The sequence below is a fragment of the Cupressus sempervirens genome, chromosome 7 (genome assembly GCF_028749045.1).
Source record: "Cupressus sempervirens isolate cs-2001-9-10 chromosome 7, ASM2874904v1, whole genome shotgun sequence".
NCBI lineage: Eukaryota > Viridiplantae > Streptophyta > Pinopsida > Cupressales > Cupressaceae > Cupressus > Cupressus sempervirens.
The window spans coordinates 538998653-539142831 of record NC_143124.1 but is presented as its reverse complement, the minus strand read 5'-3'; the positions used below and the strand labels follow the sequence as shown (position 1 = coordinate 539142831).

General features: G+C 35.8%; 1 protein-coding gene across 2 annotated transcripts; it reads left to right on the top strand.

The window, feature by feature from the left end:
• Positions 1 to 81172: 81172 nt before the first annotated feature.
• Positions 81173 to 141211, top strand: LOC149547890 (Tetratricopeptide repeat (TPR)-like superfamily protein). Of its 2 annotated transcripts, XM_089791939.1 has the most exons (6): positions 81173 to 81367; positions 81493 to 82005; positions 139426 to 139578; positions 139957 to 140162; positions 140316 to 140556; positions 140690 to 141211. In XM_089791939.1, the coding sequence occupies exons 1-5, from the start codon at positions 81188 to 81190 to the stop codon at positions 140509 to 140511; spliced, it is 1248 nt and encodes a 415-aa protein (XP_089648065.1). In that variant the 5' UTR covers positions 81173 to 81187; the 3' UTR covers positions 140512 to 140556; positions 140690 to 141211. The 2 variants fall into 2 exon arrangements, with proteins under 2 accessions (XP_089648065.1, XP_089648066.1); XM_089791940.1 differs by lacking the exon at positions 139426 to 139578.
• Positions 141212 to 144179: the final 2968 nt, after the last annotated feature.

The window sequence follows — 144179 nt, the reverse complement described above, 5'->3', positions numbered from 1 at the left end:
CAATTGAGTAATATACTCATTGACCTGTCTTATTACTAGCTTGTCTTGCTCCCACGCAACATCACCAATACTAGGAAAATACTCTTGGATATAAAAGAAAATACAAACAATGAGGGATCGAAACTTACACATTAAATTCTTCTCTTTTCTTATAGATGATAGATTCTTTGCAAGTTGTAGCCTTTGTAGCTTGACAAGATCATACTTATGATCATTCATCACTATCTTCCATGCTTGATCCACAACCATACAATGCACGTTGTTCAATCTGCTCGATTGATAGAATTTGTGAGTTATGAATCTCACTGAAAATTCAATTAGTTGATCATAAATATTTGTAATGGATAGACCTTGTCCATTACACTCAACTCTTGTGTTTGCCTCAATTTATGCATGGCTCAAACATTGCATGGTTCTCTTCTTTTATAGGGTTGGATAACCAGTAACGCTATGTATCATTTTCTTTGTGATCTCCAAGGGTCCATTCTATAACTAATACTTTATATCATGAATTCTGCTCAAAATAACTCTAATCCACTCAATCTTGAAATTTCTCAAGAATTATAGGGCACAGTTTAGCCCTTTCTTTTTAACAACTTTGAATTTGTTCTTCAAGATTCCCTCATTGCACAAATTCTCATAAGCTTCTTTGATCTCATAATCTCCTACTTCTTTGATTTTACACATGTAATAGTTTCTAACATCATGAATCATAACGACTTTAGGTGGTATCGAAGATAATGCACCCATTGAGTCTCCTTTCATTGTAATTTCTAGAATAGCACGAAACTTTGGTGGAGGACAAGCGTCGCTCTTCACCAATTGGATTCTACTAACCTCTTGACTCATTCCAATGGTAGATGAAGTTTCCATGATCATAGTTAGGGTTTGAAGTTCTTTCTTCTCTGGATTACTCAACACATTTGTGATCTTTACTCATTTAAGCTTCTAATTCAAATCGTTCTTGAAATCATTTCCTTCATTGCTCAAATCGCCAAATTGGTCTATGCTCTTGAAATCTGCATACAAGGTATGAAATAATATCTTTAAATTTTGTTATATACCTTCATTTGGTCAATTTAGGGTCTCCATTAATGTTGTGTACTTAGGTAAGTGGAAGCCAACTATCTCGGTTAATATTGATGCCTTTTAACTAGGTCTTTACTTTATAGCTTGATCTCTTCCATATCATTCGGTCTCTACCATATTAATTTTGAAGTGCTCGGTCTATGTTGCAGTGCTTGGTCAACATAAACAATTTTATTGACACTCGAAAACCTTTCACACATTTGTTCTTATGCATCTTCACATATGCGAATATGAACTTTTGGCACATTGTCATGTAAGGAATTGATGTATGATATATCAATTAAGTATACAGCTCCATACATACCTCTCTTTCTTAGTTTCATATGACATGATCACCTTCTCCATTGGATTAGGTGACCTCTGCTGCAAGGCTAATGACTTTTGATAAGCCCATAAAGATTGAGAGAATTGTGCAGTTTGTCCCTATCGGGAATAAGGTAGTTTGGACAACAGTTCTTAAATGCTTGGGTACCTAGTATATCAATTGTCCCAAAAGGCTCTGCTCTAATGCAAACATTGTAGCCATCTTCATTATAGTCGTCTATCATTTTTATACTGACAATGATCTAATAGCTAGTCTCCTATCATGAATTTTTTGATGGCCACTTGTTGGGTGATCTCAATACATTCCTTATGAACATTAGAGGTGACCTTACCATTCCTCTTGTGGCTAACTATAACATGCCATATATTAGGGCAGAACATATTCCTACTTACCCTATTATCTTTACAGAGGACCCGACAAGCTTCTAGGAAGATAGTGAAATCTATCAGAGGAACATTAGGTTTCTCCTCAACTTTTTTGCCATTTTGGACCCCACTGATTTGGACTTGCTGGAGCACTACTTTGAAGAAGAAGGAATACTTCATGAATGAGCCCTGCGAGCTACTATAGAAGATCTTTGAGAAGCGTTCAGTGAATGAAATATTTCATTGGCCTTCTTTTTGGTATTTCTGAGTATCAATTTTTATAATGCTTTAGACTATTACTCATATTGGGTTTTGTTAAAAAATTTACTATCAAACTCTCATTTATATTTTTTTGATGGGTTGTAGTATTATATTTATTTTGAAAGGAACTCACTTCAGCAATGAGTAAATTTATACTTCTGGATGTTAAATTTTGAACATGATTTATGGTTGTTAATTGCAGTTCCATAACAAGATTAGATGAAAAATTTTGCTTAATTTTTCATTCTTTTGTCTTACATATGATTAGGGCATGGGAATGTGCATTAGTTCTTGAATATTTTAGGTTTAATGTTTCATATTGATTATGTCTTTAAGTTTATTATATTCCAATTGTGATAGTTTTTCTATGAAGTATCACTACGAATTATCTTAATTTGATGTTACTGTTAGGAGTAATCTGAAATTAATTAATTCAAATATGGAAAGTGGGTGCAGTCCAGGTGATGTTTGGTAACCCATGACCTTTGTGGATTATAAGAAGATGGAAAAGGTTGTTATTTTTGGATCAACTAATTTTCTCTTAGCTTGTTGTTTGATAGTTTGGTTAACCTTTGATTAATATTGTTTATTTTAAGAAGCACTTTCAGGCTAGCCATTAGTTAAAATATTTTTAGTCTTCCTTTGAACATTAAAGTTTTTGAGGTAATTCCAGATTATCATGTTTGACATAGTCATGTATTATTTTATATTCAATGCTCTATCTCATTAATATTAATAGGATTACTATTTGATATACATCCAACCTAGAAGAGGCTTTTATAATAATGAAATATCTTCAAGCATTTCGTACCCTCTCTCTAATTTGAGAAGCTTTTAATTGGATTTTTTTAAAGGATTGTTTATGGGTATACAAGTTTTGGTAATTTGTGATTTTCTAGCAAGGTCTGAATGGATTAGGTCTCTCGTTGTCTCAATTTTTTGGGTAAGGCCATGGAAGGATTTGTTAGCAATTCTACTAGAGTTTGCTTTCATATGATTTCAGTATGGTGGAACTCAACACTTTTACATCCATCCCTTTTTTAAGGATTTGCTATGGGGTTTGTAATTTGATGGCAATGGACTGATGGAGGATTTGAGTGGTTTCTTGGAGTCTTTGATTATCATAGATAGATACTTCAACATATTTTGACCTTGAGCCTTCCTTCTTCGGGCTTCTCAGAGGATCTCCTTTCTTGCTCTTGTACTTAATCTTTTTGTGCATTCATCAATTCTTGTAAATGAACTTAAAATTTTTGAAATAAAGGGGTATGCCCCCTAATTTATCTTTGTAAAAGAAGGAATGCCCTCTTTAAGTCCCAATTTGGGCATCTGTATGGACTCCAGACTTTGGTCCTAGGCAATACCAGGGGTTTTCTTCATGTTGATCTCATTTTGGTTTTGACAAATGAGTGAAAATAGACTTCGGTCATGTATTCAAGCAAAAACATAGTGTATGTCAAGTGATCAAAGCAAGCCGAGAAATTAGTGCATGCTGAGTGATCAATGCATGTTGAGCATTAGCTGCCAAACAATATACTTAGTTAGTGCCAAGCACTACTATGTGTTGAGTAGATAGTATGTACCAATTCACTCCAGTGACGAACAAGTCTATATGTGCTGAGTAAACAATAGATTTCGAGTCTTTTAGAACTTGAGTACAACATTGAAGATCCAATGAGTGTCGAGCATCATAGCCTTTGGGTGTCGAGTAAATAATTTTTGATATAGATGTTTGTAATGGCACAAACTTCTATGTGAACCATTTTTGGGCTAACCTAAGGATTGTTTTACAATTCTAGAAGATAAGTACAGATGTATATTGTGAATCCCTATGCAGTACATGCAACCAATAAGAAAAAGGGATGTATTAAGCGACAATATGGATCAATCATAGTCATTGATTGTAACCTTACCCTAGTTCACCTAAGTATTCTTAAGGAGGGCAAACCCTAAAGAGTTTGTATGTGTGTATGTGAGGAGAAGGATGAATGTTAAGTGTAGTGAGAGCATTCATGGTGACTAAGGAGGTTGTAAGAAAGGAAGGAATTGCATAATCAGTTAAAGGAGAACACAACAGAGTAGAGAAAGGCCATAGGAGACATATATGATCAGAAGGATCAAGCATACATCAGGAAAGAGAAGATTTGACATCTAGCAAAGAAGTGTTAACCAAAGGACCATTGTGTTGAATCATTTTAACAGGTGATGTAGAGTAAATCTCCTAACCAAGTAGCCTTAACATGTTTTTGAGTTTTAACAGGTTCTCGTAAATCTCTTAACAAAGTGCTTACTTTATTGTGAATTTAAGTCCTCTAGCAAGGTACTTTTAGCAGGGTGTTAAAATCCTTTAACAAGGTGAGACTTAACAGTCTTTGTAAGCCTTTAACAAGGTGAGACTTAATATTTTTTGCAAGCCTTTAATAGGGCAGACCTTTCATTGGGTAGATCATAGTTTATGATCAAACAATTGTAAGCTTCATTGGGTACACTTTACATCTGCAGTAGTGAAGATCTGTGGGTGTCATCTCCACCCCAATTTTACCTTATCTTTGGAGGATTTTTGGATAACCAATATGTTGTGTTAAGTGTTATTTACTTTATGTTATGTATAACATGCATGGATAGTTATTTTAGTTTACATGTTAGATTTTGAGATGGATGTGTGGTGATCATGTTTTGGTTAAAGTTTTGAAGTGTTGATTCATCCCCTCTCTCATAATTCACTCTTCCAATAAGTAATTCCAACAATTGGTATCAGAGCGAAGGTTCTCTTGAAGGAAAGCTTGATAGCTTGAGAGGATATATCTTGAATATGAAAGTCTACTTATTGGAAAATAACATTGACAATCAGAAGATTGAAATGCAATTTATCCTGCATTAATTGGATGAAGCAAGGAGTGTGTTGTAGCAATCATTAAAGAAAAAAAAAGATTTGGCCATGCAACTAAATGATACACAATACAAAGAGACAGACAGTACTAGACTATTTGCAGAAGGAAACTCTAAAGAGTTTGATGCAACAGTTACAAATGTAATGGAAAAGAATGGAGCCCTAAATGAAGAAGTTGGGAATCTCAAAAGAGAACAAGAGATGCAATCAATATTGCTAGGTGAAATGACTAAAAAGAAAAAGAAAGTTGAGGATGAAAAATTCATGATTGAAGAAGAAAAAAGGGTATTGTCTAACATACTAGAAGAGAAGACATCAGAGGTGCAAAAGATTGCTAACATGCAATTGGATACAATGAATCAATTGATGATTGCTAATCATGAATTGAATGGAAAGGATTGAGATCATAACTTTGATGTCACAAAATGATCTATTGTAGAATGAATTGAGAGCTGAAAGAGAAAAGCTTAACAAGGCTAGTGAAGCCATAAAGTATTTTGAGAAAATGATGGAATCGCTAAGACCTATCAATGATATTACTGGATTAGGTTATGCCTCAACTGAAGAAGGATAATCATCTAGAAGTGGTGAAAAAAGGAGCAACAAAGGTAAGAAAGCCAAGCCATCTCATCATAATTGTGGAAAGCTAGGTCATATAGCTAATGTCTGTAGGAGTAAAATTGTCAATCAAAGCCCCAAGTAGAAATACAGAGGAAACTGCTACAATTGCAACAAGCAAGGACATCATGCACATGAATGCAAGACTATGACCATGAACACTCAAAGATTTGAAGGATACTATTATAATTGTTAGAAGTATGGACAAAAGGCATATGAGTGCAAATCCAAGCCTAAATGGTCATCAAACAAACAAGCCAAGGTAAACCATAATGGGAACTCTTACAATTGGGATTATAATACAAGATATTGTTGTCAATATTGTCAAGAGTATGGACATGTTCTTGAGAATTGCATAAGAACACATTTTAGAAGTGATTACAGTAGTTGTTGAGTAATACTACATGCTTTAGTTATTTGAAGACTGGTCATGTCAGCAGAAACTGTCTAACAAGGTCACTTGAACCAAGTAACAGATCCAACAAAGGAAAAGAGAAGATTGACGTTGAAAAGGTAAAAGTTCAGATGAACAAGACATGGAAGAAAAGAGAAGATTGCAATACATCAAGTGTAGATGAGGTCACTTCATCCAATGGATTAGGTGATCACATCACCCCCAACTAGGCAATCAAAAGGTATGTGTGGGACTGATATTTTAAAGTTACATTATGAATCAATTCCAAGAATATAAGATCTGAAGAGTACATATATGCATAAATTAAGATGCAATGGGATAGTTAGAACCAGGAGAAAATCTGTAATTTTGTTTTTTTTATGTTGTTGTGGAGCATGAAATGTTTCAAGTGGTTGTCAAGCATGAATGGAATTTTAGTTGATGTCGAGCTATTAAGTATGATGGTATTGCTTGATCTTGCTATGTAAGCCGAGTGTAGTGGAAATCATGTGTAAGCCGAGTGTATTCGAAATCATGTGTAAGTCGAATGAGTTGGAAATGCTATGGTAGTCAAGCTTATAGTTGTGTAAGAATTAAGCATTTATTGCCAAATTCCAAGGGTTGTATAGTCATTTCTTGACTCATTTGCATTTATCCGAGATCGAAGAGAGCACAAAGAGCACAAAAAAAATTTGAAACAGAAGATTCAAGTGTTTGTGAGCTAGATTCAACTAGTACTCATCATCATTCATCAAGATTGAAAGGTATTTATCGTGTCCCAAGTTATGGTGTTTGAATTTTCACAAACCCTAGTTACTTGAAATGACATCTGGCTCTTCTATAATTGGTAGGAAGGAAGGAAAGGAAGTTTTAAATATTAAATTAATTAGTAATGATGTAAGACAACCACCTTTTTGAGCAATACCTAATATAGCATATAAAGAGACCTGTTTAGTGCATTATCGATGATACCACCACAAGTTATCATTATTCAAGATGTTAGGTGTTGTTATACCTGTGAGGTTGGAAGTATTGGAGACATAGAGATTAGATAAGTGTATAGTAAACTTTGTGTATATGGATTCTCGAGGGAAGAAAATTAAATTATAGAAAGAAAAGGGTTAACGTGTGCCCTAGAATTCCCTAATGTATTCAAAACTAAATGGATAAAGATTATGCTCAACAGAATACACGATGACTTGATATGGTTAGAAAATGGACCCATTAAGATCACAAAAAGGATCACTAACTGAGTTATAAGTTATCCTACCCTAGTTAGACCCAAAAGCATGTGAAGTGATGCAAAGGAGGTGATTGAGAAGAACATAGGTGTAGCGTGTAACAAGAGAGGGATGTCAATAGATTCAATTTCAGACCCCCTAATTGTCTTTGCAGTGAGAGTGATTGCTCACAAGTTCTTTCAGTCTAGCAGACTAAACAACATATCCTGTATGGAAGTGGATTTAGGATACAAGATAGTTAAGAGAGACCATACCTATTACCTTACCAAGTTACACCTTCAACAACTATCTGAAAACTTGGAGGCCATTAGGAAGACAAAAAGTGCATCATGCAAATTTGGTTCTCTATTGGTTTGCATATTATTTAATGTACGAAATGGATTTCCCACATTTGGAAAGGTAGTGTGGAAGACAAACATGCTAGTAATAATTTAGATTTCAGAGTTAGTAGAGAAATTTGGAGAGAATTTTGAGTCGGTTATGACTGGTTACTTTGAAGATTTCAAGAAATCTATGAAGCAAAGACTAAGGATTCCTATATCACCAGTGGAGAAACATTATAATGATGTTTGCTTCTTAGTTGATGTTGATTATACATATGTGCAAGCAGTTATTCCTAGGGTCAGATGGCTTAAACCCTTGCCTTATGAGATCAATGTGGATGAGGCATTTGCAGTCATCTCAACACTATTGGCAGAGGATATAGACAAGAGTTCCACCTCATTTGGAAATTATGAGGAAGCTAAATCAGGATAACAATCAATTTTCAAACAACTTATATGATTAGAAAGAAAAACAAATTTGTCAAGAAGCTAAAGGAGAGTTTTGGAAAAGGAGAAGATGACGAGGAAGAGCAAGGCTAAGCCCCATTGACACTCACTCAAGGTCAAGGAGAAGACAAAGAAGTAAACGTAGAAGGTGTTGAGGAAGAAGAAGCTGAGGAAGCACCTAAACCAGAGAAGAAGAAGAGGAAGGCAAATGAGCCTATAGTAGAAAAGCCAAAGAAAGTTGTGAAACGTACATAACGAAAGCCAACAATACCTATTACCAGGGCTAGCACAAGGGCAACTACAAAGCAAGTTAAGGAAACTGTAAAGCCTAAGGGTAAAAGAACCATTGCTACTATAGAGCAGAGTAAACCAGAAAAGCAAATATATAAGAGGAGAAAGTATATTGCTCTAGTCGAGTTAGATAAGGACGAGGAGAAAATAGAATCAGATGACATGGGTCAATTCAAGGTGGTAAGCCACAATCCCTCCTCTGACTTAGACAACTTATGTGACAATACTAAGCATAATGTAGATTTGTCTGGATTCACACATGTTATTTTTTATAAGTTAGGAAAGGTTGATAAGAATGAGGAAGAGGAAGCCATATATGAGATGATGGTTGCATTCAAACCCACACCTATTGAGATTGCCAACTCATTGCCTACAAGCTTATATGATTGAGTTCAGCATAAATGGAAATTCAATTTACAAATTGAAAGATAAATCAGGGAAACTACTCTAGCCCAAGTCATGCCTAAATTGCCAAAGCAAATGATTGATGAGGCTATGGAATTGCACAAAGGAAAATATACCCCAAAATATAGAGCATTCCATGTCTTGAAGAAGAATATAGAGGATGTGGTAACGAAAAGCAAAGCTATATCGAAATCTATTTATGGGTCACCCACTCTTGCTATAATAGAGAAAGGTGAGCAACAAATGCAAAATTATAAGAAAGATGAACAAGAGGAAGCAAAGACTTCAAAAGATGTATCAATCAAGGATGGTCATGTGGAAGGCACAAAGGAAAAAATAGAAGAAGAGGCCACAGTTGAAGATGAGCAGCAGGATGATCAAAATGTACCTAAGGTACAAGTGTCAAGTGCCAGTCCTCCACATGTAGACCAAGTGAATCAGCAAGACTTAATAAAAATCAAGGATGTTTCTAATAATTATGCTTAGAACATCAATACCTTGACAGAGGAAGATTTGAAAAAGATATTGAAGGATTCCAACTTAGCAGCACAACTGTGCACAAATCCTATACTAGTGAGAACAGATGAAACTGATAAGGCAGAATTTGCATCAATGGGGAAGAAAAAAACAAACACATCTACTGTGCCCCCTACACCTATAGAAACAAAAGAGACAACAACACCAAGTATCTGACACACAAGTTTCAATGCCCATTGTGGTATATCAGGTGAAGGATGCAGTGACACCAGATGTCAGCACCTTTGTGCCTAATATTTCATCACTACAAGTAGTATTAACAATTGAAAAAGATGGGACAAAAGTCCACATTGGTCAGGAAGCCAGTCCTGCTCCTATCTAATAAATGCAAAGTGAAAATAGAAAAGAAGTGAAGGAAAATAGGACTGAAGAGTCAGTGTTGACTACTAAGCTAGAGGAAAAAATAGCTATATAGACCTTGGTTACCGTACCAGTCTTTGTATCTCCTCTTACTAGTCAAACTCTTCAAAGACCTAGCATAGATGCTACACCCTTACAAATATCAAGGCCTAGTCCTAGTATATCTAAGCATGTTGAAGATACATCTTATGGAGATGTGAGCTTAGATGAGGTGATTGAACTACCTATTTGATGTTACAACAATCACCATTGAGAAAATGAGCATTCTACAGGAAGCTCTTCACAAGAAGAAATGACAAGAGTTGCTAAGAAGGGAGCATAAGTGGAAGCAAGTGCTTCATTATATAAAACATATATTTCTTGATGCTTTCAGCCTCCCAGAGCCGAATGAAGATAAACCAATTCTTGACAACTAGTGAACATTGTTGACAAGGTAAGAGATGATGACCTAGATTACAATGTCAAACTTCTAGAATGGTCTAAGAATAAATTTCACACTAAAGTACTTGAGAAGATATCTAGTGCTATTGCACTATGACAAGCTGATCATGAAACAAAGATGGTGAGTGTGAAGAAGGTGTTGGAGAAAATATTTTCTCTTACACCAAGTTATGTGATGTGAATCTATTCACACAACAAGTATAGAGGGTTGTTGACCATTTGCAAGGAGATCTACAAACTACATGTACTACTCTTAAGTTATCTCCTGGTCAAAACCAAGCTCATTTCCAGAGATTATTGTCTACTCAAGGTCAGCTAGCTGAGTTACATTCACAAGATGAAAACATTAGAGCTACCTTGATTAGTATTCAATCCATGTTGATCCCACACATGGAGGTGTTGCATAAGGAACTAGCCAATGCTGAAAGTTTGATGAAGAAAGATTCTCATCTTTCCACTCATGATGGCTTAGTCGACCTTGTCACCCAACTATGTCCAATACCAATCTCTAGAGGTAGTTTGCAACAATTGGGATACAGCATTAAAGATCGTTATAGAGGTCCACAAACCATTTTTGGAAAAACACACTATTAGTGTATCGTCCATGATATAAGTGTCAAAAAAAGGGGGATAGTAATGTAAAGGGGGGTAGTGAAGTGAGAATGAGAATAAAAAGGTGAAGTAAGTCAAAAGGAAGAACATGAAAAATAAGTATAGTAACAATTTTTTATGAGTAAAGGGGAGTACTAATGTAGAAACACGAGACAACAAAATAACACACATTTACTCAGTAGGAGTTATACAAAATTAAGCTACAAAAAGGAAATATCAACTCATGAGGAGTTATGAATTTTTGGGAGAAATAAGTTATGACAATTAAGTCATAAGTTTTGTAAATTTTGTAATTTTGTATGGGAGCTAAGTAATGTATACAGATTGACTGAGTGATGCTCATATTGAGGTTATATATGCATGACCAATTTTTTTTCCACTCATGTCAAAGGGGGAGATTGTTGATCTCATTTTGGTTTTGACAAATGAGTGACAACACACTTAAGTCATATTCAAGTAGAAACACAGTGTATGCTGAGTGATCAGAGCAAGCCAAGAAATTAGTGTGAGCTGATCAAAGCATGCTGAGCATCAGTTGCCAAACAATGCACATCGAACAATATACTTAGTGTCGAGCACTAGTATGTGCCAAGTCACTCTAGTGACGAGCAAGTCTATATGTGTTGAGTGATTTAGGTGTCGAGTAAATAATGGATGCTGAATCTTTTGGAAGCCGAGTTACAACATTGAAGATACAATGAGTATCGAGCATCAGAGCCTTTGGGTGTCAAGTAAATAGTTTTTGATATAGATGTTTGTAATGGCACAAACTTCTATTTGAACCATTTTTGAGCCGATCGAAGGATTATTTTATGATTCTAGAAGATAAGTAAAGATGTATATTGTAAATCCCTATGCAATATATACAACCAATAAGAAAAAAAGATGTATTAAGTGACAATATGGATCGATCACAATCGTTGATTATAATCTAACCCTAGTTCACCTAAGTCTTCTTAAGGAGGGAAAACCCTAAAGAGTTTGTATGTGTGTATGTGAGGAGAAGGACAAATGTTAAGTACAATGAGAGCATTTATGGTGACTAAGGAGGTTGTAAGAAAGGAATGAACTACAAAATCAATTAAAAGAGAACAAAATAGAGTGGACAAAGGACAAAGGAGACATATCTGATCAAAAGGATCAAGCATTCATTAGGAAAGAGAAAATTTAACATCTAGCAGAGAAGTGCTAACCAAAGGATCATTGTGCTAAATCATTTTAATAGGTGATGTAGAGTAAATCTCCTATCAGAGTAGCCTTAACAGATTTTTGAGTTTTGACAGGCTCTTGTAAATCTCTTAATAGAGTGTTTACTTTATTGTGAGTTTAAGTCCTCTAACAAGGCACACTTTTAACAGCGTGTTAAAATATTTTAACAGGGTGAGACTTAATAGTCTTTGTAAGCCTTTAACAGAGCAAACCTTTCATAGGGCAAATCATAGTTTATGATCAAACAATTGTAACCTTCATTGGGTACCCTTTACAACTGCAGTAGTGAAGATCTGTGGGTGTCATCCCCACCCCAATTTTACCTTCTCTTTGGAGGGTTTCTGGGTAACCAATATCTTGTGTCAAGTGTTATTTACTTTATGTTATGTATGACATGCATGGATACTAGTTATTTTAGTTTACATGTTAGATTTTGAGATGGATGTGTGGTGATCATGATTTGAAGTGTTGATTTAACCCCCCTCCCCCCCCCCCCCCCCCCTCCTCTGAATTCACTCTTCCATTAATTAATTTTAACACTTCACCCTGTTCTTTCCCTTCGGTGCCTGCAATTGAATGCGGTTTTGTAAAATTGTACAAATTTGTGAAATTAATATAATGGGCATTTGCCTTTTATTGATAAAAAATAAAACATTATGTTGTTTGGAAAATGTACATTACGTTTTGACTATTTTGTTGTGTGTTATCATTCCTATGCATTAATTCATAAATATGATTACAAAACAAAAGTAATTAGGTTTTAGTATGATTTTTCAATGTAAATATAGATTTTAGAAAATAAAAGTTATAAGTCAAAGATATGGTTTTTTAGACAATACAAATTATAAGTCAAAGATATGTTTTTTTAGACAATACAAAAAGTCAAAGATATGTTTTTTTGGCATAGCAAATGTTGTGTAATATTGATATATTGTAAGGTGCTCAAAAACATTATGTTGTTTGGAAAAAGTACGTTATGTTTTCGTCCTAAACCTTTCAACTATTTTATTGTGTGTTATGTTCCTATGCATTAATTCATAAATATGATTGCAAATAAAATTGTTTAAAATCCATGAGACATATGTTGTTTTCAGTCTCTATTTTCAATGTAAATATGGAATAGTAATAAGTCTCTATTTATATATTTTCATTTTCTAATTTTACATTTTTTTTATATAGTTCATGAATGTAAAATATAAAAAAATAATAATTAAAACCATGTCATAAATGAATTTGTAACTTTCTTTTAATCTAATATTTATAGACAATTTTGTATAAAATGCCTACTAAGATGCTTATTTTTCAAAATTTACTTCAAAAGAACCATATCTATTTAATGAATTAGAATTAATTAGTTTTCTTTCCAAATTATTAGAAAGATATAATATTGTTAAAAAATTCTTTAATTTATTGTTTAAATTCTAATTTCTTGATTACGTAAAAACTATAATGACAATTTCATTATTTCATAAGTTTTAAATCCTAAACTCTAATCTTAAGAGTTTGGACTAGTAAATTGATTATTACAAGGAAAATTTGTTGTGGTACACCATTATCCAACATCTCAAGATGGGTCTACCCTAGGTATATTATCTCACTTTAAACTAAGAACAAATACCTTCTCTATAAGAAGGTTAGTATTCCTTTGATATTCTATTAAACATGAAAGTACATAAAAATAATATTATTAGACCATACAAAAATGGACCAGCGGTCCCACCACAACAAGATTACTGAAGATGCAGATTATACAAGCTTAATAGTCTATACACAGTTCAATTGAGGTGTTGAAACATTTTCCTGGGTCTTTAACTACACACATGATCTACAACGTCAACAAAATAAGGTTAGAAATTTTGAAAGGACATCACAATACACTAGATTAATTGCAAAAACATTTCATGACATTGTGTTAAAGTAAAAATTATTAGTTTAAAGTGAGATAATATACCTAGGGTAGACCCATCTTAAGATGTTGGATGATGGTGTACCACAACAAATTTGCCTTGTAAATTAACCTCTACCTCCCCTATAACTCCATCTAAAGCTTGTAGGAGTTTTTCTATCTCTTGCTTATGGGACTTCTTATATATACCATAAAGTTTGAGCTTTGTTTTGCACATGATGGCCTTATAATTATTCCTTCAAAATGCAATAGAAAATCAAGAAAATGCAACTGTGAGTAAAACTCCCTTTGATAGCTCCATCTAATTGAACCTGATAATATTTTTGTGGACATGCACTGTATTTATATCCAAAATATAGAACCCAGTCATTTTGTCCCATTGATTATATTTTATGCAATATTTAATAAAACCAACCAATTTTAGCCTAATAGCTCATATAGAAAAATTCTAATAAATTTTAACAACTTAATTTTTTGTTTCTTTATTATTTATTTCACAACATATTAATTTATCATATAATGTACATTTCTAATAATGAAAAGAAGTATTTGTATTAACTAGTTTACTTCCAATTTCATGTAGTAACTATTAGATAACTTCATTGAACATTTTGCAAAAAAAGTAGGAGTTAAAAGCTAAATATATATAATAAAACTAAAAATAAGGACTATAATTATCATTCTTTATATTTGAAAAAGCGTGTGTATAATAAGACTTAATTTATTTTAACCAATCATATTGTCAATAAATAATTCTTACAATTTATTAACTTAAAAAGTGTGCATGTGAACTATACAAAATATTAAAAATTATAACATTGACAAAAGTACTTAATCGAGATTGGTTTAAAAATATATTATTTAATCACTAATTAAGACTAATAATCCAAAATACGATGCAAGCCTAACAACAAGTACCAATAACATGCATTAAGTAAAATGGAAAGTACGAAACATACTCATTTGGCCACAATAAGAAAAAGTTAATGAAGATAATGTAGAGTGTGTTGACTATTTCACACTAGCCTATCGAACATATTTGCCACTTGTACCATCAAATGATAATCAATGTCAATGATTTGTAGACGTAGATGTCGGGCATGCTTTACAGTTATATACATTAATTTTTCATAAAGTTCAGAGTGACAACATAACAAAAAAAACTTGAGATGCTATGAAGCCTAAATAGATTTGGTATGCTTTTTCCACAAATGAATACCCAAATGAAGTGCTCACCAATATTTAATGAAGTAGACGTAACGTGACCAATGATTTTAGCTACATGCAAGGAGTCATTCTTAGTCCTCCCCCTCGTGCATCCCTCCATGGGAAATACAAATGATTGCAAAGAATAATATTCATTTAGATTGTCACGGTGAGAGGCATGCTGGCGTTGTTGCATCTGGGGGACCGGTACCCTCATTACACTATACCATGGACACATATGTAATGTGCTACTTGTAGATGGATCAGTGTTGGGAGTAAGATTGAATGGAACAATGCCACACATGTCAACATCATTCCAAAATCCCTCCATGCATTCAGAGAATGTTTTTTCTTGTTCGTTAGTCTGTCACATTATTTACATTGGAGACATCAACAATGCCATAGAATTATTCCACTCAACCATTGTCTGAATAGAGGATTGGACATTGCTTTCCATTCTAGGGGTGTTTGAAGTTAGTCTGGCAAGGGGACTTTTCTCCACAACAATTTGGGGTGGTGGGTTGTCTATCTTTAAATTGCTTGAATAATTTTGCGTGCATAAATTGCCCGTATTCCAATTGTAATGTTATAGGCATTCGATCAGTGCACGAATCCAAACTACAAGCCCAATTACATGGAAGAGAGGTTTAAGGTAACACGTATACTTGCTAGGTAATCATAGTTGAAACCTTCAACGCGTAATTGCATGTGCTACCTTGTAGGGCACAAGGACAATCACACAAATACATTTGATCACCGCTGGGTCTGACAACATAAAAATTGCTTTTAGTTTGGCTCTTCACAAAATAGTATCTTGGTCTACTTTCATTAGTAATGCAATCATCATTAGGAATTGCCTTTGACTTATTTATACTTTTTTGTAAACTTTGCACCTTGTAGTTCATGATGAAACTAGAATCTTGTGACTTCTCCTTTTGCCTGTAGAATGGTTTCATCCTATATATGAGGCTAAAGTATAGATGATCCATACAATGTGTACATTTCTTTTGATGGTTGCAAAGGTACCACATCTTCAATGTGCAATGATAAAATTTGATGGCAATGTTTGTGTCCTAATTTGCATGTGGGAAGAGTCTGTAATTTTGCCTCACATTTTTATGTGTATAATGGGGAACAAGATTTCATGCAAACTCAGTCTACTGAATAGAACAAATTTTTAAATGTAACAAACTATTCCAAATAAGAGATAGGAAGGTCTTATGCATACGATCATCCCCTTAGCACCATGTCCTCGAGAAGTAACCTAAGAATTTCTACTGATCAGAGAAAATCGACAAAAAAATCATTCAATAACCTATAAGTGGTATCCTCGCTCTCACCCATTGCATTCATAATCATCTTGAGTCATTCAAACATTAACTTCACTCTATCTTTGGATGCATACTTCAGCACATTCTTCAACCATGCCTGACAAATGTGCCAAATATACAGAATGACATGACATTTGAAAGTAGCCCTGGCACACATGAAGATGATATTCATTAGCTTTGTTGGGGGAAACTTGTAAGATATAAAGGTTAACAAAGTTCAAACATGCAGTCAAAGATAAAGATTGATGCAGTTACTAAATTGCATGTATCTCTACATTGGCATCATCAATCAAGAAGGCATTAATCGTCCACTCATTTGTAACCTCCTTTCCTCATCTATAGATGATAAAGAGCCACCTTTATATGTCCTTGATCTTGTTGCGATACAAGACAACCCATGCAACCAGAACCCCCAAATGATGTTTGTCAAAGATGACAAGAGAATATAGGTGATACTGCAATCGAGAAAGAAGTTGACAATGTCTTGCAACATGTTAGTGGCAATTTAGAAGTAAAAAATAGTGCTAGTTCATGCTAAATAAATTGTACAAGTCTCACCCCATATTTGTTGGTTCTTGGTTCCAAAAGTCGAATCCGTGGATATTATAGAATTATGAGTGTTTAACCATCATATTAAGCATCCACTAGGTTTGGATACCCATAATGAAAGGTGTGCCATCTTTTTGTGACCAATGCCAATAAAAGAAATCATGCCAGTCAACTTGTCTCCATTTTAAAATACTGATTGTATCATTGATATGATGTTGTGCTCGACTAGACTTAACTCTCTTCCAAGAATTCATGACATCTTTCCGAGTGAGGAAACTAACCCTCTGCAATAATATACCCACAAAATACGGATCATTGAGATGTCTGTCCATTATAGCATCCACACTCACATACATTTTCAATAGGCCCTCTATGTAATCCTTTCATTCAGCAGATAGATTTGGGGCCATATGAGCCCATGGCTCATTGCTTGGATCATTAATCCTATGACAATCTAAATCTTCACCATCTACATGCAACATATCAGTATAGATCATAATAGCGACATTCGATCTACCAAACATAACCTTAACATTGAAGCGGCATTAACACCCCCTTTTATTATTAAATTCACAAGGGTGTTTCATTGCTGATGATTTCTTCCTATTATCTTCTGGCCCAAACGAACACCAATAGATGCATAGAGAGAATAGTCAAACAATTTGTTAACTGTAAAGGTTATGATATAATTTAATAACAAACACAAACTACTAATTATCTTTGGAATCACCTAGAATGCATCTTGGCTCTACTTTCCTTGTAGTTTACATGGCTTTGATCCTTATGAGTCACATGGATGAATCCACATTCCACACCATCTTGCTTTGATTCCCTTGCGACAAATGTGTCAAGTCCATGTAGTGGAATTTCTGCACACAACTCTGTTACCCCATCTTCATCGAACCCAATTGGACTCCACTCAAGTTTGTCCATTGAAAAAGGCTTCACTCCATCACCTCCATCTTGCACTTCACATTGGACAAGCAATTGCCACTTACAATTTTTGCCCACTGCATGAGATTGCAATTGAAAAGGAGAAGTATAAAATTTGTATTCATGGTAACAATCATTTTATAAGCATTCTTGGAGACTCATATGTTAATCTATTATATGCATATTGTGTCAATCCTCTAAATGTTTTGTCATCCTAACCATTGCCTTAGTACTTTTCTCCATAATTGGTACTTCACAAGGGATGTAGGCTTTATCTTACTCATAGGTTGCCAAATTGTGATGTACTCTTATTCGTAGCATCTCTAGACTCATTTAAAGTTTTAAATTTATTATTGTGATCCAGCTGTACATGGTGGAATCACTTATTCATGAGACTTTAATGCAGAGTGTAAATCAAAATAACAACGAACTAACTAGACCCAAGAAATCATTGCCAAATCAAAGACTCCATGAACATCCCATGTTTCCCTAACTACAATGACTAAGATTGCTCTCATACCAACTTCTCAGCGACAGTTCTAGAATGGGAGTATGCTATGAATGCAAATCTACAAATGTTATGCAAGATCTAAGTGGAAAATGCAGATTATGTGAGTATGATAACACTAGAATGCTATGATATATGCATGAAATGAACTAAACAAGTGCTAAATGATATCAAATTAACAACATAACAATGCTAAAATGACACTAGAATGACATGAATTTGCTATAATAACAATGCTAGTATGCTAACATGAATAACTCTAAATATGCCTATAGTGTAGATGAATAAAACTTGGGTCCTTTTGCTCTTGAATTTCCCTCCTATTTATAGGATTTCAGAAGGGGGTTGGGGTAAGAATCAATATTATACCTCTGACTAGAGGGTGGAGGTGAAACTGAAAATATCTCATAAGGCACCAAGACGAAAAGTCCAACAGACTTAGTTTGTGAGGATAAAAGAGGATTTTTTCAATTCTTTTAAATGTAAAAAAATGGGATTTTCACTTTTGAGAGGATAAATGATTTTTATTTATTTATTTATAGTTCCATTTATTTTCAACTTTTTGTCTTTTCCTTTTTCCTTTTTTTAATTTAATTTTATGATTTATGAATTGCTTTTCCTCTTTTTAAAGTGATTTAGGTTCTTTTGATTTGATATTTGATTGATTGATTAATGACTTGATGTAACAATTGATTTGAGAGTCTGTTGTTTTCCTCTGATTTAATCCTTAATTCATGTTGTTTGATTGAAATTGCATTGTTTTAGGTCTTTGCCAATTTTTGGGTGCCTACAAATGCCCCTCTTTGAGCTAATATGCAAAGCATGTTAGTTAAAAGACTGTCTTGATTCTCTAATTTTAGGTCCAGTTCTAATGATTGAATGTCTGATCAATGATGTTTTGATGTTTTGAGGTTAATATGATGTTTGATTGTTGATAACTTGATGTTTGATCGTCGTTGATTTTGCTGATTCAATGTTTGATATTGCATCATTTTTCTTGGATGCCCTAGATTTGTTCGAATTGATGTTTAAAATTTTGGCTAGGGTAGAATATTTTTAATATTTCAAAAAAATTTGATGCCTCGATGTGATATGAGTATACTTCCCCCTCATAAATGAAATTGGAAAATTGGAAGTCGAAAAGATGGGGAGTCCAATTTTATTTCTAAAACATTTGATAGGAAATTTCAGTGTGTGTATGTCATAGAGTTGATGTTTGATTAAATCATGTTTGAGAAAATTAGGTCAAGAGATCATAAAGAGGGCCTGCGATGTTTGAAAATGTTATAAAATGTTTTAAAGGGTGTTAAATAGGTCAAAAGACCATTTTCACCATTCATTTTCACATTCCCCTTTTGTTGTTTATGACTTGGAGCTCTGACCCTGGGAAGATGGTTGTCCCATTGTGAGAGCATAGGTTCCAGAAGGGTCATCAATACAAGTGGCCAGCTAACTACGATCCCCCAATAAGTCATCAAGATCTTCTGTTTTTAGGATTTTAAGATTTTTACATGCGTTTTTTAATTTTTGCACGGATTTTCCTCTTGAATGTTGTATCTTGTATGTTTTAGCGCATTTGATGTTTTATTTAGCGCTTTTGATTTCTTTTAACGCATTTAGCTTGTAGAGTAGCACATCCGCATGTCAAAATAGCACTTTTGAAACCCTAGGTTTATCACTAAGTAGCGCTTAAGCTAATAAAATAGTGCATATGTAGGTTTGTGTAATGCATTCAAATGTTTTAGCACATATGATGTATCCTATAGCGCAAATGAAACATCAAATAATGCATTTGAGGTTGTAGGGTTCACTTGGGAAATTGTCACATTGAAATATCATAGTATAGCACATATGATCGGTATGCTAGTGCGTCTACATTAGATAGCACTTTTGCATGTTTAAATAGTGCATATCAAAAATATAGTAGCACTTTTGCATTTTGTGGTGCATCCACAGATTTCCATGGTGCTTTTGTCGATTTCTCTAGCGCGTACACAATGTTGAACATACAAGCACATATGATTTATAAAATAGTACCAAGCGAATGTTGCAATGTGTTTGAACTCTGTAGTAGTGCTTATGCAGATTTAAATAGCGCAAATAGGTTATGTAGCATTGATTGGTCATACAAATGCTTGACATAAGTCTATTTGTTGGTGATTTTTTCGTAGCAGGTCCAAACAATAGGGATTTTTTGTTCATAGGGTGACTTGTAGGATCAATCAATTGATGTCGAATAGGTGAAAAATAGTGCCCCCTTAGGATATAGAGTAGGGTAATTAACATGTCTGTCTTTGGATATAGAGTAGGACAAATAAAAGGTCCAAGATAGAACCATTAGCTCAATAGCTAGATAATTGATAATTGATTAATGTTGAATAATACTAATGTCATTGTTTGATTGTTTGATGAATAGGTACATGAGTGTAAGCTTATGGTGTGAGGATTGTATCCATGGCCATTAGATTCTATAGGCAAATTGTCCATTGAGGAGCATCAGGTTATTGAGAGGTGCGAATTCACTAGTTTGCTACAACTGCCCCAGTTCCGAGTGAACAAAGGGTTATTGATAGTTGTGGCTGAGTGGTGGCATTGAGACCACAACACCTTCCACATGCCAATGGGGGAGATGACTATTACCCCCAAGGACGTAGATCAGATATTTCAGATCCTAATAGTGGGAGATTTGGTATACTATGATCAGACAACAAATGAGACAACATTTAGAGATGTATTTGGAGACGACAGCATTAGAGATGATAGTGTGTCGTGGTTTTAGATGTTGCAGTATGAGCCATTGCCTATTGCATTGGTTGGACTAATAGGGGGATTTTTGTTACTAGATAGATGAGGATGAGGATGTCTAGTTGGATGGGGTCATATTATACACAATATGACTGAGAAACTATGAAGATTTGCATGGGGTAGCTGTATATTGGCTCATCTATATCATGATTTGCACCAGGTTATGTATTTGAGTGCCTTATCACTATCGGCAGGGGTAATATTGTTACAAATATGGACATGGGAGCATCTACCTATCACTCAACTAATAGGTGTACAACAATGACTGTAGGATATGCCATACATATATACCTATTCAAGTGTTATCATGCAGCCCCATCTAGGCAATACAAAGTATTGGCATTAGATTTTGGATGACCTTGATGAGGTTGTATGGTGGCCATACAGGTTTACAGAGGCATGGGTGAAGGATGATGATGAGATGACCTATTTCTTTGGTCTACGATATTTTCTTGGTTAGATTCCCTCAATGATCGAGAGATTATGCTTCAGGCGGGTTGTGATACAATTTGGTAGGCAGCAGGGCATGCCATAGGGATCAACTCATTATGCTCAAGTACAATTAGAGAGGCTAGTATGGGGGCCAACCTTGGAGTATGAAGCCTATTGAGAGGCATTTCTATAGATGATAGAGACAACACAGGTATGGGCATTGAGGGATGGAGAGGCATACACAAGGATGGAGGGTGATTATGCACGATGGTTTAGAGAGCACCCATTCCCGAGATACACATATTTGACAAAGCCTATTCTTGATATTGATGAGCAGTCATGTAGAGGAGAGGATGGGGATGATGAGGATGGATGTGGGAGAGGTAGAGGTTAGCGTTGAGCAGGAGGTAGAGCTAGGGTACAAGGGAGGTATGGAGGTCAAGGTCGAGCAACAAGTTACCATAGCAACAAATAGTTGTACGAGGCCCAATGTAGAGGTCGGTAGAGGTGGGAGTGGAGAGACCTAGAGAGGTCTATGGGTGAGGCAAGGTGGTAATGAGGGGAGGTGGTGTAGGTAGTGGTGTAGGGTCTAGCCGATGAGCATATGATATTGGTCAAAGTAGGACAAAGCATACCAGAGCCAAATTACCAGATGATATGTAGTTTGTCAGGCGATAGAGGCCTCAAACACAGGTTCTGATCCCAAGGGCATAGGATTCACAGCCGTAGGGATAGCAATAGTTATCACTAGAGAGACCACCTAGGTCGTCAGATATAGAGGCTCGGATGAGTGTCATGGATGCACAAATGAGTGAGTTGATGAGCATAGTGTAGGCTTTCATAATTGCGATAACACCAAGGCCACCACCACCACCGAGGACAGAGGAGGTTAGTGCAAGCTAGATGTCCACATATATGCCTCATATACATGCTATAGAGCCTACAAATTAGGCTACATGAGATGGGAGTAGTGCCCCTAGTCAATAGGCACCTCCCAATCAAACACAAATAGAGGGTGCAGGTGGTGAGACACAAGCGATCATATATATCATTTTGAATTGCATGTTGTTGGATTATCATGTATTTTGCTTATGATGATGACCTTTTTGATGGATTATGATTCTATCTTTTTTATTTATGTGGACCCTTTTTGATATATGATTATTCGATTCATGTTTTCCATATAGACTCTTGTATCTGTGTTTCATGGATTTTATGTTATCGATGTCATGGATGTATGTAGGTGATATGCATGTTGATTATTATGATAGTCATAGATGTGGATGTAATGTGGATTATTAATGTAGATAAATGAATGATTAATGTAGGAAATAGATGACTAATGTGTGATATGTAGATGGTAGATATAGAAATGTATGAATGAGATGCAATGTAATAAAAATGGAATGGTGGAATATATGATAATAAAAGTGGAATAATGAAAAGATGAAAAAATAAAAATGATGATCAAAATGAGAAAAAATGAATGAATGCACTAAAAATATGATATAAGATGATATAAAAGAATGAACATGAGAATGAGAAAAGATGAAAAAGAAAGAAGAAAAAGAAAAAGAATAAAAATGTGATGAAAAAAGAACAAAAAAAATGATAATATGGTGAAAATAATGAAATGGGATGAAAATAAATAAAATAAATAAAAAGATGATGAAAGGAGGAAAGTGAAAAATGGAAGGAAATAACAGAGTGAAGAACAAAGGTGTAATGTGGGATATATGGTAGAAATGGAAAAAATGAAAATGGAAGAAAAGTAAAGGGCAATAAGAAAGTGGGAGGGCAATTCAACATTTGAAATTTGAAGGTCACAAAGTAACCTTGAGGGTTGGGCAAGAAGGGTGAGATGGTGTATGCATAGAATGTGGCAAATGGGAAAAAAATAAGGATGGTAAGAGAGAACAGTAACCAAAATTGTTTGAGATTCAAAGGTCACGCAATGCAATGGGTGATATGAAGGATATTACCTAAATGAGAAAATGGTGACCAAATTTTATTGAGATTTGAAGGTCACATAATGCAAGAGATGATATGGAATTGATGAGATAATGAGTGAGTGAAAGGCGAGCAAACGTGGTGATGGAAAAAGTGGAATCCATGATACAACAGAGTTGAAAGTTTGTTGTAATATTGATGTTGTCCTTGGTTGTTGGCTTCCATGTTTCAGTTTTGTGCGTAATCCCTCAAATGATGGTGTTTAAAATACCTAGATGATCCCCCTTGTGTTTACCAATAGTGTGTGTGAGAGGAACCCATGTGATAATGCAAGCTAGATCAATGCAGTGAATGTAGCTAAGTGTCACTTTTCAAAACGAGATGCAAATTAAATGTCATCATTGAGCGTCTAAATAACAACTGATATAGTACAACTACCACTAGCTTAGCTATGGTGATATGAATACTTAATCATGCCAAATTATAAACAAAATAAGAATATTGTACATGAAAGAAAAGATAACTAATAAGAATATAATTTTTGCCATAGGAAATGAAAACACGCACTCAAATAGTCACATAGCAGACAAGGAACCTCACTGAAGATGTCATGCAAAATTGGTCAAGGTACACATCGCCTTCCAAATGAGAGGAGACACTTATAAGTGGACACTAGTAGGGCACAAAATCCAAGGATCACTGGAGTAGAATAATGAAAATCAAAAGCAAGCAAAAGGTCATGGCTGTAGAAAAGCCATTATTTGCTGACCAATAGTGCTAATAGTTGTGTGCAATAGTGTCAAATTTGTTCGGTTCTTATTGGATCAGAGTTGTTGGGCAAAGTTTTAGTAGGACATGTAGTGTACTAGTGGCAAGTGTGCACCAGAATTCATGGCAGATGTGTTGGAAGCTATATGTCGGTGGGGGAAGTAGGGTATCATTATGTCAAGCAAAGTGATAAGTTTACTAGGTAGTGGTGTAGTGAGTTGCAGGGGACGAGCATGTGGTGAGGATAATGAAGTGTAAAGTGACCAAAGAGATGTCTATAAGGATATGGGTATGAGGACATGAAGTTAGATACAGTGAAGTGATAAGGATTTTAGCTGCACAGAGATTTCCTCATGATCAGGTTGAAAAAAGTATTAGGCTGTCAACATGTCAGGCTCACTAGATTAGTCACAATAGGAGGTGAAGGCAAGGGATGCTACTCAAGGAAGCTGGGTGAGACAAGGGCGAAGGGAAAAATGTGCTTGACGGACATCGAGCGAATTGGTGTATCAACCTGAACTATAGGCGTTGGTTGAAGAATGTGGTGAGTCAAGTCGAATAAAGCCAAGGTAGACACAACTTGGAGGCTCAAAAGTCAGGGAGGAGGAGCCTCCTTTTTCGGTGTTGCAGGAAGAGATGAGTAGTAATCTGGTGATAAAAGCGGAGGACAACCCACATGGGGAAGCGAAAAGCGTGCCTGAGGGGTTAGTTAGTGTAGGAAAATGACCTCTTCGGGGAAGATGATTGGAAAGGAAGGGATGTTGGCTGAAAATGTCAATGGGGTTGAGGTGATGAGTGTGGCGACTTAATTAATCAGTCTAGTGATCCCAATACACAGGTTAGAGGGTGAAGAGACGGGAGTCGTAGGCATGTCTGAGTCAAAGTCAAAAGCCAAGGGTGTGAAATGTGAAGTGGAGGAGTTACATAAATCTTTGGTTACAGAAAGAATTTGGGTGGAGAACGTGGAGCAAGAAGCCACATTTTTATTGGGTTTGATGGATAAGGCCTGAGAGGATGGAGCACAAACAAAAGCTAGATGACTTTGAGGTGTTTTGGATGCAGAACGGGTGAGAGTGCAATCGTTGGAAGTGGAATTGTGAGTGGAGAGGTCATGAGCCGAGGGAAATGATGTGGGGCTGCGGGTGGAGTGAGCGAGAGCACAAAGATTGTAGGATTCACTGAGGATAGCACATGCTGGTTTGGAAAGCATGCAGAATGAGGTGGTATTATTGCAGGTGCAATCAGAGTCTTTTAAGGATGCGATAGCGAAGATGAACACAAACACTTTGCAGTGGTAAGAGTGATAACAACTAGTGAGGGATGGGTAAGACAACTACAATAGGGACTAAGTGAGGTGAAAGTGGAGGTGGAGCATTGGAAAATGGCGACTGATTAGATGCAACAAGAATGGGATGTGGCACAATGGGCGATTACGACTTTAGGTATCAACAAGCTGGTGGACAATGTGTTTATAGACATGCAAAGAATGATGAAGGTGCATTAGGAGTGTGCCTATTACATGGGGATTTATTATCAGTCAGCCCCAACAGAGCGTTAAGGAGAGATGTAGTTTATAGATAGGGAATTTACACAACTGTTGAATGTGCAATTGTGTAGTGGGAGATTCTTGATACCCATGGACGTTGTTTGGCTGCCAAGAGGATCCTCAGCAGGAGCTTAGTCATCTAGGATTGCATTGAGGGGAATGCCTGCAGATGAAGGACCTAGTATGCCACCTCCACAAGGAATGCCAAATTAAAGATAGTCATTATAATGTGTATTTGTGCCATTATAATAAATAAAAGCATGGTCTGTTTCGTGGCAAAAAGATGTATGGTAAACATGGTTGAGTGCTTTTGATAGGCATCCACGTGTGTCCATTTTTTGTCGCATTTTGAGAAATATTTGAATGTTTGTGACGTTTTGGAAAATATTTGGATATTTTTGGAATTTTTGAAAAATATTTGAATGTTTTTGGAATTTTTGAAAGATATTTGAATGTTTTTGGATTTTTTAAAGGATATTTGAGTATTTTTTGGAATTTTTGAAGGATAGCAAAAAGTTTGATGAGGTTCACAAATAGTGTTAAGTGAGAGGAAGATTGACCTTCACTTATGAAATGGAGATCAACAATGGGCTTTGAATTAATGATGAATATGAACTTGTGCAAAATTTGCAAAGCAAAAGTGGATGAGGTGGAGAAAGTAGGAAGTGCTAACTCACGAAAGGCTAACAGGGCTTGGTTGAGAAATTTTGTATATATTAATAGCCTTTGTAGACAAGTAAGGGCCAAGGCTGTGATGTTTCTCTAGGTGTGTCAAGATGGATTTGTTATGGGGTCCCTGAAAAGTATGGAGCCTCAGAAAGTACTTGTAAGGCCTGAAAAAGGTGTGTAGGGCATTGAAAAAGGCTTTTGGGCCTATAAAAGGTGCTAGAGTGGCCTAAAAATGTGCTTGGGGGCTCGAAAAGGGTGCTTAGTCCTTGAAAAAGGTGCTTGGGGGCCTAAAAAGGTGATTGGGCACCTAAAAAGACATGAGAGCGGCCTAAAAGGTGCTTGGAGGTCCCGTGGTCTCTCAAACATATGCTTACCTATTTTGGGCTCCTATTGGATGGCGATGAAAGAGTCCAATAGATATCTGGGCATTTTAGGATAATATTGATATATTTGTTGAAGGCTGACAGATGAATCGTGGTCTCTGCAATATAAATAACTATGGGGATTTGTAGAGAGTTGTTCTTGTGTAAGAGACACAAGTGGGATCTCTTTAGCTATCTGCATTGTCATGGATTTTCCTAAGCCCAAGGAAATGTTTCAAGACATAACTATGCCACTTCTTAATCTCTTGTAGCAAGGTGATGGGCTAGAAAATCCTTGTTTAAATAGGCCTTTTAGAGATGCATTTATTGTGGTTTAGGCTATTTTTGGTACGTTGGGATATTTTAAAACGTTTTTGAGGATTCTTGACAATTTATGACTTTTTTTGGCAATTTTTAACAATTCTTTACTGTTTGTGGCTATTTTTAACAATTTATTACTATTTTTGGTAATTTTTAACATTTGCTTACTGTTTGTGGCTATTTTTAACATTTTTTTACTATTTTTGGTAATTTTTAACAGTTTTTGACTATTTTTAATAATTTTTAACACTTTTGTACTCTTTTAAAGAATTTTAAAGAATTTTTGAATGTTTTTGGTATTTAGGACAACTTTTTTTATTGTTTTTGGTATTTAGGACAATTTTTTGACTATTTTTGGTAATTTTGGATCTGGTGAGCAGTAAGAAAGGAGGTGAATGAGATTTGTTGGAATATAGGAATCACTGGGGTGAGCTTAAAGGCCAAAAGGGATTATTCAAAGCATATAGGGATTTATGGAGGTGGAAAGTGGATTTTAGGGACCAAACATGGAATCATAAGGCTAAAAATAGGATTTGTAGGACCACGCATGGATTAATGAGGGTAGGAATGACTAGTGGTGGTGGATAGAAGAGATGTACATTGATTTTCGTACAATTCATGCGTATGGTATCTCAAAACATAATCAGAGTCCATGTTTCCTCTAAGTTGCTCTGCTGTGAACCCTTGCTACTGCTAAGAAACCACTAAACTATGATCCACAAGTGTTCTAAATTGGGTATGTGCAAAATTGACTCAAGTATGGCATTTTGTATTCCTTGATTTCCTTTTCTGTCAAATAGTGATAGGTAGGGTGATGAAAAAGGTCACAAACAAGCAAAATTTGTGTCTAAGACGAATCTGGACTTTGGCCTTGTTGATTTTAGCATTGAAGTACTTGTGTTGTTTTAGGAAGCCCAAAGATGTTATTCCTCACTCCTTTATACCATTTTTTTCAGAATATTTTTTGGTGTTTTTTTTTTTGGATTTTTCAGCAATGAGGTGCTTCCTCGAAGCTTTTTACATAGAATTGTTTGAGATGAGTGCTCTTGATAGGTTCTGCTAGTTCCTCATCATCACAATTTGAGAGTCTGTAAGTATTGGTTCAGAAGGATTCTATGATGATATAGGGACCAATCCAATTAGTTTCCCATTTTCTTTTCTTTTCTCTCATGGTTTTATTTTTGGGGTTTTCCTGTAGGACTAAGTCTCCTACTTAAAAGACATGGGTTTAACCTTTTTGTTCTAGTGTTTGGACAATCTATTCTGATACACTTTGAGATGCTCATGCGTTGTTCGCTAGTGTTCTTCTAGGAATTCTAACTGCTCTAGACAAGCAACTCTATAGTCTTCATTTGATAGGATGTCACGAAGGGTGTCTCTCATAGATGGGTTTCAACTTCTAAAGGAGGAATACCCTCACTACCTTAGACTAAGGAAAAGGGTGTTGCACCTGTAGGTGTGCAAACACTAGTCCTATAGGCCCATGGGGCAGGACTTAACTGTAAGTGTCAATCCCTACTGGTATCATTTACGGTCCTCTTAAGAATGTTGATGATGTTCTTGTTGGTAGCCTCTACTTGGCCATTGCCTCAAGGGTAGTAGATTGACGATGAATGGTTTATGATGTTAAACTTCTCACATAACTCGTCTACTATTTGATTTTTGAAATATAAGGTGTTATCTGTGAGGATGGCATGAGGGATGTTGAACCAACAAATGATGTGTTTTAGTATGAATGAAGAAATTTTTTTGCTAGTGGAGTCTGCAAGCAGTGCTCCTTCATCCCACTTGCTGAAATATTCAACTACGGCGATGATTCATTTATGTCCTCAAAAACCCACTGATAGAAAGGCCACGATGTGGCCAAGGGATTAAGTTCTTATGCTTGTGCATGAATAATATTACCATGGATTTGACATTTTTTACAATTTTTTACATGGTTAATAGAATCCTTTTCTATGGTTGGCCAAAAATAGCCCATCCTGAGAACTTTCTTTGCCAGTGTAAACCCACTGGAATGTGATCCACAAATGCCTACATGGACTTCTTGTAGAGCAACCCTAGACTTGTCCTTTTCAAAAAACCTAAATAAAGTACTGTCAAGACCTTTCCTATATAATGTATTAGCCACCAAAGTGTAAATCGAGTTTTGTCAGATGAAGTTACATTTTTGGTTTCATGAGAGGTCAAAAGGGATGATGTTATCATGGAGGTCAGTGGTAATGGAGTCATACCAGGGGGAGTCAAGGGTGTTTAAATGGAAAATGGTATGAGATTCTAGTTGAGTAAATGTGGGTTGGACCACCTCTTCTACTAGGAACTCATATTGCTCATGTTGATCCAGTAAGTAAAGTAAAGATGCCAAAGTAGCCATCGCATATGTTGCCATGTTCTTGTCTCTAGGAATCTTCTCAAAAGTGTTGTGAACAAAAAGTGCCTTAAGTGTATCAACCATATGTTTGTAAGGTAACAATTTCTCATCTTTGGTTTGATACGTATCTGTGACCTAATTGATGACCAGTTGTGAATCCCCATAAACTTCTAATGTTGTTAATTTCCATCCTAGAGCAAGTTTGAGACCCAACACTAAGGCCTTTTATTCTGCCACATTGTCAGTGCATTAGAAGAGTAGTTTGTAAGACTTAGGGATGGTAATGCATAGGGGCGTGATGAACAATATTCTCAAACCTGAGCCATGATGTGTGTAGGAACCATCAAAGTAGAATTTCCATGTGAGCGGTTCTGTTTAGAGAATGTGCATGTCTGGAAAGTCTGCTAGGATAGGATTTGAGCTTTCTAGTGGTGCATCGGCCAGTTGATCGGAAATGGCTTGTCCTTTTATAGCCTTCCTATCAATATATCCAATGTCGAACTTCCTTAGGATCATTACCCATTTGGTCAATCTGCCAGTTAATGTTATTTTGCTGAGAAGATATTTGAGGGGGTCAATCTTGGATATGAACTTAACTTTGAGAGTCAGTAGGTAGTGATACAACATTTGGGAAGCAAAAACTACGGCTAAGAAAGCCTTTTAAATAAATGTGTAATTTAGCTCATAGCTGACCAAGGTTTGGTTGATGTAATAAATGGTTCTTTCTTTTCCTTGATCATTTTCTTGTGCTAGGAGGGCTCCTATTGATTTTTCAGTTAGGGAGAGATAGAGCAACAAAGGTTTGTGTGGTATTGAAGGCACCAACATGGATGGATTCATTAGGTAACTCTTAAGAAGTTCAAAGATTGTTTGACATTGGTCATCCCATTTGAAGACTATATCCTTGTGAAGTAGATGGGTGAAAGGCACACATTTCTTTGCTAACTAGGATATGAAGCAACAAACTTACTAAGTATCCCTTGTAGGGAGCATAGCTGGCTCAAGTTCTTGGGAGGTTGCATATTGATAATAGCTTGTACCTTTTTAGGATCAACCTTGATTCCTTTGGTAGAAACAATGTATCCTAGCAGCTTTCTCGGATGTACACCAAAGGTGCATTTCTTAGTATTTAACCTAGCTTTGAAGACTTCTAGCCATGTGAATATCTTGTCTAATATTGGCAAATGGTCTTGGTGGGTATGGGATTTTGGAACAAGATCATTTACATAGTCTTCCATGATGGTGTGCACCATGTCATGGAAAATGGTGGTCATGGCCTGCTGATAGGTAGCCCCTACATTCTTTAGCCTAAAAGGTATGACATTCCAACAAAACATGCCCCATGCATAGGTAAAAGCTATTTTCTCTTGGTCTGGTGGTGCTATTCTGATCTAATTGTGTCCCGAAAAACCATCCATATGTGAGAACAAAGCATACCTCATTGTCACGTCTACAATTGTGTCAATTTTTGGGAGGGGGAAGTCATCCTTAGGGCATGCTTTATTGACATCATGGAAGTCAATATAGATCCATACGCTACCATCATTCTTTGAGATAGGTACAATATTTGATATCCAAGAGGCATAGGCCAAGGGCCTAATGAAGTTGGTACTGAGAAATTTCTCCAATTTGGTTTTGACCAGTAATGCTATGTGGGGATGCATTTTCCTAAGTTTTTTTTTAATGGGCTTGGCATTAGGAGAAATGTTGAGGTAGTGGAGAATGAGATTTGGATCTAGCCCTGGCATGTTAGCATAGGACCATGCAAAATTTATCTACCTTTCCTTGAAGGAGCGAATGAATTCACTTCTTTCCTCTGTGGTTAAAGACTGTGCCAAATGAATTATTTTGGGATCTTTTTCTATGCTAATATTAACTTTTTATGTAGGGTTAATCAAAATAGATGACCTTTCCTTTGAATTTTTGAGTAAGGTATCAATCATCCCATCCGTGGGTGCCACAATTGGGTTTTCACCATTGGATGCACCATTTCTATTGATTTTAACTATTTTCTCGAGACCAACCATGATGTGGTTTAGGTCACTGGATCTTTGATGTGTTTGACCCTTTCTAGTATGACTAAAATGATTGATATCAGACTTATTCGTGTGTTTCCTTTGCAAATGAGATGGTTCAACCATGTTAAGGTGTATGAAAATGTCTTGGTTAGTGTCAAAATTGGGGAAGTTGTGAGGTTAAATCGTATCTCGACTTATAAGATTAGGATGGACTAAGGATAATGGCTCATAATATGAATGAGACTCAACGGGGTTTAGGGACATGAACTTGTTTGGTGACTCATACCCTACATCGGTTAGATCTATGACGTGATCTTCTTCTAGTGTGTCTAGGAAAGAAGAGCTTGTGAGTTGCTTGTAATAATCATCTTCAATTTCTACTGGGAAGAAGTCTAGAAACAAAGTTTAAAATTGGAATCCACTACTGAGTTCATCATCTTATTGTGAGATGGCCTCAAGCATCTATTCCATGTCCTCTCCTAAACCATTCTGATGTGGGTTGACTATTGGTTGTGGAGCATGGTTGGAATATGAAGTGGATCCTTGTGCTGTAGAATTGTTAGGCACTGGGATGTGAAAAACATCACATTCTTTGTTGTGAATAGACCCTTTGGACAATGATTCAAATTCCCACTTGGTAGAATCATCATCGTCTTTGTCATTAGTGGTATCTATGATCAACTCTCTTGTGTGATGCAAATTTGTAGAGGATAAGTTTAGATTCTTTTCATTGGGTTCTTGTTGGCTATCACTATCCTTCTCTTTTGGTATCCATATCAATGTGGAGGAAGATGAGTTGCCTTGTTTTGAACAAGATTTAGGATGAGATATAGTCTTGTCATGCTCCTGTTCCAAGTATCCTACCCTTGTTTTCAACTTGTTAGGTTTGAACTGTATTGCTAAGGGTTCAACAATACCCTTCCCTTTCCCTAAAGGACCATCACCCGTGTATCCCATATTTTTCATGAGATCTAAACCCTTGCCAAAGAGATGGGGTAAAATGTGAACATGTTGTATCCGTTCACTTGTGCTCTCTACGGGATTTGATGATATACCAGTTTCCTGGATGAAGTGTTCGTGATAGGGTTTGGATGGTTTGCCATGAGATTTCAAAGAGAGTGGGGGATCAAATAGGGAAACTGAGTATTCACCTACAACCCTTCATTGTAGCTTGCACTTTCAATCAAATTCTTTCATCCAGAAATCTATTTTTTCATAATTTGACTGTTTAGAATCTTTGGATGATGATGGTGAAGGAGTAGAAGAACTAGAACAACCTATTTTCTCTTTTTCCCTTAGTCAATGTAGATGATTGGTTGTTGTCTTGACCTATGAATGTGGAGCTATCTACTGATGTAGAATGTCTAACAATAGTTAACAAATTGTTTACCTCTTCCCTATTATGAGGGACGAAAGTGTTACAATATTGAGCATGATTTTGATCCCCTAGTATGGTCACCTCGTACCCCATGTAAGGAAATTTTAAGCATTGATGGTATGTGGATGGGATGGCTTACATGTCATCAATCCATGGTCTGCCTAACAAGATGTTGTAGGTTAATTTTAAGTCTAGGACTTGACAAACAATTTCCTTTACAACAGGACCAACCCTTATTGGTAAAATGACCATGCCCTTGGAGGATCTCTCTTCATCGTCGTAAGCTTTGATTGTGATCTTCTTTTGGATCAATTGTATCCTTGGTGTAGTCTAATGCTTTTACCATATTTAAAGTACAAATATTTAGGCCCGATCCTCTGTCAACTAGGGCTCTTTTCACTTTATTTCTATGTATGAACACCTCAATGTGTAACAAAGAGTTTTGTGGGTGAATAAAAAACATGTTATCTCAGGTTGTAAAAGATATAAAATGGGGAGCAATAAGATTACTTACCATGTTTTGGAGTCTACTAACATCTAGGTCATTGGGCACTAATGCTTTGGTGAGGATTTCTTTATGTTCCAATGAGATTTGCAGTAGTTCAAAAATGGAAATGTGGGCCGGAGTTTTCAATAATTGGTTAACTAAATTGTACTTGGATACAATAGAACTTGTAGTTGCTTGATCTGAACTACTCATTGGCCCTGGTAGAATTATTTTGGACGCTTGACCTTGGTTAATAGCATTTGCCAGTTGTTTCTTATGTTTGTCTTTAATTACGATAACATTAACGACATTGTCAAATTCGAAGATCATATTGATAGTGTTATTGTAATGATGAGCATAATTAACCTTATCCTGGGAAGATGTGTTCTAGTTACTCAGGAGGATTCACCCTTCTTGTCATTCATGAAAGGGTTCTTGAAGGTCATGTGTTCTTCATTGTTATGGAGGTTATTTACCTCAATAGTCCCATTGTTGATTAACTTTTGTATAGCCCCTTTAAGGGCATAACAATTGTTGGTTAAGTGCCCCCTATTTTAGTGGTAGGCACAAAAGTGTTTGTCACTCCACCATTTTGGTTTAACTTGGGGTTCATAGGGCTTGGCCTCAGGGGTACAATAAGGTTGTCTACTAAGAGTATTCGTAAAACACTCTTGTAAGATACATCGATGGGAGTGTATTCCTTGGGCATGTCATAAGATTGGTATCCTCTTGGGGGAGGAGCTTGATTATAAGCTACTTGTTGATTGGACATTGAATTAGTGGTGGTGTTGTGTTGGTAAAATGGGCGAACATTGTCTTGCTTGGGTTGGTTTTGTCTAGCATTTATATTGGTGTTATTTACGATAGGATATTGTTGGTTTGGATGGGGTTAAGTGTGTGACTTAATGTGATTAGCTTCAACTACCCCATCATTGATTATGTTTTTGTTGTTATTTCTCCACCGCTACTTTTGCTTATCGACGGACCAATTAGATGAATTGTGTGTTTGTGGGGAGTTGCTTGAGAAACCTTTACCATCCTTTGATAGCTTAATAATGTTATTATTTATCAAGGTTTCTTCTACCTTAGCAACATTTTCTAAAGTAGTTTTAAAGTTCTTGGGCCCTTGAAGCTGGAGCTAGTAGTTCATGGCTTTTGAGAGGCTATTGATGAAGATGTCAGTCTTCTCTTTGTTCTAGGATGTCTTTGCGGTATTTGGCAAATGTGTGCCTCCACCTTTACAAGAAGACTTTGAATGATTCTTTGGGAAGTTGTTTTGTGTTACATAGATCAATCATTGTTACTTCTCTTTTGATATTATAAGAATATTGGGCAATGAAAATGACAACCAACTGATCAAATGAGTTAATGTTAGAGGGTATCTTGGAGAACCACTCCATGGCTTGCCCTCCTAGGCTTCTAGGAAACAAGTGTTGTGTCGTGGACAAACTCCATAATTAGAGTATAAAATTGTTTAAGATGATCTTGGGGTTCTAATGTACCAAAATATTTGTCATATTTTGGTATCTACATGTTCTATGGGAAAGGTGTGAAGGTGATGCTTTTATCGAATGGAAGGGGACAAACTTTTTCAAGGCTAAATTTTGTAGGTTGTATTTTTACTCACTTCATCCTTTCCATTTCTTATTGTAGGTCTTATAATTTTTGTGTAACAACATCTAAAGGTGACTCTTCTTCATCTCATTTAAGTTTGGTTACATCAAATTTAGATGGCAATTTTGCACCTTGTTGTGCTAATGCTAGTATATAACGTTCTTTGTGTCTTTCGAGTATCTTGTCCATGGTATCAACAAGCTAAAGATTTTGTTGAAAATCTTCAATTTTGGTTTCAATGCTATTTTTAGACCACACATTAGATGAACCCATTTTGCTAAAAGGTTATGAGTTCCAATTGAACGGGGTGATTTGTGGGTATTTGTATTTGATGAGCAATCCATTGGTGTGACAAGCTCAATAAGATATGGAGATTGCATGTATTTGATGGTTCTTTTGGTTATTTTGGCACTCACCTATATAGGTGATCATTTTGGTTCTTTCTATTTTACGACTACACTGCTTTTACTCAGTGGCATGAGATGTGGGTAGGATTCCTCTAACTCTTATGCATTTTAACAATATGAGGGTTTTTGTAGACTGTGGTTCGTTCGGAGTAACAAGCATTGTTTGAAAAGGTGTTTGGCAATGTTGGTAAGGGTAAGTTTACTTTCACGAAGTTGAATAGGGAACGAATGTGTGTCTCTGATCGTTTCTAGCTTGATATGAAAGGTGAAGTAACAATAACTATTGGATCAAGAATCTCTGGATGGAACTTGTAATGCTGCTTGTTTAAAAAATGGTTACAGTTAAATTTAGAATCTCTCAGTCTTGGAAAATGTCAATGAGGAAAAAGAGTATTTGAATCTATTGCTCGTTTGCAAGTGTCGCATATGCAAATAGCCTATGTTTTAGGTTTTCTCTCAAATTCACTATAGAAAGTCTTAAATGCACTATTTCAATGGTTATATGCACTATTTTATAGTTCACCAGGCACTGTTCTGCATAGCATATGCGCTATTTAATGGTTCAAATGCATTTTTTTTCAATCAGATGCGCTATTACAGAGGTCATATGCATCATAGAAAGTGTCAAACATGTTGTTTCAAGTAATGAATGCACTATTTCAAGGTATTCAACGGTATTCTTGTTTTGAGTTTAGTTTTGTATCAGTTTGTAGTTGCATCTTTTTGGAAAGACTGATCCGAAATGAAGTTTATTATTAAGTTTTAAAACACATCCAAGTACAATAGTAGTTGAAATGAAAATGAAATAAAACTACACACCTAGAAAAAGGGAAGAAAAGGCATCCTAACAAGGTTGCCTAGAGCTGGTGACTATAGGGTTTTAGTGCTTGACCAATCATGTTCAAATTTAGCTCTCTTGTGATAGAGAGCTTCCCACCAATGCTATGGAGGTTTTGTGCAATCTCTTGTGGGACTACTAGATGAAGGCTATATTTCAAACATGGTTGGCTTGCATTTGATTGGGAATGCAAGATTCGAAGGGGTTCCCTCTCACCGGCCCTACCAAGGCAAATCTCGAGAGGTAGCCTTTCTACGACATAATAAATCTAGCTAATAGAAAGTAGGGAAAGCAAAAATCAAAAATAGGTTTGAGAATTTGATCACTCTAGAAGTGTGAGAGCATATCTCGACTATTTTGACCTCTCAAACACAACAAACTGAGTTGTTCAATCACAAGCCCCTAACTATAAAAGACAAGGGGCTCCTAATTAAGCTAAGTGTTGGTTCATTCCCAGCTTGACTATAACTAATCTTTGCAAAAGATTTGACATTTTGGTCAACTTAATGAGTTGATAGCATAGGCCTACTTCTGATTGGATCGGTGAAATCAAGCTTTCTATTTAAACTAGGTTTTGAATTTAGAGATGCCACACTTTAATTGAAAATGGCTGAGGTCCACCTACCTCGTTCGATGCTAGCAAAGGCTAGGCACATTTTTGAGGGTCTTCATTCCTGTTGCGCAATATCAGTGACATAGGAGTTCTCACAATTTAGAAGAAACCTACAAGTGATTAATAACCAGATCTGTAAATTAGATTCAACAATCTATAACTTTAATCAAATGCACTATAGAAACTAGCATTTGCATTGTAGGATTAGTTAAATGTGTTATTTAAACTTGTAAATGCACTACAAAACGCTTCAAATGCGTTCAAAAATTGTTTAGAAGCATTAAAACAAAGTTCAAAAGTGTTGTAGCATCAGGAAAATTGTAGATCCAGCCTTCATGAGCTTGGGAACATCTTTGAGAGTTTTTTGTTGTTGTTGTTGTCAAGCTTCCAAAATATTATAGAACCTACAACCAATCAGATCTACACAAGAAACCAACAAAAAACACAAATATACAATATAAAAAGAAGATTAGACAGAAAGATTGAAGAACAAAGTGGCTTTAAGTTCAAGCCCCACTGTGGGCACCAATTTGCACATGGTGGAATTGTGTATTCATGAGATTTTAATGCAGAGTGTAAATTAAAATTAAAATCAACTAACTAGACCTAAGAAATCATTGCCAAATCAAAGACTCCACGAACATCCCATGTTTCCCTAACTACAACCACTAAGATTGCTCTCAAACCAGCATCTCAGTGACAATTCTAGAATAAGAGTATGCTATGAATGGAAATCTACAAATGTTATGCAAGATCTAAGTGGAAAATGCAAATTATGTGAGTATGTTAACACTAGAATGCTATAATATATGCATGCAATGAACTAAACAAGTGCTAAATGATATCAAATGAACAACATAACAATGCTAGAATGACACTAGAATTACATGAATTTGCTATAATAACAATGCCAATATCTAACATGAATAACTCTAAATATGCTTATAATGTAGATGCATAAAACTTGGGTCCTTTTGCTCTTGAATCTCCCTCTTATTTATAGGATTTCAGAAGGGGGTTGGGGTAAGAATCATGATTTTACCTTTGACTGGAGGGTGGAGGTAAAACTAAAAATATCTCATAAGTTACCAAGAGGAAAAGTCCAACAGACTTAGCTTATGAGGATAAAAGAGGATTTTTCAATTCTTTTAAATGTAAAAAAAGGATATTTTCACTTTTGAGAGGATAAATGGATTCTGTTGATTTATTTATTGTTCCATTTATTGTTCAAATTTTTTTCTTTTCCTTTTTCCTTTATTATTATTATTTATGAGTTGCTTTTCCTCTTTTTAAAGTGATTTAGGTCCTTTTGATTTGATATTTGATTGATTGATTAATGACTCGATGTAACAATTGATTTGAGAGTCTATTTTTTTCCTCTAATTTTATCCTTAATTCATGTTTTTTGATCAAAATTGTGTTGTTTTAGGTCTTTGCCAATTTTTGGATGTCTACACTGGTAATGTATTTTTTTATTTTTCTTATTTTGGTAGGTTTTTCCTACACTTTTAATAATCTCGCTTAGGTTAATAAAGCATGTCTTATTAGGTGAATGGTTGTGAGGTGTCACCTTCCTACATGTGAGCATCCATTAGCTATCTTGGGAAGATACTTTGCTATCTTTAGTCTGATAGATGGTTGCTCCTCATTGGTTGGTGTTGCCACCTCCTCCCTCTTCCTAGCCTATATAAGCATGCTACCTGGCTTGTATTTGCATCTCTTATTTTTTGCATCCTCTTAATGCTATTTTGCTTCCAGCATTTGCATTACTCTCTTGGAGACTAACTCTATGATGCTATTTTGATTTTGTATCATTTGCATTCATAGTTTAGATATTTATTCTTTGCACTAGTTTTCTGGGTTATTAATCTTATCAGATTCTAACATGGTATCAGAGCTTTTCTATGTGCAAGAGTAGATTTTAGTTTCCTTATTTGAGAGATTCAGGTGGGGGGGGGGGTGCTAATAAACTTTATTGTAGTTTTTTGAAAAATGAAGTATGCTCTTCTCTTGCATCTTTGGATGATCCTGAGAATCAGAAAAGTTTTGACAAAAACGGTTTTTCTCTGAGGTTTCAATCTCAAATCTGATAACCAACTTGCATATTTGAAGTTTTCAATCAATATTGCAGGTTCCAGCATACCATTGATGGACTTAGAAAGTTGATCCAGCATTTGCATGTCATATTTTGGTTGCTGGGGTCATTTTTTTAATTTTTGGAGCCGTTTTTTATTGTTAAAGGCATCTAATTTATACTATAGAAGCATCTTCTGTACATCAAAAAGAAAAATGCTTTTTGGGTTTTGTTGGCAGCCCCGAAAAACCATCTGGGTATCTTTTAGATTTTGCATGCAAGCTGTAGATTTTGCATGCAAGCTGTATATTTTGCAGAATCGAGCATGCAAAGCTACAACCATACCCCTCTCCATTGGCAGTCGCAGATTTGAACGCAATTTTCAAATGTCTCATTCTTGTTCATACAGACTCTGATTTTGATGATTCTTATTATGAACTTGGCTATTTTTTTGTGCTCTATCCACTAGTGGAGTTGTTTTTTGATTTTCATGCATGAATTCTTCAAAAATTGCAGATTCTCAGTCGTGACTGTGCATAGTTCTCGTTTTGGAAACTTTGGAGGATCATAACTTTCTCATATGACCTCGTATCGGGCGATTCTTTTTTTGAAAGTGCATGATTTTTTGAGTAGATCACAGTGGTGCTATTTGTTTCCTTGATTATTGTGCCCAAGTTTCACTTTTAGCATATGCTCTTCATGAGGAGGCCCTGTTGATTTTTCTTTCGTAACTTGAGCATACAGACGTATTTTTTCGATCCAAAAACTACGTCGAAAAGTTGGTTCTGAGATGGAGATGATGATATAGGTGTTTTTATTTTTGCTGCAGTCTGGTTGCCTATTTTGGCAGTCAAAGCCAAATGTTCTATTTTGCCTTCCGGGAGCCATATCTCGCTCATTCGAACTCTTTTCTGGGCTCACCAGATATCGTTGGAAAGCTAGTTCTGTGAGTTATTCAGTTGCAGAGGTCTTTTAACCAGATTCTGCTCCAAGTTCTTTCTCCTTCGAGTTTTGCACTTTCGCACTCTGGCGGATTACTTGGATTCTACAGGTCTTGTAATCTCTTCTTCTGTTCTTTTGGCTCACTCTTCTTTCTAACTTTTGAGCATTGTATGCTTTTATTCTGTTGCATTCCTTTTTCTATAAACGCACTGAGATAAAGTGCCTGCTTTTGCATATCTGGGATCTTATACACCTTGTGTTTGTTTGTACTCACACTCAGTTATAAAGTGCCATGGGGGGTCATGATGTTTTGCCATTTTGTGCTCATCCACATTTGTCAAGTGAATTTTTCTTCCACAACATTAGCCCATGCAGTGTGTCGGTGACACCGCCCTTTATCCTGTGCTTGTACTTCTATTGCACTGTTGGTGTTCCTGATTCTTCTTCTTGCAGATGTTTTTGGCATTGCATTTCAGTGTTCCTGTCACCCCTCTACCTGTTCAACATTATGGGGGTTTTCACCTATTGGCTCTATTGCTTCCTTGGTTCGGTTGAGTGATCTACGTATTCAATTTTTGTTCCTATGTACTAGGTGGATGCAGTGGCTAGGCACCTATGCATTTCGGTGAGATGGTTCATCTACTATATAGACACTCATTCATTCCTACCTTTGGAGGTCACCTCTTCGATTGATCAGCTCTTCAGACTTTATCTTCTCTACCTGGTCATGCATTATTTCAGTGGGGGTTCCAACAGTTTCTTCTAACAGTGTTTGCAGCTTCATGCTCTTTTTTGTTCCTCTCTTTGGGACATTTCCTAGATTGGAGGCTTAGTTTCCTTCATCTAGTTCTTTTTCTTGTATTGGGTACCTGATCAGGCTTTGTTGCCGGGACCCATTTTCCTGCTTTCATAGCTTTGCTAGGTTAGCATCCACCTAAGCTTTACTTCTGGGGGGGTGTTGGTGTAGTTTTTTATTATTCCTATTTTGCTAGTTTTTTCCTACACTTTTAATAATCTCGCTTAGGTTAATAAAGCATGTCTTATTAGGTGAATGGTTGTGAGGTGTCACCTTCCTACATGTGAGCATCCATTAGCTATCTTGGGAAGATACTTTTCTATCTTTAGTCCGATAGATGGTTGCTCCTCATTGGTTGGTGTTGCCACCTCCTCCCTCTTCCTAGCCTATATAAGCATGCTACCTGGCTTGTATTTGTATCTCTTGTTTTTGCGTCCTCTTAATGCTATTTTGCTTCCAGCATTTGCATTACTCTCTTGGAGACTAACTCTATGATGCTATTTTGATTTTGTATCATTTGCATTCATAGTTTAGATATTTACTCTTTGCACTAGTTTTCTGGGTTATTAATCTTATTAGATTCTAACATACATTAGAAATGAGAAGAAATGTGTGACATCGTGATATGAATTTGGTCTTATGAGGTTAAAGTAACAAATTCATGGTTAGCAGTTGATCGTAACATCTCCATCTTATTTTAGACTACAATTTTTGAAGTTGTGAAGGTGTAGTTTAAGACAGCCTAGACTAGGAGTGCTACATCGCAAGGGTTTTCATGGTCGTATTACCAAGGTAACAATGTTGTAGTTGTTTCCTTTTGTTATAACATCACAGTTTCTCTACAGTTAAGTGGCAAAGGAATATAATAGTTACAATGCAACAATGTGGGTATTGATAGTTGAGGCAAACATCTCTACGGTTAGTTCAAACATGACAGTTTAAGTTGTGAGGTGATGACAAAGGGTTGTGTGGAATTTTGTAAGGGTGATTGCAATTAAGATGTTACCATGTGGAGAAATTGGAGTGAGCTAGATTGAAGATCAACAATGAAAATAATACTCGTTGAATCATGTGGGCCATTAACCTTGGTGATTTTGTGTGTTCACAATATTATAAGTGTGGTTAAGCTTTAGTGTTGCGAAGTGATGATGAGAATACAAATGTTTAAAAGTGCAACCTCGGAGGTCAGATCCCATGGTTTAATGAAATGTAGTGATGTTGTGATTGGCAATAAAAGGAAGTAGGTGAAACATCTCCACCTTAATGCAACTTAGTTGCTTAACCATCACAATGTTGTGATAAAGGAAAAAAATGTTAGGCATTACTTCATGAGGCTAAAGAAGAGCTATGACCTGGTGACATAACATGAGTGTAACATCACAAGTGAGTATACATGATTAAGGTAAGGGGTTGCAAGTTTACGAGACAAAGAGAAAAATGTTTAGCATGCCATCACAGTTTCCTAACATGGTTTGGTCATGCCAGCTGCGAGGTCCCAACCAAGTTAAGAAATCAAAGGAAACAACTAAATGTTACATCGCAACAATTAGGTTTTATTGTGAAGTGGAGATAAACACAAAATGGTTAAGATTTCTATCACAAGGACCAAAATAATGTTGAGATAGATAGTGGCGAGGTTGTGATGTACATGAATCAAAGGACTATGACTTCACAAGACTCCGAGGCATAAAAGGAATAATTGTTCCCAAGGGACAATGAGGGTTATAGTAAGGGATGAGCATGACATCACAACTTTTAATTTGACAAATTAGAGAAAGCCTATGAGGAAGGAATAGGTAGGTTCAGGAAATCTTTTTAATGCCACAAAGTTTACCATCCATGTGTTTAATGCAGCCAAAATCTTCGATCAAAATAAATTTAAGGATTTTGGAATGAATTTGTGCATGTAGAAGTTAATGTCATAAATGTTGGCTCTACATTCAAGGACAATTTTTAACCCCATTTTAAGGTATTACTAAGTATTTTGCAAAGGTTTCCATTATAGAGAGTTTGTACGAGCTTGGAGAATTCACCAATGAGAGATTTTAGTGATAATTGCAGAAGTAAATGGTTGTAAGATGGCAAAACAAGGATCTCCCAAGGGTTAAGTAGAGGTGAAGTAAGTTTCATCGTCATCCAATAACACAATATAGTGGAAACTGAGCCAATTTGTGGATGATTGGCTAGCTTTTCTACTTGGCTCTTCAAATGCGCAGTCGCCTAATGCCCATGAGCGCAGAGACCCATATGCATTTTGTAGGGATGCTATAGTCCCAAACATGAATGGTAATGAATTTTTTTGGTTCTTTTATAATAATAGAGTGAAAATCCCTCTCACTTCAAATCCATGGAATAGGAATTTAGGGAAGTTGATAATACTAGAAGTGTTCATAGATGTGGATTTCATCAAGGCTCTCATTAAAGCCTACAACCCCACTTCTTGTCATTCCACAAGGAAGATAGAAGTATATTATGTAGGCTAGATACAAACACGTTCATTAAAGCTTTCTGACTCGAGGGACCAATGAGACATGAAATTGACTTAGAGAAGCTAGAAAACACATTTCAATCTTAGAAGAATTTCTTCATGGGAAAATATATGCTAATTCATATCCCAAGGAGAAAGAAAGAGATGGGATAAATCCTTAAGAAAATAGACAAGCTCATGCCCCTGGAATACTTTTGCAGGTGTTTTCAAAACATAGTTTTTGGTGTGAAAAAGTTGTTGGACATTGATGGGACAATAAATGCATCTGGTGCCTCATATGTGATGTCAATAAACATACAGGACCAATATACCAACGTGGGATATGATTTTGTAGAACACATCATTATTGTAGTACATAATGAAATTGTAGGTGCTAAAGATGGAGATTTGAAGTTTTTGAAGTTTCATCATTATTCATTCTTGATGCATATATTGTTGTACACAAATATTGGGCATATTAGTCCTGATTTCATTGAGCAAACTAAAGAAATGAGAGAGACAGTTCCTGTGCAATTGTGGACCATAGTATGGAAAGATTTTTATCCTTATGCCAACTATATTTCATTTTACAATGATTTTGTGTTTCCAATAATGATAATGATAGTGCCTAATATGGAGAGGGTCCCAAATGCAGTAAGAAAATTGCTTAGGCCTACTTTGTGTTACGATGAAGTCAAATTAAGTCATAATTGGGGGGATTTTTTTTGTTTAGGAATAGTACCATCATGAGAGTATATGGATGTGTCCACCCTCCCCAGATTCTATCTAAGTTTGTACCTGAAAGGTTGGGGATTTTAGATTTTTTTTGACAACTCATTCTAATGAACAGAGAGCACCTAAGTCGTAAAGTAAAAAAGGGGACTTTCTTGTGTAGAAGTTTAAAAATAGGAGATTTCACAATTGGAAAATAAGCACATGAAGAAATTGATGGAATTCTTAGCCAATATAAGTTCCCATGTTAAATGGCTAGGGTTTATGATCTAGAAGATGTGTTCAGGGTTGCATTGAGAAACATGAGAGGGTATGATTTGCTTGAAAATAAGCCCTTGTAGGAGGAGGATGTGATAAGGAATAACTTGTTTGAGAATTTTGTGCTCAAATATTAAAAAAATGGAAATATATTATGAGAGTAAAGGATGAAATGAAGCATGTTGACCCTTCTTTCTGAGGTTTTTATAATGAAGAAAAGTATCTAGATAGAATTGATACTTGCATAAATAATTATGACAAAATTATGGCACGAATGCTTGAAGAAGGCCAAGGTCAAGGAGAAGAGATGGTAAATCCTGTGTGACCTAAACTTGATGTGTTCATTGAGGAGGAGGAAGATGAAGAGGATAAGGGTCCTTTAGAAACATTAGCATGGAGCGGACATAGAAAGAAAAAATGAAGTTAATAGAAATACCTCAAAAGGAAAGAGAAAAGGCATCTTAGATATTTCCTAAAAAGAGCCAATATTTTGTTATGCCAAGGCAAAATTTCTTGATAAAACAAGCTACTAAGAATGAACAGGCTCCTACTGAAGTGGACATGGCTGCCAAAATGTTGGATGATAGAATCATCTAGGCACAAAAAATCTTGGGAGATGATGATTTTGTAAGGAGTGAAGAATTTAAAAGTTTTCTGTTTAAATTAAAACATAATTAATTATCTCTAAATTTGCTACTAGGAGATTATGATGAGAAGATTGCTAAAATGGTTATGAAGCTAGAAGCTTATGATCTTGACAATGAGACTCTCACTAAGGAGGAGGTCGAAGAATTGGTAAAAATAAGTGGGATGTTATTGCTTCCCCAATGGCATTTGAGTTCTTCTTTTATGCTAGACCAAATTAGGAGACGTGAAAAATCAATTTATTTTGAAGCTTTTGGCATAGGGGGGTGCAAGGAGGATCGGGGTATAAGATAGATTCTTGTACTATGGTTGTATGGAGTATAGCTCCTAAATAAAAAAAACCAAAAATAATGGAGATAAAAGATACACCTCAAGGGAGTGCAACTTTTTGGAGTGTACAATCTACATATGGTGATGAGGTATCTGGTCTTCTGAGTGCAATATCAACATTGAGCAAAGATAAAATGAATCAACTTCAAGATCAACTTGCTGAAACATTAAGGAATTATGTTTCCACAAGAAAACAATATGAGGGGGAAATGAAAAATACTTATGTGATTGGAGCAAAAAATTGCACAGTTGGAACAATGATAAGGAATTTTAAAAATGCTACAAGGCCTATAAAAGAGGTCAGTGATAAGGAAGTCCATACAAACGAAGTGTTAGAGAAACATGTCATCATGGACATTGATGAGAGATATTTAGGAAGAGACGAAGATATGAATGTAATGAAGGGCATTTTATGCCATAGGATTGATATTTTGAAGATATTTTCTCACAATGCACATAATATTTTTGTTTCTTTACAAGGTGTAGGGCACCATTGATTTGAGGCAATTGCCTTACTAACTCCTTTGCATAAATAGTGGGGCCCATTTAGTGAGTTCTTCAAAAAATTAATTCCACTACTAACCTAGAAAAAGGATTTGCCAAAGGAAATTATTATTCCTACCATAAGGATGATTTCCAAGGTCAAGGAGTTAGATAGATTCTTTTTAGGTAAGCTACAAATGATACATAATAAGATGAAGATCATTACAGAGAGCACACAGGGTTTCATACCTCTAATTATTGATAGTGAAGGAAATTTAAGAGATTGGCAAGAGTGGGCCACATCTTTTGACAATATCTTGAGTAATGAAAAGTTTGTAGCTTATTGCAATGGAGATGTGGATGTGTCAATTTTATACAAGATTATTGATACATTATATAAAATTGAAATGGACTTGGACATGGTGGTTGCTAATGGTAGAGCCATAACAGATGCCGGGTGGACAAATAATCTAAATGAAATAAATACATTTAGGGATGTCACTTGTCTAGATATAGACACTAATATTACCATCTAGGAGGTTGTAGTGGAAATCAAGGCTTTGCCTAATGGAGATAGTGACTGAACAGAGTTGGAAGAAAGCATGAAGAGCTAATAGAGGGAAGGTAGTCTTCAAAATAGAGTATCTTACTTTTGTGGTTCACCTGCTATGGATACACCTACATTATAAACAAAGAACTAATCCAAAATACATTTTGTGCTAGCTGTTCATTTTGAAACCATCTCTAGTCTCCTTTCTTGTTGTTTTGTCTAATATGTAACAAGTTAAGTTTTTCAAATAGAATCATGACATGTGTCATTACTCTCCCATGTCTAAATCTTGTTGCAATCCTTATGCTATAAAAGGATTTCCAAGACTAGGATGTGGAGGGTCTAAATTTTGGTACAAGGGATGTTATTATCATGTCTTGAGTCAGTCCAATGCTGTGCATTTCACAATATCTGATATCTCAGTTCTATTTTGCAAGAAAATGAATACAAGTGAACAAGTATTTGGAGTTGTCCTATTTAGATCTTGTCCCATCTTTCATTGCTTTTAGTTTTATGTAATTTAATATCAAGAATATTTAGCTTCAGTTTCAATTCTCTTGATTTGTATCCCATGTCATATTTTGATGTTAATCAAATAGATTAAGTAAATTCTTAGTGTGAAGTGAGAGAATTAAAGGTTATGTATCTTGCATTTCTTTTATTTTTCTATCTTCAATAAGTTGATATTGAGAGTTAGCTATGTTTCATCTCTTTTTTTGTTCTAATTTTAAAGTTAAAGTTATATAATTACTGTAGAAACCAATTGTGGCTACTAATACAAGATCTGTAACTATTGTGTTGACAACTATGTTCAATAATGAATGCAAATAATGTTTACATCCAAAGGTGAAATATAACTATTAAAATTAAATATAAGAAAACCTAAATATTTATTACACAAAACTAAAATAAGACAAAAGAGAGAAACTACAGAAAATCCCCTGCCAGGAAGACTTTACCATACATAATATTAATAGTTACTCTAGACATGGAGGGGAACAGTAAACAACCCAGATGTTTACCCAAACCCAATTTTACAAGGGTAAGAAAGAACAATAAAATATACATATTAATCTAAAAACTGTTGTCTGCTTTCATTCTCTCTCCCACAATATTGACTGTGGAATGCGTTGGGGAAAACCAATACAACTTAAGGCATTAATTTTAAAGGCATGCAAATTTTTTACCAAGCTTATTATACTCAAGAAACATAATAATGGGTGCACATTTTTTAATGAATAACTTTCCTTCTCAATAATTTGAGTTGATATTATTTCCTCCCCATGATAATGCACAACACATGTCATAAAAATGCAATATTGGGACCACCAAATTGCACTCTACATGGCACAAAAATTTAGTACAATAAACCAAATGCTACAAATTTACATTCAGATTATAGTTGAAGTGTATTTAGCTATAAATGTGCTTGCTTTTTGAATCGGTTTCTCCATAATTTGCAGCCCCAAAACCACTTTACCTTGTCTCAGTAGTTGAGAGAAAAATAGGTTCAACAATAGAAACTATGTAATTGTCATGCTTCAGCCATTATGAGTGAAGTATTGATAGTTTAGGGTTGAAGTAACCCAAGGTGACATGCCATTCTCATAATTTTTTCAAATGTACGTTGAATTCATCCAATAATCTTTTTATTGACTTTCAAAAGACACATATGAGATGGGCAAGCACCATTGACTATTCAGCTCATGCACATGTTCAAAGATCAGTATACTATGGAAGGCCAAGATGGTGAAAATCTATTGTTGTAACATTCATAGGCTTATTTAAAATTAATATGTTCGAGTCAATTAATGTGCAAAAATCTCTTCATCGATGCTATGCAGGAACATTTAACTTAAAATTATGGAAGGCACAAAGGTGCGAAACTATTTTCTCTGCTGGCACACATGATCATATAAATTAAAACTATGGAACCCTGTAACTATGCAAAATAATAATATTTCAAAGGAAGAAACAAAACTTCTATTGATTGAAGTTTACAATGCGATCATACGAATGACTTCTCATTAACACTTCAATGGTTTTTTGAATCAGGGATACAAATGCTTATCCGATGGTTTGAATTACGATATGCCCCTTCACATGTGAATGATGTAATAATTGTAGTGATGAACCTATAACAACATAATGTTATCAAACAGTGAGGGTTATATCAAAAATGCAAAACAATTTCATTGCTCAATTTAGGGAGACAAAAACATACTTCAATTTACACATTTCTGTTTTGCTTTGATTGACTAGTCAAAATATTATTCAAATTCCAAAAAATTACCATAGACTCTCCCTGTTTCAAAGGAGAAATTGATGGTCCTCATTAACTTGCAATTTTGGTTGCAGTTATAGCAATAAGGTGGGATGTTGCCATGTGGAGTAAGTTTAAAGCTTAAGTTGTTCAGTGGGACCAGTTCCAACAAAGACTTATTACTATTTGATTGGTACACGCATGCCCATGTTAGTCAGTATGAATGGGTCGATAGTATGAGTTGTGCAATAAAGATGGTGAAATGTTTCCATATGGATGTGTGGGTCCAATTTGCCTTTTCTAACATAGTGGGTCTTCTTGTTTAAATCAATGGTTATTATGTTCTCTCAAACTCAAACAAAAGTTATAACGGGGAAGCAAGATCTTGACACATGTTTTGATCTACAGGAAGGATTTCTACTGGGATTGACAAAATTTTCCCATAAATGAACCTATAACTACATAATGTTATCAAGTGGTGAGGTTATATCAAAAATACATAACAACTTCATCATTCAATTTATGGAGACAAAAAAATAGTTCAATTCATGCATTTGTCTTATGCATTGATTGACTAGTGAAATTATTATTCAAATTCCAAATATTCACAACAAATTTTCCTTATTTCAAAGGTGTCATCTGTAACAAGTAACCTTCAATGGTTTCCAACCTCTAATTTCACATGAGGCAGGTCATGGAAGAAAGATACAGAGAAGTCAAGGTGAGGTTTCGTATAAACCAAGGGTTTTGTATCAACCAAGGGTTTTGTTTAATCTAGTGTAATGTTCTATATTTTTAGCAAGTTCAATTCATATTGATTTGTTCCAGATGTTGTGATGACAAAGAACAATTTTGTTTGGAAATTCGCAGCTTAATTGAACATCAAATTGTTTGTGGTTGCGAAGGTGTGAAACCTTATGTTCATGCATTTGTTGGTTCATTTATCAATAAATAATGGGACCCACAATTACACGATTGCAAGGAAACATTAAAGGAACAAATAAAGTTTCTAACGATTGAGGTTTACGATGCAACCATGTGAATGACTTCTCATTAACAGTTAAATGATATGTCTAATGAGGGATACAAATGCTTATTTGATGGTTTGAGTGAGGTGGATGTCAAAGAAATATACAAAGAAGTCAAGCTAGGGTTTCATAGCATCTCGTAAATGTTTGGTGGAGTTAGGGTTGCCAATGCTTATGGAAGTTGCAGAAAGAAATTTTGAACCACAACTTTTAGGTGAGTTATGCCTTCCACTGAAGATTTCATAAATAAATTAAATTGAGGGTTTCGTATTACCCCACCTATGTTTTGTTGAATGACTGTTAAGAATGGTTATTCAATGCCAGTAAAAATATATGAACTGAGTTTGTTTGACAATGAAAGACTGAGATTTGAATATGGTCATGATCATTTTTTTTCTTGCAAATTAAGTTGGAGAACTTAAATGAAATGGATCCTTTGTCACCTAGAAAGTGAGTGGAAAAGAAACAAAACAATATTTGATCGTTGCAATCTGGTGAACAACACAAACATAAGAGGCATAAAGCATAGGGGAGACGTCTCAAACCAATCTTCCTCCAAGAAAGAATGCTCCTTCGCTGGTGCTCTTTCTATCATCCATACTGTTTGCCTAATCTGCATCAGTATAGTCACATAAAGTGAAATCACTTGATCTTTCATACCATATCCCATGGTCAGATGTTTCTTTCAAATATTTAAATATTCTCTTTACTGCTACATATTGATACTCTTTAGTATCAGCTTTAAATCTTGCTACAATCCCAACTACATTTGTTATATCTAGTCTGGTGTGAGTCAGATATTGCAAACCTATAATCATGGATTTTTACTTCTTCTATTCAACTGTAGATGTCTCATCTCTGCTAGATAAATTGGGAGCAGTTATCATTGGTGTACCAATAGGATTACAACTTTCCAATCCAAATCTTTTCAACATTTTTTTCAAATACTTAGCTTGTGAAATGAAAATGCCATCATTGTTCTTTGCAATATGCAATCCTAGAAAGAACTTCATTTCTTCTATCATTCTCATTTCAAACTCATTCTTCATCTCATCATCAAACTTATCACTTGCTTCATCATTGCCTCCAAATATTATGTCATCAACAAATATTACTATTATCAACAAACCATTCTCAATTTCTTTCATAAATAAGTTACTATCTGTCATACCTTTAGCAAATCCAAGTTTTGCCAAATACTTGTCCAATCTTGCATACCAAGTTCTAGGTGCTTGCTTCAAACCATATCGAGCTTTCTTCAGTTTGCATACTATATCCTTCTCTTCTATCAGAGGGAATCCTTTGGGTTGCTCAATGTAGACTTCTTCAATTCTCCATTCAGGAAGGTTAATTTGACATCCATCTGATATACTTTGAACTTTGCATATGCCAAGAACATTCTTAGTACCTCCATTCTTGTTACAAGTGCATATGTCTCCTCATAATCTATTCCTTCTTGCTGTGAATACCCTTTGCATACAAGTATGGCCTTGTTTCTTACAACTCTACTTTATTCATTCATCTTGTTTCTGAATACCCATTTGGTTCTTATAATATTCTTGTCCTTTGGTCTAGGAACTAATTCCCATGTATCATTCTTCACAATCTAATCTAGTTCTTCCTTCATTGGTTGAATCCAATGATCATCTGCACTCTTAGGTTCAACTTGAGAAATCAGACATAATTCCTCCTTGACTGTGTTTCTTGTCATCACACATTTGTCTTTACTTCCAATTATCCGCTCTAGTGAGTGATTCTTTGTCATGTTCCTGTTAGATGCAAGAAGTGGCTAACTCAACTATTATCTCTTCTCTTGGTTCAGATCTCTATTCTCCTCTCTGTTCAACAATTTGTACATCATTTTGCAAATCATTGTTAGTCTCAAAGAAAGTTTCAAAATTCCTTCTAACAATTTCAATATTATCTTTTTCTTCATCAGAGTTATAATCCATCATCTTTTCTTTAGTTCCAAACTTTTCATCAATATTTACATTTGTGCATTCAACTATTGTCTTGGTTCTATGATTAAAACATATGTTTGTTTTTCTTTTCAATGAATAGCCAAGAAACATACCTTCATCACTTCTAGGATCAAACTTACCAATATCATCATCTCTCTTAATGTAATGCTTGCTTCCAAATATTCTAAAATACTTAACTGATGGTGAATGACCAAACCATAATTCATAGGGTGTCTTGTTCATATCTTTTTCTAATCTTTACTCTATTCAAGGTGTATACTACGGTATTGACTCCTTCTCTCCAAAATGTCTTAGAAAAATCATTCTCAAACAATATTGCTCTTGTTGCCTCTGCTATTGATCTATTTATTCTTTCTACAATCTCATTCTACTCAGGTGTTCTAGGTGAAGATAGTTGTCTTTTAATTCCATTCTCTTCACAAAACATGTTAAACTCTCTATAGGTGAATTCTCCTCTATCTGATCTCAAACATTTTATCTTAACACCAGATTCATTCTCAACTCTATTCTTAAATATCTTAAACTTCTCAAATGCCTTAAACTTTCCTTTACAAAATGCTACCCACATCATTCTAGTGAAATCATAAAAAAATACATAAAATACCTTTCATCATAGATTCCTCTCATTCTCAAGGGACCACTCAGATCTGTGTGAACAATTTCTAGCTTCTCTGTGGTTGTGAACTTCTTGCTATGAAATGGTACTTTTGTTTTGCTTAGCCAAAATACATTCTTTGCAAACAACATTAGCAGGCTTCATTATCTTAGGCAACTCTCTTACTACAAATATGCTACTAACTCTCACAATGTTATCAAAGTTTATATGACATAGTTTTCTATGCCATAACTAACTATTATCAACTTTAGCTACTAAACATGTCATTTCAGTAGGATTCAACTAAAATGTATCATCTCTAGATCTTGTTCTAGTTCCAATCAGCTTACCATCTTTATCTTTGATAATGCAAGTCGTCTTTATGAATTGCAAATGGTATCCCTTGTCTACTGATTGTCCAACACTCAACAATTTATGTTTTAATCCATCAACAAAGTAAATATCACCAGTGTTAGTTTTGCCATCAAGAATAATGGATCTAATCCATGTTATATGACAGGTTGCATTGTTACCAAATCTAACAATACCTCCATCATGATTCCTGATCTTAACAAACTTATTCATTTCATCAATCATGTGATTTGAACATCCATTGTCAATTATCCAATCAATTTCATCTCAACTTGAGTAGCTAGAGCTCTTTCTTCTCTAATTTCTCTATCAAGATCATCTTCTTTAATAGCTACAAATCCCAATTCATCATCATTTTCACTTTGACCTTTTTCATCAGATTCCTCATCTTCATTGGCATACAAATAATTTCTAGGCTTGAAATTTCCCTTATACTTTCTCTCTCTTTTAGGACATTTAGATGCATAATGACCAAATTTATTACAAGTCTAACATTTAAAGATATTCTTACCATCTTTTTCTCTTGTCACAAGAAGGGCTATACCTTCCTCAATCTTCTTATCTTCATCAAATCTTTTGCTACCAACAAAATTTCCATGTACGCTCACACTTCTTGATAGACTTGGTTAAACATTAAGGGTATTGAAAGCTATCTCTACTCTTGTTAGATCTCCAGATTGTCTTAGATCTACTTCTACTACTTCCAATCTTTCAAGCAACATTTTCTTGGTAAACTCCTTAGTGCAGGATATAAGTAGTTGAATCATCTGAGCTACTTGCTTGAATGGTGGTGTCAAAGTTTTCAAGATCTTCCACACAAATTCATCTTCTTCCTTGGTTCCACCACGAGTCTTGATTCCTGCAATAATCTCTAATATTCTACCAATATAGTTTCTTGCATAGTCATCTTACATCATTTTAGCATCTTGAAATGCACATATCCAATTATGAAATCTTATCCTCTTTGCATGTGTATCACCTCCAAAAGTAGCTTCTAATGCTTTCCAAATTTCATGAGATGTTTGAAATGACTTTACTTGACTATATTCATTCTCAGGAAGAGCTGATGGTAATGCCTCTCTAGCTCTCATGTTACACATGAATAGATCTCTCTTTGCTTCACTATATTCTTCATGCTTTTCTTCTTTCATAATATCCTTCTTGTCTTTCATCAAAATCTAGTATCCTGAACACATACATAGCAGATGAGTGTTCATCTTCTCCTTCCAACTGTCATAGTTGGCCCCATCAAATCTAGGACTATCCTTTCTGAAAAGTTTTACCATGGATCTCCCAAAGTTGTTAAGTTTTCTCTTCAAGGACTTATTGTCTAATACCGATTGCTAGAATATATAGTCCACCAATATAACTGGGGGGGGGGGGGGGGGGGGGGGTGGGTGGGTGAATCGATTATCCAAATATTTTCACAATTATCATCCTTAATAATTCTTAACCATATGAGCAATATAATCAGAAACTAGAACAATATACTCATGCACAATAACACCAGATATGTTAACTAGGGAAACCCTTGATCAGAGGGAAAACCCTGGTGGGGATGGTACCCACAAGATGATGTATTAATATAAAAGTTCCTTGTTAGAGAATGGACCCTGTTAGGAGTCTATAAATACATTCAATACATATGAGTCCCTGTTAGGTGACTTTGAATCCTTGTTAGGAGTTATGAAAGTCAGATGGACCCACTGTCCAAACAGCTTCAGAGCAAGATCAATGAACCCACTGTCCAAATGATCTTTGTATTATTCCTTGCAGTATAATAGATGTGAGTTGTACTTCCTTCCTCTATCTCTGTCTTGTCAACCACACCTTTGATCCTTTTGATCTTGTAACAGATCACAAATCTCACATCCAATAATCCCTTAGATCACTCACTCACATTCACCAAACACTCAGCTCCTTTTTGCACTTCAAAATTGATACTCCAATACAAAATGCACATTACAAACAAGGAAAACATCTTTCCTTTATACCATATCTTCAAAATAATTCCTTGAGTCGGCCTTGAGGCTTTCCCAATTAATTATAATAAGATAGTTAATTAATTTACAATTACAATAGCACTGTCGATTCATAGTCTATACAACTTATCACATGTGTGATACTAGGGCTTGCGCACTCGATGACATCACCATCAGACTGTCTTCTACCACCGGCTAATCACACATCTCCATATTATATCCCTACTAAAAGTTATAGTGCAAACATCAGAAACTGCTTGACAATTACTCTATTTCTACACTACTCACTGTAAATCAAGTATATCTGCTGTACAGCTTCAAATTACATCATGTGCACTGAACCACATCACTAGGACATAGTGTAGAACATGTCCAGTTCCGTACATCACCAAACAAGCAAAATCTTGTTCATACAACTAAGATCATACTAGTCTTCACAGACTTGCTACTATGTTGTCATCAATGACAAACACAGTCATGAATGCAACAAGTCAATACTCTCAAATGCTTAGAATACTCCCCCAAAGTAGTATCATCAGCATTCATGCTAACAAATATACCACTTCTTCCAGATGTTGAACTGTAGTCCTCTCTCCTACACACCCCTGAACACCACCATTACCACTAATAGTGGGTTATAATGAAATTCACAATACTTAGTGTGGTATGCTATAAACATATGAACCAAATAATGCATAACCTATAACAACCCAATAATACATACCTCATCTTCAATCTCCTTCTTATTGACCAACATTGCTTGTTTGTGCTTTCCTAACATTGACTTGTGTTCACTCCTGCATTCCATTGATGTCGAATTAACACCCTAACTTGTAGAAGTGGAGAGTGTAAGGACATACTCATCTTCACCATCAATTGCTCTTGCAACATTATATTTCTTAGCAGACGACTGACATAGAATAAAACATTCATTTTGATTTTTTAGATATCAATCCAAAGTGTTCACAACCACAAAATGCATGAGTGGCAAAATAATAATAGTAATACGTTATTAAATCTTACATAAATAGAAAATTAATGTTTTGTTTTCCTCCTTACCTCCATCCTCTCACTTCTCCCAACAAAGGGGATCCCCCTTTTATCTTCCTCAAACTCAATATTTTGTTTACTGTAGTTAGCTCTTACAAATGTTCTTTTCCTTCTACCAGACTTTTTTCGTCATCTATGAGATCGTAGCGTGTAACTCTTGTCTCCTACAACTGGGGTAGAAGGTGATGCATCTATTAATCTTTGAATAAGACTGTCCACACAACTTGTATTGGGTAAAGATGAAGTGCTCTGTCAGTGGCACATTTACTAAATATCAATAGATTGCTCTAAAGTGGTCGAATTTTTTACATGGATTTTTTGTATAGAGAACAAACTATTATATCAAATTGATCATACCTTATAATCTCTTCCCCTCACCAATTCTACAACCCTTTTCAACCTCTCCTTCCTCAACTCATAACTCTCATAGTAACATTTTTCCCCTTCAATCTTTGCCTAACCCTTTTCTTGAAGGAGGTCAACTAAGTACACCATGTATAGTTTGCATATGTGCTGCTCTAAATGCTTGTTTTTCACTTCATACTTGATCCTCATATGGTTATGAAAACTTGTTGCCCTCTTATAGATGTACCCACTTGATTTTGACTCATAATGACATCATTTTCTATTGTTTACGAAAGGTCGCCCTATTGGAAGCATGAATGCTAATGATATTCCTATGGGGGAGTATTGTAGAAACATGATTAGATCATTACCATGATGATATGTTGCATTCATGAATGTGTTTGTCATTGATGTCAACATAACAATTTTCTGTGGTATTTGACAGAAGAACAGTGGTAAAGATCAAGTTGGTACAGATAGATCATTGAATATTTTTAGCAGTGAGGTTAAAGGGAGATTTTACTATGTGTCTAGTATATGTAGCTAACCTCAGAAGCATAAGATATTAAATATGGAAGAAGTTATGTAAGTTTTGTGAAGACTGTTCTCAGATAGAGTTTACAGAGGCATGTTCTAGTAAACTTGTTATATCTCTTAGCAGAGTTGTTATTCTAAGAAGTCGAAGTTAAAGATGTGAAGAAGACATTCTAGAGATGACATAACTAAGCTCGCTCATCATAATGATACATGTATGAAATGATACTTAAGCTGCAAGGCAAAAGATTAATGTTATCACTAAGTGTAACGTGTTCTTAATGTGGTCCTATAATAATTAATTGAGACAGTGTAACAACCGACTCGGGGAATTATTTTATGGATTTGGTATAAAGGAAGGCCATCTTCCTTTATCATGTATGGAAGAAAGAAAATGATTGGAAGCAACATGAAGAGCAAAATGCAAAGTTAAGCATAGCAGAGCGAAGGTGAAGGAAACCTCGTTGCCGAGGTTTTATTATGTGATCCGAAGTTGGATACTTGGATCCGAGGTTCGTGACCTAATCTACAAGGTTAGACAATGATTGGTCTGGTTAACAAGACAAAGGAAAGAAGTTAAAGTTCAGTACATATAATTATTCTACAAGCAATTGTTGAAAGATCAATTGGATATTGAGTTCGGTGATCTTGCCCCAGAAGTTGTTTGGATAGTGGGTCCTTCTATCTTCTACAACTCCTAACTGGGTTGGAAACTTCTAACAAGGATTAAAAGTCTCCTAATAGGGACTCATGTGTACTAAATGTTGTAATAGACTCCTAATAGGGTCCATCCTCCAACAAGGAATATTTATATTAGTACATCATCTTGTGGGCATCATTTCCACCGGGGTTTTCCCTCTTATCATGGGTTTCCCTGGTTAACATATCTAGTGTAATTGTCTATGTGCATCTTGTTATGGTTGTTGTTTACTTTGGTTGAATGGTTAAGTTTATTTAAGGTTGATAAATGTTTTAATTATTGGATAATTGATTCAACCCCGCCCCCCACCCCCCCTACACCCCACACACCCCCAATTATCTTGGTGGACTATTGTTTCTAACACATCTATGGGTAGGTGACTTAATAAATGGGAGAATGTGAATTTGCATCCTATGCACGTTCATCCTTGAAGTGTCCCAGAACAAATTTCAACCAGGTAGTAATATATCCTTCTTTGGGTGCAATTTTCAAATCTGTGTTGACCCCCCCCCCCCCCCCCCAACACACAAATAGAGAGCAAAAAACAAATATAAACAATACCATACAAAGGAAACTTTTAGCGTGTAACTAAATACCATAGGAGCATGATCTTCGCACATATTATATCATTTATCAACAATGAATACAAATTTTGAACCTCAATACCAGTCACAAACTTGTCACCAACAATATCATTGTCGTACTCGACAATGTCATTATCATCTTTGTTACTCTCAATTGTAATTCTCCAGTTAAATCCATCACCAATTGTAGCATCTCCCACTACGTCCATTGATGGAATAACCACCACTTTGGATATCTTTCTTTGTCTCTGAAATTAACTGTAAGTCAATGGAACTATCTAGCTCTTACAGAGGTTTTTTTCCTTCTACCAAAATATTTTTGTCATCCACGAGATCGTAGCATGAACTCTTGTCTCCTACAACTGGGGTAAAAGGGGACATATTTGTTAATCTTTGAACATGACCATCCACACATCCTATATTGGGGAAAGATGAAGTGCCTTATCAATGACACATTTACTAAATATCAACAGATTGCTCTAAAGTGCATGGGTTTTTTGCATAGAGGACAAACTATTATATAAAATTGATCATACTTTATAATCTCTTCCCTTCACCAATGCTACAACCCTTTTCAACCTCTCCTTCATCAACTCATTGCTCTCATAGTAACTCTTTTCCTCTTCAATCTTCGCATGACCCTTTTCTTGAAGGAGGTCAACTGAGGAGACCATGTACAGTTTGCATATACACTACTCTAAATGCCTACTTTGCACTTCATACTTGATCCTCATCTGGTAATCAACACTCTTTGCTCTCTTATTGACATACCCACTTGATTTTGATGCATAATGATGTTGTATGCTATTATTTACAAAAGGCTACCTACGAGTAGGTGCCTTGATAAATGGGAGATTATGAATTTGCATCCTATGCACGTTCATCCTTGCAATGTCACAAAACTTCTTTCCTCCATCAAGATAACAATTTTCAACCAAGCAGTAATATATCCTTCTTTTGGCACACTTTTCAATTATGTATTGACCCCCCCTACACAATTGGGAGTAGAACACAAATATAGACATTACCATATAATGAAAATTTTTAGTGTGTAACTAAATAACATAGGAGTGTAATCTTCACACAAGTTACATCATTTATCAACAATGAATACAAATTTTAAACCTCAATACAAGTTATAGACTTGTCACTAGAAACATCACTATCATACTTGACATGTCATTATCATCTTTGTCACTCTCAATTGTAATTCTCCCACCAAATCCATCACCAATTGTAGCGTCTCCCATTGTGTCCCTCAATGGAATAACCACCACTATGGATGTTTTGCTTTGTCTCTGAAATTAATTGTAAGTAAATGAAACTATCCACACACCATTCATTCAAACTACATGATGTTGAAATGACAGTAAATGATAATCACTTTAATTGTCACACTCACATGGCCACCTATGGAAAACCTGGGAGAAGTCCTCGACAGAACAACCTTGCTCTCTTGAGAAGGTGAATTAAAAGTATTAGAGATTTTTCACATTGGTTTCTGTACTTGGAGGATAATTTTTTTCTTGGTTGTATTCAAGCCATGACATCTTAGCAGCGTCTTTTTCATATCCACATGAGGCATCATTGTTTCTCTGATTTACAACACCTCTTTTGTATCCACATAAGAATTCACTCTTTCCCCAATGTAGGGTGCATCTTTTGTATCCACATAAGAATTAATTCTTTCCCAATTGTAGGGTGCGTCAATTGAACCGTTGATCTCTATTAATTTGTCACTTAATTTAAACATCCTATAGAGTCTACAATAATATAACAGGACTGTTACTATAACTACAACTTCATTATACATTCAACACCCTAAAAATTTGAACACTTTCATGATGTTGTGCTTTGAACAAAACACACTGCAAATTATTGCTTCATGGTCTAAAACATTAAATATGGAGTTCATCCAATCTTTGTATCTATCTATATTTAAACTTATTTCATTTGGAAAATCATAAATTACATTCTTGATGGATTTTTTTTGCATAGCGTATGAGTCTCTAGAGGGATGAGCATGGGATCTTAGGACTATAATTATAATCATTGTCTCCAAGACCACAGCTTGGTGCGGCTATCTAGCTGCGAGAAAGGAGAATCCTTTGTCACTGATGGTTAAACGTATATGGGTGAACATGGTGTATTGTCATTTCCTTTAAACCCTATAAACATGTGGATGACAGATCATCAAATATGAGATATATATTATTAGGTAGTAGAGATTATTCATGCACCAAGATTTATGGCACAAAATATGAATAAATCCTCTTTTGATGATTCTATTTATGACTGTAATCATAGTAATTGTTTGTAAGACTACACCTTGTTGTGTATGATTATATTTATTGATTATGATCTACACTCATAGGTAAGATTTAAGTAGTAGAACATTCTATCATTCTACTAGTTATTTGTGCATTGCAACCATTCTATTCTGCCATAGAAGAGAACATAGATTACATTGTTTTTCAAAGCCAACCAAGATATTAAAGAGTCAACCAACAAAAAACTATTATCAAGGAAATTAAAATTATATTTTGACCAACTACTGTATTTTTTTTTATTATAATGTCCCTACAAAGTTACTGTTACAAGAGTATGCACCAGTAAACGAAGAGGTAAATATGATCATATAGTTCATTATTGTAAAAAGCCTAAAATGACAACATTTAAATAGACTAGGCAACATTGAAATTTCCTTGCGAGAATAAAAAGCACAAAATTACCTCAACATTGATCTCAATGATATGCTAGTTTATGTTTACCTCATTGAAAGCAATTTTGTTTAATTTGATCCAAAAGATGTGTCCATATTTACATTGTAGAGATGAAGAAAATATGTGACATAGAAAGAGAATTGACTCCAGGGATGCAATAACATGACACAAATCTCACAAATTTGAAATTGCTAATTACTAACAAATGAGTGTCAATGTAAGTAGTCTACTCAATTGACCATACAATTATCTCATTAACACCTAGGTTGAAACCCTTATGTGTCTAATATCATCTAGTCGCTAGCTTAATGGCATTTGATGAATATGACCAAAGAGTTGGTTTTCAAAATTTCAATGAACCCGAACATAAAATTTTGACATAGTTTTTTTCCTGGTTGAGAAAATAAGACAATTTCAAGATGAATATTGAAACCTACAGTGACTAAGAAACCCATCCGCTTCTCACATAATCAACAGGCATATAAGCGATCTTGAAATGTACAGCGATTTTATAGATCTTGATAATTGTCATACACATTAAATTGCATGTGCCAGTTCTAACAACAACAACATGAAATATGATATTTCATATGATTGAATCTCTGCATTAAATTTATGACTAGAGACTATAATTTCACATATGATCTTATAGAAAATTGTAGACAAGTTGTTGTTACAGAGGATCCTTAAACAAGTGACTAGCTCCTAAGAGAGATTATAAACATCTCTATAGAACTATGCTTTAACTGGCATCAATAGCACATGAATGGGCATTGAAACTAATTTCTGACCTTCAAATATTTACAACAACATTGATGAGCATCATTGGTTTGATTTCAAGAATTGAAATCAACCCATTAACACTAAACTAGATACAATACTATCATTAATGAGTAGTGTCAATGAGCAAGGCAGCTCAAAATGAAGCTTCCACACATACTAATTTGAATTAAATTTTGAGTTCTGGTAATTTGTTTGATTATGGCTCTCATTCAAATCTCACATTAACTCAAATGTTATCAATTAAGGTTTTATAATGTTTATATGCATTCTTTAATAAATATCAATGTTAAAAATACCAAATGAATAATACCTAGGTCAATGTAATTTTTTTCCCAATATTTGATATAGCCATCGCCAAATCGACTCAAAAATTTAGGGACTCAGAAATCTATCCCCCCTTCCCACAAACTTGGGCTAATATAGGTTTGCAGGTGATATACATAGGTTATTTTTAGTTGTACTCCCTACAATTTGAATAGATCTTGCCAAAAGTTATGAGTGAAAGTGGGGTCATGATCAAAGACAATGGAAATGAGAAATCCATAGAGGTTAAAGAATCTATCATGGAAAAATTGGGCAAAAATAAATATGTGATAAGGATGAACCACTGAAAAAAAGTAGCATACTTCCACCAAAACAAATTATTTTCGCTTCACTTAAGCAATCCTTCAATATAATCCCTCAATACATAGGTCCATATTGTCACTGGAATTCATAGCAAGAACGCAAAGTTTTCTAAAACTAAACATTTTTTCCTTTTTGTTGTTAACATGCATAAAATTTCACAACATTCTTATGTCATCTTTCATACCTACCCAATAAAAGTGTATTTAATTGTTTTTCTAATATGATGTAGAGGGTTATCCCCCTATTGTTTTTATTTTGTTTGGTTTTTTCTATTGCATCTCTAGGTACAATGTACTAATTCTCCTGTACATAGTGGTACTGCTGAAATATGTGGCATGCCAAGACATAAATGGTGCTAACAAAGGTAGCTCATAGATGACAAGTTGCACTTTGATCAATAACAACTTCACGAAATGATTTTCTTGAGTTTGTTCCTATTGATTATTATCAAGATTGTAAGAGATATTTCCTCAAATGTTAGTGACGAATTAATTTTAAGCCCCTTTTCTTTTTATTGTTTTGGTTTGTTTTTATGGGGATTATTAATTTTACTTTAAAATACATCATTATGGGGCCGATAGACCCATTAAGACAATGCCTATTTCTGAGATAATAAACAAGATACAATCTATCTGCGTATTAGAGGTAGTTTGAAGATGAATATTGAAACCTACACTGACTAAACACACAAATCGACATTTTTACAATTTTAAAATGTTTAAAATATTTTGTATTATATTTTCCAAGACACCCACATCAACTAAACAAATAGGGATATCTAAAATCATTAAATACTTCAAATAAATGCAGATTTGTAACCTAAAATGCATCAATATTTTTAACATTTCAAAAATATTATAAAAATTCTCATACTTGAATGCACAAGGTCTTTGAGAATGCACTAATCTTTGAGACGCCTGATTACACCAGGTCTTTGAGAAAGCATTAAGATACAAGTCACCCAGTCGCACTAGGTCTTCAAGAACTCACTGATCTTCAACCATAATGTATTGCAAAGGAAAATGCTAAGCACAAACAAATCAACTAGAATAATATTCATCCAAATATCACAAAATAGTAACCCATTGGATTTAAATTAACAAATATGTGTTTGGTAGACAACAGCTGCCAAGTCATCTACCTAACTGTCAAATACACTATTTTTTATCACCAACCGAACAGTCAATCCCCCATTCAAATTGACACCTTCGAGTTATGTAATCGCAATCAAGTAACGACGAGTGGTTAAGAGTCCACAGACTATCTATTTAATGCTACGGTTTGGAAGTGTTTTTTAGCAGATGATGACATACCCACGAATGATTGACATATTTTCAATTTACGTTAGAAGCACTAAAAAAAAGACTGACATGACTACACTAACACCCTAGAAACTACTTACATACAAGTTTTAAGATGTATGGGTATGTATCACTTAGCCACAGACGATATGTCTGGAGCTTAGATTGTCCCGAAACTTAGTCCCATGTTGACTAAGTGTGGGGATAAACCTTTCTTCAAATACTAATGCCCACAATTAATGAGTTATGGTCTTATGGTAGCTTATCGATTCTAGATGTTAGTATACTAAGAGAGATACCCACTAACTAAGATATTAAGGTTGATTTGGCCCATATTCAAATTTTTTGCCCTAACAAAATTAATGATGGAAATAAAAGCAATCCAAATTAAAAAATTAAAAAAATATTTTTTGAACAAAAAAACTTTAGAATTTTCTAATTTGTAGATCAGGTAATCCAAATAAAAAAATTTGAATTTTTTTTAAATAAAAAAACTTCAAATACCGTTGATTTGTAGATCGGGTTGCCAAGGCCAATTAGCAAATTTTGTTTTACCTCAAATTTGACTCTTGCTTAATATAGGTAAATTTATAGTCAAAATTCATTGGAATGACCACCTCGATGCAATGGTGAGGTTTGATCTTGCTCTAGATGCTCCTGGATCTAAATTGTGGCCCTCCAAAATAAAGAAAAATGCTCTCTAATGGCTATGCAATAAAACACTCCTCAAGCTTTGATACCACATAAGAATTTGACTAGGGCAATTAATATAATGCCAACATCTAGAAGCTCAAGAGCTAACACATGAGAGATAGGAAAAATGATGATCAATTAACTAACTCAATAATGATCAAGAGTATAAAGTTCATTCTTAATTGGTTTACAATGTAGACGTAGTTGAATATATAAACAATACATGATAATTAGGAGTGGTGATAGAGATAAGCTATCAATAGTTAAAGGTGTACTCACATGTCTACAAGAGTAGATCATCCTCCATTGTGTAACAAAGTATGTGCAACAATGATATGATGATAATGTGATGAGAACACAAAGGTGGAGCTCACAATGAATGAGGAGTGAGAAAACAACTATGTACAAGTGGATTTCTCCTACATCATGTGCTCAAATAGAATACAAACTCCTAGGTGTCTACATGAAAACTAATATGAAAATACATTATCCTATGGGAACTTAAGTAAAGTGTAATAAGTAATATTTAACTTCACACAAAAAAGGTGTACAATACTTTCTTGATCAGTCATCACAAATCAACAATTTACTAGGTTTAGTTAGGAATGTGCAATTAGTAGGTCTAACTATTAATCTATAGTTAGTACTCAGTTAGCAATTACTGTTGACCATGATGGATTATTTGTGTTGGTTATGAATTTATGGTGTACTCATTCCTTATATAGTACCATCTAATAATTGTCACCTATCCGACTGGCTTTGTGTGTTAGTGAGCCCCATCTCCATAAGGACCTTCAACGTCTTATGCGTACTGTTTGCTATGATCTTTTTACACCAAAGGAATTTCCCAATTTGAAGGTGATAAGATACTTTTAAAATTAAATGACTGGTAATCTTAGAGAAAAAATGATGACCACTAAAGCAATCTAATGTGTCAATTTTTTAACCACTATACTTTTTAATAGTTTATTTTTTATTCTTCTACATAGTTGTAACTTCTAACGTAGGCCTGTAGAATAAAGATGGTTGCAAGATCCATTCTTGTTGAATTCTAGGATCACTGCAAATGTACTAACAATTGTCGTTGTATTGATTGTGTTCCAAATGCAAATGAAGGCTTATAAATATGAGAGGAGGAGACATGTCTCATGAAGATATATGTCTCTACAGTTAAACATCACTAGTTAACATATTAATATAATAGTAATATAAGTAACCATATATGTAACTCATCTTAAACATATATGTAAATTGTTTTGGAAATATAAGAGTAACTGAGAGGGGAGGGGTGAATCATTTACCACTAAAACAATTCCAAATCCCTTAGATGTCAATAGAAACTTCCTATTAACTCAAATCCTTGCCCAACTTGGTTAGAACTAGGTATTCATTGTGACTTGGCTAACAAAGCAATCTTGAGATATTAATGAGTATTAAACTTTAGTATCTTAGTTGCAAATAGATAAAGTAATAAGAAAATAACATGAACACAAGAGACACCAAGATTTAACGTGAAAACCCAATTTGGGAAAACCACCAATGTAACTAGTTACAACTTTTCACTCTTTTGAAGTGAGCCCTATTAGGAGCCAACCGTGTTAAAGGTTACAAAACACACTATTAGGTGTGACGCTATTAAAGGATTTGAATCAGCCTATTAGGAGTGGCCTTGTTAGAGGTCTTAAGACGCTTCAATCTAGAAATGTCACCTTGTTAGAGGATTTACAAAAAATGATTGTTAAGCCAAATCCGTTAAGAGATTTCTTCACCATCACAATTGTTAGAGGGTAACAATGATTGACCTGATTGATGAAGCAACTAATTTGCAAATTCAGATCACCATTCTAGTTTATCCTCTAGATCCTCCCTGATCATAATATTCTATGAAACTCCTTGGATGTTTTTCCCTTATTTAGAAATCCTTCTTTATTCACATCTTATCTTCTTCCACAACTTCCATATTTCAATCCACAACTTGACCTTTCATATATATGAAACCCAATGTCAAGTTAGCTTGAATATCATTACAAATAAATAATTAACATCCACTAAGTCAGCTTGCATAAAACAAATAATAAACAAAACTATTATGTTGTCACTCGGCTGATACTGAAATAGGGTCACTTGATTACCACTAAGTTCCTTTGGTAACCAACCTAACTCAGTTTACACTGAACTTCTTTGGTAATTGACTTGACTCAGTTTACACAGTAATCCTTCAATGACTGACCTAGCTCGATTTACACTTGATCACTTGGCTTCTTCTGAACTCCTTCTCAACTAATACTGGAGTCCTCTAAGCTCGATTACTATTGACAATGCTTGTTTAGGATGTGACATTTGTGTGACATCAATGACAATCATGCAATTGAAAATTTGATTTCAACAATCTCCCTCTTTAGCATTGATGGCAACACAACATGTCATAAAAAAATAAATCTTAGAGCAATAGAATGATTTAAAATATCCTTAGTTTCATTTTGATTATTCATCCATGAGAACTACCTATGACATCTTAACTTCAGACTCCATCTGATCAAGTTCTCCCTCTTGCTGATATACACATTTCTTCCTCTATTTCATAAAATCAATCAAACTCTTCCTTAATTCTTTTGATATGACATATTCAATCTCTCCCTCTTTGACATAAAATTCCAAAGACTTTTTACAATGAGTTTTCAATCTACCTGATGTACTGATTCATATGCAATGAGCCCTGAACAACTTTGCATCAACTTGATAGATCTTCAATGTAGTTTAGTTGATGCATCACTAATATGTACTCTACTGAGCATTAGATAGAGGAATGACCCCTAGCTTATCTCCTAGATACAAAAATGCATCATTAGGTAATGGTTTGGTAAATATGTCAGTAAGCTACTCTTTTGTGTTAACATATTCCAATCTTACCTCTTTATCTTGAACTAATTCTCTCATAAAATGATACTTGATTGCAATGTGTTTTGTCTTAGTGTGCATGATTGGATTCTTGGATATATTGATTGCACTTTTATTATCACAGTAGATGACCATTGGATCTTTGATTTCTTCCTTCATTCTTGATAATAGTTGCTTGATCCAGACTATGTTGGAACAATTAACTACTACAACAACATATTTTGCCTTTGCTATAGACTGAGAGATTCAATTTTGCTTTTTGCTTGTCCATGATACTAACCTCTTTCGAAGAAAGAATGCTCCTCCACTAATGCTTTTCTTCTCATCAATACTTCCAGCCCAATCTGCATTAGTGAGGGATTTTAACTCAAAGTTTCCTCTTTTCTTGTACCATAGAACATAGTCTTGTGTGCCTTTTAGATATCTCATAATTCTCTTGACTACCATCATATGATTTTCTCTGAGATTTGCAGAAAACCTTGCAACTATATCAACTGCTAATGTTATATCAAGCCTTGTATGAATGACATACTACAATTTTCCAATGATAGATATGTATGTAGTCTGATTTACCTCTTTTGAATAATCATTCTTGGATAGCTTATGTCCAGTAAACATAGGTGTACCAACTAGTTTGGGCTTCCATTCCAAAGGTCTTCAATACCTCCTTGATATATTTTGACTAAGTAAGGTAGATGCCATCCTTCATTTGATGAACTTGCAAACCAGCAATGACTTTTATCTCTCCAAACATTGACATTTCAAATTCTTTCCTCATTTCTTTAGTTAATGATTTACATGAATCATCATGTCCTGTGAATAATATATCATCCACAAAGATTTCTGCTAATAGTATCTTATTATGTGGTCCTTCTTTAATATATAGACTACTACTATCATTGGTTCTTTGAAAACCAATCTTTATCAGATGTCCACATAGCCTCTCATACCATGCTCTAGGAGCTTGTTTTAGACTATACAAAGCTTTGTGCAACTTGAAAACCATGTCTCTTTTATTTGGATCAATGAAACCTTCAGGCTAATCAATGTAAACTTTGTCCTCTAGAATTCCATTCAAGAAAGTTAGTTTTACATCCATTTGATACACTTTGAATCCTTTAAATGCAACATATGCAAGCAGTGTTCTGACTCCTTCAAGTCCAGCAACAGAAGCAAATGTTTCTCCATAGTCTATTCCTTCTTATTGAGCATATCCTTTACACATTGGCCCTGCTCAAAGGTTCTACAAATTTCTAAGCTCTTCTCAGTTCCCACTGTATGAGACTTGGTTCCTACAATCTGTGACTTGGGTTCCTCTATTTGAGACTCGCTTCCCATTGTGTCCAACTTAGGTTGCTATGGTTATAACTCGGGTTGCTTTGGTTGCAACTTGGGTTGCATAATCTACTAGGGTGGAGCAATCTGTTGTTGTCCAATCACATTTTCTTATACCTTTGGTAACATATTAGACTCAAAGTAAAAAAAGTTTATGTAGTCTTCAGGTTCCTTGCTACTTTGTTCTTCACTCTTTTCTGCAAACTCATCAATTTTTACATGTATACTTTCTATAACCTTATGAGTAGCAAGATTCAAACATTTATATGCTTTGTTCTTTTTAGAGTACCCTAGGAATATGCCTTCGTCACTTTTTACATCAAACTTTCCTTTCCTTGTCTCTTTCAAGATATAACATTTGCTTCCAAATACTTTGAAATAATAGACATTAGGTTTGTAGCCATACCATAATTCATAAGGAGTTTGATCTGTACCTTTCTTCGGTTGAAATCGGTTCAAGGAATGAACTATTGTGTTGATTGCTTCTTTCCAATATTTGGATGGAACATTTTTCTCTATCATTAGTGTTCTTGCACAATCCGTGAGGCCCCGTTTGGTTGGGGAAGATGATTTTTTGACATAACCAGGTTTTCGAAAACCTGGTTTTGTGGTTTGGAAAGCCAATGATCCGTTTGGTTGACACGGAAGATGAATATACTGTGGTCCCCACAATATTATTAAAAAAACTGTCATAAAATTCAAAACCTGGTTTTAATTTCGAATTCCACCTTTTTGTTGGAAGAAACTTCTTCCAATTTTTGACCAAAATTGGAAGATGAAATTGAAAACCAGGTTATAATTTTAACCAACCAAACACCAAAGTTTTTTTGCAAAACCTGGTTTTGCCTCTGATAACCCGGTTTTGGCCCTCATCTTCCAGCAACCAAACGGGGCCTGATGGATCTATTCCTTCCTTCTGCTATGCCATTCTGCTGAGGTGTACCGGGTGCAAATACTTGTCTTTTGATTCCTCTTTCATTGTAGAATTCATTGAATTCATTAGAGATTAATTCTCCTCCTCTATTTGACCTTAGGCAATTTAATTTTCCCCCCTTTTTTTTTCAACTCTAGCCAGATGCCACTTGAACTTTTGAAAAGCTTCAGATTTATCTTTCAAGTACATTATTGTCATCATCCTAGAATAATCATCAACAAACAAAATGAAATATTTATCTCCATTATAGCTTTCAATACCTATTGGTCCACAAAGATTTGTATGAACTAGTTCCAAGAGTCTTCAGTATTGTAATTATTACTTTTGAAGCTAGTTTTACCCATCTTTCCAATCTGACATTGTTTGCATATGGCCATTTTAGGTTTCTTCATATTTGGAATACCTCTTACTCTTATGTTCTTACTTATAGTAACTAGATTATCGAAGTTTGCATGACACATTCTTTTACGCCTCTACTTGTGCCAAAAAGCATGAACATTCAGTGAGATCTAGATAGAATCTAGATTACCTTTTGTCTAATTGCGAGTTCCAACTAGGTTTCCTTTACCATCCAGCAACTTGGCCTTCCCATTCATGAATTCTACCTTGTATTCAATGCTGTTCGAATGTGCCACACTTAAAAGATTGTGTCTTAGACCTTCAACCCAATAAGCATTGTCACATTTGAGTTCATCAGTCAATGCAATGCATCCTTTTCCCTTCACATAACATGGTTTATTGTTTCCAAACTTAACACTTCCATCATCATAGTGGTCCAAGTGTTCAAGCTTAGTTCTATCACTAATCATGTGATGAGAACAACCACTGTCTATTATCCATGTGTCATTCTTGCTAACATGAAAAATAAGTGCCATCTTTTCATTATCCTCATCATCTGAATCTTCTTTAATAGCAATATACACCATTTCATCTTCATCATCACTGTCAGAATCTTTAGCAATATAACAAGATTTCTTACCTTTGTCTTTGCAGTCTTTGTAGCTCTTGAAATCTTTCTTGCCTTTGAACTTGTTGAATTTTTAGTCATCTTTGTTTTCTTTATTTGGACACCTTGCTGCAATTTGACCAACTTCTTCACAAGAGTAACAAATCAATGGAATTTTGCCTTTGTATTTACCTTTGCCTTTTGGTAACCTTCTTGCAAGTAGGGCTTCAATAACTTCAAGGTCATCATCTAATTCTTCTTCTTCTTCATTTTCAAACTATTTTCCTTTTGAGTTTCCTCTCCTTTTATCAAGAGTTAATTTTGCTTTGAATGTTGATTATATGTTGTGAGATCCAGGGAGATAGTTATCAAAGTTATCCAACTCAAAAGTTGTTAATCTTTCTAGTGGTGCATCCAAAGTTATATCATTTATGGGATCACATCTCATCTCTTGAATAGTTATAACTTTGATTGCATAAATAGGAAGAAGAGTCCTTAATACCTTGCTTAATATTGTCATATCATCTATCGTTCCTCCTACAAGTGTGATTGCACTCACACTTGCTTTGATTCTTTCACTGTATTTAATAATATTTTCATTTTCTCTCATCTTCATCTTATCAAACTAGCCTCTAAGACTCTCTGCTTTGGTTCGTTTCACATTGCCATCTCCTCCATAGATCTTCTCCAATTTGTTCCACATTTCATGGGTAGTAGGACAATCTTTGACTTCATCAAATTCAAAATAAATGAGAGAGGAAGCAATGTCAATCATCATTGTATTGTGATTCTTTTTGTCTACCATCTAATCCACAGTCAAAGGATTTGGTGGTGCCATGTACTAATTCTCCAAGAAGTGTATAGCTGTATCTCAAATGGTTCCTAAATGTAGCTTCATGAGTTCTTGCCATGCTTTGAAGTTTTCTTTGTTCAACTTAGGAATATCTCTTCTGTAAGACATCTTGATCTTTGGCTTAGATCCTTGAAACCTTATCTGCAAGCACCAACAAATTTGATACCAATTGCTAGAAATATAAGAGGAGTAACGGAGAGGGAAGGGGTGAATTATTGACCACTAAAACATTTATAGATCCCTTAGATGTCAATATAAACTTCTTATTAACTCAAATCCTTGCACAAATTGGTTAGAACTAGGTATTCATTGTAACTTGGTTAACAAAGCAATCTTGAGATATTAATGTGTATTAACCTTTAGTAACTTAGTTGTAGAAAGATAAAGCAATAAGCAAATAACATGAACACAAGAGACACCAAAATTTAATGTGGAAACCTAATTTGGGAAAACCACCAATGCAACTAGTTACAACTTTTCATTCTTCTGAAGTGAGCCCTATTAGGAGCCAACGTTGTTAAAGATTACAAAAAACACTATTAGGTGTGGCCTTGTTAAAGGATTTGAATCACCCTATTAGGAGTGGCCTTGTTAGAGGTATTAAGACACTTCAATCTAGAATTACCACCTTGTTAGAGGATTTACAAAAAATGTCTATTTAGTCAACTCTATTAAGAGATTTCTTCATACTACAACTATTAGAGAGTAAAAATGATTGACTTGATTGATGAAGCAACTGATTTTTAGATTGAGATAACTATTCTGGTTTATCCTCGGGATCCTTCTTGATCAGAATATTCTTTGCAGCTCCTTGGATGTTTTGCTCTTAATCAGAAATCCTTCTTTATTCGCATCTTATCTTCTTCCAAAACTTGACCTTTCGTATATATGAAATCCAATGTCAAGTCGGCTTGAATACCCATACAAATAAATAATTAGCATCCACTAAGTCGGCTTGCATAAACCAAATAATATACAAAATTATTCTGCTGTCACTCAGTTGATATTGAAACTGGGTCACTCGGTTACCACTAAGTTCCTTTGGTAACTAACCTGACTCAGTTTACATTGAACTCCTTTGGTAACCAACCTGACTCAGCTTACATAGGAATCCTTTAATGACCGACCTAGCTCAGTTTACACTTGATCACTTTGCTTCTTTTGAACTTCTGCTCATCTAATACTGGAGTCTTTTGAGCTCGGTTACTATTGGAAGTGCTCGGTTAGAATGTGACATTTATGTAACATCAATGACAATCATAAAATTGAATTATATATATATATATATATATATATATATATATATATATATATATATATATATATATATATAAAATTATTATATAATAATTGCCAATAGTGGCATGTTGTGATGGTTACGTTGTTGCGTTGTTATCCTTGCCATCAAGGTTCAAATCTCATGGGGATGAGGTCCCCCATTTGTGGCCTCACTGGTTCATAGCTCCAGGTCAAAGCGTTTACCCCTCTTAAATTTTTTTTTAATATTATTATATAATAACATATAATAAATAATACTAATATAATAGAAGGCTTCGACCATTTACCGATTAAAAAAACATATAATGTATAATATATATTATATATTATATAAGATATTTATTTTAAAGATGATTTACCATCAATTAGGTATCTCATGTAAAAAATCAATCTGACAGAAGCTATAACCTTAACACTCCCTCTTAGCTAGGGAGGATTTATAAAACACATTATGCTTTCAAGAATATGAAGAGATATCATTTCAATATGAAATTCATTTCACTGTGAGGCTAAATCCGGTCCAAAGAACCATAACAAGTTGGTTATCATGGTGTTTGGCAAAATCCAACCCAAAGAACCATGAATACAAGTCTACCATTTATAAGATCACCACCTTACAAAGGTCACCTTCTGTCTATTTGTTATCATAATTTCTAGCACTTCGGGACAACAATTTAATGAAGTATGTCATGATAACAGGTCTACCATTTATAAGATTGTCATCTTATAATGATTACCTTTTGTTTATATATGTCAATGAAAAATCATCACCTTTCATTACTTATCATAACATCGTCATGTAGTAACTTACATGATATCCACCATGAACCACCATAGTTGCTACTAGAGGGTGGAACAAGTATTTTCACCCCAAACTTCTCTCTTATAGAGGGTAGCACATTACAAGGAATTTCACTTAGAACTTCTCCTCATAGAGAAGATATCATGCACAAAGGATTATATCTCAAAATTTCTCCTTCTGAACAATAATCCTGGGAAGTCAGTTCCTGTAGTTACTTCTTCAGAAACTCTCTTCACCCAAGGATGCTTATCGAACTCACTCTGAATCTTAAATCAATCTTTTGATTTTCCAGTGATAAGTAAATACTTCCTTGTGATGCACTCAAGAGTAGTCCCATCAAAATCATGCAGTTACACTCCCTCTAGACTTCCTTTGAGTATTAATCTAAGCTCCTACATTGCCTTTGAAGAAGTGTCGTACTCCCTCTTAATGTAAAAGGATACTCATAATCTTAATCATCAAAGATATTTGTTTCAAGAGCCTCAGTTTATCCAATTTGATCACAACTTCTTTTAAGCTACTGTCATAAGTTGTCTTCTTTTCCTACAAGATCAATCTTCAAATACAAAAGAAAAGATCAAGGAAGACTCTCATAACACACATAAAACTACAAATGATAGAAAGACTATAATGAGCAAATAAATGTAATACTTAATAATAGTAAATACTTATATGTACATCACCATTCTTGATACCTTCATAAAAGAATTTGTCAAGCAAAGGGAATCGAACATCGGTTATTATTCCCCCTCACAATGTAAAATTTCCTCATACTCCATTTTATAGTGTTATCAATCACTATCTAAATCTTCTTTATATGGTCCACTTCCTTGAAATCAAGTAAATTAAATCCTCTGGTTGTCACCCAGAGGCTCAAGTTCTTCTATTAATTGAGGAATCAATTGAGAATTGTGACTGTATTTTGATCATACTTAGAATTGAACATCCATTTGCATAATTATTAAACATATGTTCCTTGATAGAAAATGTACTTTATAAGCACATGGAACCATCAATTCATCATACTTAACCCATCATGAAGTGTACATCGTAGATTAGAGATCACATATTTATCATTGTATCATACTTCCAAATATATAGAGATTTTGTTCATAAGAATTTTGATTTGATTTGATTTTTATTTGAGCATCCATTCCAATCTTTAATTCATTACTTCCTTCAACCATGAACACAAATCTTAGAAAATCATTTCTCAAGCATATCGCACAGTAATGGAAACCCACAAGCCCATAGTACACTGAGGCAATTAATTAAACATTTCATTGTAATTTCTATGCATTCTCATTTCATGTTAATGTCAGTGAATATTTTGCTTATTTATATTATTAATTTCTCATTCTCCCATAATGAGCCCATTTCTCTGCTGCTCAAAATTATCCTACAGTTTAACATAAAATAACATCTTCACATTTTCTTAATAAAAGTGTCACAATTGATATATACGTAGAAGATTCTCATTAGAGAGTGTTCCTTTTGTCTAACTTTTCCATCACTTGTTAATGCATTAGGATCATCTAAAAAGATATTGTTCTGTTGTCAATCTTCCTGAAGACTATGACTTTCCCTTTATCCAATCTTTCGACATGTACTCCTCTCAATCTATAGAAATGTTTCTTGCTCCAAGAAGAATATTAAAATTAGACCATGTGTTAGATTTATATAAGCACTGCATTAACAACCTTATTATCCTTTCTCAAGTTGGAAAACATAAATACATCCAAAGGATTTTCATATGCAACAAAAGAATAGTTTGGAGTTAATAGAACTCGATATGATTCTTAGTCAACACATCCATTCAACGGTTCTCAAAATTAACCAACGAATGATACATTGCCTCATCTTGATTCTTCAAATGCTTATATATGATTGCACATATGCAATCTATGATCCTTACCAACTGAGCTACTATCTCCAAACAAGGCGCATGAACTTGTTGTGCTAAATGTGATCTGCAAGACAACCAACAAGGCTCCTCTAATCTAGGGTGCACAAATATACACGAGTTGTGTTCACCTTACAACATGAGTAAATCTAGACTGATCCACGCTTGTCTATTCAAAACCCACACTACGAATTTTCCAAGGCTCTTGCAATATCCCACATATTGAATAAAAGTAGTGTTTAGAAATAAGGAGTATTACCTACTCTATACTTCCTTTGCTAGAGTGATTTTACACACTACACTCCGAGATTTCCAAAATCTCTATGTTGATTTTAGACATATTTTACATAAAGAACCACATTCATAAGTGAGCACTTCGAGATTCCTTATGGCCCGATGATGATGTATCTTGTTGCATGTGTATGTTTGGATCAAATTTTCCATAGCCAGCTTGCAATGTTGTAATCTCCTTATATGAATTAAGATTTTGTTTCTATAAATTGCGATCTCCTTTATATGATGTAACTCTCCTTCAATGTATGCTTTTTATGATGATCTGGAGGTCTTTTTTTGCGTTCAATACCTTTCATCTGATTATAAGCCATAATGATGATGACCATTATCCATCAATTATAGGATCATCATGTTCTAGAGAAATAATTTTATTGTTCATTACCTTCTATACCTTATTCTTATCATTAATTAAATGATGGTAGGGGATATCAATTTAACCAACTCTTCTATCTTCACCACTTCTCTATCCTTAGTTGCACATTCTAAGAGAATGGAATGTTAGTGACCTGAGTAGAAGTATCCATGTGAGAAGGAAAGACAATGAGTGTATTCCTGTTGGAAATATAGATGGAGTAACTAAGAGGGGGAGTGAATTAGTTACCACAAAAATAAATCCACAAATCCCTTAGATGTCTGATAAAACTAGTTACTGTTGTCACTCGGTAAACATACTAAAAAATGTTGTAACTCAATAGATGTAGTGTATGTTAACTTTAATAGATCTTTAAGCATTCACAATAATTAACATGTAACCATAAGAGAAATAACATGAACACATGAGACACCAGATTTAACATGGAAACCCAATACAGGAAAAACCACCAAATAACTAGCTACTGATTTTCACTCTTCTGAAGTGAGCCCTATTAGGAGCCAATGTGGTTAAAGGTTACAAAACACACTATTAGGTGTGACATTGTTAGAGGATTTAATCACCCTGTTAGGAGTGGCCTTGCAAAAGGTCTTTGGAACAATTCAATAGAACTATCACCTTGTTAGAGGATTTACAAATGGCTGTTAAACCAACTCTATTAAGAGATTTAGGAGTCACTGCTACAATGATGATGAAGTAACAATGAAATGACCTAAATGAGATGCAACTAAATTGCTGATACAGATCTCTGTTCTGCTTCACTAGATCCTCTCTGATTGAATAAAACTTTGCTGTTGCTCAAGGATATTTGATCATCCTTCAAAGTTCGCTCACACTTTCCTCTTCAAATAATCAATACACTTGCATGCTCGCTCAATGCACTTTAGAATTCTCAACTTGACCTTTCATATATACCATACAAATTGTCAAGTCAACTCATTTACAGCTTACAATTACCAATAATCATTACCTCAGTCAGCTACAATCATTACTTGAAATAATTAAACTTTATTTCCCAAAATAATGAAATCCTTTATTGGCCAACCCTGCTTGGTAAACACTGTTCCAAAAAAGATTTCCAGTGTTAACCAACTGAAGCTCGGTTAACACTGCAAACTCTGCAAAATCTTTTGGAGACCGAGTGAACTCGGTAAACACTAACTTTCCTTTGGTAACCATGCGAGCTCAGTTAACACTGACTTTTGCCACAAAATCCTTTGACACCCGAGTGAGCTTGGTAGACACTGTTTCAATAGAGTAATTTCTAGGAATGCTTGGTAGACTCTGGAATTTGCTTTGCTGACCAACTGAGCTCGGCAAGCACTGTCTGCCAACTGATATGACATTTTCGTAACATCAAAGACAACACACAATTGGACAATTGTATCCAAAAATTCCATGTGACATATGTGATAATGTTGCAAATAAAAGAGGTCTTCAATTCAGTGAAATCTCCATCAACAAAATGCCCATCTACAATCTATATTCAAGTCATGGTTCAAGCATTTTCTTCACTTGCTAGTTCTTTTCATTATTCCTTTGCTCCATATGCTATATTTTCTTGTGGGTGATATGAATTTTATTGTTGACTAATTTTTATCAGTAAAATCATCCTTCCTTGCTTATGCTTGTCCTTTCCTCTAACATCTGAGTGATGTTTACCCACTATGCAAGTGGTGAAAATATCTCAATTATTCATGTTGATTGTCGTAAATAAACTAACAATGAACATATCTAGCTGCAACAACTAGCCGATACTTGTTTTAATAGATAAGATATTATTGTATGTTGATAGAAAAATGCTCAGGAATGAATATATTATTTTTTGATAAACACATACCCATCCCTGCATTAAATAGCTTGAATACCTATCTCTATGATAAATAGCTTGAATAGCTTTATTGTTAGTGACAACTCTTGGACACAATCTTTTTTTAATGGCTCTAAGCACAATTTGGATCGTCTATATTATTATGATATGGACTTCGAGTGTTTGTCAACCACTGGATGACCTAGAGAACTTGGAACTATCGATACAAGAAGACTTTATATCTTCTTTATTAGTCTATCTCTAACTAGTGATGGGTTACTATGATATGTTTTCTCTATTTTTGGAATGATGGGGAGTTTGTCTACGTTGCAGGTGTAGAAGCCTGACTCCTGATGTGTGGATGTGTTTGATTATTAACATCCACTTTGAATACTTGTATGAAGGCACTGTGCTATTACTTCCATTGTTTCTCCAAACGATGGTAATGAGTTTATGCTTGGTGATTATTCACCTCTGTATTGGCTCACGCAAACGATGTTTGATGTCCATCGTTGATGAGGGTAGCGAGCTGTAGATGAATGCTCACTTTGACTGCATATATGAAAACCTTATTCGATGGTCTAGACGTCCTTTACGACCCCTCTTCCTCTTATAATCTTTTTGCTCTCTTGCACTGGACCACAACAATCATTGGGTGTCTTGTAATCTCACACATTACTCATTGTGTCATCCAAATGTCTTCCAATTTTCGTGCATTTGCAGGTAGCTCTGATACCATGTTAAATTCTAGGATCACTGTAGATGTACTAAAAATTGTCATTGTATTGATTGTGTTCCAAATGCAAATGAAGGCTTATAAATATGAGACGAGGAGACATGTTTCATGAAGAGATATGTCTCTAAGGTTAAACATCACTAGTTAACATATTAATATAATAGTAATATAAATAACCATATACGTAACTCATCTTAAGCATATATGTAATATTAATATGTTAACCATATATATAATATAATAATATACAATTTATAATATGTATTATATTACATATATAATATATATTATATAAGATATTTATTTTAAAGATGATTTACCATCAACAAGGTATCTCATGTAAAAAATGAATCTGATAGAAGCTACAACCTCAACAATTCTTACACTCACGAATAATTTGCAACACTATAGGAGAAACTATTTTAGAAGATCTAGAAGATTGAGTTATGATGCCTTGCCCACATTTCTCAAAATGTTCTTTGAAGTTATCTTTCCTTCTTTGAGTTTCCTAAAGAAGAGAAGATAGATTATAAGTATCTGATAAATTTGTAGAGGATTTATTCTAGCAACAGAGGGCCAATGGGATACAGCCTAGGACTATTTATGTTAGCTTTCTAACCTTTCTCTGCTTTAATTATGGGAAGAAATTGCATTTTGAAATAGTATTGTTTCAATTCTAACCATATATTTCAAGATTCTCAATTTGTTGTTTGATTTGGCCATATAGGTATCAATAGAAAACAAATGTATTTTTTTCTATGGAGGAAGCCTCCAAAGATGAAGGTGCTAATTAATGTTAGTTTTTAGCAGCCAAAGAGAATATAAATGATGATCACATCTCACAAATTCGTCCAATTTGTCCCTGCAAATTCTCACTGTCTTAGAATCAAGGTATTACAAGCATTCCTGCAAACTTATTTACAAATATGAAAGGACTAGGCATTCTTGACTTGAGCTACACAAATATCTATGAGTTTCCTTAGAACATTTCAAAAGATGAAAATCCTCAGTCTTGAATTTAAGAAAGGCAAGGGCTGAGGAGGTACCAAAGTGTGTGAGACATATAAGCAATCTCTTATTTCTTGTTCTTCCTTAGATATGCATGAAATTTCTAGTATGGATTGATGAACTTAAATGTCTTTAACATTTAAAATATTGGGGAGTTCATTATGTGCCGAGGGGTATATCAAAACTGGTCTCTTTGAGAACATTGCAGTCAGATTGGTTGAATCTTTCCAATGAATATGATGAGTTAGTGAGGCTAGAGGATTTTGTCAACATGGTTCAACTTCAAGAACTATGGTTAAGTGCTCACTATGAAATGAAATTGGAAGTACACTTTACCTAGTTGTGACTGCGAGTCTCAACCATCGTATTCTATCTTATTCAAGGCTACTTTGGCAATCTTAGGAATTGAAAGTTTGGTGTATATTAGGCTATACTTATTAAGATTTATAAAAGGCTTTGGAACAAACTAGGTTACCTATGAACCTATGTAGTATTACAAGCACCTTTCATGGATTATATTTGCAACAATATTGGTCATGAAAATAAATTCAAGACTACCCTCCATCTGAAGTATCTTCATCTATCATGGGTCATGTAATTCATTCTAAATTTGATGTTCTTGGTTTCTATGACATTTAGATTCATGTCTAGAATCCATAGTGCAGGTCTAAGTAATTGCACCGATGATCTTTTCGCATTGATAAAACTCCTTGCTAATGGGTTTGTTCTAATAATAGCCATTACAAAGGCTACAATAATCACTACTGTTGGGGAGAGAGGGGGGAACTGATTAAAGGAATCACTTCTTATAAAATAAAGAATTTGGGGTGGTAGTACTTTATGTCATGGGGATGAAAAGGACATTGTAACCCCTTATGCTATAATATGGCCTTCATCAAGAGTGACATGGGCATGGCTATATCCAATACTAAACAAATGATATATAAATACTCTGAAATTAATAAATGTTTTTGGCTAGCACCCTTTGATAGTGCAGACAAAATGTATGCGTTGGTTAGATAAAATTGGCCATATTATAAAGTCACTCATCTATTTTTTGAGACTTTGCTTTGTTGTTTTTGGCTAAACATTGCATTAATTGAATCCATGGTCATTACAAAGCTCTGTGTATGATTATTGGTCTAATTTTAATATCTGAAATGAATAAATGTTCTTGGCTAGCACCCTTTGATAGTGCAGAAAAAATGAATGAGCTGCTTAGATCAAACTGACCAAATTATATAGTCACTCATCTAGTTTTTCATACTTTGCTTCATTGTCTTTGGCTAAACATTGCATTAATCACATCTATGGTCATTGCAAAGCTTCGTGTAAGGTTATTGGTCTAATTTTTATACAAAAAATGTCGATTTTACTTTAGGAATGCAAATACTTCCTTATGAGGGCTTTGTGCTTGTATGCTCCTACTATGAGAAAAATCCACAAAAGTTCTATATTCATATTAGCAGAACTTTAAGTGCCACAATATAGAAATGCTTATAAGGTCTATTCTAATTACTGCTCAATAGGAAAAAAAGGGGTTAAGATTGTTAGGCTCTTCTAGACAAGCTCATGGTGTAGGTTTTTTTTTTTGAATGACATGGTTGTAGATGCTCAACAACTTTCAAACACAAAGTTTCAACTTCATTACATTTGGATGACACCTCTCTAGGTAAGTGTGTCTTTAGCATTATTGTCTGGGATTTTTGACTTTTCTATGTTGTCTAGTTTTTTATGTGTGATTGCCATAATAAGCAGGGATCCAAAAGGAACAAAAGATTTTAGTTCCAATTGATGAAAACACATGACCTCCAAATAAAGGTAACTAATGCAATGCTAAATTGTGTAAGGGTGATCAAGCTTCATGCTTGGGAAGAACATTTTTGGAACCATGTAGAGTATGAAACAAGTGATGTGATCTATTAAGGGTTGTCTAGGGTTTTTCAACATTCTCAACCATTGATGGGCAAAATCATTTTGTCTATTCCATATAAACTCTTCAGAATACTTTATATAATTATTTTTAATATAAACACTTTGAATTAAACTACTACTTCACCTTTATAATAAGCATGCCACATAAACATGAAAGAGAAGTTAAACAAACTTTGTGCATTTAAATTGGTAATTGAGCCTTTTTAATAAGTATAACACAATATATTTTGCATAAATATAACTTAGATAATAAAAAATTATATTTAGAAAATCTAATTTATTGATCTATTTCTTTTCCTTTAAAAAATAATAATCTTAAATATAAATATATCGTCGACATACCTATTCCACATCAAAGTGCTATTGCTAATACACACTAATTCTAATATTTAACACATCAACGATTTGTATGGCGCCTAGCTAATGGCCCCTTGTCCGCCGATAAAGGCACCAACTGCTCGTAATAGACATTCTCGCACACCGTATTCCCTATTAACCCACGTACGATTATATATACACACACTTCTTTGTACGTATATCCAAAGGCTGAGGCTTTCCACAGCTTGCAGGCCTTGCAGCTTTTTCTACCATATGTTTTGCAGCGTAGGTTTATGGGCTTTGATTAAGAAGAATTTATTTGGTTACATTGAATAACAACTGAACTGACCTCTGTTCAAATTGATTCCGTCTTCTCTCTTTTATTAAATAATCAAAGATTCTTGTACCAGGTTATTTTAACTATGGCTGTTTTAGCCCAGTATTGGCATGGCAATCTGGTCTCTTTGCCAACCCTGACAATGTCCTATAAAAGCATGTGTTCGGGATACATTGAGGGGTACCGTAAAAAAATGTACTTCGGAAGCAAACAGGGAAAATGGAGCCATCTGCAAGGCCGCGTTAACATCAAAAGCAAAAAAATGGAATGGAGGGCTGTTAAAGGTGGAGGTGGTTTTGAGGAGGGCATTGACGATGACAATGAAGAAGAAGAAGAAGAAGAAGACGACGACGAAGAGGAAGACGGGGACGAGGAAGATGAGGAAGGAAATTTGAGCTTTTGGCAGAGGAAGGAAACTCAGGAGAAAATGAAAGAATTGGAGGACATGAGAGATTTGATTAAAGAAGTGGAGAAGTGGAAAATTGAAGAGGAAGGGGCTGCAGCTGAAATTAAAGGTGAAACTTCTACGAAAAATCAAGAATCCGAAGAAGAAAGGAAAGCGAGATTTCGTGAAGAGCTTGCCAAGGTTAGTGATTTTTAGAGGTTTGTATTTTCTGAACTTCCAAATTTGATTGGGGCATTTTTTTCTTATTTAATTTCTTCCGCACTTCCGTAATCAATCCTAAAATACATGAATAGGACTTTTGGTTTGATAGAATGTAAGAACTGGAGCGGGTCTGTCTGGATAGCAAGCTTACAATTTGATTGGCATCGTTAGAGTTTCATGGTTCAGAATAATGAGCCTAAGTTTTTTGTGGAGTAAACTCTATAATCATTTTTGTAGTCCGATAGCTTTTCTTGTCTTTCAGATGCATTTTTTTTTCCTAGCAAAAGCTGTTAATTGTCAGTCCTTATTTTTCGTATTTTTCGATTCTTTTTTTGTTTTTGATAGCCCAGAGGTATCTGTGGCTCAGGGACCCGGACCAGGACTTAACGGTCCTGCTTTCGGCTCCATGAAACCACACAGAGCATGCCGCTAATCTCCTGAGGCAGTACGACTCACCTGCCTTCCCTACCCCGTACCACAGGTATATCAGGATTTAACCCCTTTATCTAGCGATCATTAGAACGGTACAACCCTGGGAGCAGGATTGAATCGTTTATTGTTTCTGTAAATTGTTTATTTTTTTATAAGTTGATGAAGGGCCACACCACCCTACCAACTCATAACCAAAAATGCAAGAATACGGAGACAAAGAGAGACAAAATGCTGCCCAAGCAATTTTATTATACTTGAAAATCCTCACAACATTCACAAGATGATATCATAGATATGACTTCTTCAAAAAGAAGTTAACAAATTCTTCAACATAAGAGAACTCCCAAATAAGAATTTCCATAGGAAGAGTCTTCACACCAAGAGCTTCACCAAGAAGAACTTCCCAACTAAGAGCCTTCACCTCCAAAACTTCCACCTAATAACTTCTACTTGAACAGCTACACCTTAAGAGCTTTCACACCTTGAAGCTTGACCTTCCACTTACCACCCAATGCATGATTTATCCACAACCCTCTAGAATTCCTCCTACACAATATCCACAACCTTCTAGGATTCCACCTACACAATATCCACAACCTTCTAGAATTCCACCTACACACCTCGATAAATGGACTGACAACCATTTTTATTTTATTTTTCTATTTACGTCACCTATGCACCTCGAAAACTGAAATTCCCCTTTTTTTCTCTTCTCCTTTTTCTCTTATTTTATTTTTTTATTATTTTTACTTCTATTTTCGTCACTTTCTCTATCCTCCAGAATTTTTTTTTTTTTTTTTTAAAATTATAAATTTTCCCATGCAAGATACTCTTGCATCATAAGTGTAGTCTTCATAGGTACAAGGTAAGGACATTTTTCAATGGATTTGACAAATTTCGAAGAATACGAAGTATATTTATAAGCGCAATTCATATCTAGTTTAAATCTTAAGAAATACTAGTGGGAACGTTACATTCAAGAATATATTCTTACACTTTAGGGCACAAGATAGTGTTGCTTTTATCAATGTCACATGTCTGAAGTGCGAATGTCCTCTAAAGTAAATTCAAGTTAATTATAACTGATCGTCTCCTTGATACAAGCATCTGCGAAAATGGGGAACTTTTCACTGAGTAAGAAGATTTATTTATTGTGTGCCTCAATGGTGGTCTGTATTTTTGGTTTCATCTGGTATTTTTTAAGTACAGGAACCGTTTAGTTATTGTCTTCATTTTGTCTTATGATTAGCCATTTTATAAATGATCTCTTTTTGTTTTCACCACATCAATTTCATTGTCCTTTAATTGAAAATCCAGAAACTTTAGGTATAGGCCATGATTTTACCCGACTCTTGTTTTAATAATGCTTTAAATCTGAGGGTTTGTTGACCGTGATATCTACTTTTGATTAACTTTGGTTTGGTATATGCACCCAGTACCAGTGATGTAGAGGCACAGGGAAGCATAGCATTCTGACACAGTATCGTTTCTTCAACTATGTTTTGTAGCAACACTCACCTATAAAATTCTTCAACCTCCTGAATGAGGCATCAATCATCAGCAAATTCAACATAATAGAGGCATTCTTAATTACACAATCTCATGTCACCAACATAACTTATTGATCACCATTAGGATCCTCAACACACACATAGGATCCAATCCACTATCTCCACCAAAACATCTCAAGGATTCAATCAGCGATTGATTATACCCACACATCATATCATTCCATTATGATACTCTGAAGAACCACAAGCATACTGTTAATCTCTGTCACACGATTAGGCCTCAAAGCCTTTTTGGCCTTGGTGACAATCACCATGTCTTTACCAATTCCCATATGAACTGTAACAATCAATATCCATTAAGCAAATAACAAATGAGCATTACCTTCATGAATCCGTAGCTTCCTTCATCCTCATTACTCCAAAAGCCCTGTATGCTGATTAAAAAAATGAAAAACACCTTGCCTTAGGGACTCTCATTAAGGGTTACATGACAAAACATGCTGATTACATAATAAGAATACATATTTTGAGAAATTCTTCTTCTGAAGTAGCAAATCCTGAACCAAGCAAGGCTCCATCAAGTTGTATTGTGACCCTCAAAAAGGTGTAGCTTCGAGCTGTGTTCTTAAGCTCTGAGTCCCAAACTCTCGACTAACAGTCTTGAATTATTCAACAATGATCCCTAAGAGATGCGACAGATCTCTATCATTGTCTGGTGACTGTGAAAGGGTATAATTCTCGATCATATACTCCGAAGCTCACTGGAGAGCAATCCATATTGATTACAAGATCAAATCCCAAACCTGTCTTCAAAACAAGTCCTCACAAGTCATGCATTCTCCAACTTTGTCAGCATTAGAAAGGAATAAAAACAGAAAGCCGAAAATGCCATAAACACTTTTCATGCAAGACACCATCTCAAAGCGAGAAGATGACTGGTGATGATGTAATTTCCTCCAACCTCTGATGCCGCCAACCTTCAGAAGGGACTGATATCAAGCATTCAAGCCACAATAAGAGGACGGATTCAGTTTACCAAAGAAAGTTTTCTTGCCACTAGTTGAACTTAACTGATTTTACCGTCCTTTAGCATCTCATAATCATGCTTTGGTCCCACATTCTTATGATCATTCTTATGAACATCCTCCTATTACCTTTGTGTATACAGAAATAGTAATCATTAGAGCATCCAGATAATATCCAATACACTCCGTTCTGACAACTAAAACTATACCACCTTGTGTCACCTTAATTTTTCTTTAAAATATATGTGTCATTTATATGAAACTAAGCACAAAGTATGTCATTTAAACATTATGGAACCTTAACCTACACCATTTGAATGCCATCTAGGAAATAATAACCGATTTCGCTACTCAATTGTCAATATGCATATCAGTATGTGAACAAAAATATTTAAATATAAGTTTAGCAGTGAACAACATCATAAAAATCCAAATATGCCCAAAGGCTAGAGGGCTGCCATAAATTTTCATCATTACGTTCAAGTTCAACATATAAAACAAAATATAGAAAAATGAAGCAAACTACTGCTCCTATTTTGCCTCTACCACTATGGCATCAAAATCAGAGTCGTCATCACTATCATCTTCAATAGGAAGTGTAGTGTCATCTAATGGAATCCCAACTAATCCTGGTGGTGTCTCATTCTCATCTATTTGGGCCACATCCTCAGGCTCAACATCCCACCGCAAAGCTGGTGTTTGTCTATACTTTGGAGTAGTATGATTGGTAAGTTGTGTTGAAACTATAGCCTAGAAATCAAAGATAATAACCAACAAATAGAAAGAGAAAAACTGAAACAAAGAACACCAGAAATATCTTGGGAAAACCCCTTGAGAATGAAGGGAAAAACCCAGCCACACAACAAAATATATCTTTATTGATAATAAAAGTTCAAGTGTACAAAGCCTATTGCTTGATGTGATATATATAACAATAGGAGAGACTCTTCACATGATAACCGAAAGGTCTCTTGAGATTCCTATAACTCTTATAATTAATTATGACTCTTCGAATATTCATGTTTCAATGCATGAGAATGACACATGTCATTTACATTTAATATTACAAATTAAAACTTAAGTGTCTTTTTCAGCTGAACGTAATAGTAACAGTAATAATGTTCATATTTTCAGAGATAAAGATCTTTATCGCAGCTACCATCTTCAACACTCCCTCTTAGCCAGAGAGAGATTTTTAGCTGAACAATCACACAAGATTGCAACCATTTAAATGTTAATGATGAAATTTTATCCCAGATTCATGAAAAACTATAACAATCAATCATATCCATGGAATCGCTCAACATGAAACTTTGTAACAATTAATCACATTCATGGAATCTCTCAAAATGAAAAGATTTGCAAGACTCACAGCTAGGCCTTTGTTCACGGACTCTCTAAACGTGAATTGTCATGGAATCTCTCAATATGACATCCAACTCCCATCACAGAATCTCTCAACGTGATGACATCATGGACTCTCTCAACATGATGTTCACTATCACATAGTGAAAGAGTTGTCATAGCTGATCTTACAATCTCATTTATTCACACAAGAATAAAAATAAAAGACTAAGACTTGATTCCATTTAAGTCTCAAATTTTATAAATACCACAAGCAAATGAAGGGAATTCCATAAGCACTCCCTCTTAATAGAAATAGATTTGATCATCATATTCAATTAGATGACGTATCCTCCCTTTAAGGATGAACATCTCCCTCTGAATCATGAGCTTCCTCTGAACGCAGATATAAATCATCTTGTTGCTTCCTACAATAAAGAGATATTATTAAAACCATCATCTATTTATGTATAACTTAGAATACATAATAACTATCGCTAGAAATAATGTATGCAATAGTTACACATAGGCTCTTAGTCGATTAGTATCCAAAGGGAATACTTCCTATTAAATAGTGCATGCAACCTCCTTAAAATTAGAATAAGTAAATACTTAGCTTAAAGAATTGCCATTCCCAAATCAAGCTTTCGGAATTTTGTCCAATAATTCACCTTAGCTCCCAGGACTTATCTTGCAGATCAAGCTAACCAGTGAAAGATCCGTGGTTCGAACTAGAGACCGTTGGCTGAGATCGAGTCCTGCACTAGACTGCTCCCGATCGTCTCATCGCCAAAATAGAGACCCAATTTTCCACTGGTACAAACACTGGCAATTGGCAGTGCATCTGTGTGCATGCATAGCGGAATCTCTCGTTATGATTGAACATGTTTATTCATATCAATACTAGTGCATTCCATCTGTGACTTACGTCATCTGCAAGCCATTAACCATCGAAGTCAAAATCGCAGGCCACCCTTTTTACCTCTTCTCCTCACACGCCTGTGATTGCACATGGATGATTTATCCGCCTCGAGTGCTTACCCCATGGCACCTCTATTGGTAAATGTTCAGCAACCCCTTCCTCCAAATGTTGCAGTTCAATCTTCAAGCGCATCCAGGCATCTCACCTTGCCTGCAAATATGGTTCTTTATTGTTTTTGCTAGTCCAACAAATAAATGGGATCAACCCATAATCCATGGCATCTTGCTTGTCTACATAACACTCGGAGATGTCCGTCCCACGGTCTGAGACCGCCCATTGCAAAATGGCATTTAAAACATATAGATGTCCAACAGTTCAGGCACAAATACTATATCTGGAGCAGACAAATAACGTCTCCAGATTTTTTTGCCAAAATAATTGTTTGTTCCTTTTAAAATGGAATGCCCATTTGTCACAAAGAATCGATGCACACAACTATTCCAAAAACATCCGACAACACAAAAGACAAGCATATTAGAATGAATATGAAAGGAAATGTGAGCGATGTCATTTGAACATAATTACCAATAGCACGGTGAACTCGATACAACGTTACCAAGTACGTTAAAAGTGAAGCCTTGATCGGTTAAAAAATAATAATAATAATTACCATAAAGTCAATGCCAAGGAAGAACAATAAAAATGGTTATAAATAATAGCTCCTACATGCATCGAACATAACCAGAGCGATGTGAAGAAATAACGGCTCCCTACAATTAGCGAGACATGCACAAAAAGAAATGAACGATGAATAGCAATAGGAAAAGCCTAAACACATATAATAAACACCGGACACTATGCCACATCACCACAGGCAACAAAATATATATCGCAGGTGCTTGATTTAGCAGACATCTGAAATCGATAGAGGAGCCTAAAAAGACAAAATATTTAAGAAGCTGAAGTTTGACATCACTAAAATACGAATGATAGAAAATATAAATTTTCCTAAACGAAAGTCTAAAATTGGGTATCATTTACACACATCCGACAGAGACACTTTAGAGAGAAGGCGCAAACCCATTGTCGAGCATGACATAATAGGTAAAAGAAAAGAAAGTATAAAAGGTCTTTGCAGAAGATTACAACACCAAGAACACTAAGGTATTAATAAACGAAAAGAGATTCTACGTCTCTCTTAGACTATGCAGGGAAAAATGTCAACCAAAGATTCAACCATAGGTAGCCAAGAGACATGAACATCTGCAAGTAAAAGAGATAAAGAATCGAACAGAAGATAGAGACCCAAAAAAAAATAGAGTGCAAAAAAGAGCAATAACCTGAGAGAACTCAATCACAGGTATATTATTGAACACAAACAAGCTTCCTTCATTCTTGAAATCATACCTTGCTTTGATACCATGTTGAAACTATAGCCTAGAAATCAAAGATAATAACCAACAAATAGAAAGAGAAAAATTGAAACAAAGAACACCAGAAATATCCTGGGAAAACCCCTTGAGAATGAAGGGAAAAACCAAGCCACACAACAAAATATATCTTTATTGATAATAAAAGTTCAAGTGTACAAAGCCTATCGCTTGATGCGATATATATAACAATAGGAGAGACTCTTCACATGATAACCGAAAGGTCTCTTGAGATTCCTATAACTCTTATAATTAATTATGACTCTTCGAATATTCATGCCTCAATGCATGAGAATGACACATGTCATTCACATTTAATATTACAAATAAAAACTTAAGTGTCTTTTTCAGCTGAACGTAATAGTAACAGTAATAATGTTCATATTTCCAGAGATAAAGATCTCTATCGCAGCTACCATCTTCAACAAGTTGAAGAGCATGATGCATTGCCACTAGCATTTGCGCTCATTTAGAAGTAAGTCTGTTCATCTTGACGGAGTGGATAAATGAATATGTGGACCAATTCCTCTCTGCAGCTGAGGAACTAGCAACCTATGCAAGGAGGTGAGTGGCAAGTGCTTTTTAACTCAGATGTATCTCTCCCATGCCAGGTCCACCATCCAGTAGGATTTTTGTGCATCGGAACTATTGTATCCAACCTCGCTTGTGGCTTACCCAAGTTTGGGCTATGACGGTTGGTGAAGTCAAGGAACTGTGCACGAAGAGTAGAGGCCTCTTGAGCTGAATACATCTTATCAATGGCTCTTGTGAAGCCATCCAATACCTTGGGATCATCACATGGGAAGCCCCTTCCACCCAACTCTGCATACCATTTGGGGTTTAGAGCAAAGGCTGTGATATAAAGTGGGGTATTCATTATTGATGTAGCAGTAGGCAGCAGAAGTCTTCAAACAACAACGAATGGTAGAAGTTCACAATTCCCTCAACACCCAAGATGAAGGGTCTTGGTGCCAAATACCTATCACAGGTCTGGAGTTGGGCTTATAGGAAGGTTATCACAACCCCAAAAGACAAGGTAACCTAATCACTAGGTCTACCAAAGTTCTAAGCACCAAAAACTCAAAATGCACTAATGGATTCCCTTAGCAAAAGAGGGATCAAACCCCAAAAACTGGATACAAAGACCAAGGGTGGCCTACAATCACTGATATGGCCTATTTAGGTCTTACTCAACATGAATCAATCATTTTTTTCATCAAAGACAACTTATGGCATCAAGTTGCTTTGAAAACCAATGAATTGGCTTGTAGACCTTCCTAGAATGAGAATGAGGCATAAGTTTGAATGCTTCCAAACAACATGGTGACTTGACCAGAGATTTGGATACTCTCTTGGGTTTTATAGAACATGCCAAAGTGCCCAAGGTTGGAGAGAAACAAAAGTTGCTGCTCTTGCAACATTAGACTGGATTTCTAGGCCTAATTAGGGCTCCAGTAACACTACAAGTGTACTTTCTACAAAGGAGAAACACAATCCAACTATGGGAACATGTGGGGGCGTGTACGAGAAACAAGAACCCAAGGTTTTAGCCTCTGGTGAGAAACTAGAAAGGACTGTTATAAATGCTGATTGGTGTACTCATGATGATGCACGCCTAGGGTATGGTGGCAAACCTAACTCCTTGCATTTTCTGGAAAACAACTTGCAGAATCTGAAGGTACATGGATACAACTTGCATTCCACTAAAGGGCATCAATTTCCCATGGTGGAATGTGTCAAAATGACCCAGCCCTAGCAAAGTGCTGATTTCTAGGCTGAATCCTGGGCAGCACGCAAGAAAATTCAATAACTTTCAAACTAGAAATGATCAAACCATGAGACTTGGTGCAAAACAAAGTAGGTTAAATTCTCCAACTTCTAGAACCACTGGAACATTCCCTCTTGTCCGTACAGTTCCATACAAGGGTCTAGAACACGTGTTTTGCAAGGAAAAATGCTGGTTTGTATTGATTTCAATGCCAGATTACAATGTGAATTCCTACCATCGGCCTATGAGACTTTGTAGGACTTCTTCAACGGTTACATGGTCAGTTTAAACTGCCTAGCTGTTGGAGGAATATATTTGAATTATTTGATGTAAATATTCTGCAAATTCTTTGAATCAGACTTCTATTTCCTTCCTTGATTTGTTGACAATGGTCTTCTAAGTTCTGAATATTGATGAAGTTTACACTTATAATTCTGATTAGAGAATTATATTCTTCTGCAATAGATCAGTATGTTTTTTGCTTGAGGAAATGGCCTTAAATGTGAAATGTTTGATGAATACTAAATTTCTTTGATGCCAATACAAGAAGGAATAGTCGACTTTGATCTGATATTAAAATAGAATATCTCTGCACTATCAATTGCTGGATAATGATGCTTGGAGGAGCAAACTGAATTATATTTGTGTGTCCTTCAAAACTGCATCAATAACCTCCTTAAATATCGATTCTAAAGGGTATGTCCATTAAAGGGACATGTCCCTTTGTAATGTCCCTGCTAGAGATTATGTTGAATACCTTCAGAGATGCTTGAAGTCTCTCCCTTAATTGCCCTTGTCTCCTAAGTGGATTTGTGACTAGAATAAGGTATTTTTATAACAAAGCCTCTTCTTGTTATTTTATTTGCCTTGTTGTATTAGCGAGATACCAGATTAATGCTTATCTCACTGAGACTGAGACTGCCCGCACAATGATCTTGTATATTTTATATAGGAATTGCTTATCTGCCCTTAATCTGTTACCAAATTCTGTTTCCTTATTTGCGTATTCACTAGGAATGTCTTCTGTAGTTCAAGAAGTTGGATCTATAGTTTTGGTCTTCTTGATATCCGTCAATGTTTGGCCAGTATTATATGGATGCCACAGTCTGTAGTCTTTGTTTATTTCCTTTGTGGATTGTCTAAGATGAAACTGGCCATTCAACCTTCCTGCTGCAGTGATTGATAGATTGTTCCCTTGACTACGGCTATTACTTTTTCTCCTGTGCACGTGTGGTATTTGGAATAGCTGAACTAGAGGCCGTTGTTTACTTCTTTCCTATGTGCAGTGCTGAATCAGACGTTGTCTCAACTGTCATTCCTCTTGCTCTGAATTGTATCCAAACTGGAAGTATCCTTGTATGAAATATTCTTATGATTTTCTTCCCTATTCCCCCTCCCATTGAATATTGTTTCCTTATTTATACTTTTATTATCGAATGGTCATAGTGTTTGGTGTCCAGAAGACGTTTGGTTCTTTACTAGAGGTCACGTCTTTTCAAGGTTGATTGATTTCAATCATGTCTCTTTATTATTATTTGCATTCTCAACTAATTCCAGTGTTCTATTTGATCATTATTGGATATAGACATAATACAATAAAAATAATAATACAGCGCTTCAAGTCTTAATGGCTTATGTGACCACTCCAACTTATCATATCAAACCGCTGATAATTATTATCTTGCCACGGGTCTCCTATTTCTACTTGAAGATGGTATTCATATCCATGTCCACCGTAAAGGAGAAGCAATAGTGACTGCTGTCCACTATTTGGGTGACTTCGGCTGAGAAGGTATTTTCCTTGTGCACCCACTCGATGGTAGAATCAGGCTGTTATAATCATTTTCTAGTGAAGGTATCAAGCTCAGGCGTTGGGGCTATTGAGAGGTGGGTTTCACAGAACTGCCATTGACTATTGTCCAGCCTCATCAACAATATTACATATTTATTAATGTTCATATATTACCAAGATATCGTTTCTTACCATGTTGATATAATATTATCACGAGAATCTATTTGCTATGCTATAGAGGTCTTCTCGAATAGTCGTGTGTAATCCCTTGGTTTATATAATCGTATGAGGTTATTTCTATGCTTGTGATATGTGACGTTACTAGGGATAATATTATTTAATTAATTATTTATAATAATATTTATTTATCTATTCAACTTGTCATTTATCGTTTGTAATGATTATTGTTATTTATTTATTGCTTAGCTTGATTGGCATTATTTAATATTTTGATTTAATTTGTTGTTTCATATTATAATTTATATTATTATCACTTATTTAAAAAATATTTTTCTTATAAAAAGGGGACATTACAGTGTTGACTACTCATTCAAATGCAATTATAATTATAAATTATATTTATTAATTAATTTATTTCGTATTAACTTTATTACTATTATTAAAATTGATCTTGGGAATGGGTACATTACAGTCTGCCCTTCCCAAAATTGCTTGTCCTCAAGCAATTCAATATTCTCCACTTAAGATTTGATTGACCATCCTACAACAACAATTTAATTTGAGATCAGAACCGTCAAATTTAAAATATAATATTAAACGTAAAATTTTATAAATGATCCAAAGGGTAGAACTTATCTTGATATATTATAGTACTTCTATGCTTCTTGTTATGCATTGTCTCCTCCCATGACGAGTCCTAGTGAATACACCCTGTAACTCCTCGGGGTGACCTTATCTTGTCCAAGACCTTATGGATACCCTTTAAGGTCTCATTTATCTCTTGAATCCATAGGAGAGACTTTATTTCTTCCTTGGCCTCTATGAACACACCCTTCAGGATTATCCATCTTATAATCCTTGGGAGAGATTTATCTCACCCTAAGGCCCCTATAATATTTTCTCTGTAGTGGGGTGCCTTAGCGGTTCTCCCATAATCATAGTGTAGTAGGGTGCCCTGCTAGTAGTTCTCCCTTCACTATCACTATGATAGGGTGCCCTCAGCAGTTCTCCCTCAACTATTCTTGCAATAGGGTGCTCTAGCGATTCTCCCTTGATTACAGAGTAATAGGGTGTCTTGACCATGGTTCTCCCTACATACCGCTGCAATAGGGTGCCTTAGCTATTCTCCCTTAATTAATTCTGCAATAGGGTGCTCTAGCAGTTCTCCGTTAATTACAGAGCAATAGGGTGTCTTGACCACGGTTCTCCCTACATACCACTGCAATAGGGTGCCCTAGCTATTCTCCCTTATTGCCCTCTTAGGAAGGTGCTAACAATAGGGTGTCATTAGTAGTTCTCCCTTAATTGCCACTCTTTCCTTTTATTTAATTTAAATACTAAAGTTTTATTAATAATCATAAAATTATGTACATATATGTATTGTTTGATATTTACACTTCCTAAAAATTTGAACCTCCTCGAAGCTTCAATGATTCTCTAGTCCCTCATCCTCTTTTGATCACTGTTCACACTCTTGTTCTGAAGCCTCCTCATTATTTATTTCGTGTGTTGCTTCTATTTGATGGAGTTGACTTTTCTTGTCACCCTTATGTCCAAGTTCTCAAGGACCTCTGCATCTAAAACATATGCCTTTCTTCAATTTATCCTCTTTTTGCTTTTGGGCCTCCTTACTCTGGCATTGGTGTCCTTTGCTCCATTTCTCTTTGCAAAAATAACATTCTTTCTCTTTTTGGTCTTTGCGCGAGTCTTCATTTTTATGCTTCGTCTTAGTCAAGAAATTCTTAGATCTTTCTTTTGATGAATTGGATTCCACTTTTCTAGCCTTCTGAATGGCTTCTTCCATTGTTTGAGTTTCTAATGGGTTAACTATATTTTTGACAGAATCCTTAAGGCTTTCAACAAATAAGTATGTAAGCCTCTTTTGAGATAAATCTGGGACCATGACTGCAAGTTTTTGGAATTCATTAGAGAATTCTTCCATTGTTCCGTACTGCTTTAAATGGGTCAGTTCTTTGAAGTACCATTTAGGTTCAACTTGGCTGAATTGTTTGATCAGTTTTTGGGAGAATTCCTCATATGAGTTTATGTTTTGATGCATTAAGGAGAGAAGCCCATTGTGCCACCATTCATGTGCCGTGCCTTCTAAGTGGAGTATAGCAAATTGGAGTGCGTCTTCCTCCGTCATTGGGCTAAGAGTAAAAAATGTGTTTAATTTTTGAAGCCAAGCATGGGCTGTCATTTTTCTTGACCCATCAAAGTTGGGCAATATCACTTTGTTTACATTGTGTTTCAGATCTTTATTAACATGTCTTCTTGTTCTTTTAGGAACTTCATGTTTTTGGCCCTCACAAAACTCTGCAAAAGTTATGAGTTCCCTAATTTCGGGTTCAAGGTTTGCATAGGCTCTCGCATTCTCCACTGTGCTATTGATAGGTTGGTTTATTCCCTCCTCTTCCCTTTGAGTTTCTTCTCTAGGTAAGAAGGGAGGTCTCAGAATTCTAGATGATGATGATTCGTTAACATCTGGTTCATTTGAACTCATATCTTTCCCTTGGGAAGAGTTATTCCTTAGATTATTAATGGAGTTCCCCATGTTCTGTAATGCTTGTAGGAGGGCTTGATTTGATTTCTCCATTTGATTCAATATAGTTTGGTTGGTCTGGTTGGTTTGCTCCATATATGTTCTCACTTCATTTGCTAAGTCGTTCATTGTAGTTTTATTTGTCCTTCTCTCGTAAGTTTCCATAAGCCTTCACTTATAGGATGGCAAGATCGATGCTCTGATACTATTGTAATGTCCCTGCTAGAGATTATGTTGAATGCCTTTAGAGATGCTTGAAGTCTCTTCCTTAATTGCCCTTGTCCCCTGAGTGGATATGTGACTGGAATAAGGTATTTTTATAACAAAGCCTCTTCTTGTTATTTTATTTGCCTTGTTGTATTAGTGAGATACCAGATTAATGCTTATCGCATTGAGATTGAGACTACCCGCACAATGATCTTGTATAGTTTATATAGGAATTGCTTATCTGCCCTTAATTTGTTACCAAATTCCGTTTCCTTATTTGCGTATTCACTAGAAATGTCTTCTGTAGTTCAAGAAGTTGGATCTATAGTTTTGGTCTTCTTGATATCCGTCAATGTTTGGCCAGTATTAGATGGATGCCACAATTTGTAGTCTTTGTTTATTTCCTTTGTGGATTGTCTAAGATGAAATTGGCCATTCAACCTTCCTGTTGCAGTGATTGATAGATTGTTCCCTTGACTATGGCTATTACTTTTTCTCTTGTGTACGTGTGGTATTTGGAATAGCTGAACTAGAGGCCGTTGTTTACTTCTTTCCTATGTGCAGTGCTGAATTAGACGTTGTCTCAATTGTCATTCCTCTTGCTCTGAATTGTATCCAAACTGGAAGAATCCTCGTATGAAATATTCTTATGATTTTCTTCCTTGTCCCCCTCCCATTGAATATTGTTTCCTTATTTATACTTCTATTATCGAATGGTCATAGTGTTTGGTGTCTAGAAGACATTTGTTTCATTACTAGAGGTCATGTCTTTTCAAGGTTGATTGATTTCAATCACGTCTCTTTATTATTATTTGCATTCTCAACTAATTCCAGTGTTCTATTTGATCATTATTGGATATAGACATAATACAATAATAATAATAATATAGTGCTTCAAGTCTTAATGGCTTATGTGACCACTCCAACTTATCATATCAAACCGTTGATAATTATTATCTTGCCACGGGTCTCCTATTTCTACTTGAAGATGGTATTCATATCCATGTCCATCGTAAAGGAGAAGCAATAGTGATTGCTGTCCACTATTTGGGTGACTTCGGCTGAGAAGGTATTTTCCTTGTGCACCTGCTCGATGGTAGAATCAGGCTATTATAATCATTTTCTAGTGAAGGTATCAAGCTCAAGCGTTGGCGCTATTGAGAGGTGGGTTTCACAGAACTGCCATTGACTATTGTCCAACCTCGTCAACAATATTACATATTTATTAATGTTCATATGTTACAAAGATATCGTTTCTTACCATGTTGATATAATATTATCACGAGAATCTATTTGCTATGCTATAGATTTCTTCCCGAATTGTCGTGTGTAATCCCTTGGTTTATATAATCGTATGAGGTTATTTCTATGCTTTTGATATCTGATGGTACTAGGGATAATATTATTTAATTAATTATTTATAATAATATTTATTAATCTATTCAACTTGTTATTTATCATTTGTAATGATTATTGTTATTTATTTATTGCTTAGCTTGATTGGCATTATTTAATATTTTGATTTAATTTGTTGTTTCATATTATAATTTATATTATTATCACTTATTTAAAAAATATTGTTCTTTTAAAAAAAGGACATTACATTTTTGACTACTCATTCAAATGCAATCATAATTATAAATTATATTTATTAATTTATTTATTTCGTATTAACTTTATTATTATTAAAATTGATCTTGGGAATGGGTACATTACATCCTTCCAAGTTAACAATTATAACCCTATCTAAAATTGGCGATTAGGAGTAGAGTCATAACTTTTGCTAACTAACACAATGTGTTAGATTAGTTAATAATTACCAAACAATTCCTAGAAATCGCTAGCTCTCTAGAAGAGTATATAACACTTGTGATATATATATTTAAGGTAAGCAGGTCTAGTGCGGTCTGCACTTTCAGACTTGTATATTATGAGGTTAAATACTTAACACTCCCTCTTAACTTGATGATCATACAGAGAGATATCGTATCTAGCAACATCAATACAGATGAATAAGCAAGAATTAATACTCTATATCTGTCTAAATCTTCTTAGTATGTGATATTGTAGAACACATGATACAATATCATATTACTAAATCTGTGATATAACAAATCACTGCTACTAGTGATAAATTACAGGATAAACCTGAAGAGTATTTTACTTTCTTCATTTAACCAAGTTGTGACTCATAGAACCTGGTATTTCTATATCACAACATGATCCTGAGTTTAAGATCTACCAGAATACAGGATAAACTTGGAGAATACTAAATTACTTCCTTTATCCAAATTGTGACTCATAGACATTATTTTGTCTACATCATAATACAATCTTAAACTCATCTAGATCTAACAGTAGAACTCTATTGTTTAGCACACTATCTAAGAGATCGTCACCTCTTATAATGTCACTTATACAAGTGTTCATTATCTCAGAGATCGTCACTTCTTAAATAATGAATACAAATGGTGGAGCCCATAATAATCAATAGCCTGACAAAATAAGATCATTTTATTAAAATTTAAAGATTACAGATGGATTACAACTCAACCATACCAAGTTTCCTCTAGAAGTGTGTAATGTCCCCTTTTTAGCATTCATAGCATGATGTTGTCGTTAGCCTATTTCCCCATGGTCCCGTAGGCTAACCAGGACATTAAAGGGGCTTAGAGGCCATTTGGTCTAGATAGTTTCAGTTGCAGGTTTTTCTAAGGGGTTTTGAGGCAACTTTGGGCATACTTACTATTTATAGTAAGTCATCTTGGACATGGGCGAACATCTAGTGGCAACGGTATGTCGATGGTAATTGTTTAAAATCGACAAGAAGACTTGTTTATCATTGATAAGACTTGTTATGCATTGATAAAGCTATTTTATAAAGTTAAATTTAAATATTTAACTTTATTGATGCATAGACTACAGTTTGTGGGGAATATTTAAATTAAAAGAGTCCCCTTTATTTTATAACACATTGGAGACATAAGTTACATAAAGGGAGTTATGTTTTATCCCACATTGAGAAAACGAAGGATGAAGCTTTTGTGAGAACACTATAAAAGAAATGGAAGAGCTTCTTTTATGCATGCTTGGAAATATCAAAGAAATTGGGCAATTTTCTGGAGATTATGTCTCAATAGTTTGATGGACGAATTCCCTTCAAGTTGGAAATCTTGACGCCATTGAAAGATATGGTTTTGAGATTCAACATGGTAGCAATCTGAAAAAGTAAATACGAAAAAGCAGAACCGAAAAAGCAGTCTGAAAAAGCAGTCTGTAAAAGCAAATCCGAAAAAGCAGTTCGAAAAAGCAAATCGGAAAAGCAAAGCAGAAGGGCAACATTGAAGGAAATTATTACAGCCCTCTACAACCAGGTTCTTTTGTTAGTATTGCTTTTTTAGGTGTTATAAGTTTCAGCTGTAAGTTTGCATGTATACCAGCATTATCATTTTGTAATCCATGTAAATGCCAAAAGTCTTGGCCATATTTCATGAGCATTGTATTAGAAAATTCATTGCAATTAAGAAGATAATAGTTGCTGGTGTCATTTAAGCAATTTAATATCATTATTTATCAGCTAGTTAGTTTGCATACCAACTGTTTGTAAAAATGCCAGTTGGCTGTAGGTGTTCATTTCTCATGCTTAGATCATATATATGCACTGAATATTGTCAAAATTAGTAGCACACTCATGTTAGGTCATTGTGTAGTCCATTTGGAGTCTTCTAGCACAAGATTCTCATTGATGCAAATTGAAGAAATAGTCATTTAAAGCCAGCTGAAATACTATATCAGTCATACGTCCCTTGCATGTGAATTGTTTGATGAAATTCCTTGAGCTTTCATCAGCATTTTTGAGAGCAGATTTGAGGAGGGTCATTACAGTGGTATCAGAGCTTGTTTATCCTGCCATCCTAGTGGGTACAAACACAATGAACAGGTGGTGATATGACAGATTGGAGTGTTCAACCTTTAACTCATCACTATAATTTAAGAAGAACCAGGGCTTGTCTAAACATAGGACAAGAGGAACAGGGAAATCTAGAGGATCACATTGATACAGGTGAACAGGTTATTGGCAATATGGGAGACAGGAATGCTCGGGATCCTGGAGAGGAAAGATTCTTACAGTTATTAGAGACCTTGGCACAGGGACAGCGATTAGCAGAACAAAGGGCACAAGAACAAAATCAGAGAATGGAGCTTATGATGCAGATGATGGCTCGTCAAATGGGGTTGAACGCTAACATAGGTGGAGGAAATAATTAGAATGGTAACAATCAGAATGGGAATAATCAAGATGAGACACATAATGGAGGTGAACAAGTTGGGAACAATTTCGGTCATGCACCCCAGCAAGCTAGGACAGTGAGTTCAAGGCCCATGATTCCCACATTTCCTCCTAGAGCTCCAGAGCAGCCCATACCAGAGCCCCAGATCACTGATATACAGTACCAGTTGAGGAGAGATTGGGAAGCCGGAGGTCCAGATTTTACTGCTGCAATTACCTTTAGGGAGTATATGGATGTGCGGATGAAACATATGCCACGTGGACATGACAGGAACCAGAGCTATGAGCTACGGAAGAAAGTAAGGAAACTTCAGTTACCATATTATGATGGCTCGGAGAAGTCTACAGCAAGAGCTTGGGTTCAAAAGCTTGACACATACTTTCAATTAAACCCTATGCCTGAGGAAGAAGCTATTAAGTATGCAGCAATTCATCTGGATGGGTTAGCACACGAGTGGTGGCATCATGTTATGGTCACTATGGGTCATGCACACATTACCTCATATGTGGAGTTTACGGAGAGACTGATTGAACGTTTTGATAGGAAGGATCCCGAACTCCATTTCAAGGAGTTAGCTCAGCTTAAACAATGGGGATCATTGGAAACATACATTTCAAAATTTTAGAAACTTGCAGTGTTAGTAACATATTTATCTGAACGGAGGATACTGCTTTTATTTATGGATGGGTTAGCTGATCCATTGAGAGGGTGGATTAAAGCTCTCAACCCTCCCACTTTGCAGGAGGCCATTAAGAAAGCTCATGACATGGTTTCCTCTTCAGCTTCTAAAAATAAATTCCAGGCAAAGAGTTTCCCTTCGAGGAAAGATAAGGATAGTAAACCTTTTCATAGAGAGGCTCAGCCACCTAAGGAGGAAAGCAAGAGGTTGGACAATGAGACACTTAATGATCTTAGGAAGAAGAAGCTTTGTTTTCATTGTAGGGAGCCTTGGGATTTGTCACATAAGTGTCCATTGAAAGCAAAAGCTAAACAAATGGAGTACTTTTCAGCCGAAGAGTCAGTGGATGGAGATTCAGAGCAGTCATCAGAATCAGATGGAGATGATAATTCTTCACATGAGGAAGCACACAGTGATAGCACGATAGCTCAGTTGTCCAGTATACAGGAGGCCGTCACTTTCAGAGTTAGGGGAACTTTGGATGGACAAAGATTTGTGACACTCATTGATACAGGGGCAACACATAACTTCATTGATGAAAAGTTTGTGTCACGCAGAGGGCTACATACAGAAGAGCATAAGGGATTTAAGGTGATGGTTGCCGATAGCTTCAAAATCGATTGTACCAAGAAAATCTCCAACTTGCAGCTTCGTTTGGGAGATTATGACATGGTGGGAGATTTCTTTGTTGTCAACATTGGTGATCAGGATATGGTGCTTGGGATGAATTGGATGAAATCTTTGGAAGAGTTTACATTTAACCTCCAGAAAATGGAAATGAAGTTTGAGGCAAATGGTAAGAAGATAGTGCTCAGAGGTCTGTCAGATGGGAGGCTTCGAGTGGTGTCACTCAAGCGGATGCAGAGTTTTTTCAGACATGACCAGGTGCAGTGGATAGCAGAGTTCAGAGTAATGCTTGAGGTGACAGAGCAACATAAACAGGAGTATCCACTTGATGTACAAAAAATAATAACCAAACGTACTAAGGTGTTTGATGAGATACCTCCAGGGAGACCCCCGGATAGGGGAATCGAGCATGTTATTGAGTTAGAGGAAGGGGCTAAGCCAGTCATCATCACACCCTACCACCATCCAAAGAGATATAAGGATGAAATAGAAAAGACAATCAAGGAGTTGATTGACATGGGGCACATACGGCCAAGCAAGAGTCCTTTCGCTTCTTCAGTAGTATTGGTAAAGAAGGATGGTACAATGAGGATGTGCATTGATTATAGGGAGCTAAACAAGAAGACAATAAAAAACCGATACTCTATTCCGCGCATCGATGAGCTTATTGATGAATTGCACAGTGCATGCTACTTCTCTAAGATTGATTTGAGATCCGGCTACCACCAGATACGGGTTAGAGAGGTGGATGTGGAGAAGACAGCTTTTAGATGCCACTACGGACATTTTGAGTTCTTAGTCATGCCCTTTGGGTTGACTAATGCCCCCGCCACTTTCCAGTCCTGTATGAATAGAGTATTCAGAGATCAGTTGAGGAAGTTTGTGTTGATCTTTTTTGATGATATACTGATATACAGCCGTACTTGGGAGGAACATTTGAAGCATATTGATGCAGTGCTCAGCATTCTAGAGAGGGAGTCATTATATGCCAAGATGAGTAAATGCGAGTTCGGGATGACAAAGTTGCTTTATCTAGGGCATATTATTAGTGCAGGAAGTGTTCGGGTTGACCCAGACAAGATCAAGGCCATTCTGGATTGGCCATCGCCGAGGAACACTTCACAACTCAAGGGATTTCTTGGGCTTTGCGGGTTCTACCGCAGATTTGTGAAGGGATTTTCACAGATAGCAGCACCACTTACAGATTTGACACCGAGAGACAGTTTCAAGTGGTCAGAGAGGGCTCAGGATTGTTTTGACAGGTTCAAGGAGCTGATGAGTACATGTCCTGTTTTAGCCATTCCAGATTTCACCAGACCTTTTGAGCTACAGTGTGATACCTCAGGAGAGGGCGTAGGAGCTGTCCTCATGCAGGACAAACATCCCATCGCATATGAGAGCAGGAAATTACGAGGTGTTGAGAGAACCTACAGCATCTATGACAAAGAAATGCTAGCAATCATGCACGCGCTAGCTAAGTTCAGGCAATACTTAGCAGGGAGCCGATTCACAGTAAAAACAGATCATAACAGCTTGAAACATTTCCTTAGACAGAAGGATCTTAATGACAGGCAACAAAAATGGGTGAGTAAGTTACAGGCTTATGATTTTGACATAGTCTATGTCAAAGGGAAGAAAAATATTGTTGTAGATGCTTTATCCAGAAGGCCTCATTTGCTTGCTGTTGGGATAGTCATGGATGATTGGAGAGAGTTGATCTTGGTAGAGTATGTCAAGAATAGTTGGACATCTAGTGTTATTGAAGGAACTATTCAGGATAGTTGATACACTGTTGTAAATGATCTGATCATCTACAAGGAAAGGATTTATTTAGTACTCGGGTCTTCTATGAAGTAGAAGATTTTGAGGGCATTTCATGATTCATCATTGGCAGGACATCTTGGATTCTTTAAGACATATCAGCAAGTGAGAGAGCGCTTCACTTGGAAAGGACTCAAAACAGAAGTGCTTCAGTTTGTTAGGGAGTGCAGAGTATGTCAGCAGAACAAACAGGAACATTCCTTTCCAGGTGGTTTACTACAGCCCCTACCCATACCAAAAAAGAAGTGGGATAGCATTTCGATGGATTTCATCACAGGCCTCCCCAAGGCACAGGGTCGAGATTGTATTTTTGTTGTGGTAGACAGATTGACGAAATTTGCACATTTCTTTGCAATTTCGTCTACGTATTCAGCAGCACAAATAGCAGAACTATTTTTTCAAGAGGTATTTAGACTACATGGGATAACACGAAGCATAGTCAGTGATAGAGATAGCAGATTTATGAGCCACTTTTGGCAGGAGTTGTTCAAGTTATGTGGAACAGAGCTCACTCCGAGTACCAATTACCACCCCCAAACTGATGGGCAAACAGAGATAGTGAACAAGTGGGTTGAGGGATATCTCCGAAACTACATTGCAGGGCAGCAGAGGGCTTGGGTGAAGTGGCTACATCTAGGGCAGTACTGCTATAATACCTCTTTCCATATGTCTATTCAAATGTCCCCTTTCATGGCATTGTACGGGTATGATGCTCCTAATTTTATGGATTTGTTATTTGGGGACAGTAGGGTGCCTAAGGCCAAGGATATTTTGCAAGAGTGTCAGGACATTATGCGATCCTTGAAGGAAAATTTGCAAAAGGCACAAAATCAGCAGAAGCAATATGCTGATCAACACAGGGTTGAGAGGTCTTTCGAGGTAGGAGACATGGTGTACCTCATGTTACAACCGTATAGACAGTCCTCTCTCAAGAAGAGTGGAGCAGAGAAATTGAAACCACGCTACTATGGACCGTTCAAAGTAATCAGGAGAGTGGGTGAAGTAGCTTATGAGTTTGAGTTGTCTGCAGACAGTAAAGTGCATAATGTGTTCCATGTGTCACGTCTTAAGAAGACATTGGGCCACAATGTGGTGCCTTCAGTAGTATTGCCACCTCTTGATGATGAGGGAAAGCTTATTTTGGTTCCTGAGGCTATACTTGACTCTAGGGAGAGGGTGCTTCGCAGGTGGATCATCAAGGAGTACTTGGTCAAGTGGAGGAATCTACCAGTGGAGGATGCTACTTGGGAAAATGAGCAGATATTACAACATCCAGAGTTGAAATTGCTTGAGGACAAGCAATTTTGGGAAGGGCGGACTGTAATGTCCTTTTTTTAGCATTCATAGCATGATGTTGTCGTTAGCCTATTTCCCCACGGTCTCGTAGGCTAACCAGGACATTAAAGGGGCTTAGAGACCATTTGGCCTAGATAGTTTCAGTTGCAGGTTTTTCTGAGGGGTTTTGAGGCAACTTTGGGCATACTTACTATTTATAGTAAGTCATCTTGGACATGGGCGGACATCCAGTGGCAACGGTATGTCAATGGTAATTGTTTAAAATCGACAAGAAGACTTGTTTATCATTGATAAGATTTGTTATGCATTGATAAAGCTATTTTATAAAGTTAAATTTAAATATTTAACTTTATTAATGCATAGACTATAGTTTGTGGGAAATATTTAAATTAAAAGAGTCTCCTTTATTTTATAACACATTGGAGACATAAGTTACATAAAGAGAGTTATGTTTTATCCCACATTGAAAAAATGAAGGATGAAGCTCTTGTGAGAACACTATAAAAGAAATGGAAGAGTTTCTTTATGCATGCTTGGAAATATCAAAGAAATTAGGAAATTTTCTGGAGATTGTCTCAATAGTTTGAAAGACGAAATCCCTTCAAGCTGGAAATCTTGACTCCATTGAAAGATATGGTTTTGAGATTCAACATGGTAGCAATCCGAAAAAGTAGACACGAAAAAATAGAACCGAAAAAGCAGGTTGAAAAAGCAGTCCGTAAAAGCAGTTCAAAAAGCAGATCCGAAAAAGTAATTCGAAAAAGCAAATTGGAAAAGCAAAGCAGAAGGGGCAGCATTGAAGGAAATTATTACAGCCATCTACAACCAGGTTCCTTTGTTAGTATTGCTTTTTTAGGTGTTATAAGTTTCAGCTGTAAGTGTGCATTATACCAGCATTATCATTTTGTAATCCATGTAAATACCAAATGTCTTGGCCATATTTCATGAGTATTGTATTAGAAAATTCATTGCAATTAAGAAGATAATAGTGGCTGGTGTCATTTAAGCAATTTAATATCATTATTTATCAGCTAGTTAGTTTGCATACCAACTGTTTGTAAAAATGTCAGTTGGCTGTAGGTGTTCATTTCTCATGCTTAAATCATATATATGCACTGAATATTGTCAAAATTAGTAGCACACTCATGTTAGGTCATTGTGTAGTTCATTTGGAGTCTTTTAGCACAAGATTCTCATTGATGCAAATTGAAGAAAGAGTCATTTAAAGCCAGCTGAAATACTATATCAGTCATACGTCCCTTGCATGTGAATTGTTTGATGAAATTCCTTGAGCTTTCATAAACATTTTTGAGAGCAGATTTGAGGAGGGTCATTACAAAGTGTTCTATCTTCACTCTAGATAAAGGTTTGGTGAGTATGTCCGCTGTCTGATCTGTAGTGCAAATGTATTCCAATTTTACAGAATTCCTGTCTACCATATCTCTTACATAGTGGTAAGGAATTTCAATATGCTTGGATCTGTCATGAAAAACTGGATTCACTAAAAGCTTGATGGAACTCTGATTATCACAATGAATAATCGTAGGATTCATGGCTTGCTCAAATAATCTCACAAGTAACTTTCTTAGCGAGATTGCTTCTCGAGAGGCCATTGCTGCTGCAATGTATTCGGCTTCTGTGGAGCTCTGAGCTACTGAAGGCTGCTTTCTCCATATCCAAGATATCACCACTGATCCTAAATTGAAACATCTTGAAGAACTTTTTCCGTCTTTAACACTTCCACCCCAATCTGAATCAGTGAATCCATATAAGTCTAAGGCAACTTTCTCGTATTTGAGTCCAAAATTAAGATTGCCTTTTAAGTATCTCATAATGTGTTTAACCACAACTAGGTGAATCTCCTTTGGTTCACACATAAACTGACTTAAGGCATTAACTGCATAGCAAATATCCGGTCTTGTATTTACTAAGTATGTAAGGGACCCAATCATCTGTCTGTAGAGAGTAGAATCTATGGAAGGTGATTCTGCTGCCGCTTCCTTAAGTTTATGTAGATTAGTCTCCATTGGAGAAGACATAGTTATGCAATTCCACATTCCAAATCTCTTTAAAATATTTGATGTATACTTCCCTTGATTAAGTATGATACTATCAGAATTTTGCTGTACTTCCGGTCCTAGGAAGTAATGTAGGAGTACCAAATCTTTCGTCTCAAATTCTCGAGTTAGATCTTTCTTGCACTGATCTATGAGATGATCATCACTTGTTATTAGTAAATCAACATACAGTATCAGGATTACCATATCATTTTTATCTCTTTTATAATATAAATTGGGATTGGCTTCATTCTTGGAGAATCCTAAGCCGGTGAGATACTTATCAATTTTTCCATACCAAGCCCTGGGAGCCTGTTTAAGCCCATAGAGACCTTTCTTGAGCCTGCAAACAAAAGCGTTAGGATCATGAGTTTCAAATCCTTGAGGTTGCTCCAGATATACTTTTTTTGAAATCTTTCCATTTAGGAATGTTGTTTTTACATCCATTTGATGTACGTTCCATCCCTTTGATGCGGCAATTGCTAAGACTGCTCTTACTGAGGTATATCTGGCAACAGGAGCAAAGGTTTCTTCATAATCAATCCTTTCTTTCTGAGAAAATCCTCTGGCTACAAATTTGGCTTTATACTTCTCAATACTACCATCAGCAACATGCTTTATTTTAAATATCCACTTGGAAGAAACAACAGATTTTCCTTTAAGTCTTGGAACAATTTCCCAAACATCATTTTTCATAATAGATTGGTATTCTTTTGTCATAGCTTCTTTTCAAGTTGTATGTTTAATAGCATCAAAAGGATTGGTTGGTTCTGTTTTGGATAAATCACTCATGTTTGTTGTATAACTAGAGAATCTTTTAGGTCTTTTGCTTTCTTTGATTGTTTCGGAAGGTGCAGCAAAGTCTTGAGTTGCTTCAACTGTTTTGATGGCCCAAAGTGGTCTTTTCTTTGAATTTTCTTCAAGGTTCATATTTTGAATTTCATCTTGATTTTTTCTAAGTTCTCCCTATGGGACCCAAATTCACTATTTATTTCGTAACTAGATAAAGGAGAAGGTTCATTAGAACTTATAGCTCTTTTGAATGCAAGATGCTCTTTAAAGATTACATCCCTACTAAGTTCAATACTTTTCTGTCTAGGTATAAAAATCCTATATGCCTTAGATGTTTCACTATACCCTACAAAAATACCTTTCCTCCCAGAGGGTGCTAACTTGGTTCTCTTTTCTTTTGGAACATGGATATATACAGGACACCCAAAAATTCTAAGATGACTTATATTGGGTTTTACTTTAGTAAATACTTATTCAGGAGTTTTATCTTTAAGATAGGAGTGAGGGCTTCTGTTTTGAATATATACAGTAGTACAAGAGGCTTCTGCCCAAAGATAATATTCTAGATTTTGATAAAAAGTCATAGCTCTAGCAGCTTCTATAATTGTCCCATTCTTTCTTTCGGCTACCCCATTTTGTTCTGGATTATAAGGAACAATGTACTCCATCTTAATCTCTGATTCTTTACAAAACCTTTTAAACAAGACTGAGGCATATTCTCCTCCGTTATCAGTTCTAAGGGTTTTAATTTTATGCTCTGAAAAGTTTTTAGTTAATGTTTTGAATTCCTTAAATCTATGTAGGATTTTTTCTGATTCTTTGCATTTTAGAAAATAAATCCATGTTTTCCTAGAGAAGTCATCTATGAACAAGATGTAATACCGGAATCCTCCAAGAGAAGGAACAGACATAGGTCCACATAAATCTGAATGAATTAATCCTAGTACATTATTTGTTTTTCTAGTACTATCATGAAAAGGATTTCTAGTGTTCTTACCCAGAGCACACCCTTTGCAAATACTTGAGTGGTCTTTTTTTAGTTTAGGTAATCCAGTAACCATCTTCTCCATAGTTGAAAAAGTTTTTAAATTTAGATGCCCTAATTTTCTGTGCCATATTTCATTTATATTTGTAGCTTTATGAACTAAGGCTTGAATAGATTGATTATATTCTGTATTCAATTCATACAAATATCCTTTTCTATGACCAATTAACTTAGCTTTCTTGATGGAGGAGTTATTTTCCGAAGTTAATACTTTGCCATCCACAAATGCAACATTATGCCCATCATCTTCAAGTGCTGTAATTGAGATTAGGTTTCTTTTAATTCCTGGTACATAGAGTACACTTTTAAGAAGAAGAGTATTCCCTGATTTTAGTTTCAAAGTGCAATTTCCAATTCCTTCAACAAAGTGTGTTGAATTATCACCAATGGTAACTTCATCGTTAACCTTGTCTGATAAAGACTCTAGTATTTCTTTGTATCTCGTTATATGTCTAGAAGACCCACTATCAATTACCCATGCTTTATTTGAAATTTCATTTGATAGTGAGGAATACAAAACACGGTTCTCAGGATCATAAGTATCTTCTTCCCTAATAACATTTGTATAGTTTGCTTGTTGTTTGGAATTTTCAGGACAATTAGCTCTGTAGTGTCCAAATTTTTCACATTTGAAACACTTTATTTTAGGGAGATCTTTCTTGGGTTTTCCATTCTTTTGATTTCCCTTTTTCTTCTTGCCCTTATAGGAGTTTGTATTAAGAACATGAAGTTCTTCATCTTCAGTTTTCGGTTTCCCTCCTTTCTTTAGTTTTCTAGATTCCTCTTGAAGACAATTGTTCTTGAGTTTGTAAAAGTCCGGAAGATTATCCCTGGCACTTATTCCTTGTGCAAATGTCTTCCATGAATCTGGCAATCCATCTATAGCCATAAATGTTAATTTTGTGTCACTAATAGTGGTTCCTGTACTTTATAGTTCATCTCTAATGCCGACAACTCTTAGGAAGTAAGAATTTATTGATTCTCCTTTCTTTATCTAAATGTGATTCAATTGCCTTTTCAGTGCGAGAACCCTAATTGCATTGTTTACTTCATATGCATTTCGTAATGCATTCATCATATCAAAGGCAGTTTGATGTTTTGTAAGCATAGGTACGATATCATTTTTTAGTCCATCTAAAATGATTTGAATAGCTTTTCTATTTCCTCTGCTCCAGATAGATTTGTGAGGTTCAACTAGAGGTTGTTTGGATACTCCATCAACAAATTGTTTTACATCATTCTCTTCAAGAATCATCATGATTTTGAACTTCCAAGCTTCAAAGTGTTCTTTCCCATCAAACCTGTCCTCGGGTTTGATTGTGTATGCCATTGAAAATAGAAGATAGTTTGCTAGAGATATATGGAGTCTGATAATTGAATTTTGCAGAGCCTAGGTTCAACTACCAGAGCTTTGATACCATGTAAATATTTTGCAAATTCTTTGAATTAGACTTCTGTTTCCTTCCTTGATTTGTTGACAATGGTCTTCTAAGTTATGAATTCTGATCAGAGAATTATATTCTTCTGCAATAGATCAGTATGTTATTTGCTTGAGGAAATAGCCTTAAATGTGAAATGTTTGAAGAACACCAAATTTCTTTGATGCCGATACAAGAAGGAATAGTCGACTTTGATCTGATATTAAAATAGAATATCTCTGCACTATCAATTGCTGGATAATGATGCTTGGAGGAGCAAACTGAATTATGTTTGTGTGTCCTTCAAAACAGCATCAATAACCTCCTTAAATATCGATTCTAAAGGGTATGTCCCTCAAAGGGACATGTCCCTTCCAAGTTATCAATTATAACCCTATCTAAAATCGGTGATTAGGAGGATAGTCATAACTTTTGCTAACTAACACAATGTGTTAGATTAGTTATTAATTACCAAACAATTCCTAGAAATCGCCGGCTCTCTAGAAGAGTATATAACACTTGTGATATATATATTTAAGGTAAGAAGGTCTAGTGCGGTCTGCACTTTCAAACCTGTATATTATTAGGTTAAATACTTAACATTTGACAACTTTTGAGCAATTTTTGCAAAATTTGCAAAAATGCAAATTTAAAGACCAAACTTGGTCCAGACCTAAAGTAAGTGATCCAACATGGATCTAGATATTAAAAACAATTAAAAACCTAGAGTCCTATGCATTTTTAGGCTTATTGATCATATTTGGCCTTAGTTACCCAGGGGCTCATAATTATGCCTAATCCTGGAACTAGGACTTACAACTGGATCAATGTGCCAATTTTACCTAAGTTGACTATTTAGGATCCTTAGGTGCCTTCTATGATGAATCTAGAGTGGGTGCTCCTGCACCATACTCCCCTTGAGTTTTAAAACTCAAGTCCCTACTTGAGGGTAGCAAATCCATTGAAGTGCCATGTTTTTTGATTTGGTCTTCTGTTAGCCAAGTAGCATCTATGTCAGGGAGGCCCTTCCATTTAACTAAGTACTGCATGTACTTCTTGGTTCTGGTTTGCTTTAGTAGCTTTGTGTCCAATATCTCCTCTAACTCCACTAGTTTGCTTGGTGGAAGATTGGTAACATAGTTTTCCTCTTTGGTGTCTTCATCTCGCTGATCTAATGATCCTGCAGCAGCCTTGTAAGGTGTGAGGTCTGCAACATTAAATATGGGGGAAATCTGCAAAGTTGGTGGAAGGGAGATCTCATAGGCGTTGTCACCTATCTTGTTGATTATACAACAGGGGCTTACCTTCTTCATCTGCAGTTTGGAGTACCTTCCTTTGGGTAGTCTCTCCTTCCTTAGAAAAGCCCAAACTTTGTCTCTCTCTCTTTGAAGTGGACTTCTGTCCTTTTCTTGTCAGCATTCTCTTTGTATTTCAAACTAGATCTTTGCAATGTTTCCTTCACTTGCTGTTGTACCTTTGTTATTAGTTCTACCAATTCTTGGCCTTGAGCACTGATTTTAAAATCAGAGGGAAGTTCCATCACATCCAATGGTCCCTTGGGGTGTAGACATTATATTGCTTGAAATGGTGTTTTGCCTATTGACCTATTTAAAGAGTCATTGAAGGCAAATTCTGCTTGGGGCAGAATTGTATCACAACTTTGAGAGTATTGCTTGGCTAGGCATCTTAGGAGATTGCCTAGGGACTTGTTCACCACCTCAGTCTGCCCATCTGTCTGTGGGTGATAGGCAGAACTATAGGTGAGATTTGTACCCAACTTCTTGAAGAGTGTCCTCCAAAAGTGCCCTTGAAATTTCAGATCTCTATTTGATACTATTGTCTAAGGCAAGCCATGAATTCTGACTACCTCCTTAAAGAAGAGATTTGCTATATGAGATGCATCACTTGTGCTTTTACATGGCACAAAGTGGGCCATCTTGCTGAATCTGTCCACTATGACACATACACTATCATAACCTTGCCTGGTTTTGGGTAGTCCCATGACAAACAAAGTGGGCCATCTTGCTGAATCTGTCCACTATGACAAATACACTATCATAACCTTGCTTGGTTTTGGGTAGTCCCATGACAAAATCCATTGATATGGATTCCCAAGGCCTTGAAGGGATTGGTAAGGGTTGGTAGAGCCCTTGATTTGTTGTCATCCCTTTAGCTTGTTGGCAAATGGTGCAGCATTCAATGAATTTCTTGACTTCATTGTTCATCTTGGGCAAAAAATAACTTCTTTTCACCATGTCTGCTGTTTTGTCAATGCCAAAGTGATCTCCTAGGCCACCGCAATGTTTTTCTCTTATTATATTTGCTCTCATTGAGCACTTTGGTATGCATAGTTGTGCTCCTTTGAAGAGAAGCCCATTCTGAATCAGATATTTAGAATAATCAATATGATATCTGTCTTCCATCTTTGTGCAAATCTGATATATCTGTGCGAAATCGGGGTCATCCGGGTACAAGTGTTTGAGAGACTCAATTCCAACACTTTGAAGTTGCACTTTTTCAACAAAACCAATCCTCCTACTTAGAGCATCAACAACTTTGTTTGCTACACCCTTTTTATGCTTAATATTAAAGGTAAAGGGTTGCAATTGTTCTACCCATTTAAGATGCTTGACTGAAAGTTTTTCTTGTGAATTTAGAAAACTCAATGCATGGTTGTCCGTATAGATAACAAATTCCTTTGGAATTAGATAGTGCCTCCATTTCTTGAGGGCTTGGACCATGGCATAAAGCTCTAGGTCATGTGTAGAGTATTTCCTTTTAGCCTCATTCAATGTCTCTGAAAAGAAAGCAACTGGTTTGCTTCTTGGCTTAGGACAGCACCTATAGCCAAATTGCTTGCATTTGTCTCCACAGTGAAGACTTTGTTGAAATCAGGGAGAACCAGGATAGGATATTGAGAGACTCTGTTCTTCAAGTATTGGAATGCATCATTTGCTTCCTTTGTCCATTCAAACTTGGTTTTCTTCCAACCTTTTATTGTTTCCAACATTGGTGCACACACATGACTGAAATTTTTAATGAACTTCATATAGAAAGTTGAAAGCCCATGAAAGCTTCTCACATCACCTAGATTCTTTGGTGGAGGCCAATTGATGATTGCATCTACCTTCTCAAGATCCATCTTGAGGGTACCTTGTGAAATTACAAATCCTAGGAACACAAGTTCCTTTTTCATAAACATACATTTTTCCAAGTTGATTACCAACTTGTGCTGATGGAGTCTTCTTAGTACCTGTTCCACATGATCAAGATGGTCTTCCTTGCTATGGCTGAATATTAGTATATCATCAAGGTAAATTAGAACAAATTTGCCAATAAAATCTATGAATATCTCATTCATAAGCCTCATAAAAGTACTAGGGGCATTGTTAAACCAAAAGACATTACTAACCATTCAAACAAATCTTCAGTTGTCTTCAATGCTGTCTTCCATTCATCTCTTGGCTTGATTCTGATTTGGTGGTAACTAGACTTCAAGTCTATCTTGGTGAAGTAGCAAGCACCTCCTAGTTGATCCAATAGGTCCTCAATCCTTGGCATGGGGAACTTGTACCTTATTGTAATTTTTTTTAGAGCCCTGCTGTCTGTACATAACCTCCATTTGCCACCCTTTTTAAGGGCCAAAACTGAAGGTACGACACAAGGACTGAGACTCTTTTGAATGAGTCCTCTTTCCAACAATTCAGTAACTTGTTTTGCAATCTCTGCATGCTGCAATGGTGTCATTTTATATGGTGCCTTATTAGGCAAGGATGAGCCTCGTATAAGGTCTATTTGATGGCTAATGTCCCTAATGGGAGGGAGGCTAGTGGGCAGATCACTAGCAGTGACATCCTTGTACTTTTGCAACAATTTAACAATCTCATTTGGTATGGGCTCCTTTTGATCAGACCTGATGTTATCCTTGGGTTTTGAAATTAGGATAAATGGCTCCATATTAGATTCCTTCAATGTTTTTAACATTTCTTTTTCTCTTGTGATAATCACAATGGGCTCTTTTTCAAATTTGTTATCAGGCAGGGGCTTCATAATGAAGGTCTTCCCATCTTTGGTGATGGAGTAGGTGTTCTTCCTACAATGTTGTACGACATCAACATCAAATTTCTAGGGCCTGCCTAAAAGGATGTGAGGCATCCATCTCCACTACATCACAAAGGACTTTGTCCTTAAAATCAAATATAGAAAACTCTACCTAGGCTTGTTCTGTGACTAGAGTTTGTTGGCCTTTGGTTAACCGTGACACATGATAGGGGTAAGGGTGTGGCTTCTTAGGAAGATTTAACTTCTGTACCATTTCACAAGACACGAGATTTTCAGTTGAACCATAATCTATAAGAACATTGCATACGTTTCCTTGACATTTGATCTTTGTCTTGAAAAGATTCTTCCTTTGTGGAGGTTCTTGAGTTTGTGGTACTTGAAGGAAGACTTGCCTCATCATCAAACATGCCCCTTCCTCTGGTTCCAATTCTCTAGCATCAACATTGTCTTCTTGCTTGTCTTCTTGGAGAAATGCTGCTCTCCTCTCACCTTGATTGTTATTGTTCCTCTTCTCTAGGCATCTTTTTGCATGGTGTCCCATTTGATTGCAATTGAAACACTTCAAAGGTCCATTACCTCTTCCTACATTTGTTCTTCCTCTATTGAAAGGTCTTCTTCCTCTATAGTTTCCTCTTGAATTAGAGTGACTATTTTCTTTGTCTCCTTGGTCAGAGATCTTGTTGTTGCTGCCACTACTTTGTCTCTTGTTCCAAGAGTTGCTCTTGCCTCGAAAATTCTTCCCACTATCATTGTTCTTCCCTTTGCCAAAATCTTGTTTTCTCTTCCATTTTTCCTCTACCTTTAGTGCCATTTGATAGCACTCATTAACTATGGTAGGGCGATGTAGGCTAAGTTCCTCTTGAATGGGCACCTTCAAGCCATTCATGTATCTTGCCAATTTCTCCTTCTCATCTTCTGCCATATTGGTCTTCGTAGATAGTTTTAGGAACTCCTTTGTGTATGTGCCTACATCCATGTCCTTTTGTTTCAGAGTTTGCTTCCTCCTATGAAGTTGTACTCCATAATCCTCAGGTACATAGGTTTCTTTGATCAAAGCTATCATTCTATTCCATGAATTGATCATGCTCTTTCCATTCCTCACCCTCTCTGTCTAGATGAAGTTCCACCAAGTTAGGGCTGCCCCCTTCAACTTGGATCTTGCCATCTTTACCCTTTGCTTTTCAGGGATGTCCTCACATTCAAAGAATGTGGTCAAAATCTCTATCCAATCCAAGGCTACATCTGCATTCATCTTGCCATTGAAAACTGGCAAATCTATCTTCTCTTCCATGGTTCTCCTTCCCATGGATTTCAATGGTCTGCAGGGATGCGTTGTTTAGAGTCATCCACCTCTTCATCACTCCCTTCTTCATCTTTAGACCCATTTTGTTTGTCTTTATTCTCAAGCTTCTTCTCAAGTTCGTAAAGCCTCTGAGTTAAGGCCTTATTTGCAGCCTTTTGTTCTCTCGCCATCTTTGCTAACTCACTGTTTGTAACCCTTGCAGGGATCTCCTCAATCTCAAGTTCAAACATGGCTCTAACACCACTTGATGCAGAAGTAGGCAGCACAAGTCTTCAAACAACAAGGAATGGTAGAAGTTCACAATTCCCTCAACACCCAAGGTGAAGGGTCCTAGTGCCAAATACCTAGCACAGGTGTGGAGATGGGCTTATAGGAAGGTTATCGCAACCCCACAAGACAAGGTAACCTAATCACTAGGTCTACCAAAGTTCTAAGTACCAAAAACTCAAAATGCACTAATAGATTCCCTTAGCAAAAGAGGGATCAAACCCCAAAAACTGGATACAAAGACCAGGGGTAGCCTACAATCACTGATATGGCCTATTTAGGTCTTACTCAACCTGAATCAATGATTCTTTTCATCAAAGACAACTTATAGCATTTAGTTGCTTTAAAAACCAATGAATTAGTTTGTAGCCCTTCCTAGAATGAGAATGAGGCATAAGTTTGAATGCTTCCAAACAACATGGTGACTTAACCAGAGATTTGGATACTCTTTTGGGTTTTATAAAACATGTCAAAGCGCCCAAGGTTGGAGAGAAACAGAGGTTGCTGCTGGTGCAACATTAGACTGGATTTCTAGGCCTAATTAGGGCTCCAGTAACACAACAAGTGTACTTTCTACAAAGGAGAAACACAATCCAACTATGGGAACATGTGGGGGCTTGTAAGAGAAACAAGAATCCAAGGTTTTAGCCTTTGGTGAGTCCCAAAACACAAACTAGAAAGGACTGTTATAAATACTGATTGGTGTACTCATGATGATGCACACCTAGGGTATGGTGACAAACCCAACTCCTTGCATTTTCTGGAAAACAACTTGCAGAATTTGAAGGTACATAGATACAACTTGCATTCCACCAAAGAGCATCAATTTCCCATGGTGGAATGTGTCAAAATGACCCAGCCCTAGGAAAGTGCTGATTTCTAGGCTGAATCCTAGGCAGCAAGCAAGAAAATTCAATAACTTTCAAACTAGAAATGATCAAACCATGAGACTTCATGTAAAACAAAGTAGGTTAAATTTTCCAACTTCTAGAACCACTGGAACATTCCCTCTCGTCTGTACAGTTCTGTACAAGGGTCTGGAACACGTGTTTTGCAAGGAAAAACGCTGATTTGTATTGATTTCAATGCCAAATTACAATGTGTATTCCTACCATCGGCCTATGAGGCTTTGTAGGACTTCTCCAACAATTACATGTTCAGTTTAAACTGCCTAGCCGTTGGAGGAATAGATTTGAATGTATTTGACAACTTTTTGCAAAGTTGCTCAAAAGTTGCTGACAACTTTTGAGCAATTTTTGCAAAATTTGCAAAATTGCAAATTTAAAGACCAAACTTGGTCCATACCTAAAGTAAGTGATCCAACATGGATCTAGATATTAAAAACAATTAAAAACCTAGAATCCTATGCATTTTTAGGCTTATTGATCATATTTGGCCTTAGTTACCTGGGGGCTTTTAATTTTGCCTAATCCTAGAACTAGGCCTTACAATTGGATCAATCTTACGTAAGTAGACTATTTAGGATCCTTAGGTGCCTTTTTTGATGAATCTAGAGTGGGTGCTTCTGCACCAATTATGTTCCACCTCCACATCACAATAGGCCTAATATGCTCCTCATAAAACCCCAATGTAGGATCCTTTGCTGCAACAATTCTTTACGTCTTCCCCAACATGTTGTCAATAGTCTCATATATCTCTTCCAGACTAGGAGTGTCAATATCAACATATCTAATGACATCTACAATAGGTGCTATGACAGAACAAATATATTTGCAAGATGCAAAGAAGAGTTAAAATCAGAATTAGAAATTAATTTTTTTAAGTTAGTATGAAAATCAACAAGCAAAAGACTAACATTAAATTTAAAAAGCAATGACTTACCTCATTGTGGACCACCATCTCTCATCAAAGATGCTTTGCTTCACTGCTTTTCTTTCAAAGGGCTTAGAATTGGACCATCGTCCCCACTCCGGATTCACCACCATCAATTGGAGGGCCTCATACACCTCAGTCATTGTCTCCATCAAGATGAAGTATGTGCAATACCTATAGAGACAATTTTAAATGAAAATAAATTTAAACATTAATGATTAAAAACATCACATGTAAGTTTGTAACAATTATAAATAAAAATAAACTTAAAGTTAACTAAAGTAAACTATAATTAAAATTGACATACCTTGTTTTGGTTGGTTTTAGGAACTCCTTCTTAGAGGACCTGAATAGAGCAAGTGAAGTGTGGTGGTTGGATATAAAAATGCACTTCTCTAGCTTTTAACACCGCCTATTTCACCCATTCAATCATCCCTATCTCCTTCAATGCATTGTTTAATGCAGGGTCCATAAGATGTGCCTATAAGAACCCTTTATCATCAAACCGCCTGATTTGCACACAGGTGCAAAATTTGTGATAACTTGTACTACACTAGCCGACGCAACCTCCTCTATGACATTTCTCAAAATGGTGAATTGAAATTCTGCATCCTTCTTCTTTCTTGAGCAATCTATGGCTTTCAAAAAATAAGAGCCAACAGGGGATGTGACAATGATATTGATGAGTGGACAATGTCTAACATTGGTCCACCCATCCATCACAATCGAGTAGCCCATCTTAACCGAAGTACGTTCCATATCCTCAAACAACAAAGCAACCCTAGAGTACTCTTCATCTAGGATGGTTGGTTCGTAGCTTATGCTCACCAGGGGGTACAAATGAGGGATTCATATTCAATATATCTTTTATCATTTGTTTAAAATAAGTAGAATGGGTTACATGATATGGGATACTATTAGCAATAAAGAATCTACCAATGGATGTCTCACTCTTTTCCTTTGCTTGTGCATGAAACATTCTTTCCACTGAGCTCTTCTCACCACTACCCATCTTCCTCTTCCCTCTAGACTCATTAGGGATGCCACTAGTACCCATAGTGGATGACATATGTCTAGATGATTGTGACTGAATAGATGGTGATGTCACTGTCAAATTTTGTCCCTCCATTTAAGCCTCTAAGTGCAATTTTTGACATTCTAATCTTTGTGCATCAGTCAAGTTAGGACAAACTTTGACTCCATGGCATGGAACACCTAAAAAGTGTGACTTCACCCTTGTATAGCTGCCCCCACAATCATCAAGAGAAACATGACAATCCCACACCCTAGTCCCTACTGCATTCTTTTTATCTTTTGGCCTAGGTGTGACAAATTGGAGAAGAGGTTTTTTTCCTATTGAAAGGACCTTTTGTAAAAATGGTGGAAGGGCATTTAAACAAATCAATTTTAGGATCAACTCCTTTCCTAGTCCCACTACTAGCAATATCACCCCCAACCACATTTTCCTCCTCATCACCACTACCACTAGTACTTCCACTGATGCTTATCGTTCTTTGTTTTGAGATTTAAATATGCAATGGAAATATGAGCTGAAACAACGGAATTTTTTTAAAAAAAATTAGACTTTTCAAGTTGTAGATCTATTTTAAAAATGGAAAATGGAAGGATAAAGAGTTTCATACTTGGTGCACTATAGAGGAAGCTCAAATCCCTACTCAAGCTCTTGGAAGCAAAAAAAATCACCTCCTCTTTCTTGCAAAATGAAAACCCCAACTAGCTGCACACACTCCAACTTCACAAACAAAACCAAACAAATGACAAAACAACCATAATGTTGTCTTTTTTAACCTTTTAGGGGATCTGGAGGGGTGGGGCCCACTTGGGCGAGCAAGTTAGAATTCAAATGTTTATGCATTTTTGTTTAACTTTTTTCTTTTTGCTCTACAAAAACTGGGGATGGCCAATCGTCCCCGGTGTTGGTTCCCAAAACCACAGATTGGAAATCCAAGAGCTTGTTGATTCTCTAATTGGATTCCACAATCAGTTTTGGCCAACCAACAAGAATCACCTTGATTCCCCTGCACTTAAGGCTTTGCTACACCTAGGCGGGTAAACCTTCACCTCAAAAGTTGACTGCTTGGTTCGAAGCTTTTCTATAGCGAATTTAAGCTTTGCGAGTTGTTTGGTTGGCAAGGTCGTCAAACTTGATCAAAATGAGATTGAATGCTGAATGTTTGAATTGAATGGATGTTTTATATAATATTTGTCAATAATGGATTTGATACTTGTAAGAAAGAATATATAGATTTTCTGACTTCAAATATAAATCCAATAATAATACTTCAATGATTCAAAAGACCAGTGCCTTTGCTTATTTGGGCAACAGAGTCAACTGCAATGAAGATTTTCACGTACAACTTTATAAAATTCTATGCACATACTGTCAACAATTTAATAATTAAGATGCGACAAATCAAATATATATGCAATCTTAAATTAGTCCAGATTGCACTTTAACTCCTAAGGTAGGGAGACAAACTGGATATAAACATGGAAACAATTCAATATTTCACTATATCTATAATGAATCATGATCGAATTTAAAATGCCATAAATAAAAATTAATTATGAATCATAATTTTCGCTAACACCACCTTTTCATATTGATAATTGACCAGATTGTATTATTGCAGAACTCCTGTTCTCTGTCAACATGGATTCAACTTTTGAGGATGAGCTTTATGTGATCTCTCTTGCCATCTATCATGATCAACATGCCTGGGGAATTTGTATTCTGTTTCAAGGCTCTCCTCCATAAGTGGTAGCATGTGATACTGCTCTCAATATTATTTCTGTGCGTGGCTATCCACTTTGTCTCTCCTCAGACGATACCGGTGACCACAAATGATTATGAGCACGGATTTTCTATTGTGCCTGAATTAAATTTCCATCGATACACCTTTAAAATATTCTCAGATGTATTATTTCCTCCTATCAACCGTTATAGCATCCAGCTGAAAACCCTCTAGAAGTCCTGATATGGTGCTTCGCATATCTTCCCGATACTTGTTATACTTGCATGTCCATGCTATATGCAATTTCAGAGCCGTCCAAGATTTTTCTTTTGTTTGAATACAACCTTGCTCAAATCTGTGAATTTCAGATTCGCTTGTCATGCACAGACACTTGCTTCCTATCATTCATTAATAACAGTGACGAAAGATATGTGGCACTGTAAAACTCTGTGATGGTGGTTTGTTGTTACTTCCATTGGTTTACGTTCTCTTAAGCCCCGAATAACATATGATATTGTTGTCTTTGTTATTTTCACTTATTTAACACACTTAGTTGATATTCTGATATCAATATTTTGATGCTGCCGTCCTTGGGTAATACTCATTGGGAGATGTCTTTAAGGAATGCAGCGACTTCTTAGTGCAGGCCTCATATTATGATCAAGCTTTAACTCTACTTCAAGTGCACCATTCTTAGGTCTTTTGGCAGCTGTAACCTCTCCTTGCATGGTTCAGGATTTTGCCCCTAGATTTGCCTTTTCCAGTTCTTCTATTTTCTTTTGAATCCTTTTCATATGTCTTTTGTGGGTAGAAGGATCCTGTTTTATCGAACTTCATTCTTGTGCAATCTGTAGTACGCCATTTTGATCACCCATGCTATTTGATAATGAAAGTTATATTGTTGTTGGCAATATGCACCTGTACATTAGGAGTTGACTTCAGAACATTGAGACTAGCATATATTTTTAGCTTCTTGGTTCTGAAGCTTTGCAGCTGAAGTTGCTAATGATCCCTGCATTAAATGATCAGAATGTACACCACTGGAACCAAAAGGATGATTCACCGAGGAAATGCCACTGTCTTTGATGCTCAACACTGATAGTTTTAATCAGCATTAAGGAATGTTCAGGTATATCAATAATATCAAAATAATTAGGAATCCCAAGAGAAATTAGATCAACAGGAGTATTAAAAGGCTCTGCTGTTTCCTTTCTGGCATATCTTGTTTCCAGATTGGATTCTCCATCAAAATTAATTATCTGAACATATGCAATTCCACTAGGATCAATTGTCTCTAACAAACAATGTCATATATATATATATTGTTGTCTACCATCTCTTTTTTGATTTCTTTCTTCATAGTTGTAGAATGGTCATGTCTCTACATCATTGTCATTGCTTTTCCTTTGGTTTTTACATCAAGTACTGAATAATTGATAAATATATATACATATATCTTCAGATACTTCAAATAACATCAATGACATTTTCTTCAAGCAGTAATGCTCCTCAAATGGAAATGTCAAAACTTTTGCAAAAAATGTGGGCTCCATCAGTGGTTCTTGCTGGGGACATGTCTCCTATAGGCATAATGAGATACCAGCTATATCTGGAGAAGCAGACTGAGCATCGATGCAAGGTGAAATTGGGTGGCCCTAGGCTCCCCTAAAAATGAACATTGATTCTTTCCCTCTATCGAACACCCGATTCTAATCATGTAACAACTCACTCCAAGTCATGGAATGCTTTTCCTTTATCATTTCAATCTGCTGCCCATATATCAAAACTGTATTAGGTGCACCATCCTCATAGATGATAGTTATTGGTTCTACTTTATCAATGTAGTCTTTAGGATCTGATTTATGTCCTTTCTTTGTGAAGTCTTTGCTGAATGGAAGATCCCTATGTATTTGATCAATCATACCTATGTCAAAATGATTTCCCTTTGTTTGATTTTCCTTTTGCACACAATCTGCCCCATCTTCAAGATGCTTCTCATTACAAGCAGTTTTCAAAGATGGCTAACATTCATATGATATTACTTCCTTTTCATTAAAAGTTTTATCAGATGGGACACTTGGGAAGGTTTTCAAAACCATGCTTATCTTCACATGTTTGATGCAACTCCTGCTCATAGGATGAACTGAAAGACATCTCACCTTCTAAATCCATATGATGAGTTTCATCAACTTCAAAATTAGGATTGTTATCTTCATCATGATGCTGATGGATTTGATTGCATAGAAGATCCTCTTCAAACAATGGGTTTAGGAACATAGAGAATTCAGACATACCTTCACGAGAGCTTTCATCCGGATCATCAGACGTTTCATCAACAAGACTAATATCTTTATTATCTTTTGAAACTTTCTGATGCTTATACATTATATGCAGTTCTATTTCATTTTCACTATATGATTCTTGTGAATTACTACCTCCTTCATCCATTACCCTTCGAGAATGCACTGATCCATCAACTTGCTCACCATGGCGAATCGAGAAAAAAATTGTACCATTTCTTTCAATATGTTTTTGATTTTCCAAATCTAACAAAGCTGAAATCTCTTTCACACTGAGAGAATCCTCTTCCTCATTTTTATATTCACCGTCATCTGTTGGCACATGAGTATCAGCATGGGTAGATTCTCCTTCAGACTGACAAAAAACTTCTTCATTCAAATCTGAAAGATCATTATATTCTTGTAGTACTTCGGTATATCTTTCTTCATCTCCATTACCTTCTTCCAATATCTCAAAAAGAAGCTTAAAATTGTGGCCACTTGGTGAGACTCCCAACTCAAAACATTTCTTTATAAATTCCACGTATGGGGGCGTGCTGTTTGATGGTATCTCATGATAAATGTTTGTCATCCTCATGTACAAATGCACTGAAGACTCCCTTTCAAATCTCTCCAAACTGAAAAAGGCAGAAGTGGAGACATGTCAAGATCTTCCATGCTGCAGTTTTGATCTTCATATTGTTCATAACTCATGTCATCTTCCTCGCTTGCATCATGAAATTCATACAAGAACCATTGTTTGAAATCCTTCCAAGATGAGATACATTGTGTAGATAATGATTCATATTCTTTTCTCGCATTGTCTTTTAATGTCCTGGCAAATAGCTTCATCACGTGATCTTCTGCACAGATTTCATAATTATCTACAAATGTATAAAACTTATCCAAATGCCGAAGTGCTGATTCATCCCATTCTCCATGGAACTTTGGTACAAGTTCTGAAGGTTTTTGGGATAACTTGCTAGGTTCGTAACCAAGATTGCTGAAATCCAATGGCCTGATACCATCTGGAATAAAAGGCTTTCTCTGAAACGATCCATACATTTGAAAAAACTACCCACCATCTCCTTTTGAGTCTTCTCCTTTAGCAAAGTTACCAACTAAAATTTTGTAGAATAGAGTCACCACCTCCTTAGAGGAATATATTGATTGTTGATCTTCCGAGTTCATGCTTCCAGCAAATTGCGCTTCCAAACAAATTCATAGAACCGTTCTCTAATTTTGGTTTGCGAAATTAGAAATTCTAGGTAACTTCATATATATTGTGAGCAACTCTCCCCAGCAAAGTCGCCAATCTTTTGGTTCCCAAAACCACAGATTAGAAATCAGAGAGCTCGCCAATTATCCAACAGGATTCCACAATCAGTTCTGGCCAACGAATGAGAATCACCCTGATTCCCCTATGTTGGAATCACTGTCGTTGTTACACCAAAAGCTCGAGCTGTCACTGAATGTCACAACAACCAGAAACAAGGATCCACGACAGGTGGTTAAGCACATGTCACAAATCCATCGATCTATGCTGAACGATCACCTAGAGGGGACGGAGGCACCGACCTCCAAACAATCCCCCCTCAGTATGACCCAAGGGATTTGAACCCATAACCCAGCGCTCTAATACCACTTGTTCGAGTCATTGTTGCCGTTACACCGAAAGCTCGAGTTGTCAATGAACGTCACAACAACTAAAGACAATGATCCATAGTAGGCGGTTAAGCACATGTCACAAATATATCGGTCTATGCTGAACGATACCTTCACCTAGAGGGGACGGAGGCACCAACCTCCCAACACCCTGCACTTTAGGTTTCGTTACACCTTAGCGGGTAAACCTTCACCTCAAAACGCTGACTGCTTGGTTCGAAGCTTTTCTATAGTGAATTTAAGCTTTGCGAGTTCTCCGGTAAGCAAGGTCCTCAAACTCGATCAAAATGAGAGAGATTGTTGAAAGTTTGAATTGAATGAATGTTTTGTATAATATTTGTTAATAATGGATTTGATACTTGTAAGAAGGAAAATATAGATTTTCTGACTTCAAATATAAATCCAATAAAATACTTCAATGATTCAAAAGATCAGTGCCTTTGCTTATTCGGGCCAACGGAATTAATTATAATGAAGATTTTCTTGTACAACTTTATAAAATTCTACGCACATATACTGTCAACAATTTAATAACCAAGATGTGACAGATGAAATATATATGCAATCTTAAATTAGTCAAGATTGGACTAACTCCTAAGGTAGGGAGACAAATTGGATATAGACACGGAAACAATTCAATATTTCACTATATCTATAATGATTGAACTTAAAATGCCATAAATGATCCAATCTACTTATCTGACATTCAAATTGCTTGTAGAATTTAAAAATGATTATAAAGGACGAATCAACTGCAGTTTAAATCTCCATGCCTTTTAAATAAACAAAATGACATTTTATTTATTATTGAAATATAATATGTGAATTTATATTACAAAGTCATATTTTAAGCTCCTTATTCCTCCATACAAATATTCTTCTTATAAATACTTCTCTGATGTCTGTCTTCTGTCTGTTCTCCAATTGTTTTCTTACCTCTATTTATATCCCTTTTTACCTAAGAGATGTGACCTTTTAAATGAAAAATCTCACGTCTTCAAAAGTAATCAAACATTTTTATTTTTAAATAGTTTCTTTTTTATTTGGGTTATTTGTAGCTTTCTATTAATAAAATTTAATAACGAATCATAATTTCACTAACACTACCTTTTCATATTGATAATTGACCAGATTGTATTATCACAGAACTCCTGTTCTTCGTCAACATGGATGCAACTTTTAGGGATGAGCTTTATGTGATCTCTCTTGCCGTCTATTGTGATCAACATGCCTGGGGAATTCGTATTCTGTTTCAAGGCTCTCCTCCATAAGTGGTTGTAGCATGCACTCTGAATATTATTTCTGTGCATGGCTATCCACTTTGTCTCTCCTCAGACCATACTGGTGACCACAAATGATTATTAGCATGGATTTTCAGTTGTGCTTGAATTAAATTTCCATCGATACACCTCTAGAATATTCTCAGATGTATTATTTCCTTCTATCAACTGGCACAGCATCCAGTTGACAACCCGCTAGAAGTCCCGATATGGTGCCTGACATATCTTCCTGATACTTACTATACTTGCGTGGCCATGCTATAAGCAATTCCAGAGCCGTCCAAGATTTTTCTTTCGTCTGAATACAACCTTGCTCAAATCTGTGAATTTCATATTCTCTTGTCATGCACAGGCACTTCATTCCTTTCATTCATTAATAACAGTGATGAAAGATATGTGGCACTTTAAAACTCTCTGATGGTAGTTTGTTGTTACTTTTATTGGTTTACGTTCTCTCAAGCTGTTGATAACATATGATATTGTTGTCTTTGATATTTTCACTTATTTAACACACTTAGTTGATATTCTGATGTCAATATTTTGACGCTGCCGTCCTTGGGTAATACTCGATGGGAGATGTCTTTAAGGAATGCAGTGACTTCTTAGTGCAGGCCTCATATTACGATCAAACTTTAACTCTACTTCAAGTGCACCATTCTTAGATCTTTTGGCAGCCTTGCATGGTTCAGGATTTTGCCCCTAGATTTGCTTTCTCCAGTTCTTCAATTTTCTTTTGAATCCTTTTCATATTTCTTTTGTTGGTAGAAGAATCCTGTTTTATCGAACTTCATTCTCGTGCAATCTGTAGTACGTCATTTTGATCGCCCATACTATCTGATAATGAAAGTTCTATTGTTGTTGGCAATATGCACCTGTACATTAGGAGTTGACTTCAGAACATTGAGACTAGCATACATTTTTAGCTTCTTGGTTCTGAAGCTTTACAGCTGAAGTTGCTAATGGTGTCTGCGTTAAATGATCAGAGTGTATACCACTGGAACCGAAAGGATGATTCACTGAGGAAGTGCCACTGTCTTTGATGCTCAACACTATCAGTTTTAATCAGCGTTAAGGAATACTCAGGCATATCAATAATATCAAAATAATTAGGAATTCCAAGAGAAATTAGATCAACAGGCGTATTAAAAGTCTCTGCTGCTTCCTTTCTGGCATATCTTGTTTCCAGATTTGATTCTCCATCAAAATTAATTATCTGAACATATGCAATTCCACTAGGATCAATTGTCTCTAACAAAACAATATCTCATGGAATTGTTTCATTTTTATTTATCTTCAAAACTCCACCTGCTCTTACATTCTTCCATATTTGCATATGCTCCCATGTTTTATCAAACTACGCTAAATAATTGCTGCGTATAATATATATATTGTTGTTATTACAATAATAGATAAGTCCTCTATTATTAGTTAATGGTTATCTATTGTAAATATCAAGTTAGCTTTAGTTAGCTTTCGCTTTTCTAACTTTATCTGTTAGAATAAAATATTTCTATTCTTTTTTATAGTTTCCTAAGGAAACATCGCTTTATTCTTTTGTATAAATTGACCTTTCGGTCTTTGTTAATAGCAAACAAGTATTTACCAATTACTTCCGTAATATGGTATCAGAGCCTAGACTTCAAATTTTTTCACATTTTTTATAATTTCTTTCAAAATTATCTACTCCAATTTTTTTTTCAAAATTCTTTTTGAAGTCTTTTACGTGCTCCATAATACCTAGTCACAGCTAGGGTTTTGGAGACAAATCTGCAAATTTGTTTGAAAAAAAGGCGTATTTTCTTGGGCTTTTTTTTTGAAAATTGCAATTTGCAAATTAGTGATTTCTTGGGCGTTATTTTTTCTTGGGTGTTTTGGTCTGTGCTATCTTTGCAAAAACGCCTTTGTTCTAGAACAAATTGTGCATCTTTTTGCCTGCAAATGTCATTTTTTCTGCCATTTTTACCTCCATGGCTGCTGACTGCATTTTTTTTGAAATCCTAATTTCTGAGTTCGAAAAATATTTTTTCAGATTCTTGGAGGGTTTTTCGAGAGCTCAACAGGGTTGTCTGTTTTTTCCAGGTACTTCGATTTTCGTGCATCAATTTTCGAGCCAGTGGATCTAGAAAACAACATATTCCTTCTAGGTTTTTCGAGCTCTCTTCTGGGTTACTCTCTGATTTTTCTGGGTCTTTTGTTTTTTTGCCTCCAAGAACGTGCCTTCGCAGATTTTTCACAATTTTTCATTGAAAAATGTGCCATGGCATCTCTGACAAACATTCTGCTCAAGCATAACTCCAAATTCAATGGTCGAAATTATGGCACCTGGAAGCAACGGATCATTGCGATTTTTGATTATTGGAACACCGATCAACTTGTCTAGGTGTTATGAAGCGTCCGACTTCTCCAGGTCCTGATCAAGATACATGGGATCTGAATAATCGAGAGGTAGTGATGCTTCTCAAATTATCCATGGCTGATGATCAACTTTCTTAAATTCTATCCGGCAAGACAGCTGGCGAGATCTGGACAAATCTCAAAAGTCTTCATGAGACTTCTAACAAAAGCAGAACCTTCTTTTTGAAAAACACTCTGATTTCTATTGTCATGGATGAGCGCACCTCACTCTAGGCACACCTGAATCGGATTCAGGAAATCCGTGATCAGTTACTTGCCATCGGTCACAAGATGGAGGAAAAGGATATTGTGGTTATCACTCTTCGGAGTTTACCAAAATCCTATGAGCATTTTATTGAGACTCTCAACATCACATCTTTTGGTGTTGATTTGAAGTTCATTGATCTCTGCACATTGCTGCTTTAGCAAGATCGATGGAAACAATAGTTTGGTAGTAGCTCCAGTTCCACCTCCATAGAGCAAGCCTTTGCTTTGAAATCCTTTTAGAAGGATAAAAACAAGTTGCAGCAGCCATCTCAGCAGAAGACTTTTGCTCCAGCATTAGATGGTTCTCGAAAGAAGAACATTCAATGCAACTACTGCCACAAGTTTGGACATATGAAAGTTGAATGTCGGAAACGCTTAGCTGCACAGTCTAAGCAATCAGGTTCGTAGCCCAAAGCAAACAGTGCAGAGCATACTGAGCAGGTAGAATTTTCCTTTTACGCTTTCGTGGCTAAAATACCTGCAGATCATGTGAAGTCGTCTGCTTGGTACATTGATTTAGGTGCCTCTCGTCATTTCACTCACCGTAGAGAGTGTTTTACTGACTACCAACCTTATTCAGATTTTGTTATTTTTGGTGGCGGAGAAGAGTACACGTTTGTCGGTAAAGGCAACATTTAGATTCAGTCTGTTGTGAGGAATCTCATATTCCTTGATGTGTACTACATTCCACGGTTGGAACTAAATCTACTCTTAATCAGTCTGTTGCTGCGACATTCTTTGCACTTGGCAGTCACCTTCAGTTCACATTAGTGCACCATCACTGATCGGGCGACTAAGTCTATTGTTGTAGTGGGTCTTGAGGATCATGGTTTTTTCAGACTTACTGATTCTGGTGATTCTCAGGACTTAGCTATGGCTGCTCGGTAGTCTTCTGTTAGCACACTTTGGTATCAGCGATATGGGCACTTAAATGTGCATTATCTCTCACAGCTTGCTCGGGATGAGCTTGTTCTTGGATTGCCAAAGATTCAGACTCAACAGCTTGGAGTTTGGGAAACATGCTAGGCTGGGAAGCAACATTGCACACCTTTTACCAGTGATGACTCATGGCGAGCTTCTCAGGTACTTTAGCTTGTACATGTCGATATCAGCAGCCCTATGGCCACTCCTGTTCTTGGGTCCAGGTATTTTTTGTTGTTTGTTGATGATTTCAGTAGAAAAAATGTGGGTGTATTTCCTTAAAAAGAAGTCAGATGCATTTCCTATATTTCAGAAGTTTAAACCTTTAGTTGAAAAAGAGTTTGGGAAATCAATTATTATTCTTAGATCAGACAATGGGGGGGAATTTTCTTCTAATGTTTTCTCTAGCTTCTTGGATACACATGGCATCAAACACTAGTTAACCACACCCCACATGCCACAACAGAACAGTGTAGTTGAATGTCGGAATAGGACAATCACCGAGATGGCTCGATCCATACTCGAACACAGATATGTTCCGAAGTAGTTTTGGGTAAAAGCAGTTAACACTGCAGTTTATTTGTTGAACTAGTCACCCACAGTCGCGGTCAAAGGTAAAACTCCGGAAGAGGCCTGGTTAGGTCACAAGCCCAAAATCAGTCACCTGAAGGTTTTTGGCTCCCTTGCTTTTGTTTGGATCCCTAATGCTTCATGCACCAAGTTGGATGCTAAGAGTCAGAAACTCATGCTTGCTGGATATAGTAGTCTTCACAAAGCCTACCGCCTAATTGATGTTGAGACATCTCCTCTTATCTACAGTTGTGATGTAGTCTTTGATGAGCAACGAGGACCTTTCATGCTTGTTTCTCCTGTTCCTAATCCAGCAGACCAACCTGTGCAGGCTCATGATTTGGGAGTTCGGCTTCCATTAGGTCTACTTGATGGGAGAGCTCTAGTAGCTCCTACAGCTCCAGTTATACCAGTAATACTTGTACAGACACCTCCAACTTCTATAGGATCACCTCACTTTGTAGATGCTTCACTTGAGTTTGATCTAGATTCTTCTAATGAGGATCCTGCTAATCAAGCATCTCCTGGTACTAATGTTGGTCATTCTCCTATCCAGCCTAAGTGGTGGGCTAAGAAACTTGCTGATCTTCGTGATGATGAGCTCATTGATGGGAGAACTGCTCAGAAAAAGAGAAAAACTACAGATTTTGTTAACTTTGCTCTCATGGCCAACATTCACAGTGTGTTTGAACCTCAAACATATTCCGTGGCTAAAGGAATTCCAGAGTGGGAATAGGCCATGACATCTGAACACTAGAGCCTGCTGAAGAACAACACTTGGGTCCTTTCTAATCTTCCACTAGGGAAGAAACCCATTGGCTGCAAATGGGTCTACAAAATCGAGTACAAATCGGATGGTACTTTGGATAAGTACAAAGCTCGTTTAGTGGCGAAGGGCTTTACTCAGCATCAGGGCATTGATTATGAGGAGACTTTGCTCCTACTATAAAGATGAGCACCATCAGATTAGTCCTAGCCATGGCAACACAGTTTGGCTAGAAGGTCCATCAGATGAACATCAAGAGTGCTTTCCTAAATGGTGATCTCCATGAAGAGGTCTACATGATGCAACCTCTTGGTTTCAAGGTTGCTAGTAAAGACCATCAGGTTCTTCGATTGGTAAAAGCTCACTATGGCTTGAAGCAGGCCCCTTGGGCATGGCACATAAAAATTGATAAGTACCTCAGTGATCAAGGCTTCAAGAGGAGTTCTTCAGACTCAAATCTGTACATCAAGACTACTGACAGTGACCTCATCCTTTTGGTTATTTATGTGGATGATCTGATCATCACTGGCAGTTCAGCATCTTTGATTTAGGGAATCAAATAGAATTTATGCTAATCTTTTGATATGACTGACCTTGGGCTCATGCATTATTGCTTAGGTGTTGAAGTTTGGCAACAGTCTTCTAGTATATTCATCTCTCAGTCCAAATATGCTAAGGCCCTGTTAGACAAATTTCGTATGCAGGATTGCAAACCTGCATCTACACCTATGGAGAAAGGTCTCAAGTTATCAGCAAAGTTTGATTCTCCTTCCTTTGATGATATTACATACAGGCAACTAGTAGGCAACCTCATCTACCTCTTTGCTACTAGGCCTGATATCAGCTTCGCATTTAGCTGTATTTCATGCTTTATGACAACTCCTAAGGCTAATCATTGGATGACAGTGAAGCGTGTGCTTCGTTATGTGAAGGGCACTTCAGATTATGGACTTCTGTACTCTTGAAATTCGAATCCTAAACTTAGTGGGTTCACAAATTCAGATTGGGCAGGCTCTATTGATGATAAATAGTCAATGTCTGGATATGTGTTCAGTTTGGGATGTGGTGCAATCACATGGACCAGTAAGAAGCAGCAGGTAGTTTCTCTCTCCTCTACAGAGGCTGAATATAGAGGGACTGTGAAGGTAGGATGTGAAGCTATTTGGCTTTGTTGGATGCTTGGGGATATGCATATGTCACTAGCAAGACCAACTACTCTATTTGTTGATAACGAAGGCGTTATCAAGTTGGCATGAAATCCAGTCTTCCATGAACGAACCAAGCATGTGGATGTTCACTGTCATTACATACGACAACTGGTTGAAGATGAGACTAGAGATTTGCAATATGTTCCTACCACAGATCAGACTGCAGACATTCTCACCAAGCCTCTTGGTTCTGATAAGTTTGTCAAATACAGAGGACAGCTTGATCTTCTAGATAGATTAACTATTAATGGAGGGTATTACAATAATAGATAAGTCGTCTATTATTAGTTAATGGTTATCTATTGTAAATATCTAGTTAGCTTTAGTTAAGTTTTGCTTTTTTAGCTTTATCTGTTAGAATAGAATATTTCTATTCTTTTTTATAGTTTTCTAAGGAAACATCGCTTTGTTCTTTTGTATAAATTGACCTTTCGGTCTCTGTTAATAACAAGCAAGTATTTACTAATTACTTCCGTAATAGTTGTTTACCATCTCTTTGTTGATTTCTTTCTTCATGGTTGTAGAATAGTCGTGTATCTACATCATTGTCATCACTTTTCCTTTGGTTTTTACATTTAAATACTGAATAACTGATAAATATATATACATATATCTTTAGATACTTCAAATAACAACAATGACATTTTCTTCAAGCAGTAATGCTCCTCAAATGGATCTCATCTCGTTTCTCTTCTTCTTGACGGCTACGTTCAACAAAGTTTCTTAGAGTTTGTTGCTGATGTTGCAACTTGCACCCTCTTAGTTTCGCAAGGAATGCTTGAGCAAATTGTTAAAGTTTTAGTCAATTTAGGATTTCTTTGTATGTGTGTCCATCATGAGATATAGTTTATTGTTATACCTATGTATATATATAACTATGATTGAAGTTTATTATTATATTAATTATCTAATTATCAATAGACATGTTTCATGAGGGACATGTCTATTCATTGCCTATTCTTAATATATAAATCTAAGAGGTCGTTGCATTTGGAAAATACACACCATATACAATGGCAGTACTTAGTACATTTGTAGTAGACCCAAATTTTTTAACATGGTATCAGAGCCATAATACAAACTTGGGTGATTTAAGGATGATTTTATTTACAATCACAAATTCTATGAAGCAACACGATCGAGCATGTGTGAGATCTTATTGCGTCTTGTAGTTTGGTGAAGGTGCTTAAGCAAGCTCGTGCAGTTTGGTAAAAGCAAAAATAAGCCTGTGCATGGTGTTCACGTTGGAGCCTATGAAACTATTAAATATTGGTGTCCACGTTGGATTTGAGTTTCATATCCCGTGCATATCCTTTCTGTGTGCAAATTGGAGTCAGTTCACACAAGCATCGGTTAGGTGAACACAAGCATCGGTTATGCTAGAGACCATCTATGAGCAATCAGCTTTTACGACATAACAAGTTCAACCACAAAAAGAATCAAGCAGAGATAGCGACGGTTTGGATTTTTAAGACCGTGCAATCAATAGTGGCATCGAGATCATTAATAATCAATGAAGAGAGTAAACTAGTATTAATGATATGAATGATATCTAATTTGGAAATGGGTTGAATGTCATAATTCTATGAGTATTTTTAATTGGAATTTAATGAGAGAACACCCTAGTCAATGTATAATCCAGTTAGTGAATTAAGAAGCGATAAAGGGAAGAAATAACAAACACTTGACCATTGAAGACTCGTCTTTGGGGAGGGAGGCCAAATAGGCACCGATTGGAAGGAGTAGGTGCAACAGTCAAGGGGAAATGAGCAGGATATAGGTCCCATGATAAATAGTACAAATTGGACACTTCCTACATGGAGAAGATAGAAGAATTGAGATATGACAGAGGAAGATAAAGAATCCACGGACTAAGAACAATGACAGGGAGGGTGCATGCGAGACGAGAAAGGGACTACTTAAAACTACACTCGGCGTGAAGACCAAGCAAAGGCTGGTGGGGTTGGAATGTCATGCCCAACTTTTATAAGGCAAAACATAACCAACAATTTTTTTTTTTGAAAGGGAAACTAAAGGGTAGTACACATAGGCCAATGCTTGATATGAATATTCTATTGAACTACGGGGCGTTTTAATTTTAACAACTCATGTTTTCACTAGGACATTAAGATATTATTTATTAGGTCATGGAGTTAGAGGTAATACTTAATAACATTTAGGAAAGCTTCAGCCATGTCTTAAGATACATGGGTAGAAAGATAGAACTCCAGGATATAGTTGCGGATACTTAATTCTTAGTTGGTGAAAGAGGATAGTTACATTCGGAATTCTAGACTTCAAGTTTCCAAGGGAGGTCACATTAGTTTTTTCTACATCCGTTGAAACTCTAAGCTATAACATAAGAGCCAGATGATGTTATCTTTTCGATTCTACATCCTATCCTAGTAATAAGTCATTACGTATATGAATATGAAGATGTTTTATAATTGTCTTAGATATTCCGATTTCAAGTCGTCTTACTATATATATACATAACCTTAACTTGCTACCTTCTATGTCCAATTCTATTTTGGTGTATAGATACTACTATTTTAATGAGCTTCTTACATTTTATCCTTTATGAACTTCAATTAAATCGATGTCTTACGACTAGGTATTCTAAATCAATTTTCAATTATTTATTCCCAAATTTTCTATAATGTATTATCCTTAACTAACCCTTCATCAATAATTCACATCTTAATAATCCAATCACTAAAACTAACTAGGCATACATGTCCCTAATAACTTTTGCTTATAACAAGAAATCTCCGCTAGCTTCTTTGATATTAATCCACATGCAAATCAACTTCTTTCCATGTAACTTACTACTAGTAGGATACTTTGAACTACAAACATTATGTTCATATTTCAAAATTTATAGATTTAGATAACATCAAGAGATATCAATGTTATCTTATATTTGAATATTTTTTAATTTCGCATTATTACTAAGTACCTACTTACTAACATAGATCCAATATCGTACTTATCTCACATATAAAAAAAAGTCATGTTGAATACATATATATTTTATTGCTAAGCTGAGATAATTTTCCAAATAAGCTCTATCTTATGATACCCTAACTAATCCCATCACCCAACTAAGAAACACACCATTATTATTTAATGAAATTAATGAGATATAAGAACCCAAATAATAATTACTAGCTATTTCCTAAATTTTAATCTTTTAAAAGACTCTACACCCATCCTATACTCTCCTACCTACTATCTTACCTTACCACACAAAATCCCCTTCACATTATCCATCCATAAATAATTATTCTAAATAAGAACTTACTCCCCACTTTATTTAAAACATTCCTACTTTACTAGCTCCCTCTTTCTACTAACTACTAACTTATCCTACTCTACTTCCCACCTCACCCTAACACACCTACTAATACATAAATTTATAAAGAAGATTTCACCCCTAAACATTACTAATTATCCATACTAAACAACATCTTCCTACCTTAAACTAGGCACTATCTCCCTTTTCCATGATTACCTACTCTTTTCCCATCCTAAGACTACATCCCCTTCCCAAGGCGTCTACTCACCTAGGATGATGCATTCCCTTTTACCAAAGATGGGGGCGCTTATGAAAAGTGGGTTCTGACTTATGTCAGCGCCTAGTCAACATCTCCCCATCCTTACATGCGCTCAAACTTTGCAAGGAGTATGTGGTGCCTAGGTAGGTGGTTTTGACTTATGTCAGAACAAAGGCAAGTTATTAGCCTTGTTCATATGCGCCCAAATGGTTTTTAAGGAGTGTGAGGTGCCTAGAAAGGATTTCTGACCCATGTCAGAACAGCATGCGCCCAAAAAGGTATTTAGAAGGGGAGGGCGCCATGTGGTGGCCACTGTCCCTTTAAAATGTTTGAAGCACATTGACTTCCCCCCCCACCTTTATGAAGATGGCGCCTAGAACCATATTTTATTATTATTGTTAAGTCCTTTTTTCTTTCCTTTGATAGGGATTTAGACTTATGTCTTGTCTTCTTTAGTTTACTTTATTTATTTATGCCTTGCAAGGGATTCTGAGAATATTCCCTTGAATATTTTATTGCTCTGTAATAGGCAGGGATTAATTTTCTCATTCCCATATATTTTCCAGAGAAGTAAAACATGCACCTACGACAACTTTTCCTATAGATTTTAGACTATGTTATGCTGAAGTTAATTTGCTTCTATTTCTACTATGAAATTTAGGGAATAGGGTTGGTGATATATTGATGTTACCCAATCTAGAGATTTATTGGTTTAAGCTAGCTCAAGTTTTAGCACACTAATGCACAAGATTTATTATAAATGTTTTCTACTATGACTTGGATTACATATGGAATTGCTTGTTACTGAGAACCAAATGAATCATTTCATATGATCTATTAGAAAAGCAAGAAATCTTATTTCCACTATAGCAATTACATAACAAAAGATCTTATAATGAAATCACTCAAATTTACATTAAATATTCATTACAATATCTCTCACATGAGGATTCCTTAGGGCTTATTGATGGAATACAAAATCTAAGCAAGAACAATGAGCCAATTTACATGACTTTAATATGGTTTCTCAAAATAACTTTTATTTTTACATGAAAACTATCTTTTCCTTCCTATACATCTATGATAATGATACAATTCTTCTTTTGTAGAGACAACTATTTACGTAATCCCAAATTTCTCTTTACACATTTACAACAATATACATTCAAAAGTAATCCCCTCACACATTACAAGGAACAATAATGGAAATTTGATATCACAACACGTTACAAGATGACATGGAAACGTTGGACTCTTCACAACACTTGACTCTTCAACCTTGCCAAGGTGAAACCCTAATCTCCTCATGGGATCTTTTCTCACAAAACTTGCAAAGCAACAAAAAAAACAACAAGGACCATGAGTGCTCTCCACCCAACCATAGGCCTCCAAAGAGACCACCCCCGCGCTAGGGGAACAAGGCTCAAACCGGGTTTCACATACAATCTTGCAAATGCATATACATTACATTTCAAAACTTTAACAATTTCATCCCAAAGATATTTCACAATGGTTCACCAGTGGAACCATAAACATAGGGTGAAGATGTGCTTTTCAAATGGAGATTTGCCATATCAAACAATACCTGCAATAAACAAATTTCATGCCCTTTCGGGGCTTTCACAATCGTCCTCCAAACATACTACCATCAGTTGTAGCTCTCTTGGAGCCCATACTCCATAAACTTTCTTTATACATCATACTTCCCTTATCACCCCCAACACGATATGAATGATTATGGCATACAATGGAGCCCATACTCCAAGGTTCTCAATACATTTTCAAGCCCAACTAACCCCTTCACCCTGGACTTCTCTTCCCTTCCCAAAGGATGAGTGAAGCCCTCACACCCATAACACTAATGCACAAAATCATGGAAAATCAAAAAGTAGAAAACAATGAAAATCCAAACTTCATTCTCATCACAACACAACACAACACGCTACAAGATGATACCACACATTTTCCTTACAATGGTATTCTCACTACCTACATTCTCATAAATGCAATACCAAGATTCAACTTCAAAATAGAAGTAAACTAACTACATGGCAAGAACACCAACTTTGAATCCCTTTGCAAAATTGGAAATAGAAGGTTGTAGAAGAGCTCCCTCCAAGCTTCCAAACCCTAAGAGTCTCTAAAGTTAGAGAGTGGGTAGACAACCCATTAATTTCATCCCCAGTCCTCTAAAAAGGATCCCAAAACCTTCACTATCTAAAAATGGTCATAACATGAGCTGCCTTTTCTTACACCCTTGTCTCCTCCTAAAAATGTAGCCTTGACCAACTAATAGAGTGTCGAAGAAGTCGTGTGACACTCCAATTTTCGAATTGCTTTGAAAGTGACTTGTTTGGAGGGTTCCCAAGGTCATCTAGGCCTACTAAAGGTTAGATTTAGATCCCCAACCCATAGTACTAACATGTGGGCACTTATTTTTCACCAAAGTAACCCCCTAGGACCACTTTTTGATCCTTAAAAGTCAATAGGAGGTTGGAATTCGAATTTCCCTTGATGGAGACTTCACATTACATTTTTCCATGTGAGGTTAACTTGGGTACTACATTGGGGTTGGGTTTAGGTTAGGTTACTTCTTGCCAAACCCTGAATGACATGTCATCTCCACATGGACAACACAAGTGTCAAGTGACACATTATAACACCACAATTCACAATGACATGTCTCTAATGTATTCATGAATTTAAATTTACTACACATGCATTCTCACATTTACAAAATAAATACATCACAATGAGGCTTTGAATCTTTCAAAGATTCGCCTTGGCTATGTTATGTTCACATGGGCTTGAGCCTTGGTTCCCCGTTAAACCCCATGGTCAAATTCCTGCACACTAACTCGAGCATTAGTAGTCCAAGAAAATCATGTAAGCAATAACTAAATATGTGCAATAAATCATTATCCCATTCAACATTAGGCTTGCATATCTCATCATTTCAAATTAACTTTCCCTTTCTTAATCATTTCAAACAAAGCATTCGAAATATTAAAATATCAAAATTTGCATATCACATTTAATATTTGGGTTCCATACTCCTTCCTTTCTAGTTAACTTACTTTTTCTAATAATTTTCACATAAAATGTTCAGAATACTATAATATCAAACTTTGCTCATTAACATTAAACTTTATTTGTATTTCAGTATATATTATAAGAGCTATATGCCTTGGATCTTTTCCTTTGAGAATGTTATTGCAGACAGAGGGAGATTGAGACTTGGAGCTTGACATTTCATTATGGGCAACCTTGAAAGAGAGGGAGCAAGATAGAGGATATAATTTAGTCAACCTTTGGTGATCTTGATCATATTGATTCAAAGGAAGTAAACCATGATGAGATGGATTCTCTAGTGATCAATAAATTGTCACAGTCGAAAGGACCATGATTCATACTTCGTGACCATGTGATTTTAATGGGCCTACACTCTGTATATATCATGAGGAATTGACGATTGCCAAATGATCATCACTTGTATTTGGAGAAGTTGTTGAAAGGTGATGATCTTACAGTAACTTATATTATGAGATCAAATAAATTGAGTAAATGGTTAATGCCTTGCATTTCAACATTTTGGAAGATCATTATTTAGAGTATTTGGTGAATATTGGATGTCGATATTCTGGGAGACCAATACTCTTGATATGAGATGTGATATCAAAACCTTATTCGAGTAATTGGTGAATATCATATGTTGATATTTTGGAAGACCAATACTCTTGATATCAAAATGTTGAATATCTTTTGATGAAAGATATTCTTATACTGAGGTAATAAATGGTCGTGTGTTTATCTTCCCTAGTTAAGAGGGAGTGTTGTTGTGTGGCAGCTTTAGTTGACTAAATTTTGTGCTATACATTTTGAGTAAGTATTATACTTAAATCATGAGAATATGCATCTTGTGAGACTTACAATTGAGTGCTTAGATGTCATTAAATTGACTGTCTTTGAGGAGTTTGTATAGATGCATATTGGGTGTGACGTAAGTATGTATTTTGTGAGGACTAACAACTAAGAGCTTAGATATCATCTCATTGATTATCTTTGGGTTGTTTGTATAAATGCATACTAGGTATTTTAATAACTAAGAGCTTAGATATCACATCCCATTGATCATCTTTGGGTTATTCAAAATATTGATTATCCTTTACCTTTGATTATCAAAATGTATTTATCCTTCTTGACTAAGAGGGAGTGTTAAAGTTTTAGTCAATTCATGATGTCTTTGTATATGTGTGTTCATCATGAGATATAAGTTTATTGTTATACCTATATATATATATAAAACTATGATTAAAGTTTATTGTTTTATTAATTATCTAATTATCGAATAGACATGTCCCATGAAGGGACATGTCTATTCATTGCCTATTCTTAATCTATAAATCTAAGAGGTCGTTGCATTTGGAAAATACATACCATATACAATTGTAGTACTTAGTACATTTGCAATAGATCCTCAATTTGCAGCAGATCCTCAATTGGGGAAACTCATGCAGAAGCCGGTGTGCCATGCGACTCACGTTCAAGGTGTCCCAAGCGATGTCCTTAGGACTTTGCTTGTATGGCTTCTCTCTGTGCGAATCTTTCAATCAACTTTTATTTTGGGCAGTACAAATCTGCACTGCCTTATTTCTGTACTCTCTTTTTAAAATTGGTCTATTTAGCATGTATTATTGCCTGCCTTAGTGGACATCCATCTTTTATGACATTGCCATTCTACCAATTTTCAGTGGTTTATGAAGTCATAATAGAGCTCTCTGGGTTGAGAGTTTTGCAAAACATCTGTGCATACAAAAGGACAAAAAGCTTGATAATTTCTTCCTTGTGATTGATGATTCTTCACACAGTTTTTTGTGTAATTTGCCTTTTCCTTTTATCACTATTAGTGTTTTGATCAGTTCATAGGAGATGGGCCGGAAGAAGGATTTATTCTAGATGATGCATCTTTCTTTTATTTTCCTAACCATGAGTTGACTCCTCCGTTGACACTAAGTTAACCTTTTAATAGTTGACTTCTGAGGAATGTATATTTTAAAGGGAATTTTGACACAGTTTGATTCATTGTTCTAGCGTGCAAAGGAGCTTGCCGAAAAGAGAAAAACAGCAGAAGTTATGTTTCAGATGGGTCAGCGTGCCTATGGAAAGGGAATGTACAATAAGGCAGTAGAGTTGCTAGAAGGTGCACTTTCAAATGTTCCTAAAGTATCTCTTGTAGGTGGCGAGGTGAGTCTATTTTTTCTCATTATTCATAAATCCTAATTATGTTTTGTATTAAGGGCACTAGTGATGGCACTCAATTAGGATCCATATCCTATTAGCAAGCTTTTTGTTGGACTCGCATTTTAAACTCCCAGTGGAAAGTCCAAATTACACTTTTTACGAGTTAATCAATTTGAGTCAGTGGATTTACAGGATACAATTTTATGTGCTGATATATTTCTGTACACAATAATGAATTCTTCAGGTGATCTCTTCGTATTATGTAAAATATGCAGAAATTTCTTAGTTGACGACTTCTGCAAGAAGAAAACAGTTGCTATTGAAATACCATATGGCCTCCTTAGAGTCATTTTGTAATAGACACTTATGCTATGAATGCAGATTCAGCTCTGGCTTGCTATGGCCTATGAGGCTCATAATCGTCATAGTGATTGTATTGCCCTTTACAAATTTTTAGAAAACACCCATCCAATTAAAGCCATTCGTCAAAAAGCTGCTGGTTTGCGTTTTATCCTTGAAGCACCAAAACTAAAAATTACAGAGGAAGAGATGGTCTCCATTCCTTTAATGGATTCAAATTATGACAGGTATAATCTAACTCCACACACCAAATTTTTAATGAACACTCCAAGTATTATTTGACAGTTACTGTCTGCTACAGTTTCAGAGTTTTGACTATAGGAATGATGTGAAATCATGTGCAACATGTTGGTGGTTACTTTTGTTCTATGTATTATCAGGTCTAAGGGATCATGGAGCCAGATGTATAGAAATAGGAGGAAAGCTACCATTGGGCGAGAAACTCCTCGCACAAAAGACTATTTTGAAGATTTTCTTGTTTGGCAACGTCCACAATGGGAGCGCAGTCCAATATTTTGGGTGGCAGTTGCTGGGTGGCTCACATTAGTTGGGGTGGCTCTCGTCTTTCAAGACTAAGCTTTTTTTGCTGCTTCATTGTAAGAGTATGGAGAATGCTTCATTGTAAGTTTGAATTTTTTTTTTTTTGATTTGCTTGTTGGGACCAATTATGAAGTAATTAACTAGAACCTATTTATTGTTTTTCTGGGATTGACTGATGATAGCATTGAATCAAATGCTCGAGAGTTTTTTGCAGGCATTCTTATTCATCATTTAATCGTAGAAGATTTGAGAAAGCAAACTCTGTATATATTATCATGGCTGGTCCTTGATTGCAAATAAATATATACTTGAGAAATGGATGATAAATCAAGTTTCAGGCTCATGTAAGGAAGCCTTTATGAATGATTAACAAGATCGAAGGCAACTTCAAAATTATTGAAGGTGGGTAACATCTCCAATTCGGCTACATGGGTGCTGTTACCATCAATTATTGACAGCCTTTTCTCCAGGGTAATGAGAACAAGAAGATAATAGTATTTATTATCAAATCATCTTTGACATCTAATTCATTTGTTGAGTATCTCTATGAATTGGTTGCAAGTTGACATCTGAACTGCAACCTTATTTTTTTGGGCAGTGTCTAGCAATTGGTTGGAAATAGGCAAAAACAAACTGCAAATTTGTATTAACCTTTTCATAGTCAAGTGAAGTCATGTATTTAATCTAATTTAAATTATAGCTTAATTTATGGCGATGCCATGGATTTATTTTGTTATGTGAGCCATTGGCAATTGTCTTATGATTTATCAATATTAATTTGAATTTCTATTCGAGGTGAGATGATTTGTAATGCTCTCTAAGAAGGGAGAAAAAAAAAAACATAAAAACTCGCCCTCTTTTTTTTTGATAGGTAATGGGCCAAAGCCTAGATTATTTATTATTTATTATTATTTGTTGACATTAATTATTAGTATGTTTTAAGTTTGAGCAGATTCGAACTTAAGACATCCCACATTAGAGGCTCACAATTTACCATTGTGTTATAGGCTCTTGCCTATAAAAACTTGCCCTCATTATTTCTGAGGAGGCCTTCCCTCATGCATGGGAGGCTGTTCTCACCTGCCAATCAATCAGGGCATTTATTGCTATTTTTTGTACTGAATTATATGGATACTTCAACCACTCGAGATGACATTGAGACTTCTATTTCGTAGGATCTCTTGGCAAGAGACACTAGAGTTCGTTCCTTCAAGCAAGCGGTTGTGTATGAGCCTACATTGCCAGGAGAAAAGTTCATCATCTTGTCCAAACAAAAGGCTTCTGGCACTGCAACTAAAGAAGGTGGAGGTAAAGGCCACTTTGCTGCCCTTATTGTTATTAAACCTAACCTTTTGATGGCCATGGCTATTGACAATGAAAAATGTAGGCTTAGAAATTTTGTGCTTTTTAAGCAGCTCAAGATGTATTTAAAGTTACTCTGTGTAATTTTTTAAATCATTGGCTAAATAATATCTGGGAAAAAAAAAGGTTTTCATCTTTTACCGTCAAATGCTTTAGAAAGATCTCTTCGTGAAGGAAGTTTTGAAATGACAATTCTGGAATATTGAGACATGTTGTTTGAGGGTTGTTCCTTGGACCCTTGAAGCCAACCAAGAAGAGCTTCTTGCACTTTTGTGCCTTAGATGGCTTGCTGTTGGAAATATTCCCCCATTACTTTTGCATTTGATTCTTTAGGCTCTTGAACCCATTGCAAATGTGTCAATGGATAAATTAGAGTCACCGCTTCCACATAGTGGTGCAAGGGTATTGATTTCTATTTTTCAAGGCTTAGATGTCCCTAGTTATATTGTTGTCAATCAAGATGACCAAATGGTGACCTGTACTATTATGTGCCTAGGCAAAATTCTGACACTTACTTTCTATGCACAAGGGTTGACCACAATAATAATTGTCCTCTTCTCAAATATGAAAACAAATTTAACCCTAATTCTAAGAGAAAATCACTGGTGGCCTCAAATAACGAGGCTCAACCACAAGGAGTGTTGGGATCCAATGGTCCTAAAAATCGGCCAAATAAATTGATTGCAATAGACCCACATGTTGATATTGACTCCATTACTAGGACTTCTGATAGTCTTGAGGACACTATTTGCAAGGATAAAGAACCTACTCCCAATTTAGCATATGAAAATGATCCCCTCCCTGAATTAAGGGATCTCTTAGGAGTTAATACCGGAAGCCTTAGGCTTGAAGGGCAAACCAAGTAGCTTAAGCCCACAAGGCTTAATGACCAACAACTAGCCTTAGAGAAGGCCATGAAAAACTTTGGATTTAGGTAAAAGATGATATGTAGTATCAAAGGTAGCCAATCATTTGAGGCTTGAGAAAAATGGATTCCCCATCATCTCCACTCCCATGGAGAGTAATGTTTTTCCGAATAATGGAGCCCTAGGTAATGATAGTCTTGAAGGTGTCCGGGGAAAGGGACATGAAGGTAAGTGTTCATCTATTTCTCTACTAGGATCTAGTTTGAGTGATGATGGACTTGACGCCTTAAAGTTGGCCTATGATTTTGAGGACCATCTCTCCAATTATCCCTTGGTGATTACTCCTCTCCCTTCTAGGCCCCTACCAAGACCCAATGACTATCATAGGTTCCACTTCCTGGGGCAAAATCCTTGTGCACGAGGGAGGAGATGGTGAGATTGAGGGAGAGGCTTTGGGGCATGGGGAGATTGAGTGTTCCATTGTGTCTTATAAAATGTTCTATTCATGAATCTAAAGTATTTGTATTTGGTGCCCATAAGAAGAATAAGAAGGTTAGGACCAAGAAAATTGCCTCCCCAACTGAACTTGAACAAACCTCAAAGTGCAAGATGAAGAGGAAGAGGAGTAGACGTAGTGGATCAACAATAGGTAAGAAGGATGTCAAAATCCCTAGGAAGCAACGCCAAAGTCCCTAGGAAGCAACTTCCTAGCTACTATAAAAGCTTTAGAGCTCCCATGGACACTAACCCTTAATGATGATCTATGGATTTTAAATGTGCATCCTAGAATGTTAGGAACTCGAGTCTTGAGGCAAAAATACATCATCAAGAGGTTACTAATGATGAATAAAGGCACAATAGGTTCCAATTTAGATTTAATATGAAATGCATTTGAAAAGATACCAAATAATTTTCTACCTTTTACCCTGAAGGTGGGGGATTGTTCTTGTGGATATTCAACGAGGCATGTTCATTAGTAGATTGGGATGTTCACTTTGTAATAGGTTGATATGGGACATTAGTGATGTGGTGGCAATGATGACATGTTCTTGGGACATGACAGTAGTGGTGATGTGTTTTTGTCTGAAATTTTCACTTATTCTCTGACTGTTTCTGATCTGTCAAGATTTAATCTGTCTATGACCTATTCCTCCACATAGAAAAATGGAGGTCTAAAAAGGGGTTTTCCTTAGTCAAATCTCTATTTAGAAATTTTGATGGAGTTCCTCCATGAAATCTGTTTAGCTATGCGATACGAGAGCATGAGCCTTACAACTAATCCTCTTTGGCTATGAGCCAAGGACTAAGGGCTACCCATTGTGCCAAATTCACTCGGGGCACGATATTGACCTCACCCCTTTACAATGTTAGAGCTTCACAATTAAGAAGATCTGATCTTTGGTGAGCTCTTTCAGAACCACTAGTAAATTTGCATCTATTTTTTGACAAGGGTTGGTCGATTTTTCGACCACCAAT

Excerpts from the sequence above, each read along its gene's own strand:
- LOC149547890 (XM_089791939.1), top strand. The coding sequence starts at position 81,188 with ATGGCCCCTTGTCCGCCGATAAAGGCACCAACTGCTCGTAATAGACAT. Across the intron at positions 82,006-139,425 it reads TTCGTGAAGAGCTTGCCAAG|CGTGCAAAGGAGCTTGCCGA; the intron begins GTTAGTGATTTT and ends TCATTGTTCTAG. Across the intron at positions 140,163-140,315 it reads ATGGATTCAAATTATGACAG|GTCTAAGGGATCATGGAGCC; the intron begins GTATAATCTAAC and ends ATGTATTATCAG.